This window comes from Amborella trichopoda, chromosome 3 (genome assembly GCF_054954075.1).
Source record: "Amborella trichopoda isolate Santa Cruz 75 chromosome 3, AtrichopodaSantaCruz75HAP2 v2.0, whole genome shotgun sequence".
NCBI classification, from domain to species: Eukaryota; Viridiplantae; Streptophyta; class Magnoliopsida; order Amborellales; family Amborellaceae; genus Amborella; species Amborella trichopoda.
This window is the reverse complement of record NC_142338.1, coordinates 11231252-11375430: the sequence shown is the minus strand read 5'-3', so window position 1 is coordinate 11375430 and position 144179 is coordinate 11231252. Positions and strand designations below refer to the sequence as shown.

At 36.0% G+C, this 144179-nt stretch overlaps 3 protein-coding genes and 2 long non-coding RNA genes across 29 annotated transcripts; all 5 read right to left on the bottom strand.

Moving 5' to 3' along the window:
- Positions 1–4960: 4960 nt before the first annotated feature.
- Positions 4961–9537, bottom strand: LOC18448879 (calmodulin-binding family protein). The gene is made up of 10 exons (XM_006858934.3): positions 8905–9537; positions 7719–8246; positions 7503–7617; positions 7310–7375; positions 7110–7198; positions 6904–6991; positions 6545–6691; positions 6082–6174; positions 5865–5966; positions 4961–5762 (listed from the first exon to the last, which is right to left on the bottom strand). The coding sequence occupies exons 2-10, from the start codon at positions 8204–8206 to the stop codon at positions 5220–5222; spliced, it is 1731 nt and encodes a 576-aa protein (XP_006858996.1). The 5' UTR covers positions 8207–8246; positions 8905–9537; the 3' UTR covers positions 4961–5219.
- Positions 9538–30224: 20687 nt separating this feature from the next.
- On the bottom strand, positions 30225–98548 carry LOC18448878 (RIBOSOMAL RNA PROCESSING 5). The gene is made up of 41 exons (XM_088863401.1): positions 98330–98548; positions 92049–92213; positions 91689–91888; positions 77788–77967; positions 77477–77641; positions 67471–67570; positions 67030–67148; positions 66677–66799; positions 66471–66542; positions 65232–65324; positions 64730–64843; positions 64505–64627; positions 64007–64192; positions 63775–63849; positions 61329–61465; positions 57967–58101; positions 56269–56417; positions 56108–56173; positions 53615–53721; positions 53420–53500; positions 53255–53329; positions 53056–53157; positions 46587–46755; positions 46353–46501; positions 45980–46063; positions 45762–45862; positions 44328–44481; positions 44138–44212; positions 43834–43987; positions 40920–41577; positions 35227–35287; positions 33744–33889; positions 33486–33669; positions 33308–33406; positions 32291–32697; positions 32029–32205; positions 31564–31660; positions 31310–31465; positions 30871–31101; positions 30700–30783; positions 30225–30548 (listed from the first exon to the last, which is right to left on the bottom strand). The coding sequence occupies exons 2-41, from the start codon at positions 92197–92199 to the stop codon at positions 30441–30443; spliced, it is 5847 nt and encodes a 1948-aa protein (XP_088719527.1). The 5' UTR covers positions 92200–92213; positions 98330–98548; the 3' UTR covers positions 30225–30440.
- A 12517-nt stretch (positions 98549–111065) lies between these two features.
- On the bottom strand, positions 111066–112236 carry LOC148782744 (uncharacterized). Its single transcript, XR_016052182.1, has 2 exons — positions 112147–112236; positions 111066–111475 (listed from the first exon to the last, which is right to left on the bottom strand). It is a non-coding gene; the product is annotated as an uncharacterized LOC148782744 (long non-coding RNA).
- Positions 112237–118055: 5819 nt separating this feature from the next.
- LOC148782743 (uncharacterized) lies at positions 118056–119699 on the bottom strand. The gene is made up of 2 exons (XR_016053035.1): positions 119588–119699; positions 118056–118698 (listed from the first exon to the last, which is right to left on the bottom strand). It is a non-coding gene; the product is annotated as an uncharacterized LOC148782743 (long non-coding RNA).
- A 5803-nt stretch (positions 119700–125502) lies between these two features.
- On the bottom strand, positions 125503–143249 carry SCL33 (SC35-like splicing factor 33). Of its 25 annotated transcripts, XM_088863388.1 has the most exons (9): positions 143049–143249; positions 134742–134931; positions 128802–129092; positions 128463–128536; positions 127670–128230; positions 127406–127483; positions 126399–126563; positions 126109–126210; positions 125503–125908 (listed from the first exon to the last, which is right to left on the bottom strand). In XM_088863388.1, exons 7-9 carry the CDS (start codon positions 126494–126496, stop codon positions 125764–125766), a joined length of 345 nt encoding a protein of 114 aa, XP_088719514.1. In that variant the 5' UTR covers positions 126497–126563; positions 127406–127483; positions 127670–128230; positions 128463–128536; positions 128802–129092; positions 134742–134931; positions 143049–143249; the 3' UTR covers positions 125503–125763. The 25 variants fall into 25 exon arrangements, with proteins under 25 accessions (XP_088719514.1, XP_088719512.1, XP_088719513.1 ...); XM_088863386.1 differs by lacking the exons at positions 127670–128230; positions 128802–129092 and adding an exon at positions 137288–137658; XM_088863387.1 differs by lacking the exons at positions 127670–128230; positions 128802–129092 and adding an exon at positions 129497–129728.
- Between the last annotated feature and the right edge of the window lie 930 nt (positions 143250–144179).

The following is a 144179-nucleotide window of genomic DNA, read 5'->3' as shown; positions in this document are numbered from 1 at the left end:
AATGAAAATATAATGATAAAAAAACCTTGAAATTTTCAAGGTATTTAGGTCATTTTTAATTGATAATATTATATATATATATATATTTAACAGATGCGGGTTTAAAAGAGGAGCGGACGTCTTAATGTCGTGTCAAAATAGTTTGTAAATAAAAATAAAAATAAAATAGTGTAGAGATGTGATATTGTGATTGGGGCCATCTCAGCTGTCCATTCAGAATGGACTGTTGGATAGGGGAAAGCATGTAACTTTTATCCACCAAAGGAAACATAAAAAGCTTGTCTTTTATTTCTAGAACAAGGAGACTACAATCACTCATGTCCTTCAGATTTCAAATTGGGTGGTTGTGAGCACGTTATTTACCAAACTCCAAATTTCAAAAAAAACTTCTCGAACTTCATGTCATACCCCAAGTCATCCAATTTGACATCTAGTTAAAAAATAATCGTGATCTCCTTGTATGAAAAATAAATGGTATAATCAACTAAGTTAACAATGGGAAAAGATGTTACATGACCCACATAAGGATTCGTGTTTCTGGTTGTTCCTGGTTTTGTGCGTCTAGAACGCGGCAGCAAAAATCCACGAAAAAAGCATGGAGAAACATGCATCTAAAAAGGAAAGAATATTCAACGTTGAAAAATAGGTATCCTCCAAAGACGGGGTGGAAAGTTGATTTTCTTTTCCAAGAAAAAGAAAGGAAAAACTAAAAGGGCAGTCCTCTATGTTCAAGTCGAAGGGATGGTGATGGCTCAGAGACCTTGGACTCCTTCAGATTTCTGAATTCCATCACCTTGTCAAAACCTAGAAAATTTCTCGGAATTTCCGTGTCTCTGTTTTCATTTTCAACAACCTTCAGCTCTTGGAAAAAAAACTTCAGTTCTTTTATTCCCAAAAAAACAATAAGTCCCCTCTCTCTCTCTCTCATTTTCAAATTTTTTTTTTTTTTTAATGATAACCAAGATTCGTACAATCAAGAGAAGGATCTAACCACCAAAGAACATTGGTGTACACCACCCTTAGTAAGAGAATGAGCTTCGAAATTAGCCTCTCTAAAGCAATAAAAAAGCTCAAAAGAGTCGCAAAAAAAAAAAAAATGAAAAATTTCATCAAACATGGATGTCAATCTGCATGCCGGCTTCATCTATCCTTTAACCCATGCTATCACATTTTTTAAGTCGCCCTCAATAAGTGTGAAAATAATTGCAATCCTTTCGATAGACCTCTTGTCTCTGCTTCATTCACAGAATCACAGTTGAGATGTCAATTGGACCCAAAAACATCAATAAAATGTTCCCTCCATTATCGTAAATAACTCCACCAAAACCAGCAGGACCGGCATTCCCGATGCCATCAAAATTAAGTTTAAGGCATCCCTGTGGTGGTGGAATCCATGTTGCTTGTGTACTACTGAATCGATTATGAAGATTTGCAACTTCAAAGGGATTTTGAATAATCTGATTTTCTAGGAATGAAGGTGCAATCCTTATTTGTGAGAAAGCCCATCAGGACGTTTGTTTTCAATGAATGGATATCTATGCTTTTACCCCCACACACTCTTTTTTTATACTCCTTCCAAATATTCCACATCACCAAAGAGATCTCCATAACATTGTTCCAACTTTTTTTAATCCTGGGTTCATCCATTGCTGTAACACAGTTGGCATTGATTGAAGAATAACGATCCGTAATTTGATGAGTTGTCTGTATCAACTCCAAATCTCCTGTGAATGAGAGCAATGAAGTAGGATATTGTCTGCATATTCATTACCCCTAAGTATAGTTGGCAAACATTTGGTAAGATGAAGCTTCTCTTCCTTAGATTATCCACAGGCGGTAATTTTTTTTGGCTTGCTACTCAAATAAATAATTGAACCTCCATAGGGACATGAAGGTTCCATATTTCCATATTGCTACTAAGTTTGGGTCAATGATTATATGCCTCTTCTCATAAAGAAATCTGTAAACAGATTTTGATCGAGAAGTCACCCTCAGAATTCAACTCCCTAATAATAGAATCCTCTTTATTTGGAGCATAAAAAACATTCTACAACACTTTCAATAGCTTCTGATATTCTTGAAAAAAAGCTATCGAAAACCCTCCTGTCCTGCAAGTAATAGACCACACATTGTTAGTAGAAAAAAGCCCTCTCAAATCCTCCATAGAGGCCAGAGGGTCGAGGGCTTTAGCAAGACCTCAGCGAAAGAATACCAAAGGCGAGTGTTACCCAACCATTTGTCAAACCAAAATCGGTCTTTTAGCTGAGAACTTCACATCATAGGCCTTTTAGTTGCGAACGATAACGGCACCGCCTTTTAGTTATCAGACTAATATTCATTAGCTTCAACCTTTTGATCCCCAAACCACCATCAATCATTGATTCACAAATTCTTGCCCATTTTACTACATTAGATTAACCCTTTGTCAACCATTGAAGTAAGCATCACGCTAAAACACTTAGCCAAAAGTGTGTAGAGATAAGGCGGTCACCTTGTTGAATACCTTTGGAGGCCGGCAAATAACCACTGGCCTTCCTATTAGATAAGATATAAAAATGAGTTGATGAAAGGTAACCATGAATCCACAGTATTCATTTGGATCTAAAACCTATTTTTTCCATGATACCATGGAGGATTTGTCAGTCCACTTTGTCATATGCTTTCTCAAATTCAATCTTACAAATTAGACATGGTTTTTGGTCTTTGATCCTAGCATGAATGTATTTCTGAACAATTAAGATGTTATCCATAATCTATCTTTCAAAAAAGCAAGTTGTGGACCATCAACAGCAAAGGGAAGGACTTCTCTTAATCTGTTTACAGAGACTTCAGCAATAATCTTATACAAACTCCCCAAAAGATTAATAGGCCTTATATCTAACATCCTCAATCAGATTCTTTTTAGGAATTAAAGCAACAAAAGTAGAATTCATTGATGTACAAATTTTACCTTTACTGTGGAATTCATTCGTCATAAGCATCAAATCTTTTTGTAGCATGTCCCAAAACCTCTGAAAAAAATTCTAGAGGGAAACCAAGCGACTTATCTCTCCTTAATCCAAACATTGCTCCTTTGAACTCACCCATTTCAAACTTACGCTCCAACCAAAGAGCCTTATCAGCTGGCAGTTCATCAAATATCATTGAATCTATCCTTAAAAATTGTCACTTTTTAGCTTTGAAAGCTTCTTTTAAAGTGATCGATCATTGATTTTTCAATACTATCAGGCTCAAAGGTCTCCACACTATCTACTTTGATTTTTTGGATTGAATTCCCTCTTTTCTTGGAATTGGTTATTGTGTGCAAAAATTTAGTAATTCGATCACCTTCTTTGAGTCACTTGACTCTTAATTTTTGGTCTCCACTGCACTTTTTCTAAATTCAATAAAGGATACGGTTTCTATGAGCCCATGCAGAAATGAGTCACCTTTTAAAAATCTATTTTTGAGATGGATTTTTGGACCTAATTTTATGGACATGTAATCTCTAACATGGAGATTATAAATATGAAAAAATAAATAAATTTTCAAAAATAAAAATAATGATTCTATTAAGAAAACATATGGACCATTAGTTTCAATTGGTTTTAAATGAACCACCTATTTACATTCATCTTTAAGATGAATGCTTTGTACCTTGGGACCGCATATTGTAGAAATACAGTCGAGCCCGCATGAAACAATTTTCCTTCACTAAATCTCTAACAATTTTCTTTTTTCACAAAAAAAAAAAACAATCCTCTCTCTCTCCCTTAATTTCAGTTATTTTGTTCACAACAATACTAGTCTCAATTTCAGTTCTTTTATTCACAATAAAACAAACAAGCCTCGATAGTCCTCTCTCTCTCTCTCTCTCTCTCTCTCAACCTTGCTGGAGCTTGCGCCTTTACGCTTCCTACAAACTGCTTAAAGTTCCTTTGATTTCGTGAAGCACACAAAATCGAAATTCGATCATACACCGCATCAGATTAAGAGCCACCCTCCAAAACCAGTTAATAATAATAAAACAAAAAAAGAAGATATTGGGCTGGAATCCCATCAAAAATTTCTACACTCTTTGTTTCCCAAATCTCTAGAATTAGACCTCCAACTACAATGGCAAAAACAACTTTTCTCTTAAAAGGTCCTTTACTAAACTCCAAGTTTTAAAAAGCTTTTCCAATTTGAAATTAAAAAGTCCTTTCCTAAACTCCAAGTTCTAAAAAGCTTTTTTAATTTCAAATCTAATACTTACGAGTAATTATAATTTCTTTACATAAAAAATAAAAAAAATATAAAATTAGATCATTCATCTTTAATACAAAGTATACAAGGTTGAAAAGTGAGTGAAGTTCTTGGTGGCTCATTATTTGAAAAACGATTCCCATCGTTTTACAAGGTCAACGCCTTGGGCCACTATTCAATCAACACATAAAGTGCAGCAGCAAGAACCCACAAAAAACCATGGAGAAACAATGCCTTTTTCTTTCTACAGTTTCTTGTCTGTCACTGTCTATTCAACATTGAAAAATTGGTATCCTCCAAAGAGAAATTGAAAAGTTTATTTTCTTTTCCAAGCAAAGGAAGGGAAAACAGAAGAGGCAGTCCTCTATGTTCAAAGTTAAAGGGATCCAACAATGGTGATGGCTCCCTTGGACTCGTATCGATTTCTGAATTCCACCACCTTGTCAAAAGCTAGAAAATTATTCGGAATTTCCGTGTCTATATTTTCATTTTCAACAACCTTTCTGCTCTTGGAAAAGAAAATTCAGTTCTTTTATTCCCGACAACACAAACAAGTCTCCAAAGTCGCAAGAAAACAAACAAGTCGCCATGGTCCAATCTCTCGCTCTCTCTCTAAACACTACTAGGGCTTGCGGTTCACGCTTCCTGCGAACTGACTTCGTCAAGTACACAATATCGAAATTCCATCATACCCCACATCAGAATAAGAGCCTCCATCCAAAACCAGTCAATAATAATAATAATAATAAATAACATTTCCTTTCATATATTGGGCTTGAATCCCATCAAAAATTTCTACACTTGCTTTTTGTTTCCCAAATCTCCAGAATTAGACCTCCAACTACAATTATAAAACAACTACCAAATAAATAAATAAATAACCTGCTCTACAGCTGCTTCTACTTACATCAAATCAAATAATGGATTCTCTCCCCACCAGTTCGGAGAGAGACAAGATTGTATGCCCCTCCTCTCAGAGAGAGAGAGAGAGAGCTTCAATTGGCACTGCACAGTGGACTGCCAATGTTGTTGCTCTCTTTCAAAACAGAGCACGCCCTCGGGCTAGCAATGGAAGATGTCAAGAAGGATGTCTTGGGGCACGAGCAACTTCTAGGAGAGAGGTTGACTTGCTCTAACGCTCTCCATTGAAGCTCAGATGGATAGTCCCTAACACAACCAATGCGAGGTCCCACACCAGTTGTCCATTTACATGAAAGCTGCTTCCCCAATTGATAAGATTGCATCCCCTTCTTGGAGTTTATCCTCTTAAGTATTGATGCCTCTGGTATTCTTGTTTCTTCCCCACCTTCTTCCTCCCTTGAGTGCAACTTCTTATTACTGAAATTTACCTTGTTATCTTCTTCTTCTTCACCCTTCAAGAAACTGCTAATGCGGTTTAAGGCTCCAAAAGATTCGCCCCTTTGGGGAATAGACAAATTGTTTGAATCTTTTGCTATGTCTGATTCTGAGGCCACACTTCTGAGGGATGCATTTCCACCTTGTTTGCTCTGTGCATCATCCTCATCAACTGATCTCAACTGTAAAATTCGAAGGAAGGGGGATTGATTAAATGATATATAATTTGGGGGCAAAATCAAGGTAGAAAGTAAATATGAGATGATGGAAAGGAGACTCTGTACCTTAACTCCAGTGAGATCCACTTTGTTCTCCTTGAGAAAGCTCAAAAATTCCTGAAAGTTTTCTTCAGTTGGGCGGTAATGGCCGCTATATGGCCACACAACCTGAACATACAGGCAAAATCAAAGACCTTCTTAGAACCCAAACAATAAGATTTATTGTTGATGTGCCATAATTTGATATTTGATAAGGTGAAAAGGGATTTTAGTAGAGTTTTACCTTAAGGCATCCCTTTTCAACAACCAGCCTTCCTGCTGCGGATGTGGCTCCCCCAGATAGAAAGCTTGAATGCTGAAACATGCCTTTTTGTTTCTGCATGCCGAATCCAGACCATAGTCAGACAACCAGTTCTCAACAATTACTTGGGAGAATTAAATCTTTGGAATCTATAATTTTCAGAAAAACAGCAAAAGCCCAATAGACTGGCTTATTAAAAGATCTTGGGAGCCTTCAAAAATTTCTCAAAATGCAAAATTTCTTGACATTATTGGAAAATACTGCCAAAAATCAAATTTTTGCTTTGATCACTTAGAAATCTGAAGTTTCTTGACAATTTTGGAAGAAATTGTCAAAATAATAAATTATATTGAAGTTTCATCCCATTTATTATTTGATTTCTCAATGCAATATTACTTCAAATTCCATGCATTTTTTGGTCAACAAACTCAGCAGAGAATCATACCTGGCCCACGTATAAAGCCTTTGATGTGCTGAGCACAAAAATCCACTTAGAATCTTTTGGTCCTTCAGAAGTGTCAAGAAGCTCTCCATTTTTCTTGTACACAAACTTCCCATCCTTCACAATCACTTCATATGCTTCCCTCTCTTTCTGCAAGGAAATCACATAAAAACTTCAGTCAAAATAGGCCACAAAACTCTTTTTCCTCTCAATTTCCTGACCACTTGATAACTAAATTCATAGCAAGAAATTGTTAGGACCCAATTGAACCATGAGAATAGAAAAGGCGAATGACAGTCTAATTCAAACTAGTGGGGTTGCTAAGCACAACTAGAGTTTCTTGGGGGTCCAAAAAGACCTACCGGACCAAGATACTTGATACACTGTTGTTGCAGCTTTGATCTAGGGCATCGCTCAAGGTTCACCTCTCGTCCCTCACCCACATCCAACCTGCAAATCTTGGAAATCTTAGTCTATAAAAAGCAGGCATTAGAGTTTTCTGATTGCTTATTTTTGGATCCTTGTTAGAGCAAGAGATGAAAATATACGGTGCGATGTACAAGCTTACCAGTAGAAGTATGGCTGTCTACTCTCACAATCGAACCATGTGTCATAATAGAAATGCAGATTATGTCCATAACGATGGCGTGGATCAATCTATAGCCACAATAAATAATGAAATCAGTTAGAAAACAATAAAAACACAGATCGAGACAAACAAAAGCCACTCCTCTGTCAAAATTTCCAAGGTGGATTTTGGTAACATACTGCTTCAAGCCAATGCTGCAAAGCAAGTTTTTGAGCCTTTTCATCTTTCGATAAGCCCTTCCCAACCTGCAATTGAAACAGTGAGTCTTACTTTTAAAAGGAAAAAAAAGTTAAAAGCTAGTCTAAAGAAAATCAGAATGAGAAAAAATGGTGCACACAATTTACATTGTGGACGATGTGAGCCACAATGTACCTTTGCAGCCCTAATTCTGGCCCTGGACCATTTTGAAACCGCAGATTCAGACTTCCCAATATCAAAGAAAGACACCGAACTCCTTTTAAGTGCTGCAAATTCCAAAGCCTTCCACCTACAACAAGGAAAGAAAATACACCATTTAAGACATAGAAATCTAAGAGGAACAGAAACAAAAAAAAAAAGAAGAAAGCTTAAGATTGCAAAGAGACATACCAGAGCTCTTCAGCTACAACTGCACAATCTGCAAGGTTCCTCCTTGTCCGATAACTCTTGTAGACTTTCTGCAGCTTAACTGCAGCTTCATGCTTAGAACCACTCTTCTCGGCCAAGCTGTTTGATCTCAAAAAAACAGACCTAGTTTCCTTGCTTTTAGGATTAACATGTCCATTAGTATCCGAGTCTGAATCAGGGCTCTTGATAGAAATAGTGGTTTCCATTTCAAAGGGATTCATTGGATCCCTCTTCTTAAAACTCACAGATCCCTCAATTACGAGCCGACCACTGGAACGGCCGAAGGATTTCAGAATGGAGTCTTCCGATGAATCCCGACCATTGAAACTTACAGACCTCATGGTGGTTTTCACATCAAGTCCATTAAAACTGATCGATCTAACAAACACGGTTTCATCTTTCGAAGCGTCATCGTTTGGGTCCTCTACGTCTGACCAAATTCCTGTGTATGTGGAAAAAGACATCCCCATTTTTCAGAGACCCAATATCTCACTGATAGATACGGTTTCTCTGCAATAGCATAAACATATGGAAGATGAGTCCCATGGACATTACAGGAACTGACCACGAATATTTATTCTATCCACAAGCTTACTCGTAATGGAAGAAAAGCACCTTAAACTTTTCTTTCCAAATGGAAACAGGGAAAAGGAGAGAAAGATAAGATTTTGATTATCTTTCCAAAGGCGAAATAATAATAATTAGTCGTCTATACACAACGGTGAAAGAAGAGAGAGAGAGAGAGATTCTATGTATACATAATGGTGGAAGAAGAAGAAGAAAAAAAAAAGAGAAATAAAGTTTTCAGCTAAGAAGAAGAAGGAGAGTGAGACAGAGATCAATTAAAACTACAGAACAATCAAAGCCATAAAAAATGTCAGGCCCGAAATCTAAAACAAAATAAATCCTCCATGAACAGGCCTAACAAAGTCTCGAGAAATCACAGATCCCACCATGCATTTTAAAGAATCTAAAACCAACATTTGAATCTCACGCCTAAATCAAGAATGCGGAAAAATCTCCATTTTTTCAATTACACAAAAAAGCATTCATCAAACAAAACATATCGACATTTCCTATTCATAAAAAATTGAAAGGATTCATTCCATTTCAGGCAAAACATGGTTCAGTAAATAAAAAAAAAAAAACGAGAAAGTAAATGACTTACTTTTCAGGAAATGCTGGAGTCCGAAGCGTGAGATGATACGAATTTGATGGAAATGGAGGAACACAATGCGGAGAGAGATGAAAAGAAAGGAGGGCAGGCGTTGATGAGAGAGAGAGACAAGGCCAAACGTTGAGGAGAGAGAGAGAGGAAATATTTGGAGCAGGGGGAAACGGGAAAACAGGGTGTCGTACTCGTACCCCGAAAAACCCCGTCAAAATTATTCCAAATACAATACTCGGAAATGAACCTTCTTCCCGAAGAAGTCGTCCCGTCGTAAACTGAGTTTTCTCAACTCAACAAACCATAACAACACCACGCCGCATCGCCATTTCTTCCCAATCAAACAAAAAATAAACCTTATCTCTCTTTCAGAATAGAATTATTTGAAAACCATACGAATCGTTGCAATACAGTGCTGCCGGCTCCATATATGTTGTAAACAAAAAAGCGAGCTTTGGCTAATAAATCTATCTCCACTCTCTCCTTATACACAACACAACACATCCCTCCCGATGAAATGATGGCATTGATTAGTGTTTTTATAGAGAATAGGGGATAAGGTGTCCCTCAAAATGGAACCCACCTCCGTCCCAAAAGTCTCTACACGAGTTTTGGCCAAGACCACATAACCCTACATCTTCAAAGTCCCCAAAACTTCCGAAGAAAGACTGATGACCTTCAATGAAGTTTACGATACACCAACCTGTGTAGCACACAGCCCGAGTATTGAATAGTTGTCATATTTAAATAGGATTGTGTTAGGGTATACATACATAAATGTACTTAACATTTTTAAATATTTAATACCTTTACCAGTAACTTTTTATCAAGGGATATTATAGCTAACTAATCAATGTCAATACAGAAATTCATAATAATAACAAGATTATTTATTAATTATAGTGGAGGATCGTATTATCGAGATGGGGTGTAACATCACTCATGTGATTAAATTTTTATGGGAAAAGTTTATATGAGTTTGCAACCTTAAAATGTAGAATCAGATGTACTTAAAAAATCTATCGAAAATATTGTTTTAACTTTGAAAAACCCCTCTAATCGATCATCTCGACATTGAGATGTATGAATATGAAAATAAAAAGTTTTTGAGTCCCGAAAATAGTGCATCTTGCAATACATTATCTAGATCGTCCTTTTTTTATAACAAAATTACATGTTATAATAAATTTTTAAGGTGCCCCATAATTGGATTGTTTAAGGTTTCATCCTTATTATATTTATAGTTATAATTATTTATATATATACACTTAATGTATTTATGAAATATATTTAAGCGATTGTCTATAAAAAAAAGCCATTTACGTTTTGTACAAGGAGGACACAATCATTATTGTCCTTTAAATTTCGATTGTCCCTTAGATTTCAAAATAGGTGGTTATAAGAGTGTTATTATAGACATAAAATTTCAAAAAAACATTCTCAAACTTCGTCACTCACTTCAAACAATCCAGTTTGACATCGAATGAATAAGAATAGTTGTGACCTCCTTATACAAAAAGTAAAAAAATATTGTCTTGTACAAGCTGGATCGCATGAGAGTCCAAAAAATATAAAGCGTCCATTTGAACAATGGATTGTAAGTAGGCGTTCCATCCTAAATTTTTCGCAACCATAATATTAAAGCGGAGATGGTCGATTTAAAAGTATTTCACCAGTTGAATTGCAATTTTTGATGAGGTGAGGCTTTACTTACTTAATTTGATGATGCTGACAGGCCTCAAGTATCGTCGATCTTTACTATCTTTGCCCCTTACACCGTACACAACCTGTACATGATCTACCTTCCCATGAGTGCCTGTCGCCCCGGTATTTTCCTTTTGTCTTTCACTTGAACAATCTCCAGTAAATATTAGGGGTTTGTACGAAGGTTGACTATGTGCCGTTGATCGGTTTTCTAAAGATTTAAATAAGTGATGAGTTGGACCTATAATAAATAAACGGAAGAAGTGGGGCTTGTCGGAACCATGTCAAGGGAGCTCCTCATCTTTTCCTTGCGCACCAAGCTCACCTATTCTACCCTACTTAATCCTCCGCAAAATTATTTAATTTATTTAAGGAAAAAGTTTATGTAAGGATGCAACAAGTACGGATACCCCTAAAAAATCTTTCGAAAAAGGTAGTTTCATTATTGAAAACCCTTTATGGATCATATCGACATCGAGATGTATGACTATAAAACATACAAAAATTTTAGGTCTCAAAAATAGTGCGGTTTACAATATATTATCTACACCATTTATTTTTAAGATTTTCATATGTTTATAGATCTACTTGATTTTAATTATTTTTGAAATTTAAAATTTTATAATTAGATATAAAAATAAATTTTAAAATAATCCTAATAACATTTTACATCAAAATTATATATCATGATAAAATTTGAAAGGCACCATACCTCTACACCTACTTAGGCATCCGTATGGAAAATGCACCTTTCATTAAAAAGATGCGACAAAGTTTGACATTGCTGTATTATTTAACATAACCCTCCTCTTTTATTCGAGCTTGAGATCAACAAAACCCGCTTGAGAGCGACTATAGTAAAAAAATAATATAAATAAATAAATAAATAAATATAGAGAAGATGCGGATTGATAATGGTGGTATTATTCTTTGTAATTGCGGCTTGGGTAAAAGGTCAAAAGTTTAGATAATGTTGAAGATGTCGAAAGCTTCACGCGTACGTAATTGTTTTACATTCACTAGGTCAAAGTGATCAGGGTAACGAAGTTATTGGTGTAATTAATGAGAGGGGACGGTCGACTCCCCTCAAACGGTGAAGAAAAAGAGGGAGAGGTCGATAGAAGACGTGGATAGAGAAATTGTGGGTCTCCACATTACACCAAGAAAATGAAGCTTTGAGAAATAACGATCCGGATCGAAATTAAGTAGATCGAGGTATGTGAGTTGGTGATAGGGATTTATTACATTAGATCAAATTTGGTGAATGGATGATATGGATGTATAACTTATTCCAATCATCCAAATCCCATTCGTTTATTATTGTTATTTTCCCCAGTTTGATATTGTGTTCAGCTGGGTCAACCCAGGCCCAACCAGGTTCCCTGGAATCCGTCACTAGCAATGGCTGGGTAAGGTGGTAAAGCCAAGAACTTAAAAATAAAAAATAAAAATTAAAAAATTAAAAAAAAGAAAGAAAGAGAAATTTGTTTGTAATAGGTTTATAATGTTTTTATTGTTTTGAAAAAGATTGTGAAGTATTTTGGATTATTTTTAAAATATCCCCGAGTACAGATTGAAATTTCAAAATCCTTTTTTCACTACTTTTTAAATCTCATTTGGATATATGTTGTTTAATTATACTTTAAACATATTTTTGATAATTTTTTAGAGTTCTTGATAATTTTTTTAGAACTTTTTAACCTTTTTAGCAAGGCCGTATAGCCGAACCGATTCTGATTTACCGGTACCCAGCCACTCCCAAGTCATATTTTATAAAAGTTGGTTGTTGTCATTTTCCCAATGGAAAAGTATTTGGTGAGTCAGCCAACTCATTATATGGTCTCCGTACAAAATACATCTCAAAGATATATTTTGGATCTCAAATTTTAGAGTTCAATAATCTAAACCACGGCAATGATCTAAATCTAAAAATTTCTCATTCAAAAAATATAAATAGCAATTTTTGAATTCCTCTTTTCAAAGTTCATTTTAACCGATGGTTTAAAAAGTGGATCGGTGATCCGGATCGAGCATCTCAAAAACATATCTTGATCGACAAATCGGCGATCTGGATCAGGAATCGACTGAATCAGTCAAATTAGAGCTTCAAAAAAATCCCAAAAATTTATTAAAATTCATTATAAATGTTATTTTTTAGGAATCCAATAAGAAATGAAGGTACTACATTATTAACTTTCATTTTTTCATCAATTTGTGAATATTGAGATGCTCTTTCCCTGTATAAACTTAAGTATTAAATTTGCATCATATAAAAGAAAAATCATAGAATTATCAAGGATAAAATATATAATTATACATGGACTATAATAAAGAGTTGACTAAATCAATGAAAGAATGGCCATTAAAATCTCATTTTGGCGAAAAACCCAAATCCGCTAAAAAATCCAAATTATTACAGCCTTAACTAACTATAATCCAAAATTATTACAACCAAACTAATTATAATATTATATACTTAAATTATAATTATTAGTTTATATTTTATAATTATTTTATTAGATAAATAATAACAAATTAAAAATATTTTATAATATTATCTAATTTAAAATATATTATTAACAACTATAAGAAAAATAGTACACTGCATGATTTATAATGTAAAAATTAATAAATAAAATAAAATATTTTATTATCAATGTAAAAATTAATAAAATGCGTACAAATTTTAGAAATAGCACCTTAATTTATTATATGCCCAAGGGGAAACAAAAAAGGGGAACAAAAATTAGTTCAAGAAGGGATAAACTATTATATGGCCCAAGGGGAGATTCGAATAACATTAGTGATAACCATCATGCCTCCTTAGCATATATGTTTAAAATTATCTATTAATAACATATATTTACATTCTGTTTTCATTTAATGACGAACTATCCCACATCGAATGATGAGTATTCAAATATGCTATATAAATAACAATGTAATTGAAAAATAAACACAAGTGTGAAAATACTAGGGCATTCGTGCACTTGCACTCATGCATGTGCACCACGCACTCGTGCATCTGCGCCACGCACTCGTGCATTTGTGCCACGCACGTGCGGGAGTGTGTGTGATACTTGTGTGCGTGTTACACGTGTGGAAGTGTGTGTGGCACACTCCCACATATGCGACACGCACACACATGCCACACACACTCCCGCACGTATCACACGTGTGGGAGTGTGTGTCACACGTGTGGGAGTGTGTGTCACATGTGTGGGAGTGTGTGTCGCACGTGTGGGAGTGTGTGTCGCACGTGTCACACGTACACATGTGTGGGAATGGTGCGTGTGTACGTGTGGGAATGCTGCGTTTCGCACCCGTGACGGGTGAAGGTGCTTTTGAGGCTAGAACCAGGAGGGAATCGTAGGAATGACGCGTTTCGGTGCTTTCGAGGCTAGAACCAGGAGGGAACCGAGTGGGAACCGACGGTTTTGCTCTAGAACCGCGGGTGGTCCCCAGCTTTGTGTTGGAATCGGCACGGGCTGTGCCGATTCCCAAGTCGAACCAGGCGAGTCCGGTTTGACTCGTCGATTTTTAAATCATTGATTTTTAACTTTAAGTGGATATAACATTTTCTGAGATCACACTCCCGCACGTGTCACACGTGCGGGAGTGTGTGTCGCACGTGTGGGAGTGTGTGTCACACATACACATGTGTGGGAATGATGCGTTTCGCACGCGTGACGCGTGAAGGTGCTTTTGAGGCTAGAATCGGGAGGGAACCAGGTGGAAACTCGCGGTTTCTGCTCTAGAACTGCGGGTGGTACTCTGTTTTTTGCTGGAACTGGTACGGGCTGTGCCGATTCCCAAGTCGAACCAAGCGAATTTAGTTCGACTCGTCGATTTTTAAATCATTGATTTTTAACTTTAAGTGGATATAACATTTCTGAGATCACACTCCCGCACGTGTCACATGTGTGGGAGTGTGTGTCACACGTGTGGGAGTGTGTGTCGCATATGTGGGAGTGTATGTCGCACTTGTCACACATACACATGTGTGGGAATGACGCATTTTGCACGCGTGACGCGTGAAGGTGCTTTTGAGGCTAGAACAGGGAGGGAACCAGGTGGGAACCCGTGATTTTGCTCTAAAACAGCAGGTGGTACTCGATTTTGTATTGGAACCAACACAGGCTGTGTCGATTCCCAAATCAACCAAACGAGTTCGGTTCGACTCGTCGATTTTTAAATAATTAATTTTTAACTTTAAATTGATATAACATTTTATGAGATCTATCTTAGCGATAGACATCGGTAAAAGGCACACTACACACTTTACTTACAGTAAGTGGGCCGACTTTGGCCTTTTGCAATGAGGCCGCAAACTCAGCAGTAAGTTGACCGACTTGGCACGTTGCAGCAAGTCCGGGGGGGGGGGGGGGGTGGGTCGGGCGACCTCCCAAAAAAGCCTTTAAAATTTTTTGAAACTTTTGAGAGCATGAGAGAGAGTAAGGGGGAAGAGAAAAAAAAGGTAGAGGGTTGTGGTCCATCCATAAAGAAAAGTGGATACGAATCTAAGCTGGCTTACATTTATTTTTGCTTTTTTTTTTTTTTTTTTGTAGAGAGAGAAAACATTGAATCCATATCGAATCAAGAAAAACGCTTTTTTAGAGAGAGAAAATAAGCGATTTCAATTAAGACTGGACAATGTGCATTAATTTTAGTGTCCGAGGGACGGTGAGAAGACGGTGGGTCAAAGAATGCCAACTGTCACGTGAGGGGTGGGTCCCCGTACGTTTCCTGTACGATCTCAACCCGTCACCGCCGCCAAATGAATTTTTTACTGCTCCCTACGAAGCCGCGCGGCATGTTTAGAGAGAGAAGAATAATAGTTACTTGAGACGGATTAGAAAACACAAAAACCCAAATCTCAAAAGAGGGCCTCAAATCCCTTTTCATTACATTTATCATATCATTTTTTCGAACCTTTGCCATTAAATTTCACATCATAAATAATTGTCATTTTTTTTTACTATAAATGAATGTTCTCATTGTATATAATCCCTTAAAATAAACGTCGAAAAGTTCGAAGTTGTTTTTGTTCAACATTAAGAAAGCTGAACACTATAGGTTAATTTCAAAAATTTATTTTGCCTTATTTCATTAAAATTCGGTGGCTTGATAAATATTACTTCCCTTTTAGAAACACAAAACACAATTTATTTCTTTAAGCTCTTTATTAGTTTAAAAAACGGTCTTCATTGTTATGCTTTATCATAAGGTTTCGTCAGAAAAAACTTCCACTCTACCTTTCTAAATGTGAACAACGAGTGTCAAAAATGTCATTTTACTCGCGTAACATAGATTGAGAATGAGATTGAGATTGAGATTGAATGAAAAGACCAAGTTGCTCCCAACAGTTTCTTAGTATTAGAAACACAGATGTTGTATGTTGACAGAAAGAAAAGTGTATTCCGTGTTTCTAAAACAGAACAAATAAAAGTAATTTTATTCAACCACCTATTTTTAATGAAATAATAAAATCACCAAAATACTCGTTATTTTTCTTTTCCAATGCAAAAACAAGTGCAATTTAGAAAATTTTCAAAGCTAATTGGGAAATTATAAGAAATATATCTTACTTTTTTTGATAAATTAGAGAAAAACTTTGTCCACACTTTTTTTTCCAATTTTGGATTAACTTTCATAAACTTCGTTTGCACTTTTTTTTTTTTTAATTTGGCATTTAAAATACTGGGAGCTACCACAGAATTTAAAATGCCATATAAAATGGGGAGTCATTATGGGTACTTAATGTTAAGGCTTTACAATAATACGGCTACTATGAAAGCTATTTTAATAAAAAAAAAAAATTTTACATTATATATTTTTCAAAAAAAAAAAAAAAAAAAACCATATTACTGCTAGAGAGCAAAGGGGGGGGGGGGGGGCAACGTGGGTGTGTAATTTAATTGTGCGACTCAGATGAAAGAGAAAGAGGGAAAATGCATGGATTTTGTTGTTGAATGCGAGAATCATGTCTTGCTGTCACCGTCTTGTTTCTTTTGTCTCCTTCCTCCATCTAACCAACCCTCATCATATGCTAACCATCTCACTTTACTCTTAAACTCTCTCATTCAATTCGACGCGCTTTCTTCTGGTGAGATGGCCACCCTTTTCTCCTTTCACACGCACAGGGCGTGCGTTGTGAAGGGCTCGGATTTTGATTCAATATTCAAATGCAAATGCCCACCCCTACCATTCAATATCTTAAGCTTTTAGCCGTTTGGGTCATGGAAAATCTACACATGGAAGAGAGATTTTAGTTGATTAAATCATTTTCTTATGCTTATTTAAGGAAAATTGTTTCATGCGGGTTGGACCGCATTTCTATATATATATATATATATATATATATATATACCGTTTAGAAGTATAAAACATCTATCTTAAAAATAGATACAAATATATGGTCCATCTAAAAACAATTGAAACTAACGATTTAAATGTTGTATTAATAGAAATATTATTTCTAATTTTTATAATTTATTTATTTTTTAATATTCATGATCTCTATATTAAAGATTACATATCTTTAAAAACTAAATCCAAAAATCTATATAAAAAATAGATTTATTAAAGGACCCGCATTTCTACATGTGCGGGCTTGGCCTGCATGCTAACCGCGTACCTTATTTAATGCAAAGGTGTACCCTCGAAAGCGCATGTGTTGAGGCGGCAGCACAGATTAGGACTTTTCACAAGAAATGCAGTTGCACTGATTATGAATTCTCACAAAAAATATGGCTTTTCATAGGAAAGTGACTTCGTACCCTCATCTCTCCTAGAAAGATTTCCCTTGAACCAAACATGCCTTTACTAAGGATCTTGACTAGACTATGTTACATTTGGGGTTTGAGTTTGTATCCTGACTAGACTATGTTATATTTGGGGTTTGAGTTTGGTTTTATGTTACGTTTGGGGTTTGAGTTTGGTTTTCAACAAGATTGGTTGGAAGTAGTCCGAAAAAATTATAGGTGCTTATGGCATCATTGAGAGCATGGTATTTAATAGAGTAGATTGACGGATTGGGTTTCGCATAACGGATCTCAAATAATTAGAAAAAAACTATGACGATGATGATAAGTTTGGGTTTTAACTGAAGTATTTGAATTTCCAATAAATTTGGCTTTTAATGAACCTCGAAATCTAGACAAAAAAGTTGATATTAACGGTATGTTTGACAAGCCCATAATATTGGGATATTTTAGTATATTATAAGATTTAGATATTCTTTAAAACGCTATGTTCAAAGCCGCGTTTGATATAATTTAACTGAATAAAAAAAGATTCGAATATTACCCCAAAATCAATATCTTGCTGAGAATTGAATTTCAAAAGATTAGGCAATTGTGGCTTTTTTTCTCCATACTCTCATTTCTTAAGAGACCCGTCCTCTCACTCAGTAAAACTCTCTCTCTCTAGCTCTAGAATGGGTCTCTCAAATTCTATGGTTCCTCATCCTTTTCTTGGAATTTTCTCTAGGGTTGCCTTTCTTGTGATGGACCAATTGTTTTTTTTTTGGCATGAATGGTGTTCTATTTATATGAGTCTATAGTGTTTCGAGCTTGAGCGGCTCAAAATAAAAAAGGAAGAGGGTTAGTTCACTTCATCGTCTTCGCCTCTTCTTTTACTCATCAATATTATTACCTTTTTGGGGCCTTTTATGGTACAATAAAGGTTGATGGAAATGTACTGCTTTTGCTCCCATACCTATTCTTATCATTACCATATTTTCCATTGTTTTTTTAGACAAAAAAGAGCAAATGCTATTTGCCTGCCTTTTTGGGTTTTGAATTGGTGGGCAAAAAAAGAATTAGTAATGGAAGTTTTTCCACTTTCTCCCATTGGGTTTATAGAGAGAAGGATTTGTTTATTGGTATGAAACTTGTACTTGGGGTCAAACTATAGCGATGTCGCTGACTTCCTTTTGCAGTCCCTGTGCCATTCATGTTTTAACTCCAGAAATTGTGAGATCACAACTTGCTTTACACTCTTCCAAACAGTCAAATATTAAAATTCTAAAATGAAGGTAGAGAGCCAAACATGCTCAAAAAATATATATATCAAGATAATATGCGAATTCGATATATGAAAAACGGGTAGTGCCTTTATTCAGATTTTCAAAAATTTGAATACGCAACTTATGTTTTGTCAAATAGATCCTAAATATCGGGTTGACCTAATTGATCACAGTATCTGATATTTTCAAGATGTCATGAATAAGTAGGGGTGGCAATGGACCCGATTAGGTCTGGGATTAGATGGGTATACTTGAACTTGGATCCGGTTATGGTTCCAAATTTTGGAGTTCGAGTCTAGCCAGACCCGACCTGCACTTGTAATCATATGGTATATGATGGCAGTCATGTGTCCAAAGGCACGTATTAGTTGTTCATATTGCCGCAATATTGGAAATATTTATAATATTACGGGCAAAAAAAGAAGAAGCTCATAGTCATAGGGTACATGATGGTTGGAAAAGAGCAAAACAAAAAAAAAGTGCTCATAGTAATAGGGTGGTAATGGATTCGACCAGACCTAAGACTCGATGGGTTGACCTAGGACATGACGAATCTAAGTCAAAATTTTGAAACCAAATACTATTCCGGTTCTGGTCTAGATCTAACTGTACCCAACCCGTTGCCACCCCCAAAAATAGTACTACTAAAATAGGAGCCCTAAATATCTAGGGGCCTATTGTGTGGATCAACAAAAATTCAAGCCCAACTTGAATTTTGGGTGATTAAGAAGATCATATCTTACCAACGACCCTCTGTAACTTTCGTTGAGTTTCATTTATGAGATACTTGAATAATCCATGTCATAACCTCTCTTAGCGCTCCACTAAATTGTTTCTAAGGTTTAGATCATTCCCAACATCGGAGTGTTAATGTGGAATAGTCTCAAATTCCCAACATCACATCACATCACATCACGTTTGTTTTAAAAAAAAAACTATAGTTTTTGAAAGGTGAAATTTTATATGTTTATAAAGAGAAAAGTAGTGGGTTATTAGTTTCATAAATGCATAACTAAAAATTAGATTTAAATGTGAGAATTCCCTCTTGTATTGTATTCTTGGAACCAAATAAAATAAGCCCCATGTAGAACTGTGATGTGTGCATGTGTCTAACGATGCTTGAGACACACTTTGCACTTGATGCTTCGCATCAACATATAGGTTTTCTTTGCCATTGCACATGTGGGAATCGAACCACAATGTTCGGGCCAAAATATATTGTCGAACAATGGTGGTCGTTGTCAAACATCGCTTGAGTCTTGTGTCGAGTCACTTGACAGCATTTGAATTGTGTGTTGCCACTGTCGCAAAATTCATCCATGGCCGTGCTTCGCAATATTGAGATAGTCACGCATCATGTCGCCAGTATCGTATCATTGATACACATGCATTTTGTGTATGACCGTTCATCTCGAGCCGTTGTGGTTGTTGACGATTTAGTTACATAAACGGTTGTAATTCATGAATAGTTTTAAGGCTTTTGAATCAGTCAAGATGTTGTTGTTTTCAAATGTCTAAAATGAAGAGTCACAAGGAATCAAACAATCACAAACCATAACTTGAAAGGATGCTCTCTCTCTTTAGAAATATGTCCCGGAATTCGTTTTCAAAATATATTTTTTTATGAAGAAAGACTTAGAACTATTTTAAATGTGACGGAAAATAATGGAGGATGATTATAAATGCCAAGGGCACATCCTCAATGCTCTCACCAACCAACCCAATTTGTCATGCCTGTTTCAATGTCAGTGGTAAGAAAACTTTGGTACTTGCTGAAAACAAATATTCAAATGGAAGAATCATGTCACCAATGGTTTTTTATTTTTATTTTAAACTACTTAGATCTCAAACTTACTTAGAACAACTTGACACTCAATTAAACGCACGGGTTGGATTTTAAAGAGTATAGAATTGAATTAGATGAGTCATTCTAAGTAGGAACAATTATTCACAAGTTACCCTCATCATGTGGTGAGCATCAAAAGAAAATGAAATGCAGGAATGTTAGTGGTGATTTATGTCTTCAATGTTCTGTTCAAATTGAAGAAGGAAGTAGACTTTGTGAAAGAAAGTTGAAAAATTGGCATTTCAATAAAAGGCAAACCTTATAGAGCATAAGTGTTAAGGATAAAACTCGTAATAATATCAAACATTTCTTACTTAGCTTAAAACGGATCTATTTAAGGATTGAGCCCAATAAAGCAAATAAAGAATTGAAACTATCATGTATGTAGGAAACCCGAACAATATTTAAGGAAATCTTGACACCGAAAAAGCTATATAAAGCCTTAAAATGAAGAAAACATGGCCATCAAAGTGAAATTCGGTTGCTGTGATCACTAAATTTAATATGATAAAGAAAGTGAATGGTTGGTTGAAGGGAATTCAGTTAATTTGGGAACTCAAACCATTTCAAATATGCTTAATAAAGTTCCAATGAAAAAAAAAGTATAGTTATGGCAATGTTTTTCTACCATAGAGAATGTTTTATGAACCTGATATGAGATAGAATTTGGTGTAAGCTTGAGAGAGTTTGTTAGATGGTTGTTGGGTCTGATAAGATCATATTCAACAAAGAATGATATATTTGTTGGTAAGGAATGTAAGGTGTTCAGGCTTGATTTAATTTTTAAAATAAGGCATTCTTCTACGTATGCTATGAGTTCGTATAATACGTGGCATGCTAGAACATGATATTTGAGTTACACTTTTATAAAATCCATGATTAAATCAGGCCTAATCTTTGGATGTGGCGATTTATCAGATGAAAAATGTGTTGCCTCCATGCAAGCCAAAATAGCAAGAAAGCATCCTTTGGCAAAGATGAATATAGAATTATTAGGGACTATACAAAGTGATACTTGTGATTAAAAAAATTTACTTACACTAGTAATAAAATAATATTTTATCAGATTCTGATAATTTCTCTCATTATATTTATATGTATTTGCTACGGTATAAATATGCAACTCCTGAAAAACTCAAGGTCTATATAGGGATGTTAAAAATCAAATCCATACGAAAACTAGATCCTAAGAAGTGATAGAAGAGAAAGTATTTATCAAATGATTTTACAAGTTTTTATGAAAAGAATGAGATAATTAATCAAATGACTAGTTGTAGAATTTGTAATAATAGAAATATTGATGAGAGAGAGAGATCAACAAGACATACATAATTCAATAATGATGCCTACATCCACGTAGGATAAACCATTATTTCATTCATGCGGATTACTCTGATTTGTCAGAAATATATAGAGTAACAGTTTTTTTCTTTTAGGAAAAAATCTCATTACAAGTGTAATCCGACAAAAATAGGAAACTCAATGTCTTACAATTCACAAAATAGAAAAGACAATATTTTGCTACTAGCTGCCAACACTATTCCTTATACGCCTTAATAAAATGTCTTAATCGAAAGAAACAATAGAAATTTAACTGAAATTATTAACTAGTGTTCAAATTCTGGTTTACCTTTGAATCTATGGTCCGGAAGCTTGTTTTTAAAAAAAAATATCTCCATATCCTATATTTTTAAGTTTCTTATCTCCATACACCCGAGCATTAAAATATATCGTGGGCCATAAGAATCCCATGTTTTATATCTTCTAACCCCGTAACTAACTTTACGATCCTATTTCTACTCTCTCAGGCCCCTTCTCTCTCTCTCTTCGTGCTACCCCCGTCTCTCTCCCTCTCCCCATCCCCATATTACCCTAAGTCCATACAAATAGATCTTCAAGAGCCTGGATTGCCAACTTATAATTAGCTCTTACAATGTCTTGTTCCTTCGCTTCGACCACAATCCGTATAACTTGTACGCTCCAACTAAAGGCTCGCTTGTTGAGGCCAGGGCAGATGCAGCCAACAAGAGAGAGAAACATATGAAGAAGATCTGGTGTTGGGCTATCATGTTGCTAGAGATTGGGATTTCAATTTTTGGTTCCCATGGTTAGGGTTTGTCTATATTATATCTACAGAAATTAATGGCAATGGTGGTGCTGATTTTATGCACTTTTTTTTAGAGAGGGAGATCAATGAGAGAAATTAATGGAAATGGTGGTACAATGATTTTATGCACTTCATTTAAGAGAGATCAATGACAATGGTGGTACAGTGATATTATGCAGTTTTTTTAGAGAGAGATCAATGGCAAAGATGGTACTATGATTCTATGCACATTTCTAAACAATTACACCTGTTTAGAGAGAGTGGAGGTAGAGGTCATGCATCTAATAAACCTATTTTAGAGAGAGGTAGTATGGAGAGAGAAAAGGCTTAGGGTGAGTCACACGGGGGAGAGAGAAAGAGGGAGAAGTTTGGGAGATACATGTGAAGAAAGATAGGATGGGTTTAAAAACAATTGTCATTCTATAATTTGTTTGGATTAGAAAAATAGGATTAAAGATGGTAAAATTAGTTAGGAGGTTAGAAGATATAAAACATAGGATTTCTATGGGCCAAGACATGTTTTTAATTCTTGGGTGCATGGAGATATATATTGAGATATTTTCCTTACTTTCAACATCTTTATTATTAACAAAGTACGATATAAGAAGATAGATAAAACTCTATACGGACTGTGATGTAATAAAAGACCCATTTTAAGACTTTCTTAATGTGTGTTGATGCATAGATTATGCATGAATTCCATTTTGAAGGAGAAACAAACTAGGATCTCAGACCTCTAGGTATGTATTTGTTGGGCATGCACAAAATGTTACACATAGAGGTTTGGTAAATAAGTACAAATACAATAGTCAAATTTAGAGATGCAGAATTCTTTGAGTAACTAGGCCAAAAAGATGAATCTAAAAATATCAGCACTCTACCACTATAGGACAAACTGCATAAAATGTAGAATTCTTTGAGTAACTAGCCCAAAAATATGAAGCTAAAAATATCAGCAGTCTACCACTATAGGACAAAATGCATAACATGTACCCATAGAAAGTAATGGTGGTAGGGGCAATGGAACAAAGAAGAAACAAAAGAGCATGAAGGGATCTGGTGTATGAGGAAGATCCTTCCTTACTACGTAAATCCATGACATTGCAGTTTTGATAGATGTCAAAAACCATGAGAAACAAAACATGGAAATTGTTGGTCCTACCACTTGGTGCTAAAACCCAAGGGATATAATGGATAATAAAAGAAAGAGTAATGCGATTGGATCCATTCATAAATATAAGGCTAGGTGAGTAGCCAAATGATTTAAACACATGGAGTTTACAAAATATTCTAACACATGCATCAATAGCAATGACATATGCTATACAGTTGTGTTGTTAGACATATAATTATATTCCCAATCGATGTAAAGGCTGCATTCCAAATATGTGGAACAACCTGAAAGGTTCGTGATGACATGCTCACAAAAGATAGTCTTTGTGACAAATAGATACCACAATAATGACATAAAAAATGTGGCAAATGATTTTAGGAGAGATGAGGATAATAAATGCAGGTAAATAAAATGGATTAATTCAATGTGTGTCATTATATTCATATATGTAGATGATGTGCTAATTTTTGCCCCTAACACAAAAAAAATAGAGAAAACTCAAAGTTTCCTTGCACTTACTTTGATATTAAAGATTTTGGTGAGGCTGATGTGGTACTTGGGTACTAAGATGGTCAGTGTAGTTGTGACAGGGATTTAACCAAGCAAATATGTATTATACGCTCAATATTTTATTCATATCGTATTGTTAAATGTTTTTTTGGGTAGATTAACAGAGAACGCATTTTCTACCCATGGCTAAAATAGAACTCAAAACCTCGTATCGTGGCACCCCACGACCGTGACCTTGAGTCCGTTATGATTGCTCAAAGGAATGTGGACCACGTCTTGATCTTTGAATGGTTCCTTGAACGAGCATGCAAAGGGAAGCTCCCATCGATTTCCTCATGACTAGGCCAAACTAAACTTCTTGGTCGACTAAAGCCAAGAAATTATTTGACTTTAGAGGCAATAACCCATCCTCGCTGCACTTGACGATTTATGGTATTTGAAGTTTGAACCTCTTTGTAAGGTGTCACATTGAATAGTTCCACTTTAATTTCCATATAGTGTTTAAACCCTGGCATTTTGTTGTACAACCACCATCCTTTACATTGAATGAGTCCATAAGTAGGGCTGGCAATGGGTTGGGCCAGCCGTAGCCTTAGCCAGCCGTGGTCCCTATAGGGCTGACCTGAGCTCGGCCCAACCTTGGCTCTTTCTGGATAGTGTCAAATACAATAACAAAAAAAAGACAGAAAATATAATGAAAAAAAGGGCCGGGGCTGGTTGGCCGTAGTCCTATCGTGGTCCTTGCCCGGCCTGGACCTGCCTGACTCTGAGGCTATATTTTTCAGCCAGAGCCCTACATTTTTAGGCCCGTTGCCAATCCTAGACCAACCCTATTGTTCATATATCTTCTATTGGCCTTTTTTAGTGTACCAATAAAAATGGGAACCAAGGCCTTCATAGGGGATTTTATGGAAGGTTGCCTATGACATAATCCCATGAGAACATAGTGTACTTTAATTCACTTAAGAGAGATTTTTTTTTATCTAAAAGATGGGGAATCACCTTAGGATTACCAGATGAATAATTTTTAGTAAAATAAAAGAAAACCATACTTGGGTACCCGAACATTAGTATGTAATTTATGAAAAACTTAACTGTTATGTGTTCAGGGAATTTTAGAGTGCAATTTGAATACTTTCTTCTTTCTTTTAGATTGGTTTCTAGAATGAGTACATTACATCCCAAAACTTTGGTAGAAGGGAATGAATTTTAATCTTGTGGGAGCATGGAATCGTTTTTGTTCAGGAAGTATTTACATCATTAGTTTGAGATACAGCACATATTGCAGAAGAACATACCTTATGAACTAGAAACCAGTAAAAAATCGGTTAATTGAATACCAAGATTTCTTATGTGACCTGAGAAATTCATTTCACAGAAGAACATTATTGGAAACACGATATACGTGATGGCCAGGCCAAGTAACTCTGCTTGTCCTTGTGGACTCGGCTGAGTTCCGGTACATTGATCTAATCAATGTCGTGCAATGCCACAAGGAAGAAATTATGTTCTGTTGCAAGGATATAAGCCCATTCGTCTATCATTTTGTCGATGAGTTTCACAGCACTGATCTTTCACTTATCAATCGCCATCTGATGTTTCACGGCATCCACCAAACAAAAGGATACACAACCATGGATCTCTTTTTCTTTTCTTTTTTCTTTTTTTTCCATTTATTTATTTAAAAGTTAACAAATACACAACCATGGTTCTTATGGTGGGAATTATTCATTAATCCTGGTAACACACTGATTTTGCTTACTTTTTTTCGAAGTTGTTATGTAAGCAGCTAATCTCCATCCAAAAAAAGGCAATAAGAGCAGCTACGAGGCTTCAAATCAAATGACACACCAATCTTATTCTTTAATGGAAAATTTTACTGCGTACAAATTAAGGATTGAGCACCATAGACATCCCAACAAGTTGCAATATGGGCTCTATCTGGCACCACGTAAAGTTAGTAGGGCCCGGAGTTGATGTAGTTGCCCGGAGGAGAGTACTCGCAGACACTGAGCGTGTCTCCGCTGTCACATATAATATTGGCACAGCCGACACATTCAGTGTTCGTCCACACGAACTAAGTATACTGAGTGGAATCAGGTCCATTGCAAACATTGAGGTTGTGATTGTAATATTGCTTTTGAATGACTCATGCGTCCACAATATCGGCAATATTCCACTTTCTCCCACTCCCCAAAAACATCTTCTCCCCTAATGGCCCTTCAGAGTGCTTCAGAGCGCAGTTACTGGGCGCTACCTCGTGTAGCTGCGGGCAAACTCGGCGAGCTTCGAGTTCCAAACCAAGGGCCCACAATTGGGTTTTTGTAGCCTTTTAAAAACTTTATGAAAGCTTGTATGAGCATTTTTTATAGTGAAACATAAATTCAGTGGGAGTGTGATCCTCTTATGGACCATATTAGACAAATGTCATTTGCTGATACTCGGACTAGGCTCGATGTGCTAGGCCAGCCGAGTTTAGAAAAACCCAAGATACCTGGGCATAGGCATTTACCCAAAAGAGTTTAGTGGGTTAGTCCTTGATGAGGTCGGAGTATGCCCAAATGAGAGCCGAGAGACTGTGTGACCCTTATATGTGATGAATAGCTTTTAAAGACATAGCTAAAACATCATCGTTAATTATCACATGATATGTATATAGATAGCCATTTTGTGATTTGTCAATGAAGGTGAAAGCGTATACATGTGCAAAATATTACCCCTATACATCCCAACAAATCCCTAGCTTTACTTGAATTTCGAAAGAGATTCTCATCGACTTTGTTCTCCATATGCAACCATAAGTGCTCACTTTTTCAATGCATTAATGAAGTCAAAGCATAGTTTTAATTTGAGTAACGAAACTGATTTTGCCAACATCTTTGCAGCATTTTTCTTGGTGTCAATCTTCAACTACAATAGATTGCCCTCAATTATTATCTCATTGATAAAATATTACTGGACGTCAATATTTGGTGTGAGTAGGTATGAACCGCTTCATAAATAGTTTGATGCAATGGTTTAAAAAACGGATTGGTGACCCGGATCGGGCACCCAAAAACCGATCCGAATCGACGAATCGACGATCCGGATCGAAATTCGAGTAAATCGGTCATAATAAAGCTTCAAAAAAATCCCAAAAAATTATTAAAATTCATTATAAATATTGTTTTTTAATAATTTAATAAAAAATGAGGATACTCCATTAAAAAATTTCATGTTTTTGAATGAATATGCGAATATTGATATGTTCATTCCTTGCATGAACCGTCATTCAACATTTAATTAACATCACACAAAAGGATAAATATAGAATTATCATGGAATAAGTATATCAACATACATGGACTACAATAAACATAAAATTAATAACATAAGATCTAAAAATAAAATGATAGACGACGTTATTGTTCTTCTTGGTCACGCTTGTGCTATTGATTGAATTCGTTTGACAATTCATTGATTCGATCTAAAAATGAATCATCGATATTAGCAAGCGTCTGACTATTTCCAAATCCTCGAGTATTAGTGTTTTGTTGTGTTCCCAATCCAAAATCCCCGAAATTTGTCCATCATTCATGCTCACCTGCACTGTCGTGCTCATCCCTATAATGTTGCTGTTGGGACTCGATATGTGAATAATACGGTTGGGATAGGGTGGCCTCAAAATCATCTCTCTCATTTTCTCTTTGAATAATATGGATTAAAAAAAAATTAACAAATTTTCAAAAAAAACGATCATGGATTAAAAAAAAAAAATCACAAAATTTTCAAAAAATTCTATCATGGATTACAAAAAAAAATTCGATAATAGATTAAAAAAAAAATCACAAATTTTCAAAAAATTCTATCATGGATTACAAAAAAAAATTCGATCTTGGATTAAAAAAAAAAAATCACAAATTTTCAAAAAATTCAATCATGGATTCCAAAAAATTCGATCATGGATTACAAAAATATCGATCATGGATTACATAAAATTCAATCATGGATTACAAAAAAAAAAAAACATAAAAAAACAAAAAATTCCATCATGGATTACAAAAAAAGAAAAAAACAATTCGATCATGGATTACAAAAAATTCAATCATGGATTACAAAAAAATTCTACCATGGGTTACAAAAAAACAAAAAAAACAAAAAATTCGATCATGGATTACAAGAAAAAAAAACAAACATTTCGATCATGGAATAGAAAAAATTCGATCATGGATTACAAAAAATTCAATCATGGATTACAAAAAATTCGATCATAGATTGCATAAAATTCGATCATGTATTACATAAAATTCGATCATGGATTACATAAAAAAACAAACAAACAAAAAACAAAAAATTCGATTGTGGATTACAAAAAAAGAAAAAAACAATTCGATCATGGATTACAAAAAATTTAATCATGGATTACAAAAAACTCTATCATGGGTTACAAAAAAACAAAAAATTCGATCATGGATTACAAAAAAAAAAAACAAACATTTCGATCATGGATTACAAAAAAAAAAACAAACATTTCGATCATGGACTACAAAACATTCGATCATGGATTACAAAAAATTCTATCATGGGTTACAAAAAAAAAAAAAAACAAAAAATTCGATCATGGATTACAAGAAAAAAAAACAAACATTTCGATCATAGATTACAAAAAATTCGATCATGGATTACAAAAAATTCTATCATGGGTTACAGAAAAAAAAAAAAAAACAAAAAATTCGATCATGGATTACAAAAAAAAAAAAAAACAATTCGATCATGGATTACAAAAAAAAAAAAAAAACAATTCGATCATGGATTACAAAAAAAATCGATCAAGTATTACAAAAAAATCTATCATGGATTACCAAAAAAAAATGTTCTTCCGTACGAGACTTGAGGATTCCATATAATGAATCATCGAGTCACTATGCATAATCGTCCAGTTCTGAAAACCAGACGATTCCCATTTTTTTCATCGATTCGATCCATCCATGGCGATTCCTGAATCGAACCGGACGAATCCGATTCGACTCGATGTTTTTTTAAACACTGGTTTGATGTGAATAGAAACGAAAACCACAACGTAGTGACTAAGGTATGGGGGTGCTACCACCATGACTCTTCCTAATATACGTGAACACTATCCTAAAAGGCATTCATGCAACCTTATACAATCTAATTAAAGCGCACCTCCAAATTTTAACATAACATATAATTTTTGTGCAAACAATTCTTAGGATTATTTTAAAAGTTCACATCTAATTATAAAATTTTAAAGTCCAAAAATAATTAAAATCAAGAAGAGATATAAACATATGAAAATCTTGAAAATGGACAGTCTAGATAATGTGCTGCTAGATACACTATTTTTTGGACTCGAAATATTTTTTTTCTTCATATTCTTACATCTTGATGCCGAGATGATCAATTAGAGAGTTTTTCAACATTAAAACATTTTTTTCCGATGCACTTTTGAAGTGCATCTGTAATTCTACATTTTAAGGTTGCAAACCTCATATAAACTTTTCCTCACATTGTTCACAGAATCCACCCCAATAGAGGACTAGCCTAATTCCCCTTAAAAAATGGGGTATAGAGGTCTCTTTTCTAAAGAAATCACCCTGTTGCATATGCGAACCGGACCATTCTCTGAAAACATTAGCCAATTATAGTCAATTCTATAAGAGAAAATTATCAATTCCCCAAAAATCAAACTGTATCACTCCTTTTCACTTCACATTTTTCTTTTTTCAGCAAGAAAGTCCTGATCCATTTGACTCTCATTTTCTTCCACATATCTCAACGAAAATTCTCACAAACGTGCACACATGCATGCGTCACTCACGTACAAATGCTATAAATAGGTAAAGGTAATGCAACTATGATGTTAAAGAAAGGAATCACAAATACCGTGCTTCACACATGTAGTACGTCACTGCTGGCAGCTACTAAAAGCCATCTGCAAACTAGGAAGTAAGTTTTATGCAACCAGCAGGAAATTGCAGTTTATGCTCGTACTATTACACATAGCAGCTGAATCAAAATTTTCACTGGAATTAATAAAAGCATGGAGCAAAATTGATCGTTATGTACAGCTTACTCAGGAGTGCAACCAGCTCAGTTGGTTTTCTGATCCTCTTAACCTCTAGGTAATTTAAAACCGTTCTCACTCAGGATCATATGACTTTACCTCCCTCTTTGGCACCCAATTACAGCTGATGGTCATGGGCACCAGCGTACTAAAACAAAATCACCCAAGTGTGCTATTCACAAACTCCATAGCCTTCTTCATCACGTATTCAACTCGAGATTCATCACCATGTGATTTCTCATATGTGAGGTACTTCTTGAACAGGAACTGCACAGTGGAAAAAAAAAAAATTTGAGAGGACAGAAGATGAAAACTTCCCCCCACACACAAAACAACAACAAACAACAAGGAACAGCAACGACAAAATAAATATATGTCTGGGCATGGTCTATGAGGAAGAGAAGTCATCACTCTGAACCTTCATCTTTTTGGGTGGGAGAGTTAAACATGTTGCTCTCTCAAATAATGCACGGATTAATTCACTATCACCAATGCGAATCTCCTGCACAGAAAAGAAAACTGACAATTAAGTTCTGATAATCAGTCCCTCATTTTCTATCAGGCAAAAATGGGTGACAATGAGTCATGCCTGATCAAGATATACACTCCACAAGTCAGTTCGCTTGGGATGGTTTCTCAATAACTCTTCAAAGAGGGATCGTCCTCTCTCAGGTTCTCCACACTTGAACTCAAGCAGGGCAGTCTTTGAGATGAATTCAATGTGTTGATGGCGTGGAAGGCTTTGAAGCCCACGTCGCAGAATGTCCTGGACATCATCCTTGCCTTGCTTTAAGAGGTTCTCTACACGCCTCAGCCAAACCTGAGATTTGTAAATTTGAGATTGAACAGCAAAAATTATCCCTCTTTTTCTATTTTCCATTCATTCCCCTCTCTTTATAATTACAAAGGGTTTTTGAAGTCGTAATTGAGAGTGAGAACAAACAGCAACCCACCCTACGCTTCATGGCTGAATGCAAGGTATCTAAACAAGATTCCAATGAACATATTATTTAGGGTGCAGCACTAACCTCACAGGAACTTTTGAACTTTTTAACCATCTTGTTTAAGAGCTCATCAGCCAACTGATATTGTTCAGTCCTTTCATACATTCCTAGTAGAGCCAAATGTAGCTTTTCAGGATCACAGTACTGCAAAGCTCTCTCGAAGATCTTACGGACAGCCTCCTGAAAGTTAGTAGTGTTTACTGCTTAGCAACCTTGAAATGTACAGGATTAAAAGTCAAAAAAGTCTCAGGCGATATCCAAGTGGACCCATCATTTACCTCAGGCGGTTTTCCATGTGTATTCTCCAGATTGAAATATGCAACCCAGACATTCAGCTTTTCAGCCTCCTCTCGGATATCAATTGCGTTCAAAGCCCTTTCAAGTAACACAGAGACACATTACAGATGTATAGAAGTTCAACAAATGTCAGTTGATTTCAGTTTTGGTCATTGTCAGACACCATCTTAAAATTATGGCTATCAAATTATGTCTGTGTCTGACAAGATTCAATTCTGAGTTTATTAAAAGACCATGATTAGATCCCACAATTTTCACCTTACAAGTAATAAAGGTCCACAGGAAACGAGTAACCTATAATTGTGGTAGTTTTGTTGAAATTCATATCCAATAAAATTGATAAGAAATCTAAATGACAAGCTTGGCTGCCACATTCATCACAAAAATAAAGAAAAGAAAATGAGAACTTGGGATAGCAAACAGTATCATAAGTGTCACAAGCATACCGTTCCGCAATGGACCTGGCATTCTCAACATCAGCAAGAGAGAGCATAAAGTCCATGTATTTTATCCATACAAGGCTGCTATTGGGAGAACCTCTCACCATTTTTTCAAAGTCATCAACAGAATTGGGACACAAATCATCAAGAAGATTTTCTTCAGCAGCCCTAATTTCCATCTCCCTGTGTGAAAAAATAAAGTTAGGATTCACAAATATGAAAATCATAATGAGCACAAAACAAGACGAACCAAGAGATGAAAAGCAACCTTTCTTCTTTTGCTTTCTTCTTTGCACGCCTGCTTTTCTTTTCAGTGCTGCTACTATCAGCAATCTTTTTTTCCTTGCTATTTTCTTTTGCACCACTTTCTGCATCTCCGAAGTAGCGATCCTCCGTGTCACCAAAATCAACCTCAAGGGGAAGTACTGATTCCCTCGATTTGATATCAGTCAGAATAAGAAAATCGCTCTTCATATCAAAAGATCTGACTCGTGCAGAATCTTGAGGACTGTTTTTGAAACCATCGGTCTCTGTATGTGTCTCCAGATCGTCACTTGATCCATGGCCATTGATAACTTCTTCAAGCATCTCAAAATTAGTGAATATTTGATTCGTCTTCACCCCTAGATAAGACTCTTTTAGCCCAAGCGATACTCGGTTTCTTTCTTGGTCTATCTGATAATCGAAAGAACATTATTGAATCAGATAATATTTCCTAGATCATCAGAAAACAAAAAGGCAACTCATCCAGCACGATGAAAAAAAGGATTTCTCTATTTTATTATTTTTATTGTTATTTTACATGTTAACGGGTATAGCAGGTAGGAATGGAACCCGTGCCACCACGTTGGGGCTCTGTCACCCTGACCACTAAGGCCGTAGGCACTTTGCTGTGAGAGAAGGCAGTCATTCGTTTAATTTATGGGAATGATGTAGGCAACCAACCTAATGGTGAACAAGAGACGATTTGAAAGTTGCTAGGGAAGATTAGTTTGTTACAAGTGAAAACATTGATGAAACCTGGGTTCCCTTAAGAAGTACAAATACGATCATTTACTTTTCCAGAACTTAAAAGAGATATTACGTCATTATCCATCAAAGGTCCAACAATAAAAATCATCAGCTCCAGCACATAGGGGCAATATGCCATAGAAATACAATAAAAAAAAAATTCAGGCTTCAGTAACCATCTTCTAAAGACCAATAAGACGTGCACTTTGATCAAACAAAACTAAAAAATGACATGAAGCTGTGCAACTTCACAAATTTACAGTACGTAACAAACCTTCAAAACCTTCGCCTGAACTCTCTGCCCCACAGCATACTTGGAATCGATGTGCTCAACGTGATTATCAGAAAGCTCTGAAATATGGCATAAGCCAACCTGCCAAATCGTAGAATGTCAGAAATCTGAAAGAAGTACATACATTTTAGCTGCAAGAAAGCAATATCTGCATACTTACTAGGTTTGTGTGATCAATATTTATAAATAAACCATATGACTCAACACGCCTAATCCTGCCGGATATGACATCCCCAACATGCAAACTTTCGAAGTCTAAAACACTAGAATCTGATACTCCAGTTCCAATTTTTGACTTGAGAGTAACATCAATTCTCTTTGACAGAGGCTCCACAGAAATGACCCTGCATCAAGTGTTAAAACTTTAGTACCAATGGGAAATAGCAAAATGAAAAATGAGCATTGTTCTCATACTTACTTTCCATGTACCAGTTTCCCAACCGGAAATTCCTTCTCTGGATCCTCAATGTATCTGTCAGACAAATTCGACAGGAGAATCCGTGCATCTAAATGACGAGAAAGCATAACAAAACAGCCTTTCGAGGTAATGGACTTGACATAACCCTGTATGAGAAACGAGTATGAGATGATTACAATATTCAAAACCACTAAATGACCAAGAATTGGAAGATAGAAAAATGGAGATGATGTGATGTCTTGAACATCAATACATCTGATGTGTCCATGGAAAATACAAGGAAAACAGTATATATGGATACTGTCAGCCCACGGGCTAACAGACACAGTGTCAACCAACGGCCCAGATTGATTTTGGGCAAATCTAACAGTTATGACCTCATTTCGTATTTGAATTTTCATTTTGTTTCGACAAATCCAAATCACTTGAAATTTTAAGCATTAATTCTTCTCATCAAGGCGTACCTAATAAAAATATTAAAAAATAATTCACAAAATATAAATTGACCAAAATACCCTTGAAAAGTTTTGGAAATATTTTGGTTAATTTATTTTTTTCATATTAATTATTTAATTTTTTATTAGATTCTCCTATTTTTAAAAAATAGACGCTCAAATTTTCAAGTGAATTGGATTTGTAGAAATAAAATGAAAATTCCAATACAAAATGAGGTTGTGACCATTGGATTGGACCCAGATTCAATCTGGGCCATTGGATGATACTGTAGCAGTTAGCCTATGGGCTGAGATTATCCATTTCCTATATATATATATATATATATATATATATATATATATATATAGCCGAGGCTCTAAACAATCAAATTTGAGCCTACCTCAAAAATTCACTAGAAGAGGTTGTTTTGATACCCAAATATCTTCAAATTAATCATCTTGACATCAAGATGCATGGACATGAGAAAAAAAAGGACTTCAAGTTTTGGAAATAGTGTATTTTAATGCATTTTTGGACCGTCAATTTTCAAGATTTTCAAGTATTCATAGATCTGTCGATCTACACTATTTTTGAAGCTTTAAAATTTATAAATAAATATGAAAATATATTTTATGGCTATCACAAAGATTTCCAGTATTGAAATAACATTTTTCGACACTATTTGATGGTAGGTTCTAATTTGATTGTTTAGAGCCTAGGATCTATACAAACCCGCACCCATATATATATATATATATATATAAATACTAAACAGAAATATTTGATTAACAGATCATCACAAGGAATAACGCCATATTTAATGCATTCACCACGTATATGAATTTCATATATCTGCAAGTTATACCATAGGACAGAATATGAACAAAAAGAAAGCCACAAGCCAAATGCAGCTTTAGAATTGCACGGTCAAACAAACCAGCCACTTGATATGAGAAAGCATGCAATTTGCTTCTGACAAATATTGTTCAGAAACATAACTCCCAACTGTGCCACTGGAAAAGCAAACATAAATCTTAAAGCTGCTTACCTCTATATCCATCATGGGATGCAAGTCTGCAATCTTTTCCACTCGCACTTTAGAAAACTTCCTGCAAGTAATAATAGTTATTCATTAATGGGGAGCAGATTTCACTATTAACTACTTTGTAATGCATATATATATATATATATATATATATATATATATATATATATATGTGTGTGTGTGTGTGTGATGCATACAGAGTCTGTGTTGTGTGTGTGTAATGTTTGATAACTTTGATTTACATGGTAAGCATATCCAGTATATTCAAAAGCAAGATCTATCCTGAGCATGAAATTTAGGTATCAACTCATATTATACAGGAAAAGGTTTCCAAAAAAAAACGTATAAACACACACAAGCACTGTTCTCCACGAAAACTTCAGGTTCTTTGTTTAAACCCGATAGACACTGTCAGATCTAGTTAAGAACCGTATTCAGTTACATGTTAGATCATAAGATTTCAGGTTGGATGTATAACCTGACCTAAAGTCACCCGAATCGCCTATGAGGGTAGCGATTCCGTTTCGGAATCTCAATTCGACGTTTCCTAGGCGAAAGTCGATTCTAAAATAAAGGAATCACGTTTCCATTTTTTGTGGAATGCGATTCCACCTAGTTTAGGAATCTCAATTCCTGAATTGCCAGAATCAAGATTCCATATCGAGGACTTTATGATTCTTAGCTCCACAAAAATGCGATTCTACCTGTGAGAAACGTTGATTCCAAATTTTTTGGAATTGCGAATCCATGTTGTTTGGAATCAAGTTTCTATATCACAAACATTGTGATTCTTTGCTACACAACAATGCTATTCTACTTATGCTAAACATTGATACAAAGTAGTAAGGAATTGCGAATCCATGTTGTCAGCAAGCAGTGTGAGCATAAGGAAAGCAGAAACCTTCGATGTGTGCTCAATCATGAGTGAGTGCGACATGTATGAGAACATGAGAGAATTTGAAGTTGTTGCACACGGCAATAAAATCAAAATTTAAAATATGAGTAATATTAGAGCATAAGAAGAGCAGAAACCCTTCGATGTGTGCTCAATCATGAGTGAGGGTGACATGCATGAGAGCGTAAGAGAATTTGAAATTGTTGCACACGGCAATAAAATCAAAATTTAAAATATAAGTAATATGTTAAATTTTTTATTCTCTTATTTACTAATTTCCATCCTCATTCCATGTTACTTTTTAAGAACTCTAACCAAGAACAAATAATACTAAAAAAATATGTTACTTCAAATTTAATAATATTTGGTAAATGGTATGTGTACTAAACTACTAATGTAATAATGTTTAATATATGATTAGCACCATCATTTCTTCAAGTTGAATACGAGGATAAAAATGCTTTTCTTTAAGTAAAATAAGAAGATAATAAGGTTACGAGCGAAGTGCCCTGTGTGGTGTTTTAGGTTAAATTGATCATTAAATATCAGAGAAATTGACTAAAAATTGAACAACTCAATTTTCAAAAGTCAAAAGACTCAAAACTACATTTAACAAAAAAGAATTACTATGTCATGTACTTATTTTATGATTCAAGGAAAGGAGATAAAGGGAGCTTGCCCTTGTTCTCACTCCTTATATGTCGTAGACTAGCTCCAAACCTTGTAGAATAATAAGATTATCAGTACACCGAGACCATTGTATGGGATTGTCCACAAGATATCATAACGGTTGACAATAGTACTTGGAGTCTTGGACTGAATATATATAGACCAAAATTCGATCTTGTAGTAATGGGTAAATTTATATATTTTATGAATACTTCTTTCATATACCAGAGGGAATTGGTTCGCAATTCTAGTAAGGGGAAAATCTCAATTCCAATTTGGGGAGAATCACGATTCCGGAATGGTGAAAATATTGGTTCCAAGCTGATGGGGACGACGATTCTAGAATTATAGGAATCACGATTCCATACTTTTAGGAATCAGATTCCAGCAACCACCGAAACAAGTGGGGTCATGTGTGATTCTATATAGGTATGAAATGCGATTCCAACATGAAGGGACATCAATTCTTGTAAATAGGAGACACGATTCCTAATTTTTTGAATCGCGATTCCGAAATAGTGAGAATCATTTTTCCCAAATCCAAATCCAATGCGATTCTGATGCACGTGATTCCGCGATGCCGATTCCAAAAACGATTCGGAATCACAGACGTTTCCAGCAACTATAACCTGACCCCATTGATTCAATAAGCAGTTCGCCTAATGCCTAGGCGGGATGGGGGGCCTGGGTAGACCAACTAGGAGGTTGTCCCTGAGCGCCCGCTGAGTACCTGCCTAGGCAGGCGTGTAGGGGACTGCGCTCCACTAGGTGAATGAAAATCCATCGGATGGGGTATTTTTCGTGTTTTTTTTGTTTGAATTATAAAAAAATGCATGAATAAACATCTTATGTACAAAATATGTACCTAAAATAGGGTTACTAGACACCATTTTCCCCCTCTTGAACCTAGGCCGCCCAAGTTCTGGGTGGCCGTCTAGGCCCCCCGGCCACCTAGGTGCCGCCGGCCTTATTTGGAACACTACCTAACCCAATTTGGTTTCAGGTCAAGTTGCAACTTGCAAGACTGAATTGAGGCTTATGTAGAAACATATATATAAACACACTAAAAAATTCTAGGGTTTCCTTTCCTTTTTATGAACTCATTCATGATGTCTTGCCCAAATCCGCCATGGTCGGTCCAAATCGGTCGTGCAGGTCGTAAAACCCGAAAAAAGAGGAGGGTTGTGCTAGGTTGGTAACCAGCGTAAAACTTTGCTACATCTTTTGAATCTTAAACCAATGAGGTGGGAGGTCATAGATACATTTGTAGAATTAGGATATTAGAAGTGAAAGAAGCGTTAAGAGAGATGAAGATAGGAAGGACTTTAAGACCAGATGGTATCCAAGTAGACGTTTGGAAGCGCATGGGAGAGATTGGCTTCTGGTTGACCAAGTTGTTCAACAAGATAGAGAGAACCAAAAAAATGCTAGATAAATGGAGGAAAGTATTGTGATTACCTATTTACATGAACAAAAGGGGCATAGAGAATTATATGAACTATCAAGGGATCAAATTTCTGAGCCACACTTAAAGCAATCGACGAGTGATTGAGAAACAACTAAGACATGAAACAAGCGCATAAGAAAATCATTTTGATCTCATGCTAGGGAGGTCAATAATTGAGGGGATTATCCTACTTACACAATTAATTGAGAAGCTTAGCGAGAAGAAAAAGACCTCCTATGGTCTTTATTGATTTACAAAAAGTACACGATCGGGTACCAAGAGAGTTAATATGATGGCTGCTGAAAATATAAGAGTCTCTAGAAGCTATATTGACATGGTGAGAGATACAAGGGAACGGTAACCAGTGCAAGGAAAACTAGTGGAGAGACAAGGGACTTTTCAGTGACATTAGACCTACATCAGGGGTTAGCGTTAAGCCCGTATCTCTTTGTTTTGATTATCGATGAGTTAACTAGGCATCTACAGCATGAGGCATAGTGGTGTATGTTGTTCGCGGATGACATTTTTGATTGATGAGACTAGAGATGGCATCAATGGAAAGTTAAAACTTTGAAGGGATGCTCTGGAATCTAAAGTTTATAAAATTAACCAGACTGAGATAGAATATATGGAATGCAAGTTTACTAATAACAGGAGTAGAATCGAGGTGTAGCTGAGTTTGATGCCCAAGAAATACCTAAAAGAGAATATTTTCGATATTTAGGGTCGATTATCCATGAGAATCGAGAGACTGAGGAAGATGTCACACATGGAATTCGAATTGGTAGGGCGAAGTGGAGATATGCTTTTGGAGTTCTATGTGATCGTCACATACTAATGAAACTGAAGGGGAAGTTTTATATGATGGTTGTAAGACCAGCCATGCTTTATGGGACAGAATGTTGGACGGTCAAGAAACAACATATCTATAGAATGAATATAGGTAAGATGAGTGTGTTAAGATGGATGAGTGGCAAGATAAGAAGGGATGGAATTCAGAATCAATACATCAAAGGTAACTTACGGGTGACTCCAACAGGCGTTAAGATAAAGTGGACTTAGGTGGGTTGTCAAGTGCAACGTCAACCTAGACTAGCACCAGTTAGGAAGGGCGATTTGGTTCAAGTGAAAGGCTTTAAAAGGGCAAAGCAAAGGTCCAAAAGGACATGGATTGAACTAGTGAAAAGAATTATAGTGACTTATGGTCCGACTGAGGGTATGGCCCTTAATAGGGTGGGCTGGTCGAACAAGATTCGAATAGCTGACCCCAAATACTCAGGGATAAGGCTCGAATGACGATGATGATGATGATTCATGATTTCATGTCCATGACAGAGCGCAAATAGGGAATTGCCTACCACTCTTCACTATTCTTAAGTGCTTCACTTGTAACATCCCCACCATTCACTTCTGACAATAGAGGCCAACCATTGCCAGGAGTGGAAGATTAATGCTTGATGTAGGAACAGAAGGTTTATGCTACGCTGGTATTCTTAAGAATAAAGATCTGATCGGCCCTTCCCCAAAGAAAAATTACAATAAACTGTATTTTAAAGAAAACAAAACCAATTAAAACTCAACAAGAATTGTGAATAAAAAGATAGGACACATTTCTTTTTAAGAAAATAAACCTCTTACATGCTGAAATGTGTTTTGACACCTAACTTTCAATTTCTAAAAAGAATCACAGATTGGATGCCAACAAGCATTTCCAAATAAAATTCTCATGATGTGCTGCATGTTACAGAAAACAAGCTTGCCAGATATTGACATGCCTTTCAGCACTAGTCATTTATGATAAGTTGACTTTCCTAAGAAAACACAATTCATCAGTTTTGAAAGGAATTCCTAACAAAATGATTAAGGCACGCTACATAGTTTTAACAAAATAAAACGTTATGGACACCAATGGCTAGCATTTCTTTCATTTGTACCGTAAGTTAAAAGGGTACAATTGTGGGCCTCTTTCTTAGTTTCCTCTTTTTTGTTTTTCTTTTATCGTGCTAGTTTCTCATTTTTTTCATTTAAACATTCACATCCATAGTCTTGAGTCCACAGCTTTGCCAAGGGCATGATAGAGGGAATGGCAGGGCAACAGTCCCCCAAGAGTATTGCACCAAGGTTTATTTTAATTGAATTCATACATATCCCTTTGTGAGATAAAAAAAAGGAATTCTAGTTAATTTAAAAAGATATGATATGACCGGTCAAGATTTCGATAGATTAGAAGTTGATATGGGTCAAAATTTAGAGGATAAAGGTCCCTAAAATCCTACCTAAATCATGATGGTTAATTTCAAAGATGGATGGCTCAAACTGTCTCCCTACTCACAGATTACCTAAATATTTTTACACAATGTTGAATCCTAAGCTGATTGGAACACCATAGGACCCTTGAGGTCTATATAAGGAGGGGACCCCCCTCCCCTTCATTCTCAACACATTTCCAGCCCTCTCTCTCTCCTCCCCACACCATCTCTCTCTCTCTCTCTAAATATTCATCCATGCTATGTAACATTAATAGTTTTGTAATAAAAATTCAAACCGTAAACAATTGAAATCACAAAAGCAAGAGCATAAGATAAAAGCAAGGGAATAAAGTAACAAAAAATTATAAATAACTATACTACAAGATAAGTCACTAGTACCTAACATGGAAAACCCTTGCGAAAGTAAACTACTCACTCTTGAAGGCTTTCATGTCCTTCAGAAGAAACTAACTGAGTGCCTTCAGAAGGCGTCCATAGAGAAAGATCTACATGCAAGTTACCCTTTGTAGTGCGATCAACGTTTAAAACTCTGCACCTGACAAATTGGCCCTCCTGATATTGGGACAATGGTTCAGGTACGAAATGTTCTGTCACTTCTGTATAATGAACTTTCCCATATAGATGCGGACCAATTTGCACATGCAAACCACCAACACCTGGAAGAATCTTACTTATTCTTCCACCAAGAAAGTCACCTTCATGTATAAACTCCGAAGCTTTCTCATTAGACGAAGTACTTCCAATATCATCTGGCTGAACAATGTCATCAACATCATGTCGAGCGCCATGCTTAGCTGATATTGCATGTAGTGACAGCCGCAATACTTTTTTCCCTCTGTCAATACCAATAATAAAGCAAGAAATACCTTGTCCCACACTAAAACGCTTTGGAAATTCCTCAAGCTCTGAAGGCTCTGCAGAAGTGTCCAGCACAAACATATGCCCCATAATACTACAAGATACAGCTAAGCGGAGCCATTCATTGTCCACCTTAACCACATAACATGTGATCATTTCCCCCAGCGAGTAATCAAAATCTTCCACCAAATGTCCATCAGCCACCTCTGCACTTCCTGCAAACATATGAATAAGAAGAAACACCTAAGTAATGAAAGCATCGCCCCATGAGCTAGTGCATTTCAAGAAGCCAATGTAACAACACACAGAACTAAATACCATTAGGATACAAATTAACAAACAAAGAACATAAACTCCATATATGCTTGCATATTCCAGATTTAAACAACTGCTGGAATAGTCTCAGTTGAGACCCATTTTCAGCAGTTGAAAGAACTTATTTTTGGCAGGTGCATCTGGGAAGCAGGACATTAAGATCTACAACTGTCAAAAGCTCTTTCAAACCTTCAGCTACCAATGGGCAAGTGAGGCCACCATCCACCAAATTTTAGATGCATTATTGACCCCACCCTAATGCAGATTGGGTCAGTTGCTGTGGAAGACCTGCAATTACCTCAGACCCTTCAGGATTTTGGTCTGAAACCTCTTTCTGGGCAGGGGGAATGCCCCTGCCAGCAAATTTAGGGACTTCTCTCCTCTACTAAACAGTTGGGAGCACCCGGGCATGGAGGTGTCCTTAGGACCACTGAGAGTATGGTTCTCCTCTCTTTCTCAGGGTTCATAGGTCACATTGACTCCACTATGGTGGAAAGTATAGCAATTGTAGAAGGCCTCAAACGGGTCTGGTAATCCAACTGCTATTCCCATCACCCCATGGCGGAAGGAGACTTCCATAGTGTCATTGCTTGGGCTACAGACTCAGCATACAGCCCATGGAGACTGGCACATCTTTTTGCTCACATTCATCTTCGTGCAAGGGACTTCGGGTGACCTTTAGCACATGTGCCCAAGTGAGTCAACCAAGCGGCTGATGCCTTGGCAAAGAAAGGGGCAGCAAGTGGAAGTGACAAGTAGCTCCTCCCCATTGGCTATCTGATCCCCACTATCACCCCATGCCCCACAGGAGACACACCCCTTTTCCCTTCCCGAACTCTATTCTTTCCTCTCTCTCCCCCTCCTCTCATCCTTTATACCTTCTCATCCCCTCACTCCCTAATCCCCTCTCTCTCTTACCCTCCTTTATCTATACCCTTCTCTATCTCTGTTCACTCCTCTACCCCCTACCCTCGTCTACTCCCCTTACTATCTTCCCCCCTGCATCATTTTCTATCCCTGATCTTGTCTTTTCCTCCCCTCCTCGGTTCTTGTATAGGAGCCACACTGTATGCTGCCATTTTTGCTATTAGACACTTGCACATTTCCTTCTATGAGGAGTTTTCAGACACCCCATTTTGTACATTTTGTATAGAGCTCATGACTTGTGGGTAGCCATTTTTGGAATTTTGTAATATTAATACGGTAATTCATCATCATCATCATCCAAGCCTTATCCTAATTAATTGGAGTCGGCTACATGAAGCATGTTCCTCCATTCTTCTCTTCAAGGGTCATACCCTCATTAAGACCAAAAGAATATTGATACAGTAATTAATAGAGTGGAACATTCCTTGTAAAAAAAAAGTGTGTTTCTCAGTTCTCTATGTATCAGGGACCCCTATTTTTGCTTTCACATTATCGCCCCGACCAGGACTACTTTCACCCCTTCCCTTCCACCGATAGCCTATCTCCTTTAGCCCTTTCCCATTCATGTTATCTGGCTTGCCTTGGAAGTACTCATTGGTTATGTTTTGATGTTTAGTAAATTTTCTTTCTATATTTATAGAAAAAAAATTAAATAAATCACGTCCATATTTAAGGGGACAAAAGTGATCACCCTTCCCTTCCCTAAAGTACACAATTCAACAGCCCCATACTTGACAGTTGAGATGGCCCACGTCTCACTCTCTTCCAATGACCAATTGCAGTAACTTGATTAACTAAAACATCTCCAGTTAATAAAATTTGAACCGCTAGAAAGAGTACCTCAGCCAGAAATAATGAATCATGAATAAAGAATATGCACAACAGGACATGTTGCAGATTTGAGTAACATCGAGTACAAGAGCATCTGAAGCAGTTTAAATGAGGGATTTTGAGCAAGACAAATAGTCCAAGGGTTTGCCGAACATCAAGGAAACATCTGTTCCCAAGGTAACCATTAACGGAAGATGCTAAAGCATGCAATCAATAAGGAAATAAGCATTTCTAGGTTGCCATTCAAAATCTCAAATCATAAAAGATACGTAAGTTATAATCAGAAAAATAAGACAGATGTTACCATGAACAACAATAGCCTCAAATCTTGTGAAGAAAAGCACAGACTGCATGAAAGTAACGAAAAATTGACAGTGATAAAGAGAAAATGAGTATACCAGCAAGCATTGAGGGCTTGATAGAAAGCTCCCAAATGTGCTGTTTGCTACTAACATCAGATTTGGTAGCTTTTTCAAAAATGCGTGCAGTTAGATGCTCCCCAATTCTATAATTGCTAAATGGCTTCAACTCCACATGACCAGCATCATAGACCTATGTATCAACAGAAGCAACACTTGTAACCAGGCACATAAACATAAAATATAAAACATTGTGGGCCATATCATTGACAAAATGACCTAACGTGGACAGTCTGAAAATACAAATTGAAACAACGATACAGAGAAAAAAGCAGGTAATTACCTCCGTAATATGTATTCTCCCATGAAGACCCTTACCAAACTTGAGTCGCATTTCCAAAGGCCTAATGCCCGTGATCTGATTATCAATAATGGTCAGAGAGATCCAATAGTCACCAAAAGGAGAACAGAGATACAAGAAATCAGGGGCCCATAACCATATCGATATATGGAACAATCCATAATGATCTCACCTCTGCCTCAACGAGTGACCCCACATTGTAACCTGACTTCTTCAAGGCTCTTTTCAAACTAGAAGAGACAACTACCTCACTTAAACATTTGAGAAGAAGTAGAAGTCTCCCAGCTCCAGATGCTTCTGGAAGCGCCTCAATGGTAGCAACAAGTCTGCAGAAAATTAGAAGCAAAGATAATCCATGAAATTCTGTGTCGGCCTCAAAGCATACACACATTACATCAACTACATAAAGTTAAACTACAGGGTTAAACATGCGCATAAACCCATGGGCTTCAACTAGCAGCAGGAACACAATTTCCCCAGAATGATTCTCATGGAACAACTTAACCAAAGATATAGGTCAAGATGCCAGGATCAGCCAAAGATAAAAAACATTTCGGGATTCCAGCTCAAAAAACTCATTGAGGACTATGAAGAATTACATATGACAACAATGCCATGAACAAAATGAAGGTGCTCATAACAAGACAAGCCGAGAAGCTCCCACAATAGGTATAAACAAAAAAATATGTACTAGCCAGACTATATTGTAAAGATTTTAGGAAGCATATTAAATAAGAATGGAATAAGTGGCATTTTGAAGAACTGCTCTAACATAAAAAGTGTCGGCAAGCACCTCCGCATTGACCACCACAGAACCCTTAGAAAAAATTCCCTTCCTGAACTCAGTCTAAGCTGTAAACTACCATCGAAACGTATAACACAGCTGTACACAAAACGTGGTCCCTTTGACTTGCAAAGGAACAGTCCATTGAAAATAAATGGAGATGGTCAACCTTTTTATAAGTTCAATGATTAATTTTTAGATGATGTCACTCTCTTTTTTTTTTTAAGCGTTGACGGTGGGGCATAACTATCAGTGCCTGACATATACAATGTGTCACGGCTCCAAAAGAAAGGGGCATGTGAAACACGTCTACAATGCTGAAGCAGCAACATGGGTACCTGTGGACACTTGAATATTTGTCTATAAATGTAAAATTATTCAGTTTAAACAAAAACAAAATTGATTTAAAATCACAATTAAAAAAATGAGAATAATTTAGAGACATGGGTCAAATGTATCAACACATTTGTCAGATTTCTAGGCATGCATCTTAAAAATTCTGGGCACCTCTAAATCGTGGAAACAAGTTTGTTGAATTTGGACATTGCGTCCTGAATTCCAGACTTATTTCAGCAGCCAGCAGATAAAGCATCATGCGAAAAGGTACACCAAGCAGGAGTGGCTGAATTTGTCATCAGGCATGTTTGAAGTGTGGACACGTACATTATCCACAACGAAACATACCATACATGTTCGTCTTTACTTCATGGTTTACATCAGACACATAAATAATCAATGACCCGCAGTAAACCACGAAACACTATACATGGCAGTTCTCCCAAATGCAATTCTATAACCATGGAGAATACCACCCAAACTAACCTTTGGCCATTAACAAAAAATTTATGGGGCAACTTTTTTGTGTTGTAATCACTTGTAGATGAATAACCTATAGCATGACCATGCTCCGGCAATGTCAACACCTGAAATGAAACCAGGAGTAAATCACATCTCAAAACTATCCTCGAGAAAAGAAAAGATCGCTCAATGTTTATTCACTATAGGTCAATAAAACACATCCAATAAGCTAAGATAGGTACCAAATAGTTCTCCTTCACCATCTCAACAACAGCATTCACATTTTGATGAAGCTCCAAGTTGAAGCATTCGTCTCTTCTGCGCTTCTGATAATGTGAAAATAAGGATGTGTAAGATAAAATTGGAGGGAAGAATTGAATAAAAGAAAAATCTTATGCAAAGTAGAACATAAAAAATGCCACTAAATTAGAGAAAGCACGAGCTATCTAACACCATCAAGAAGAATCTCTCAAGAGACCATATGAAAAACCCCTGATATAACCATAACTGAAAAGATAAGGAATGTTAAAAATCCTACGGACTTGCATGATCTAATCAAGAGTGACTGGAGAGGAATCAAAACTCCAAATGTTTACATTAACAGCAAGCACCAACCTTCGAAGAAAGGCTCCCTTCCAATCCCTCCCTTTTGTGCCCCACAAGTAACTCTTCCCTCAAAGACAGGTCTACTATGCCCTCTCCCATGCCAATGTCAAGAACTAAAGCTTCAACAACAGAACCAGTGTGCACTGTGGTGCCGCCAACTGCATAGGAGGTAATACATAGCACTGGGTCTAATACAGAAAATATCCCATCTCTAGTAGCCAATTCTAACAAATTTAGACTCACGCTGATATGGTGTTATAAAACCGACTGCGGGATCAGCTTGCAACAATCGCACAACAACTCCATAATCTTTAATCTCTTGTATTTCCCCCTTGATGAAGCTACTTATCTTACAGCTACAGATCCATTTTAAATCAGAAACTTTAGAACGAATCGACTGCAACTTCGCAATCTGCACAATTAAATCAAACTGAAGTTTATGTGACAATCAACTCGTGAGAATGGAAATAGAACTGAAAAAGGAAGTTGAACTATGACTAACAAAAGGGATTGTCTACAAAGAGAGCATTTATCTTTTGTATAAGGAGGTCACAATCATTCTTGTCCCTTAAATTTCAAAATGCGTGGTTGTAAGAGTATCATTGAATGAACACAAAGTCCAAAAAAAAATTCCCGGACTTCGTGACTCACCCCAAGCCATCCAATATAACATCTAATAAGTGGGAATGATTGTGTCTCCATGTATAAAAGATAAATGGTCATTTTGTAGACAATCCCTTAACAAAAAGACTGATTTGCGATGATCCCAAGAAAAAGTGCAACAAAAAAAATAACAGCAATGAACCGGAGTAAAGAAAATGTAGCAAGACAAAAGGCACAAGGATGAGTACACATGCATACAAGTGCAACAACACCAACTTCAAGCACATGTGTACCCATGCACTTGCATGGTCCCAAAAAAGAAATATTATTACATGCAATTGCGCCTATTCTCCCACACATGCACTGGCAGACATTCCCATGCAATCACACAGACTATCACACGTAAACGTGCCCCAGTATTATCAAATGTAGAATGCCGAAACTCGATATGGTATTGACTCGATGGGGTCCCACTGCAGGTGCATCACCTCAAAAGAAAAAAAGACTAATTTTACAGAAAAATATAATAATGCAAAGCATAACATGTGTATATATGACTTATGTAATAGTAGCCATTTTAATTTCGTATGTCATCATCATTATCCATGCATTATCCCAGCTATTTGGGGTAGGCCATATGAATCCCGATCCGCTATTCTGATCTATCAAGGCCACATCGTTAGTCAGACCATAAGTCACCATATCTCTCTCACCACTTCCATCCGTATCCTTTTGGGCCTTCCCCATGCCTTTTTAGAGCCTTTCACCATAACCCACACAACCACATACAGCCATCCCCACTTCCCCAACACTCCCATGCAATCAGAAATACAGCTATATATATGTGAATAGAATTTACAGCACACTGACATCCAGACACACCACGAACCCACATAACCACATACAGCCATTTTCTAATGCAAGAAATCATTGGTGATTGGCCAGAATAAAGTGAATAACTAACTAAAGGCCAAATAACTGTGAGTGACCTGCTTTTGAAAACCCTCCATGAAAGGCATATCACAATTGTCTTTTGAAACTTACTAGTAACTAAAATAGACTGTCATGTTCTCATGCTAGTTCATGGAATCACAGCTAATGGTGACCATCACAAAGTAGCATCTGTCATATTTAGTTATTTCCAAATTCCTCATTTCTCAGGTCCAACATGTTCCAAACTTGACTTGAAACCTAGTTTTGATTTGCTTAATCAAAATTGTATTATTCCTTTTAATAATCTGTGCATTATTTACAACAATAGGAAAGTTTGTAGGGGGATTAGTAAAACCATTAATATCGGTGTTTTAAACCCAAGAAATGGGTCGGGAATCAAGGTTGCAGTGCCCTGAGTTGGGGGCGGAATCAAACAAGTCTCTAGAGTCAGACTTCGCTGAGTCCTAGCAAATTTAGTAACGCAACCTTGGAAACTGTTGAGAGTGGGCTAGTTCCCAAGGTTTTTGCCAGGATGCTGCCGTGTCCAAGGGACTTGATTATTATATTTAGTTAAGGGAATTGAAGTATCAATTATCCCATATATCACAGAATCGATGGGGTACGATATTCTAATTGGCTCAACATCTTTTGTGATCACCTAGAAGAGTACAATGATCAGATTGCATGCCAGATATCACAAGTTTGATAGAATGTTACTTTTCACTTGGTTCAACATTATAATAACTTCCAAGAAGAGCAATAATGACCAGATTGTATCCGAGATACCACGAAATTGATAGGATAATATTTACTACATGGTTCAACGTCTCTAGTAACTTCCAGAAAAAGTAACAGCGACCTGATTGTTAGAGTAATCAAATGTAAGACATGCCAACTCTTCCCTTATTCTTTTTGAGAGTAAAAGGCTAAATTCGGCATCGCGGTGTGCATCTAGGCACGGCGCCGCGAGGGCCAGCGGGAAGCCCGAGCTAGAAATACCCACACACAGCATGGGTGGTGGGTACCGAGGTGTGCGTCTAGGCCATAGTTAGCAAGTCGGGGACTATCAATAACTCGGCTCACGTTAAAATCGGAAATAGAAGGTTTTTATTTTAAAAAGTCGGATGAAAAAATCGGGTGAAAAATACGGTTTGGCAAAAATACTTCATGTAAAGATATCGGAAATATATTGGACTAGGCTCAACAAATCGGAGTCAAAAAATTGGTAAAGTTTAAAAATATTAGAAATTTTGAAATACACCTATTTAGTAGGTACCAAAAAAAATACACCATATGAATACACGATAAATACGCCATATGGATACACCCTTTGGATATGCCATATTATAACTATGGAGATATGATAACTACGGTATGGTGAGTTGGTGACCCATTACTTCAAGGTTCAAACAGCAGCAAGAAGCATCTGAAGTTCTGGACAGAGAGGAAGAAGAATAAAACCCCAATTGGAGCAGCACGCAGAGATGGAGAACCAGAAAAGCAGCACATATAGAGAGACAAACAGCATGCACAGAGGGCGCAGCACACACAGAAGAACTATGGGTTTGGGAAAATGAAAAAACATGTTTGGGGATTGTTTGTCAGAGAGAAGCGGAATGCACATAGGAAGCAGCATGTACAGGTTTGGGGATATGAAAAAACCCTTAATCTGGTTTTTTTTTTTAAAGCTTTTATTTTTAAGATTTTGTATTGATTTTGTAATCTAAAATTTTGGAGGCTCTTTGAACCCTAATTTGGATTAAAATTTTTGGTGGAATTTTGTCAAGCCAAATTTGGGTACTTTTATTCAATTGTTTTCATGCATTATTCTAATTTGGTTATAATTTGTGATAATCTGGATGGTTTGAGCCCTAATTTATAATAATCTGGATGGTTGAGCCCTAATTTATGATAATCTGGATGGTTTTATTCCATAAACAATATTTCCATAATAAACACAGAAATCTACATCTATTTAAGCTTTTTTTTTTTGAAATAATAATTTTTTTAGAAAGTATGAAAATAACAGTATACAAATCAGGAAAAAAAAAATTTATCTTTCAAAAAACAAATTAACAGGTAAAGAAAAGGATACGATTTTTTGGTCCAGTTTAATTTGTTTTTAAGAAAAATCGCGTTTTAAACGTTTTTCTGAAAAAAAACACGTTTTTTTTCCGAACTTTTAAAAAAGGCGTCATTTTAAACGTTTTTTGTAAAAATTCCTTTTTTTTTAAGAGGACACATTTTAAACACCGATTTGCTAACTATGGTCTAGGCAAGGCACCACGAGGGCCTGCGGGAAGCCCGAGCTAAGCACACACATAGTGTGGATAGATAGGCACTGAGGTGTGCGCCTAGGCATGGCGCCACAAGGGTCTACAGGTAGCTCGAGCTAGGCACACCCACGCAGTGTGGGTGGTGGGCACCAAGGTGTGCGCCTAGGCACGGCACCACGAGGGCCTACGGGTAGCCCGAGCTAGGCACACCCATGCAGTATGGGTGGTGGGCAAGCTCGAGCTTGGCACACCCACGCAGTATGGGTGGTGGGCATAGAGTTGTGCACCTAGGAAAGACGCCGCAAGGGCCTATGGGTAGCCCGAGCTAGGCACACCCTCACAGTTGCAGCACCTAGCACACATCACGCACCTCAGCCTCATCCCACTCAAGGAATGCATTGCTCTACAGTTATTTACTGAAGGAGAAGTACAATAATCTCTTTTTGTGTACTTTATCCCCAAAAAAAAAAAAAGTACAATAAGTTGTAAGTTTGTCAACAACATAAATTGTAATCCCACCCTTACAATTGGCAGGCGAGATTTTGGGCCATTATTCTTCTCAAGGCCCTGCCCAGACTGGCAGAACCTGCACATACATGAACTAGGCGAATTTATCTATTTACTTTATTATATTGTGTCACTGGAAAGGGTACTTAGAAACTTTATATAATGATGATTGCACAAAATGGGCTTAACCTCACATTTCATTTAACAGGAATTAAATATTCCATCCTTTAGAAGAGGAACCTGAGCAGTAAAATGATAAAGAATAAAGCCAAGAATTGCTACAATCTAAAACCTAGAAAGCAATAGCCGAAGGAAGGTAGTTTGCTATCAAGCGGACAAAATTGGGCGAGTGGAAGTCAGGGTAGGGTTAAGTAACATGAATTGAGTACCAAAACAGTGATAATCGAATCAATCAGGCCCATTTTTAAGGTAAAACTTCTCTGCAGAGTTGCATCTCATGGTTACATGCATCCAGGTGGCTAATGGAAGTCTATGATTAATACGAAAGAAAATCCAGTAGTTTCATATTCCTAGAAATAGGCATTCTTGTTCAGGTACAAAAGCCATCACAGATGGGACTCCAGGGACTCGGTTGTTACAAGGTGGATGCAGTTTGTTGCATGCAGGAGTGGGTATGGGGGAGGGGATGGTCAATAACAAGAAACTCCACAATGGTTCCATGATAGGATTGCCCTCACAATTAATATATAAAAGTATAGAATCTCAAATAAAATTAAAATACACACAATGTTAAGAAATTATACCTAGATAAACAATAAATACATTAGAAATAAACTTATTGTAAACACACAACATTTTCTCAAGTAAATTTTAAGACTTGTATTTATTTGCTTATGTCTTACAATATAAAGTCCAATATTGATAATATATCTAAGTTATCTTTTATCAATATATTTATAATTTTTAAATAAAAGATATTATTAGTAAAGTTCAGGCTAATAAGGCATGCCCTTCTCTTCCCCTACACCTTATATATTAAAAATTAACTAAAGCATACATACATAGAAAATAAATAGAGTAATAAAGTGATGGATGAATTTTTGCCCAATGTTGCTTACCTTGGACCTACCATCCCTTCTTATATGTGATTCTGAAGCTATTGCAATTAGGGCACCTTTTTTTTAATGATTTGAATTTAAGCACCTTTTACCCCTAGAAAATACAGTGTTTTGCTACATTATTAGTCTCTTTTGTTATTAATATACATTTAAGACTTTGTTTCCTTCTAAACTATATATCTAACATTGGTCTGAATTACATTGACCACTACCAAAAGGATTGGGGTCGTGTCCTTCCATAAGGGAGCAGAACCCGTGAGATCCAGTTTCGAGATTGTGGGATGACATAGCAATCCCAGTAACTAAAGGGCACACAGCTTTCCAAAGGAAGCATAAGACAGAAGCACCCCAAAATAACAAATAACCAGTTTCCATTAAGTTGCAAGAACAGCTAATTAAAAGCATTGGCAATAGCAGAAAATGGACTCTTTAAACTGGAATCGAGCATCCGGAGTTTTACAGGGGCCTGGAGACAAATGGTACTATTTGAGTATTTGAATCTTGTGGAGATAAACAATTTATGAGTCAGGGGAAGGCAATAAGAGAAGAGAGTGAGCTTAAATAACAAAGTTATTATCATTCGCTACAAAGAGCAGAAGGACAATATAGTTTTGACGAAAATAGGATGGGGCAGCTTGAGCTCCAAAGGCCCAAGTTGAAACTTGCCCAACGATATGATTAGCACTACATGGTGAAAACTGTGATTTATGGCAATTTCCAACAATTAGGTCAGCAGCAGCGAAAGTTAGAGAGAGAAAAGGAGAGTAGAGAGAGGCCCGAAAGTTAGAGAGCAAGCCATAAGGTAAAGGGTAAAATTGTCCTATGTCATAGTTAACTGTACGATAGGGGGTCCCTTGCAAGAAAATAAACATTGTGGGTGGGGGGCAGAGAGAATGGGGGAGGGCATCTAGGCAGTGGTCATGGGGCCAATATAACCCTTTAAGGCCTGGTCCTTTTCCCCAAAAAAATATAAATAAAAAACCGCATGTAGTCATGTAAAATAATGAGAAACACCAAGCTAAGTCATCTAAATAAATATAAAAAGGGCACACGTTCTGGAAAATATCTAAAGAGACTATAAAAATATAAAGGGCACACCATGTCGCAAGAAAAATATCAATCAATTCTATCCCAAAATAATGTGCATGCACATCATACATTGGCCCAAACTTTGATGTGCTATACCTTCCACAAAGGCACACTTGATGCTTTAGATGAGAAAACAAAATTACTTGCATCTAGTAATAAATTTTCCCTGTCTAAATACATCTGTCAAGTAATGAATTCAGCAGCTCAGTGAAACAAACGGTTTACCTGCTCCTCCATAACGAAATACCCCTGTATTAAGGAAACATTGGTTGAAAAACAAGATGATTGCTTCAAAGAAAGACTTATTCTTCCAGTGTCCCCATCAACCTAAAAGGCATGGAAGAAATTTTTCATCCAACTTCAGTATCTGCCAGCTAGAACGAATCATTAACATCATTTTCTCTACTTCATCTATCTCACTTACATTAAGTACATGACTCCGAACAGACTGCCCAATGTATAAGACGTCAGAAAGGCCAATGGTCCGATCATCTACAATCTTCAAAATAATTGATCGAGTGAAATTTATGTATCATATATTAAGACAGTAATAGTAAAGCAAAAAACCAGAAAAAGGAATTCGATTTACTTTTCCTTTTGGAGCGAATCCAGTCAAACGCCCAAGGTAGCGGACAAAGCAACCAGTTTCAATTAAGTTGCAGACATAACCCTTCGAGAAAACAAGCAAACAACATAAATCTAAACTATTCCACCAAATCTCGACAAAGAAAGATGACAAGATTGTTGTGTTATCATAAGAACACAAACCATGATAACTGCTTACATGTAGCACCGATTGAGGGACAACTTGATCGATATCCGAAGGGAGCTGCTCGACAGATTTAACAAGAGAATATTTTGCAGAAAGAAACAAATGGTTCCCATCCATATCTGGAAAATGAGACATGCAAAGTGAATCATGAATCATCAGAATCAGTGGAGTTAATTCTTTTAAACATTATGAAAGTTTGAAATATTAAAAAAAAGTTTTAAAATCGAAAACAAGTTGGATCCAAAATATTTTACATAAGATACGAATAAAAGGTAAGATACGAATAAAAGGCAGCAATAACCCACGGCTTAAAATCCAGCAAGGAAAAGGCTAGATGAAAACTTGAATCATATTAGCTAGGAAATTTGTGTTGGGGTTTGTGACATTTAAAGCCCGTGAGAAAATCTAGTTATAACAAATTGTACATTTCGCTAGGAGTTGTATGATTAGTTGACTGACCTAGGGCTAGTCGGTCTATGGCCCGGGTCTTGTAAAACATATTTTCCCTTGAGTATGGGCACTATTGTTGGGGGTTTCTAAAGGGTCATCTATTGTTGAGGTCAGAAAGATGCCCAAGGATGGTTTGTAGGCTAGGAAAACTTTGTGGTCTCTTGTATGCGGTTGTAGGGCTGTGAAAATGATCCTCAACAGACTTCCACATGGTATGTATATATAACAGCTGCATTCTTCAAAGCAAACTTGTAGAGACACGTGTACATGTTTATAGAGAGAGTCCCTCTTGTATATACTTATACGAGCATCTGACTTGCTCTTAACAGGGGGACCTTAAGCGATATATTGGAATCATGGTTCATTATTTATTGGTCAGGTTTGACAAGCCAATCATAAGCCCCTGCAAATAACTCTAGGTCATGGGTCATGTTGGGCTAGTTTGAGTAGATATTTGTAAATCACGGTTTCTAGCTTGGGAGGAGTGCCCAGAGAGTCACTTTTCTTAACTCATTAGAACCGATCCACTTCTAGACGTATTTCTGATTATGTTTTAGATTTTTATTTTTTTTAGAACCACATAAATAGTGTATTTTTCCTCTTTCAAATTTAATTATGATTACAGATTTTCTTAGAAATTTTTAGAATTCAAAAAAAAAATGTATTTTCAACTGTAAAAACATAGAAAATGTACCACTCATATTTTAAAATTTAGTAGGGACCTAGTTTTAAGTGGGATCCCACATTTGTGTGTGTGTGTGTCTGTGTGTGTGTGTTTTGGCAGTTGGCAATGGTCTAGCTATCACTTAGGGGTGGGTCATGGGGCCCATAAGGGCCACAAGTCCCCCACACAAAGAGAGACACCCCCATTAAAATTTAAAATATTATCAAAATATTATTTGTCTTAAGGAGACCTGACGTTATTTGAAGTCCTATTTGGATTAGAATTCTTACTTGGACTAGAATTCCTACTTAGATCTGAATTTTTGTTAAAATATTATTCGTTTTAAAAAGTCACAATTGTATTAAGAGGTCCTATTTAGATTACAATTCCTACTTGGACTAGGATTTCTACTAAGATAAGAAATCATATTAAAATATTATTGATTTTAAGGACACTTGATGGTATTCGAAGTCCTATTTGGATTAGGATTCCTATTTGGGCTTAGGACTCCTACATAAAATCAAAATTCAAATCAAAATAAAAGTCTCGCTAGCAGTGGATATGGGTCAAAGACTAAAGGGTTAAGGACCCTAAAATTCCTCCATAAACCATAATTGCTGACTTTTAGGATGGATGGCTCATATTTATTTTTTCTCTCTCACCTCATAGATTACCAGGGAATCCTATTGGTCAAATTGATTTCTAATTAAGACAGACATACCCAAGACTTCTTGAAAACTATAAATAGGGTGTCTCTCTATTAGTTTAGGTCATTACCAATACTGTTGTGGATTTTTGCACAATCTCAATTGATAAATTTTAGCATGCTTCTACTTCTATTCTTCCAATAGAAAGGTACTTTGACCTAAGAACTAGTTTTCGGAAAATCTTATATCTTTCCCACTCAGTTTTGTTTTTGTTCATAACGTTGTGGTTTTTATTTCAGCCACTTATACAATTTTATTCATCTTAGAAGAATAAATAATGATCATTTTTTATTGACTATAATGAAAATAAAGTCAATATGAAAAAGAATAATATACATAAAGTCAAGTAGTTATACCATGCATTAGGCAGGTTAGATCATGTTCCTCATTAATCATTACAGTTAATATGAAAAAGAATAATATACATAAAGTCAAGTAGTTCTACCATGCATTAGGCAGGTTGGACCATGTTCCTCATTAGTTCAGTGTCAAAAACAAAGTTTTGATATGAAATTTATCCCAAAAAATATTACAAAAGAGAACACCGCATCACCAAAAAAAAAAAATCTAAAAATAATGGTGTGACAAAAACATAAATAAAAAAAAAGGCATTAAAAATTGAAGGTATGGCAGCACATAAGGCACTAAAAATTGAAGGTATAGCAGTACAAGGCATTCAATCACCTAGCACCAAAAGCTCTTTAAACTCGTATCCTGGCGTCAATAGTGACTTGAGCAATTCTGCCTGGTCTGCATATGTAAAGACAATTTGAAGAACGTCACACTTTTCAGAAGAAGGAAGAGATAAGCATGTCACAAGGAGGTCTTTTAATTAGTGATGCTACCTCGGTTATCTGCCAAATGTTCGGTGATTATTTTTCCCTTCATGTAAGCATTTGTTCCCACATATACCATAACTGCATTAGCAGTGACATGCTCGACAACACCAGAAATGATACTTCCGCACTTAATAGCGTGGTCAGTAACAGAAGCCCTGCCATTCAAAATGTTCAGTGAACATAATTCCCAATATTAACTCCAAACAAATAGCTTCAAACAAAGGAAACAGATAATTTCACACTAAAAAAGAGCCAATGTACACATGATGATCAGTAAAGGAATAAAGATGCCCTAATGTGATCTCACAACTCACAAGCACAAAAACTTATTACAGAAAGGCTAAGGTTTGCTGACTCACAAACAGTTACAATTAAAGTTCAGAGAAATATTATCAACTTCTTGGATACAAAAGAACTTAAATGAAAATCGCTACAGTTGTCACCGTAACAATAAGTATAAACATGAAGTGAAACAACCAAAGAACTAGAACACAAAAATGGCAAACTAGCAAGAAATTAAAAAACACTATCAGATAGTAAAACAAACATTTAAAAAAGAAGCTTGCCAGAATCATGAAATATTATCTGAACCAGTATAACATATTGTGCTTCTTTAAAGACTACCTATGCATCGAGTAGAACTAATTTAACAAGCCAAGGTAATTCTTCAGTCCCCTTTTTTTACTAAATTAATAGGCCAGGATAATTCTTCAATCCCCTTGTTTCGCTAAGCTCCTTACGCGGAGCTTGTTAAATCCCAAACACTGCCAGATAGAGACCACTGCCTCAAATGACTACACACACGACAGTTTCTATAATTTTCCTCTGCATGTTAGACATATAATGCATATCTATACCAAGATGAAACAACGGGCAGGGGCTTCTGCACTCCTGGAATGCAACAACAAATGCACTAGAAAAAATCCAACACAAGATAAAGGTGCAAAGGAAGCATACAAAAAAAAAAAAATTGCTCAAGTCCTTTAAAGCCAAGGACATTAACCAGATGACAAAGAGGCCTTAGTGAGCATTAAAACAGCAGAAGAAGACTGAGAAACAAGAACTACTCAAACAACTATTTGCACCAGCATAAACACATAGGAATGAACTCAATAAACGATGAAAACCCTTCGAAGAATTTTTCCTTAAGAGAATATCACCGTACAGGATTTACAAAACTACAAAATGACAACTGGGAGCAAGAGATATTGATGACATAAAATTCTTGTAAGAGTGATGGAACAAAACACAAATACCTGATCAGATTAACAACACGGCACCATAAACATGATACAGGATATGCATCATTATATGCAATGAACGCTACTTAACAGCCAAAAAATCATTGAATCAAAGAAATTTACTAGAAGAACAGATTAAACAACTGCATAAAAAATGGCAAGATGCTGAGTGATGTGCCAAAAGCATTGAGAGGTTTAAAACATGCTTCATCAATACCCAAAATTTCTGACTAAAGAAACCTAACCCACATGAAATTTTCCTGAATTCTCTTTCCTTTAAATGATAATTCAATAATATTCTAAAACCATCAAGCACGGCTCGTAACCATAAAAAGACCTTCCCAATATAATCAAACAGGAAATTCCCAACATAATGAGAAGATAGATCAGGCAATAACCTACAAACAATTACAATCATGTTATATTCTATTTCAACCTTTATAGTGATGTAAAACACACAAACCTTTTAGGAGACAATACAAAACTGAGGTTGATCTTCCGCGCACCAGGAATGGCATTTATTACTCTACATTTGACTACTTGCCCAACATGATACGTGGAATCAACTTCACTACCTAGATCTAATGCAAGCTCCGATCTGGATTACGACATTAACAAGAATAAGCCCAGAATAAAGATAAATAAAAATAAATCAATGCATTTCAAACATATGAGTTCCATCCTGGCTTTAAGGAAAGAGGGAAAAAACAACACTATCATAGCACTGACAAGTGGCAAATTTCCTAGGAGACATTACTACAAAGGAGAATAGCAAGACATGAGTTGCAGCATATAGGTACAAAAATGTTGAACTCTATCAAACATAAAACAGTTATACAATTACAGTACAATATGACCACACAAAAAAGTTTTATAAGCACCGCATACATCATTATATTGCATGTACTGGCTTTTTAAAAATAAATGGCACTTCATGTTACTCTCAATCCAACATAAACACAAATGAGACCATGCACTCATCAAAAGTTTGTATAGCTTTAGGAAGCTTCAAGTAGAGCTTACACAGAGCACAAGTAGCATAATTCACCAAGAGCCACCGCGGTCAAGTAACCAAGAGGTATTATAGCTCATGGTCAGATTGTTGGGGTTCGTAGCCTTTAAAGGTCGTGAACGCATGAAAATATAATAGTGGACTATGCACTCCAGTTGGAATGTAAATTAGTTGACTGACCTAAGGTTATATCCAACACCCTTTCCTAGGGCATAAGCACGAATGTTGAGGGTTTCCTAGAGGGTCATCCCTTGCTGAATTCGGAGAGAAGCTCAAGGAGGTGGTTAGCAGGTCAGGAGAGCTTCGTGGCCTCCTCTGGGCAAATATAAGCTTGTGAAATCGGGGGACGGTCTGGACGATACCTGATTCTGGATCAAGGCATCAAATTTTTAAACACTGGCTCCTAATAGGGTTATGCTCACATAAGAAAGCTTAGTTTGTGAGGTATTGCACAAGGAACCTTCCTGGCTCAAAAAATTTAGCAAGGCCAATAGGATTAGAGGTTGCTATTGGTCAAAAATCAAATGTGGGGTCTACTAAGTCCCATGGGGATGACCCTAGACACATTCGAGTAAGTCCTCCCAACTGTTTGTTTTATTTTTCAGTCACATTTACATAGGTATTATGAATTTTCAGGAATATCATATGTATAAATTGTAAGTGGAAGCTTGTCTTTCACTCCTGGATTGTGTTTAATTCGATTTGGCAGTAAAATCAAAGGTCTTAGGTTTTAATTAGGGTTATATTTCTTATTTATAGCAGTGTACTGTAGCACTTCTAAGCGGACCTCAGATTGATTATTTAAAGAAAAAAGATAGTCTTTACCACCAAGGCAAATCCAAGTCAGATGGTATCCATTTCTCATATCAATCTCTGGCAGAATCTTGGGCTTGCTAACATGTCAAGCAAATCACCAAGAGGAGGAATTGAGAAGCAGTACTTGATTGTTATTTTATAAATTGCCCTATTGTCCACACACATCTGCCAAGAGTTTCCTTCTTAGGGATCGATAAGGTTGACCCAAACTTCTCTCAAATCAGCTCCTTGTTGAATAACTTAGTGACTGGCCTATGTAGTTTCTCGTGTTCTTTTGGACTAAAATGAGGCAAGTACAAAAGAGTGGCACCGAGGTCTACATCAATGTAATGTTGTATATCCTCACAGTAGGTAAGCCACAGAGTTATTATTTTGGCATAGCATCCATAATGGTAACAGCAATAGAGATGGAATTAAGAGGAGAAGAACCCTGTGTTACCAATGCAACCACAATCCCTTGCTCTCAGCTTTCCTCAAGAAACCGATTCAAAGGAAGTATAACCACCCCCCACCCCCCTTCTTTTCAGATTCAAGCTGGTTTTCCTCTTTTACTGCTTGCAAGGTCATTTTAGTACCATTCTCCCAAAAGTTATAAGTATCATGTCTTTCATCGTGTATGGCACTGCGGTCATACTGCCATGGGCAGTCCAATAATATGTGGCAAGCATCCACAGGTAACATCACACCAATTGTACCTGTACATTTTTCTAATGGCAAATTTAACAACCCTGATTAACATGGGTTTTATCACCTCATATCTGGAGATCTTGTACGATAACAGATGCCTTTCCCACATCAAATAGTGCTTGTCCACCATCTCTTGTGACACCGCAGCTCCAACTATCAATGATAATGGTGCAGACCTTTCCCTATACAGTGCATCAGGTGCAAAAGATATTTGTTTGCAGCAAGGGTTCTTCCCCCAGTATTTGGATAGGAAATAATTGTCTACTCACAGGAAATTCACCCTCACCGCTGCAACACCTTCGGGTTCATTTATCAAGGTCTTCCGCATAGACACATCTCATCTCAAGTTCTCCATCATAGTCCGAATCTATATCATAGAGATGTCCAGGCCAGCCTCTTTGGGCACTCAAACGATCGATGCCAGGTTCATCACACTTAAAAAAATTATCACCATGTTCCCAGGTTTGAAGAGGCTAATCAAGATCGTGCCTTTTCCCGTTGTTGCCTCGTCACCAGGACAAGGATTCAAGTTGGCAGGGTCTCAAATTAGCATTGGGCCCTATGAGAGCTGAAGATGGTTCCTGATCATAGGAGCCACTAGAAAAACTCCTCAATGTTGATTCAACCTTTAATGCAATTTGTTTGGATCATGGCTAAAGATTTAATGAACAATCATTCATCAGACGAAAGATGGTGAGAAATAGGGTAAGTGCTTACTTTCCAATGTTCTTTCAGTTTCTAACGACTAAAAAACTCCCAAAGAGTGGATCCAAATAACAAAGCTTTCTTCACAGTGAGTGAACAAAGAAAATATATATTAGTACTGTCTGATCACATCAAGAATACTAGCCCAAGGGAAAAAGAATATAGTACTCTAGAAAAGGAGGTGACAAGGTAAACCGGTGATAGGAAACTTCAATTACAACTCGAACATTTAAACCATTAACAATAAATGTAAGTGGAATCAACAAAAAGCAAGAAAAGATAATATAAGGAATGCGTTCCTAAAATGTAATTCCATATTCATTTTAGCACAAATAGATGACAAATCAAAATAACTTCAATGCAATGCTCTCCAGAAACTAATGTGCTGCCCAATTCCCTCAGAAAAACAAAATTGCGCTATCCATTGTCCTCCACTTCCAAAGCAGCCCATAGTACCAATTATACAAATATAATAAAAAATGAATTTCAGTAAGTTAAAAATATTGACAAAATCAGATCCTTAAAGGTCTCCACCTAGAGCAACAGTCATATCAAGTGGGAAACATTAGTAAAATGCACAAGGGCAAAACAGGTAAAAATCTTGCCTATGAGCAAAACCCTGCACACCATTGTAGAATCTTACAAAGCAACCATGCTTCTCTATTTTGGTAATCCAACCATGTGTGATTAATCCAACAGCAGCATTGACGTATGAGGAAAGAACGCCAAGCTTTGACTTCACCTAAAAAGAACAAAATACTATATTTATGTTTAACCAAACCGAAAGATGTATGGTACACCACAAAAGTTACAACTAAGAACAATCAAACAGTAAAATAATCTTGAAAGAATTTATGGAACACCTTAATGTTTGTCAAATTTAATCTAAGTTATATATAGCATATTATATGAATCAACAATAGTTTATGGCTAAATGTTAAATAGCATGAAGGTGTGATGTATGTAGCCGAGGATGGAGATCAGTGGGAACATGCATAGATGCCTATCAACAGAGAGGCGTATATGATGCCTATAAGCATATATGGCTTCAAAGCATAACCAATTCTAATACAATTTTCGCAACTTACCATAAATATGTTCACGTTATGTGCAGAAGCATGAATGAAGAAAGTTCACATGCAAACATATACAGACCATGTAGACATCCATAGCATTACATATATGCATATGAATAATCCATATACACGTGGAAACCATTGGAATGCTGCTCTTAAAGTTACCATGTCGCTGAAGGCATGGTTGTTTGGCAACAAAGTTATGCCTTTTTTTAAAACAAATTGCAAGTGCATGTCCTCATTTGAAAAACCATCAATACACCCTTAGAATGCTACACCGCTTGCTAATAATGTACGTCTTCTCAATTATATACTTCAAAAAAAAAAAAAATTTACACTAGTCTGGTTGCCTTTTATAAAAAACTTAATTTCTTAGGTTACAAGGACATTACATGTGACCATACTATCATATTATCATATATGTTCAGTCAGCTCTTGAACATGATCTAATGTTATAGTAATCAACAGTTTTTGAGCTGGTAGCAGCTCCAGATTCACTTCCAAAAAGTTGTCCACATAGAATATCTATGTGGGTACTACATATCTCGAAGATCTATTTCCACAACTAAGTAGGAAGCAGTATCTCATTTCCAAGTCTCATGCATAAGTTGTCTATAGAAACACGCTGTTTTCGAGCTAACAGATAATTTGGATACACGCGCTATTGTCAAATTTTAAGTTCAAATCTCAACCTGTACTTCTCAAGGGAATAATAATGTGGTGATCAAATTAGAAAAATGTTTTTGCACGACCATAGCCTCCGACACCATCCAATGAAAATGGAGAGGCAAGATGCACTGATATCTGCATCAGCACATCATGGGAGTCCAATTCTCGTTGGACAGGACAGGAAGCTGTGGCTGCATGCAACAGCAGCAGCACAAACACCCTACCCTTCAAATTATTTATGATCATGAATTTTATCCAGCATGAAGCCATTGAGGTGCTGGGTTTTCATAGCACAATGTCTCAAGTTCCATTCCTTTGTAACTTTTGTCAAAAAAAAAAAACAAACATTGTACAAGAGAGGGTACTTGGGAATGTTATATATGTCCCACATTAAATAAACCCTGAATATCAACTTAACAAAAAGTAAACTTGTTCTCCAAACAATCAAAACAGCCACGATGTTTCCGATGCAAATAAGAGACTCCCCAATTTTAAACTGTGTACACAATTCGTAATTGTGACTCAGGCATATTCTCGGTCCATATTATGTGTATGACACCCATTGAGGGTCTTTTAGTAAGTTTACAAATGTAAACCTATACATAATGATCAAGCAAAGTTAATCAATTATCAATTTACGGCACCACATACAATCAATGAGAGTACAAAACTTTACCTTTCTAGGGGATTTGCTTGCCAAAACCAAGACAACATCCGAAGACAATGTAAAAAGTACAATATCTACTAATGATGCAGATGGACTCCATATAAGTTCTAATTCAGTATTTCATAACAACAGACAAAGCACATCAAAATGAATGACCAATGCAACCCTACATGTGCATTATAGAGCCCATCAATGACCATGCTGTTAAGGCTTTAGCAAGAGGATACGACTATGCAGTAGGCCAATTGTGATTCAACTCATCAGATGATCCATTTCAGGTTTCTTTTGTTTTTCCAATTCTTAGAGAAGTAATCAACTTGTGCCATAATTACTTGTAACCCAGCAATTAATTTGGTGGAAATTTTCTACTCCTTCCATATGGCACAGACATTGCACATAAGATAGATCACAAATTCACATCTCAAACATACATACTAATGCCATTAACCTAGAAATGGTGAAAATGGTAAAACGGTCACCGATTTTCTTAAAATGTAACTTGCTTAATGTGTAACAAAGGACTGCACTATTTTACCACCAAGAAATGGAAAAAGAATTCAAAGAATGTAAAACTCAGAATACTGAAATCATCTTTTATAGGAAAAGATCAGCACAAAAGAATCAGGCTGCAAAACGTACAAGGGTTTTCTTGTGTGTCACAGTGATTCTCTTTGATTTGCATCCCAAGACACGAAATGTTAACTCTGCTCCAACCTACAGACAATTCCAGGAAGAAAGTAAAGATCTCCTGCTAATGTGACAATGAACGAGATACATAAACAAAGCAATGATAAAAAAAAAATCACATCCTCCAGCAAACCAACACAGTTGACTAGAAAATTATTTTAATGAAGGTAGGTTGAAAACATACCTCGAATTTCTTAAAAGGTTTTACAAGTTCGAATTCTGACATATGCTGAAGAGGACAAAGTGCCTTGATACCATTAGAGAATTGCACGATTGCACCAAATGTTTCCACAGCAATGATCTTTCCTTTGACAAACATACCAGGCTTCACATCTGAATGAGCAAAAACAGACCCCTCAAAAGCAGAAGCCTGTACATATTCAAATAAGAATGACAGTTGCCAATATATATATATATATATATATATATATATATATATATATATATATATATATCAATCCATCAAATTCTTTGCATAATTAAAAAGGTTAGCAACAAATAAAGCCATTAAAATTTGTGAAATTAAAGTTAGATTTTCTTTATTTTTCTTTTTTTTTTTTGATCGATGCAGTTCCAGTGAAAGTCAAAACGATAAATACTTTTAACTGGATTTCCTCTTTGACTATTGACGAACCAAGAAATTAACTACAAAAGAAGCCACGAGGGAGAACAATGTATCTACCTTTAGAGTACACATCACTAATCCTTCCAAGGGCCTGATTCCAAGCACACGGGCACGAACATTACTCCCTACTTTCAACTTCTTTTCCAGCTTCAGAGCTTCTTTATCAGAAGCATCGAATATCTAGGCAAAGATAAGAGAAAGTGAAATGAATGACATGTTTGGAGAATTAAACAGCATAGAAAGGTAGCAATAAATAGTGCATGCCAAGAAATTTTGACCTACATTTACATATCCAGGTGTTGGATCTGGACTTGATGGAATCTCGAGTAGAAGTCCAAATCTTCTATCAACTCTAACTACCCGTGAACTCTCAAAGATATCTCCAGCTTTAACATACTTCAACAGTTCGAACACCAGAAGTAAGAAAATCAGCAGCAAAAAAATCAGCAATTACTTTTTAAGTAAGCTAGAGTGAGATAATAATTTGTGAGACAAATTTCAATATTCCTGGGGAACAACAGTATGGCTCCATTTCCTCGCAACATATACTAGAGGACACACATATGAGCACAAACTATAACCATAATAATTCCATAAACTCATAAGCTTTAAGATTAGGCATGGAAGTCCATGATACACCTAAACTAAAGCAACATACTGTTATGTTTCCAACTAATAAGAAATGGAGAATAAGATTACTATTTGGAGGCACCATTGCCCTGTAAAACATATGCATATCGTGATCCAGGAAACAGGTTGGAATAAAAGCCGCATTTCAACTTACAACAGGAGGCGCCTTGTTACGAATAAGATGAGGATTCAAGGTAAGACCAACAGCTCTTGTAGTAGGATCAATAAATAGTAACCGAGCTCTTACCTGACCAGTAACCACAGTATATCAGAACAATTAAAGAAAAGATAGAGAATATAAAAAAACTAAATGAAGCATCAATATTACACCTAAAGATAACAATAACACATGTGACGGAACAGAATAATCATTGCTCAATTAGTGTTTTAAAATACGGCCGCATCAGGTGCTATGTGCTGCCCAGTACATTGCACATGCCCGGATATGCGATTTGGAGAGATGCGCCTGCATATGCGTCGCATCAGAACCGCATCCCGCATCAAGCGCATCAGGCCACATAATATGTCTGCCATATTTTAGAAACTGAACCCCTCAGGTAGGGGGGGGTAATAAGATCATTTTGACCTTCGAAAATGGGGGGAAAGGGTTTGGGAGGGGGTCTTAAACCCCCCAAACATCATTTTTCAGCCACATTTTTGGCTTTCATTGAAGCGATTGAATCAAAAAAAAAAAAAAAATTGGTGGAAATTTTATTTGTTGAAGTTCTTTGATTTGTGCATTTGTTGATGCTTGATTGTTGATTTGTATCTTTTGGATGTTGATTTGAGGAAGTTTAGGCGAACTTGTGAGAACAAATCAACTTGAGAAATGACGATGATTGCATTGACTCCTCTTGAGCTTGACTTTTAAACTCTTTAATCTTCATGGACTTTTAGTATATAATATTTTGTAACTTTAAAGTTTGTGGTCGCAGATTTGTGCTTATGGTAGTTGATTGTTGAATGTTTTATGAAGCTAGTTTCAAGTTTCTGGTTTCTATCAAGGGATAGTGGATACAGAATCTCCGAGAGCTAATACTTTTGGAGTGAATGAATAAACTAAATACCTACTATCACATATATCACCTCCATAGTTTTTATATGCATTAACCTATTTTTTTAGATTTTTTAGAATTTTTTTTGTATTTATTGACGTTCCTTCTAAATAGGGAAGAAAGCATATTTTGATAAGAATTGAATCCATTGACCCATGACAGGAACAAGTACAGCAAAATAATCAAATGCTAAGGACTTGCAAATTACGAGGAAACCAGAACTTTATCACATTTCATCATAACCACTTTTGAAGCAGGCAACAGAAAGCACATCTTTCCAAGTAGTAACACAAAATACATAAAACAGTACGGATATATATTCCATAGAATTACTATACCCTCATAGAATGATCAAAGTCATCCTTCCAAGTGGCACTAGGAAATTGAATTTGCATATTAAAGATGTCAACCTGTAGATCATAATCCACAAAAAAAAAAAAGGAACCGGATCAACATAATAATCTTTATCAATACAAAATTGCATTCAAAAGGAACTGTCAAAATAACTCAGAGCAAGAGACAACCAACAAAAGATGATACTTACAGTTCCTGTAAAATAAGTAAGAAAGGATAACAGGATGCCATTCTCAAGCATCGATTGGACACGAGCATTAACCATCATCCCAGGGACAAGCATATCAATTGATAATCCTTTAGGATCTTTAGCCTAGAGAAAATTTAACATGATAATGTCTTGTATCAATTGCAATTGAAGGAGAAAAGAACAAAATTTGCGATGTAAAGAAAGGACAGCTGTAAGGTAAAATGCTAAGCCATGTACAGAAAAATATTGAACTTCATGGAATTCAATAATTCATTTATATGACACAAATAAAACATCATTTGCCAAAGAAAAAAGACATGAATAGGCAAATAGGTGTGTAGTCCCATGCTTACCAAGCCATTGGCTACTAGATCAGGATCAGAACTCAAGTGAACAACTCCCCGAACTCTATCAACACTGGAAACCACACCTTGTAGTAGATGACCTCTATTCATCATGGCATCAGCATCATCTGCAGCAAAACAGCATTACTTAAACAAGTCACCTTGTTCCACCATGCACGCAATCCAATATATCGGGCAATGATTCTTTCTATAATTAACCAATATGTATGGAAATTCTAGAAGTAATTACTATCTTATTGCTACTGCCCTAAACCTAGAAAGGGATGTTCCAAAGCACAAGGGAAAAGTATTTTATGATTGAAAAATAGACAAAAAGAAAATGATGATTGAAATGAAATCAGGCACGAATGAGATGCATCAACAGCAATGACAAGTTGTAGGAAAACCTAAAAATAGAAAAAAAGAACATAGCGAGGGTAATATTAATACCAATTTTGCTGCTTCTTGGCATAAATCCAGTGAAACATGAGATTCCAAAATGAAGAATATAACCATGATCTTCAACACTTCTCACACATGCCATGAGTACCTACATAGCATGAAAAACATAAAAGAAACAATAAAAAAAATTTGATCTGCGAATGAACCCTATCACCAAACACCAAAAACATTTAAATAGAAACAAACAAGAAACCTGGAAAAGATTTCATAGCCTTCCCAGAAACTTTGAAAAAAAATACAAAGGGGAATGATCCTATGAATTTTCAATACGCCATGTTACAATGTAAAAAAAATTCCATACCCTTTCTTTTGAAAAATTCCATGGGCCATTGCTTTTTTCTCATTCTCCTTCTCTTAATTGTAACAAAAAGAACCCATCAACACCTCTTTTTTCTCGCTTCTCTCTCTAACTCAGACCTCTCTCTTCCGCATCTCGCTCTTCAAAACCAGACATTCCCCTGCTTGCAATATCTCTACAAAGCAAGATTAAAAACCATGTGTTGCTCCCTAAAGCTATGTTGAGAAACCCATATATCTCTTTCTACAAACCCACACATACATCCGCTAAAGAGAGAAGCTACCCCTTCATGAATCTCGGCCTTTCTCCCTCTTTGTCACCATCTTCAACCATTAAAAGAACTTAGGTGCTGCACCCTCTTTCCACACATGCTGCAATTCTTAAAAACATTTTGCCCCTTCTTTTCAAGTATTTGTAGGTTGGGAAACTACCCAGCCAACCTTGTGTTTTCTCTCCCTTGCTCTACATTATCTATGAAAGGGAAACTCAAGCCCCTGCAATTTTGTGTTTGCACTTCCTTTTCTTCTCCATTAATAAGAGAAAAATAGGAAAAACCAAGCCTCTACTAGATCTCTGCTAATTCCTCTTCCTTGACTGAGTATCTCTATCATTCATCTATCTAATGCGCCCTAATACAAATATCACCACTCAAGTTTCAGGACAGCAACCTTTGAAGTTGCAGCAGCAAAGAAACCCATCGCATTGGATAGGGGGTGAAAGTGCTAGAAAGAGAAAGGGAGGAGAGGGGCAGATGAGGTTTTAACGGGAAGAGAGATATAGCATTCATTTCCTTTGATGGCTCTACTCAAGAGAGAGAGAGAGAGAGAGACCCCATACATGGAGACAGAGAGAGAGAGGCCTCTGTAGATGGATCTTTGGCACCCATAGGAGAGAGAGAGAGAGAGAGAGAGAAAGCAGGAGAGAGAAAAGAGGGAAAGAGAAATAGGATGACAGTAGGGAAGAGAGAAAAAGGGGGAGAGAGAAACGGGGGAGAGAAATTGGTGGTTTGAATGGGATAAGAGAAGGGCAAAAAGGTAAAAGTATAATTGGAGTTAGAAGACCTTAAGAGTTATCATGTTTTGACATTTATTAGATGGGATGAGATTTAAAATGGACGGTCTAGAATTCACATACACACTATCAAGGTGTATTGAAAATACACAGGAGGATCATTCCCCAAATACAAATGTCAAAATCGAGACAAACTATCAAAAATAGTGTACAATGTTCAGCCATTCACTTCACACTATCATTCTATCACTCCCGGCATATAAATCTAAACTATCGAAAGGACTTTATCTAAACATGTGCAGTTAGATCTCTCAAGGCTAAAGGCAGGAAACATCGAATCTCATGAAATCAAAACAACAATTCAGTGAGAAGCATATATTTGAGGAGCAAAACAAAATAAATAATAAATAATTATTTAAGGAGCAGTCATGTTTGAGAATCAATTTTTGGTTGTTCACTCTAGATAAATACATTTCTATCAACTTGTTCCCACATAGCACCATATGGAAACATACTTGACTGAACCTATGAAATGAAGAAAGAAAGCACTCCGTCAGAGTCTCCACAAAATTCCAGAAAGAACAAAATGTAAATAGTGTACCATCCTTTACCCTTTTGTTTATTATCAAGTATTCTCTTCACAAAACGACGTCTTGCAGATCACTGAAAAATAGTATAACAAGAAGTGTTGGTAGCCATAGGATCAAGTAACTAGCTATACCAATAAAAACAAAATAGGCAAATGGCCAAATCAGGGTTGTCTATGAGACGTTTAAAAAGGCTGCCAGGTAATATGGGTCCTAGTGTTTAGCTAAGTATGCTAGGGAATCAGGGGTGTGGATGGCCATTAAATTCGCTGCCCCCAATTTAAGGAGGTTCAGGTTTAAGATCAGGACAATTTTAGAATTCTTTTTTGGTGGACGTCTAGTATGGCGGATTCCACCTCTACCTTTCGCTGATACTTAATCAAATTACTGCCAAGCCCTACATCAATGTCAAGAACGTATTTCAGAGAGGTCCAAGGGATTTTGTGTTTGTTGATTGAGGACTTAACATAAAGATTGCTCAGACTACTTTTATCTAGATCTGTAGGTGTGATGGGTAGACTCGGCGAAAGCAAGTTCTTCTCAATCAGGCCCATCAGGTGTTTAACCAAAGCGCTTCATGAAGGTTCAGAGTTCCAACACCGAGCCTCTCAAGTTTCAAAAACATGACACCAGATCTAGTGGCAACCCTCGAGCTCAGCAATGCCGATTCCAATTACTAAAAATTTTAGCATGTTAAAAAGCACACAAAAGCATAATCATCTCTTTCTATCGTCTACCTTCCCCGTGGAGTTTTTCTTTGCCACGTCCGGAATCTGCAGGGTGATTCCACAAGAAGTTAAAGCTCTAATGTCTTGCTGTAACTAATTAACTGATACAAAGCCACCATATTTCCTAATGCTCCCTCATCGACAACTTATAGGGAACAAGGCTAAAGAGGAACAACAGGATCTTTAAATAAGCTTTCGTACTTAGAGTTCCAAGATGTGAGAGGGATTTGTGAAGCAAGAGCTCTAGCCTATCACAAATTCTGAGTTACCAGAGTTATGGATGTTCATTAACAGTTCTCCCTCAATCGTGTTCGACAAACTGATGGTTCAGAGGGATTCCCTTGACGTTATTAGGAGGTCTAAGGGCCACTCTTAGTGGGGTTAGTCGCCAGATATCTAGGCCCAGACTATGGCTGACAGCGTCAGATGAAGCGAAACAAGTTACTTCAATCTCTCACTCTGCAGTACCAATTCAGAGGTAAATACATTGCAAAATGAAGGAATTGGGAAGGCTCCGCAAGGCTTGGCATTAGCATTTAAGACCATGAGGCCATGGACCCTTTCTCAACCCATCCACCCACCCACCCACCCACGCATCCACCCCTTTTCCCTAAGCCCTCCTTTCCCACCACTCTTCAGATCTCGCCCATATTCCTTAGACTTTGAATCATCTCTTATATTCCCCAGCAGTCAAAAACTCAGACTCTGCTCCAGACACGACCTATGTACGGAAATTTTCTCTTTTGTCTTTATTTACAACGCCAAATTAAACAACAGAAGCAGGAAATAAAACCTAAATATAACCAATGGACATTAAGTTTTACTGCCTTAAAGAAAAATAAAAACTTTTATCCATAAGCTGAATTCCAATACAAGTAGAATTCTAAGTCAAATAGGAATCATAATTCAAATAGGAATCCTACTCAAGAACAATAAACTTAAAATTAAACTGAAAACATTAAAAAAAAAAAAAAAGCTGAGAAGACTTATCTAAACTTTGCCTAGGGTCACCCCTGTAGGACTTAGCACAACCCACACCCGTATACTTGATCGATGGCGCATTGATCCTTGGCCCTGCTTGAGTCTCCCAAATCTGGGAAGCACCTGTGGCAATACCCTCTCACAAAATTGGGGCTGGGAGCATGAATAAAACAAGGTTTCTTTTCAACTCTTAAAGTTGAAACCACTACAAACAACTGGGTTGGGCGTGCCTGCTCTCAGCCTAGCCAGGTGGCGCGCCAACCTCTTATGGCCCTGCCTTACTAGGTGGGGTGTCACCTATCCAAGAGCAAAGAGGCTAGAAAGAGAGTGGCATGGAGGAGGGCGGGGGAGGGTCAGAGAGAGAGAGAGAGAGTCCTCTACAAGAACAAATGGTGGGAAACAAGGGGGCTCCCCCCATTATTTAGGGCCTCATGGCCTAGGATATGCCAGCTTCTAAAGGGACTCAAATTTGACTAAGGAGGTCTAGGTAATCTGTGAGTTGAGGAGGGAATTAAATCTGAGCCACCCATTTCTTAGATCAGTCATAATGATCAAAGAAGAATCTTAGATCTATTATCCCTCAATATCATTGACCCATATCCACTTCAACTAAGACTAGAATTAGATCTTCCATATTCCCATGAAATATGAACTCTTTCTCAGATAGAAATAATTTCCAATTACTTTAGAAACTAAGAGCCAACAAGATCAAAGTCAAGACCAAAGAGGTCAAACAATAACCAACTAAATCTGTTAAAAGGTTATCTTTAAGAATTTTGACCATAACGAATAATAGAATTCCAAGGGGCATCTAATGGATTGGACATATGGGCCTTGTGGGGCCCACATCCTCCCCCATGCGGGATCTCCAATTTGTGGGGCTCGGCCCTAGGCCCCTGGCCCCCCAAGTAGGCCCCACAAAGCCCCTCATAAATTTGAAATTCTTAAAAATACCCTTTTAGGGATTTTTATGTATAAATAAATTTATTCAAATTGTGAACATTATTCAAAACCACAAAACCAACTAATAACGTTTAAAAATAGTATTTATGACATTCTAAAAATTTTGAAATACAAATAATACAAAACTAGAAGTGAATTGGTACCAATATGTCAGGAATAAGTAACATCTCTGGGGCACTCCATCTTTGCTAGAATTCATGATCCAAAACCATCTTCTTAAACCAACCCAACAGAACTCATGAGCCACAATCAATAGAAGAGGCTCATGATTGACCCATCAAAGCTGACCCATAAATGACAGAACTGTGAACCTAGTAGGTGGATCACAGATCCCCCCCCCCCCCCCCCCCCGCCCCCCCCCCCACTCCCCTCCCCTCCGCTCCCCTTACAAAGAGCAAGTCATATCCATAAGGATTCACATATGCACATATCACCACAGTGCAAAGGGGACACTCTATTATACACATGTACACAGTTCCCTCTCTATAGGGTTGCTTCCCAACATGTGATTGTTATGTGCGTGCCATGGGATGGCCGTTGAGTATTTGGCCCTTTCCCTCATAGGCCCGCAACAGCACACAAAAACCCAGCAGCTTCCAAGCTCTCATCATCATACCTGGGCATCTCTTCGATTCAACAAGGGAAAACCTACTGAAACCCTCAACGGTAGCATCAGTGCCAAGGGCTTTCGACATGACCATGGGCCATAGACCATCCAACCTCAAGATCAATCAACACTCCAACTGAAGTGTGAACACCCACTGTAAAATATTTATTTTCACATGCTTTAAAAGCCTTGAAAGGCCACAAACCCCAATAGCTGCAAGTCAACCATAACTTGTCATTAACCAACACTTATGTCCAAGGCAAGTCGTTTTGAATCAGCTAGGCAAGCTGAGTCCTATAGGCTTAGTCAAGACACAGGCTCTTATTAGAGAGTGAGTGCAAGTCGATTCAACAAAATTTAAAGATACGGCGTCCCCACTTCTTTGTTCATTGTCCTTTTTCTATAAAGCAACTCACACTCTTTTGAGCCTACTTTCTATCCACTTTTTGTTTTCTTGAACTATAAACATCCTAGACTTCATGTAGTTATGCATCCCCTAAAAGGCATAGAACTTCGGAAAGGGACAGGCGGGGGTTCGACGATTGGGAAGAGACTGGTGGACCCCAAAGACAAGGTCAAGGACTGATTGCGGGGGGGGGGGGGGGGGTGGGGGGTCAATTAAATCATGGACCTCGAAGAAGCAACAGAAGATGACTGCCTCTTTGTTCAAAACCCTCCAAATTCAAAACATAACCCCTTTTTTATTCTACGAGCTCGTTAAATATATACGCCCAAAACCAAAAAGCCAGAAACAGTAACACATCTCTGCAACCATTTCCCAAAATCAATATTCTGACTGGTTTCTCTCTAAAATATGCAGGTGTGATCTTTGATCTTTCAACCAATAATGTATTTTGCAAAGAAGAGCAAGAAGAACTTGATTGAGTGCACTTGGAAAACATGTTCTACTTTTTCCTCTTTTATAAGTAGAGAGATAGAACGAGTTTGTGAGAGGGGGACTGGGGGGGGGGGGGGGGGGGGGGCGCACCTCAGATTGAACAGTTGAAGCCATCTTCTTCATTTTGTTCTTTTTATATGTAGAGCGACAGCATATAGGTCCACGCGTGTGTTTTTGTATGCATGTGCAAGAAAGAGGTTCTGCATCGAACAATTGCAAGGCGTCTTCTTTTTCCTCTTCTTCTTACACATAGAGAGCACATGGGCCTATTAGCGAGAAAAGTCCTTAGCTATTTTTCCAAGCCTTAACTATTTTTTTTAAACGGGCTTACACTTTTTTTTTAGTATAACTAGGGGTACATAGGGGCTATATTGCGGGCCCCCCTCCCCCCCCCCCCCCCCCCCCAAAGCTACCCTTTCCCCCCTTTTTTAAGGGAGAAAAGCATAGTTGTTGGGAACAGGAACAGGAACAGGAACGGTTTTAGGATCGACGGATCGAAGCTATACTGAAGATCCCTGTATTAGGGATCGATGCCCGTACAACCTCAAAGGTAGGGATCGAGGTTCATGTGTGTTGGGGATAGAGCTCCTTTATTACATAGGATCGAGAATTATTATATAAAGGTGCGAGATCTTATACATAAGAAGCGAAGTTTCCAAGAGTATTTTTTTAGTTTCTTAACTCAAGGGACGCATTACTAAAAGTGATCCAAAATATTATGGAGCGAGGAATAACTTTTATAGGAGCGAGCTCCATTTTCTTAGAACACAAGTTCTCATGTAGGTAATAAGAATCCGTGGCTTTAAAATGCAGCTCCCGACGTTGTTAACCAATAACATGTAGGCTTAGTCCTTTTATGAAATAAATAAGGAACTTTAAAGCGATCCCATATTGGTGGGATCTGGATGCCATATAAGGCAATGCTTGTGTTCTGTTATTTTGGAATCTAGATCCCAATGCACTTTGGCGCACGAACCATAAGACTAGGGAACTAGATCCTGTAATGTTCAAGAACAAGAAATTAAATTGTGAGGAACTTGTTCCCTCATAAGATGGAGCGAGATCCCGAAAACACTAAATTGAGTTTCAGACAAGATCCACTCCAGAATCGAGAGAATTGAGGTTCTGCAAGGGATTGCCAGCAAGGGCGGAGATCCCGGTAACTATGGAGAAAAGTACTTTTTTGCCCTCGACGAGCTAGGTACTTTAATATAAAAATATCACTTTTACGAGCTCCATAGTGAAGTACTTTAGTGCTCCAACACCCTAGGTGCCTGTTGGGTTTTGTGGTCTTTAAAGGCCTAGAGAGCTCGTAAAAGTGATATTTTTATATTAAAATATGCACTTCACTAGAAGTGTAAGTGTTGATTGACCAAGGGTTAGATGTTTTATGATCCTAATTATGTCCAAAACCTTTACCCCTGGGCATGTGGTACTACCCAAAAGGGTTTATAATAGGGCATCTCTTGTTGAGGTCGAAGAGATACCCATGGATAATATTTGTAGGCCAGGACAACTGTGGGGTCCCCTGTGTGCGGTTATGGGGCCGTGAGAGTAAGGGCCAAAGCCTCAACAACAATCCGCACAACATGTACAAATGACAGCCGCATTATTGAGAAGCAGCCCTATAAAGGGACACATGTACATGTGCATAGAGAGCCCCCTTTGTACTGATGGTGACAACTGTTGGACATGCTCTTAAAGAGGGGGCTAAAATCCACATTCTAGAATCATGGTTGAACTATTTATTATACAACTTTCACAAGAGCCCCTACATTGAGATTGTGGGTCTTTGTTGGGTTGGATAAGAAAACAGTTGTGGATCACAGTTCTTGGGTCAAGTAGAGTATTCTTATTGTCGCTAATTTTGACTCATTGATATCAGTCTACTTCTAAAATATTTTACTTTGGTATTAGAAATATTTGTATGAGTTTTTACAAACTTTCAGAATTTTAAAATTTCTTTTTGCTGTAAAATCCTTCAAAAGAGTATTTTTGTAATTTCTAAAATTTGGAAATGCACATGTGGGGCCCAGGATCCAGCCCCACATGTATGCCACCCATGGTTGGGACATGGATCATTATGGGGTAACACTTAATCTCTCTTGAGTGGCACACCCTCTTTCTTTATTTATGTGACATGTCTTTTTTGTTAAAGATTATTTTAGGGATTCTTTTAAATATTAAAAGATTGTTTTAATTAGGAGTTTAGTTTGACCAAAACTCTAATTATTTTGACTTCCTACAAATTTTGGAAAGCTATTAGAAACTTTTGGAATAGTTATAAATTCTAATTTAAATAGAAGTTGGATTTGGGTCAAATTATAAGGGGATAAAGTTATTAATAATCCTCCCAAAATCATGATAGCTGATTTGTGAGACAGATGGCTCAAATTTGTTACCTCTCACCCCATAGATTTTTTAATTATTCTAAAGTTCAAGCTGAAAAATAAGATAAGACATACCTAGATGAAATCTTACTCCAAGTAGGAAATAGTTTTGTTTCATTTAAACAACATTTTTTTTTTTTTTGATAAAGTTAAACATTGTATTGCTGTATGGAGTAAGAGTACAAAGAAGAAGAGTGAAGAGGTGGGACCGAAAGTACCCACAAGACGGGTCTCTTTGTCAAAAAATTAGGTCCTAGAGACCCTATACAAAAAATGACCTTTTAACCTGCCTGATTACAAGATATGTACTTGTGTGTAGCAAAAAATGGGGCTTATAAAAGTGCCCGATTACAAGATAAGTAGATGTGACTAACTACACTCCTAGGCGCCCACTGTGGTCCATAGCAAAAACGGAGATGGACCAAGCGGGGTCTTCTGCATGTGCCTTGCTCCGTCTTTAGCAAGAAGATCGGCGAACTCGTTTGATGTCCGCCAAGTATGATTCCATAAGACGTTCATATCCCTACATATGTAATCAATTTCATCAAAAATCGTGGAAAGGTACCAAGGAGGTGTTGTAGTGCCTGCTGCCCAAGAAATGATATTTCGGGCATCTCCTTCCACCACCAAAATTGGGCCCCATGAAAGGTTAAAACTTTTGAGACCCATAAGAAGGGCCATGGCTTCAGCATACTGGGAGTCTGCCTGTCCCAAGCATTCGGAGTAGGTGAAAAGGATAAGGTGAAAAGGATATTGCATTTATGGTCTCAAAAGTTTCATTTAAACAACACTGAGCCCCTCTCTTAACACACGTTTCTCTCTCCTCCATGTACCAAATCTCTCTCTCTCTCTCTCTCTCTCTCTCTCTCTCTCTCTCTCTCTCTCTCTCTCTAGTAAAAAAATCATTTCTCTCTCCTCCCTTCTAGATAGGGCCATGCCATCTAAACTTTGATAAGGGAGCCAAATTGAAACCATAATTAGGGTTTTGTTGTTCGGAGAAGAAATATGGGTATGCCCAACCAAAGGAGGATTCTATGCCTTCAAGCCCAATCCTGATTTGTTCCTAAGGGTTCCTCCAAACCCTAGTTAGGTTTCCATGCCCTCTAAAACCCTAGAGAAAGAGGTATTGCCTGTGAAAGATATCTCTTATAACACTCTAAATCCTCAAGAAACTATTTATTATAAGTTGTTGCCAACAAAAGCTTAGGAAATGCAAAAAGGAAGTTGTTAGAAATTAGATTATTGCCTAACAAAACATATGATGTGTCTCTCTCAATCAACAGTTAATATGAAAAAACAATGAGTGAGAAAACCAAAACAAAAACCTTCATCATTAACAGTGTTTTTCAATGAACTTTTATTCTTTAAAATTAAGCATCCAAATTATGAAACAACAAAACAATATGATATGACAATATTAAAAAACAAACAACAATAAGTGCAAAGGAGAAAGATTACAAGTGGACCATCCAGTCAAAGATGAAAGAGTTATGAATGCTATCCCTAAGGGTGAATACATAAAACAGCATACCATCCCATCATGAATGGAATCTAAGGCAAGCCCCTTGTGCAACAATGAAAGACGTAGTGAGAGCCAGATCCTTTTGCTTCCTTTTGCTTCTCTTTTATCATCATGTGCAACTCCGATAACTACGCAAGGGACTAATTGTCCAACATAAAAATTACATTCCAGCACCTACATAGGAAAACAATCAAACGTGAGAATCCATACACATAAGCCCTAGCACAACACTAATGGTGCTTGTAGATTTATAAAAAGATTAGAAAAAAGGGCCAGGAATAGGGATAGCAACAACACAATGATTGGTTAAGGTCCCTCACATTGTTCTCCTTGCTAGAGGAACCACGGGTCTTCTCCAAGCTTCCTCCTTTCTCTAAGAAGAGATCAGATGCTTCCTCTACTTTAACAAACCCTTTCAAACCCCCTGGAAGACTAACTAGGAGATCTTTTGCGTTAACTTCAGAAATAATTCCCCATATCTTCATTCCAACGGATACATTCTGCAGAATCAAAAGGTCACCAGAATTTAGTTGTAAGAATGTGCAGTTAAAGGTATGTGCTCATTTTACATTTATAACGGAAAAAAAAAAAGTATAGACATCTTTAGATCACTATAAATATAACAATTTTAAAAAGTGAAGGCACAACTCATTACAGTAAAATCATAACACATTCTGAACAGATGGATAACCAACCATATAAAAAAAATGGATATAATGAGCAAAAACTAAGAGACACTTCATACAAAAACTCTTAAGTTCAAATCCAAATAACATCAAGTAATTCACATGCCTCCATGAAACTATGCTTTTGCCAAAAGCAAGAATGTCAATGAGCTCTAGATGTAATAAGAAGTCCAGATAAAAAATCAATAGAACCAGAGTGGCCAGGATAGCTTGGTAAGCAAGCACCCGGCGCCAACTGCCAGTTCGTTTCTTTCTCTTCTTGAAGCATGAACAGCCTCTTACTTCTCCAACTTCTTAAAGGCCACAGTGGCCACACAAACACCCACGAAAGCGCACACACACAACACAAACACAGACACAGAGACACACAGGCACAGGCACAGGCACAGGCATAAGCACAGGCACACATGCACGCACACACAGGTGCAAGCACGCAGAGAAAGAGAGAGAGAGAGAGAGATTACTGCAGCAGAATAAATAAGAGTGTGATTTTCAATTATTTTCATGGCTCCTTTTTCCCCCAATTTTTCTAAAATCTCTCTTCTCAAACTCTAAACAAGAATTCCTGCTGAAATACGACTTCCAATCAAATCAACATTTCGTTGATGAGTACCCCTCCAAGTTACCGAAAATCTCTATCTAAACTTTACCAACCATTAAGTTAGAATAAGATGCAAAAGAAGGAATTTCAATGATTATCAAAACAACAATATTCATCAAAATAAATAAATGCCAATGTTGAAAATTAACTAAGAATAGAGAAATTTATGAAATAAAATTACACAGATAAATTTAATTCAAAACTAATCAATTACAGCAAGTAATTGGAAAAAATCCTATCAAAAATAAAAAATGAAAGATGCTGAGACTTCTAACATAATCTGCAATAACAGGTATAGATCACTTATTTGCCCTAAAATTCATCTTGGACATCTATCCCGACCTCAACAAGGGACAACCCTTTGAAAACCCTCAAGAGTAGCACCATATACCCGGGGATAGGGTTTTGAACATGACCAAGGTCGTAGACTGCAACCCTCGGTCAATTAACCAACACATACACTCCCAATTAAAGTGTACAATCCACTATTTACATGCTCACACAGGCTTTAAAGGCCACAAACCCCAACATATTCAAGCAATGGTAGAGGAACCACCCTCAGTAGGCCCCCACCTGGCAAGAGCAACCGCTGTCGTATTGGCTTCAGAACCAAGTTTCCAAGGATACTAATATTTCATCTAGACTCATCCTATGGTGTTCTTAGAATCACCATCAACTATGAAGTCCTGGTTCCAATTTTTATAGAACCTCGTTAAGCCGTCTAGTAGGGCATTTACCAGTGATTCAAAAAACCCCAACGCCTGGGCGGCCGCCTAGGTGGAATTTGGGGCCTGGGCGATTTTGAAGCACAAATTCCTGGGCGCCCGCCAGGCGCCCAGAAAACCGGCTAGGCGGCCACCCAGGTCCTGCGCCCCGCCCGGGGGCAGAAATTCACTTCGGTGGGGGCATTTTTGGTCCATTTTTTTTAGATTAAAGGGCCCAAAATGGTGGTTTTAGGTTCATTTGAAACCTAAAACTTATTGGAGCGTATTATAGAGAGAGAAATCCCCCAAAAAACTAGTTTCTTGGCAATTCATAAGGATGGCAATTCAAAGTTATGAGAAATTGATCAAAACATCACCCATTGATATTAGATTTAATTTTTGATGTTTTATAAATCTATTGAGGTCTTTTTTAGAATATTGTGAGTCCTTAGAAGCATCTTTGGGGTGGAAATTTGGAGAATGAGCAATCAAACTCAAAGTAAGTGATTTTTTTTTATTGTTTTGCTTGTATAAATTGTATTATTTTGAGATGTCTTCTTCGACATCTAATAGAAGTGGTGATCCTGGTTGGAAATATGGCTACAACCCAGATTCTAATGATAGAAATTGCATAAGATAAAAATTTTCTGAGATGGATACAAAAGGGAGCATAAATCAGTTCAAGAAACATCTTGCCGGTATCAGGGAGGATGTTGCCCCATGTAAAAAGACTCTTGATGCTGTTAAAAAGGAAATAACCAATTTTTTGAATATGGTAAAAATGAAAAAAGATGAGAAATTTGCCTCCATAGCAGAGATTAGGTCTGGGGTTCAAATAAATGATGATGATGATGATAGTGATGAGGATGGGATTGGGAGGGATGTCAAGAAGTAAAACAATCTATTATTAAGGGAAAGGGAAAGGGAAAGGGAATTGTAATTGTTTCTAGTTCTGGGAGTAAGAAGCCTCGGGTTAGAGGCCCTATGGATAGTTTTTTGCCTCGGCCTGATTCTGAAGTGGCAGGAGAGAAAACAAAGAAGCAAACCACCATTGAAAAAAGAATAAAAAAGGAAGCGAGAGATATAGCTACTTATTATCTTGCTACATGGTTTTATGAGGCGAGCATTCCTTTCAATACTGCTCACTTAACCAGCTTCTATACTGCAATAGAGGCAATTGGCCAATTTGGGCCTGGGATGAAACCCCCAACCCCATATGAGCTTTCAAAGCCTCTTTTGAAAAAGACAGTGAGTGTCATGAAGGAAGCTGTAGAAGTTAAGAATGATGCCTAGGGCTCAGTATGGGGTTTCTATTATGACTAGTGCTTGGAGTGATAAGAAGAGAAGAAGTCAAATGAATTTGCTTGTGAATTGTCATTTAGGGACTGTTTTTTTGATGTCTATTGATGCCTTTGATCATATCCATGATGCCCATTACATATTCCAAGTTATAGAGAAGGGAATCAAGGAGGTTGGGGAGTATCTTGTTGTACAGGTTGTCGCAGACAATGCTGCTCCTAATGTTGCTGTAGGTAATTTGTTGCACATAGCTTATCCTAGAATCTTTTGGACACCATGTGCAGCACATTGTATAGACTTCATGCTTGAGGCTCTTGGCGGTTTAACCGAGATATCAGGTGCAGTGATGAAGGCAAAGTCAGTTACGAATTTCATTTATGGCCACCATCTCACCCTCAGCATGATGCGTAGATTTAAAAAGAAGTAAGAGATTGCGAGGCCTGGGGTCAAGAGATTTGCGACCTGGTACTTATGCCTAGATAGCATACATTCAAGGAGAGTGCAGTTGAGGCAGATGTTTACCTCGGATGACTGGAGAGTATGCAAGTGGTCCAAGGATCGGTTGGGAAGAAGGTGAGAGATATTATCCTTTCTAAGGCTTTTTGACAAAGGGTGAAGGGCGCTCTTAAGGTATTTTTTCCTCTTGTCAAAGTCCTTCGCATGGTTGATAGTGACAAGCCTTCTATAGGCTATGGAGAAATGCAAAAGAGAGATAGCCCAAAATTTCGATAATGATGAGAGCTGCTACAAGCCTGTTTTGGAGATTATTGATGAGAAGTGGGATAGGCAACTACATCGACCATTGCATGCAGCTGGTTATTATCTGAACCAAGATTTTTTTTATGTTGACAAGGATACACACACAAATGACACAATTATGACTAGATTTAATAAATGTGTAGATGTGCTAGTCCCCGATCCTGATATCCAAGATATTATATGCACTGATGAGCTAGTAAATTACAAGTGCTCATTAAAGTCTTTTGGGAGTCCAATGGCGATGAGGAAAAGGGCCAAAATTGATCCAGGTACCATAGTAATAATATTCTTAAATTCATCAAGTTCAAGTAATCAAGTTTCATTTTTACAATTCTATTATTTATTTATGATTTTATTATATATCTTTGCAGCCCATTGGTGGAGCCAATATGGGTGTAATTCTCCAAATTTACAAATTCAGATCTTAAACCTATCCACTTCCTCATCCGGTTGTGAGCGCAATTGGAGTACTTTTGAAGGGGTAAGGCTGTAAGGGTAATTTGTATAATTGTATTAATAATACATGAACCTTAAATTTTAATTAGTTTCATTTGATTTTGTTAGAGACATACAAAAAGAAGGAACAGGCTTGAATCAAAGAGGCTCAATGACCTAGTCTATGTCAAGTATAATCAATTCTTGAAGGACAAGCTTGCTGAGAGAGATAAGAAGACCCCATTAGATCAAAAAATATGGACAATGCTATGGAGTGGTTAGTTGATGATGATGATGAGGTCGAGGGGCATGAAGAATTGACATGGGATATGGTCATGGATGCTTCAGGGACATCAGTTGACCCTCCTAAGGCCACTAGATCTTCTGCACAAAGAACGTGGGTGGAGGAGGAAGAAGAGGCAGATTCAAAAGAGACGGAGGAGGATGACGAATATGTCAAGGAGGGTGACAACTCCGATGAATATGATGCCAATGCAGCTGACCCTCGTTTTTCTGATGATGAATGATGAATGTTGTATAATTATTAAACTTTGAACTTTGATTGAACTATTGTCTATTGAAGATTCTTTTGAGACTTCAAGTATTTGTATTTATATTACTTTCATTTTTGTTTTCTTCCTCATGGTGGTGTAATATTATAATGTGTTTTGTGGATAGTGGATTTGTAGTTCCACTAGTTTGATACTATTTGGTAACTTTGGTTTGGTAATTTGGTTGGTTGGTAAATTTTAAGTATCTATACCGACTAATGGTTATGCTTTTCAGCTTATGGAGTGTGTGCTACTGTGTAGTATACTTTGGATAGATTCATTCCTCAATCAAGTATTTCAATTTTACCTTGGAACCAAAAGTAATTTTGAGTATACTCTATATAGATACCTTTTTAAATTCAACTGGGTCGCCTAGGTTCTGAGCACCAGCCTAACGCTTTTTGAAACACTGGCATTTACCTTGGCCTAGGTGGAGTAACCTATAACAAGGTAGCAATGAAAAGATTAGTAGATGTTTGCTTAGAATTTCGAAGATACCTCCGAAACTATAAGGCCCCACGTTGCCAAAGAGCATCCATCTCTATTCAATTCGACAGTCCCATGGCCTGCGGATCCACAAAATAGACTTGACTACGTTTGGGCGCTTGTGCCTAATGACGTGTCACGTGTGATAGTTTGAGCTCTTTATAGTTTACTCGCCCAAAAGATGGTCAGACTTCTAACATAATCTGCAATAGCAGGTACAGATAACTTTTGCCCTAAAAATTCTAGAACTGCATTCCCCCAAAATAATCCAACAAAATAGCCAAAACTCAGACTCTTCAGACGAACAAGCCGGATTTGGGGTAAGGAAGGGAGAACTAGGCAGAGAAAAGTTGTTCCGTTGAGAGTGGGGTGATCCATTTCCAATTGAATACTCTCAGTACTTGGCCCAGAGAGTAGACGCCATGCTACACTGGAGAAAGTAATTGGTACATGTTTCTTCAGCATCCAGACGCAAACTATAGCAATTAGTTACAGGCAATTCTCGCCATAGTGATTGTAACAATCACGTAAGAATCTTGTATAATGGGTTGTAACAGTCATCTAACAATCTTGTATAATGGGTTGCATTAGTCATGCAACAGTCTTGCATAATGGGGTGTAAAAGTCATGTAACAGTCTTGCATAATGGGTTGTAATAACCACAATAATCTTGCATAATGGGTTATAACAGTCTTGCATAATGGGTTGTTAACTCCCATAGGGATCTATGTATATAGAGCACATTGGCCCACAATTTGAATAGAGCGGAAAGATATTTATACATTCTTTATCTTTTACTGAAATTTACTCTCTCTTTTCTCTCTCAATTTTAACATGGTGTCAAAGCAGGTCTTGAAACCCTAGGATATCCAATACTTCCGATGACCCAAGAATCATGATTTGTTTTCATTCTTGGGCTTGAAGCTCTGATATATCAACAACCTCGTATTTCCAGTATAATTCATCTCACTTTGTTTTACCGATAAGTAAGCTTTCATCCCAAACTCCTTTCTTTTTTAGCAACCTCATATTTCCAGCATTCTCACATTTCCAGCAACCTCATAGTACTCCCAAACTCTTTCTTTCCAGCAACCCCATATTTCCAAAAACATCACATTTCCAACAACCTCATATTTCCAGCAATCTCACATTCCAGCATGGGGGGGGGCAGCAGGGTTTCCTAGTTCAAGAGAGAAGGAAAGTGTCAGAAATCAAGGACAATATTTCCTCGAGAAGCAGTCAATTTGACCACCCAGGATGGATGATTGCTACATTTAAGCTACATGGGACAAACTACTGAGAATGATCTCAATCTGCCAAAATGTTCAGAGGAAACCGGAGGAAATTGGGTTCTATCATAGGAAAAGTGAGAGAACAGCCACAAATGACCATCCCGTGGTAAATGGGAAAGTGAGAACTTCACGGTAATGGCACGGCTCTTTCATTCCATGCAGCCAAGTATCAACATGGAAACGTTGTGTCCTAAGACTACAAAGCTACAAAGGATATATAGCAGGCAGTAGCCAAGATATGTTCACAACGAGATGATATGGCCAGGATTTTACCAACTGCATCGTGAAATGGCGAATCTGTGGCAAGGAGAAATGGCTTTGGAAGAGTACTTTGGGATACTAAGGCAAAAGTAGGAAGAACTAGAACACTATCAGACTATTAATCCTACTATTGATGACATTAAAAACAGGCCGAACGATGAAGAATCATTGAGTTCTTAACAAGCATACATCCTAACTTCGAACTTCAGAGAGTACAAGTTCTAAGAAAGGACAAATTTCCCCCTCTTGAATTAGTCTATAGTTATGTAAGAGGGGAGGCTAACAAAAAGGCTATTGCAGAGGGACAAAACTCTAACATCCAATCAAAACGACCAGCCTTTGCAACAAGCTTCAAGCAAGGAAAAGCAGGTACAAAAGGACCAAATTGTGCCCCACTCTCTCCTGCCGAAAAGGAGAAATTCAAATGCTCTCGTTATGGTAAGAGGAGATACACTCGAGAGTATTGTTGGGACTTGCATCCACACAAGACCGAAACGTAGGAATGCAAGTACTCATACTGTATCGACTGAGGGGCAGGAAACCTCAGACACACAACCCAATGAATTCAATCCAAGAGATCAAGCCATCAAAGATTTATAACCTCAGTTGACTACTCTCAAGGCTTCACTCAGTTCCAAGACACTAGTAGAGCAATCAGGTACATATGCAACTGCAAAACATGCGTCCAACTCCATTTCTTCTACATCCTGGATCATTGACTCCAAGGCTGCTAACCATACGACTGATCAAAAAAGTTAGTTTCTTGTCTTTTTCTCTTGCTTCTACTAAAGTTAAACTTGTTGATGGGTCCATGACCAATGCCTCTTGGACTAGTACTTACAAACTTTCGTCATCCTTGTCCTTACCCTCCATAATACAAGTGCCTTCTTTTCCTTCCAATTTTCTTTCTGCTAGCAGCTGAACAAAACAACTAAACTGCAATGTCACATTTTACCCCCCACATCGTGTTTTTCAAGACCTAAAAACGAGGAAGACATAGGTGGGGGTCGTGAAGACAATGGGTTGTACCTGTTCAACATGGGATGCACAACCACTGCACTCAACACGGAGTCTCCTAGTCATGAGCAACTTCTCTTGTGGAACACCACGTTAGGTCACATGTCTCTAAAATCTTTAAAATATTGTTTTTAGATAAGTTTGTTTCTTTGAATGTTCCTCAGTTACAATGTGAGGCTTATCACTTGTTTAAATATTGTTAGACGTATGTTTCTTCTAGTGAAGATAAAAGTTCTAAGCCATTCCATCTTGTTCACTCTTATGTTTGGGAGCCTGCTCCAGTTATTGCTTTTTTGGATATCAGTATTTTATCTCATTCATAAATGACTACTCTCGTTATACCTGGATCTATCTTATGAAAAGTAGAGAAGAAGGGCCTTCGATAGTAAAATATTCCACAAAATGGTTCAGGCCCAGTTTGAGACCCAAATAAATATTTTCCTTTCTGATAATGCACAAGAGTATCTATAAAATGGGCTGAAAATTTATTTTCTTGAGCATGGTATAGAAACTCAAACATCGTCTTCCTATATACCACAATTGAATGGTGGCAGAATGCAAAAATAGACACCTGTTAGAAGTGGTGAGAGACATCTTAATGGGAATGAAGGTTCCTAAAACATATTGGGATGAAGCAGTTCTTACTATTGTCTATATAATAAATAGAATGCTTACACCTATTCCTGATGGTGCTTATCCTTTCAAACTTCTCCTTACTATTGTCTATATAATCAATAGAATGCCTACACCTATTCCCGATGGTGCTTATCTTTTCAAACTTCTCCATCATGCACCGCATGTGTTTTTCTTCCACCAAAAACCTTTGGTTGTGTCTACTTTGTGCAATACCTTGGGGTCGGCTAGGAATAAACTAGGACCTCAATCTACTAGATGTGTGTTCCAAGTATATACTCGAACTCTTAGAAAAGATACAAGTGGTACTGTCTGGAAACTAAAAGGAAATACATCTCTAAGGATCTTACCTTCTTTAAGAATACCAAAGAGATTTGACATCCACTATGCCACCCAACAATCCTCTTCCTCCTCTAATGATTAGAAATAGCTCCAATAATCCAACCAAGAAACAGGTGAAATCTAGTGGGAAAATAGCTAAAATTGTACCTCCGGAAAAGGAGCAATGGAAGTCTATGCAAACGATCAACCCCAACTCGTTGACTCGTCAGGTACTTCTCCTTTTACCCCTATTCCTTCCCAACTCAATTTTCCTATTTCTGTAAGAAAAGAATAAAGGACTTGTGCTTGTCATCCAATCAATAAGTTTGTTTCTTATGCTTCACTTTCACCTTCCTTTCATGCATACCTTTACTCTACTCCCTATGTTCCTATTCCCACTAAAATTGCAAATGCATTGGCTCGTCCACAATGGAAGGCCGCCATGGTTGAGGAAATCATTCCCTTAGAGAAGCAATAAACTAGGGATATAATTGATCGACCAAAAAAACATGTGGATGGATGTAGGTGGGTGCATACCCTAAAGCACAAATTAGATGGTTTGATTGAGAAATACAAAGTTCATCTCATGCCTAAGGGTTTTACACAATTGTATGGGGTTGACTATAAGGAGACTTTGGCTCCTGTAGCAAAATCGATATCAACATGGGTACTTTTATATATTGCAGTAAACAGAAAATGGCCAATTCACCAATTAGGCGTGAAGAATGCTTTTCTTATTGGAGATCTACAAGAGGAGGTATATATGGCATTACCTCCTGGGTTTTATCCTCAGTGAGAGAAAGGGAAGGTTTGGAAATTGAGAAAATCTATATATGGATTGAAACAATCACCTCGGGCTTGGTTCGAAAAATTCAGTATGGCAACTTGTCAATGCGAATTTGGAGAAGTGTTTCAGATCATTCTGTATTTTTTAAAAGAGATTCTTGTTCTACCACAATACTGATAGTGTATGTGGAGGATATAGTGCTCATAGGAAATAATCATCACAAGATTCAAAAAAGTGAAAAATTTTAAGGGGGGTGTTTTTGAATTCAGGGATCTTGGTCCACTGAAAATTTGAATACTTCCTTGGAATAGAGGTCACTAAGGTATTTTTTTGTTTCAAAATATACTCTTGATCTTCGATGACACAGGATTGCTTGGAGCCAAACCAACATAATATCCAATTGAGGTTAACCAAACATTGTATGATCAGCAGTCAGAGCCTTTGAGTAATCCTAGTGTATATCAGAGATTAGTGGGTAGACTTATTTATTTGATTGGCACAAGGCCAGATTAGATATGTTATAAGTGTGGCAAGTCAGTTTATGCATGCACCATACTCCCATCACTTGGAGATTATCGCATTTTACAAAAATTAAAATCTGCTCTAGGGAGAGGGCTACTTTATAGCAGTCATGGTCACCTTGATGTACAAGGTTTCTGCGATGCGAATCGGACTAGGTGTTCTCTTGATCGAAGATCCACCAGCGGCTACTTTATGACAATGGGTGATAATTTAGTAACCTAGAAGAGTAAGAAGCAGGGTGTTGTAGCTCAATCTTTAGCAGAAGCCAAGTATCAAGCAATGCAAGTGCTACGTGTAAAATGATTTGGCTCCGTTCTCTTCTTCAAGAGATGGGTGTTAATATATCAGCTCCTATTCTTCTACATTGTGATAATTAAGCGGCAATTATATTGCTTTGAATCTTGTATATCATGAAAGAACCAGGCACATTGAAGTCGATTGTCACTTCGTCAGAGAAAAGGTCACTTCAAAGAGAATATGTACTCCATTAGTTCAATCTGAGAATCAATTGGCAAACATACTAAGGCCTCTAATCGAGTTGTAACAGCCATGTCAGAGTCTTGCATACTGGACTGTAACAGCAATGTAACAGTCTTGCATAATGGACTGTAATAGCCATGTAACGGTCTTGCATAATGGTTGTAAGAGCATGTAAGGGTATTGTATAATGGGATGTAACAACAATATAACAATCTTGCATATTGGACTGTAATAGCCATGTAACAGTCTGCATAATGGACTATAACTCCCATAGGGATCTGTGTATATATAGGTAACAATGCCCCATGATTCGAATAGTGCAAAAAGGCATATATACTTTCTTTATCCTGTGTTTGAGTTTACTTTCTCTCTTTTCTCTCTCAATCTTAACACTCTCCTTTATAGCTAATCAATTGAAAGACTATGGTTAAAGATGACTAGCTGGGAGAAGGCTTGTAGCTTGGTATGGGGGCTGATCCAAGCTTTAGTTAGGGTGGGTATATGGATTAATACTAGAGAGAGCTTGGTCAATGGAAGAAAAAGTCGACCTACCAGGCTGGATTTTGGTCCAAATGTTCTTATTGTTCACTGAAGGCAAAATAAAAACAAATTGAAGCAGGTGAAACAGGTTTAACGGGTATTTGGCTTCAAGGTCTGAAAGAGGTTTTCTTAAGGTTGGTGTCCCTGTCGTCTAAACAATCAAATGATTGAACAGGAATGGCATTAGGAAGGTTGGTAACCAGAAAAAGGCTCGCCAAGTGTCTTGTACAAGCAGATGTCCAACCCAGGTATCTTTCCAAAAAGGGAATTCGTCACCTCTATTAGCTTTGAATTGAATGAAAGACATGAATTTATCTCCGAATGGCTAGATGCTTATATAGATGCTAGAAGAACTTGCTTTGGGTTGGCAGTGAAAAAACCAAAATTGTCAGTCCCATACTAGCTAGATATGACCCCTCGCCAAAGAAGGTCGCGTGGGTAGCAAGGCCCCACCACCACTTGTCTAAGAGGGCAAGGTTGATGGATCTTAAGCTTCAAACACCTAAAGCGGCTAGGTGTTTAGGTTGATAGACTTTCTTCCAAGCAACCAGGTGGCATTTATGCTTGATGGCCTCATCAGATCAAAGAAAGGATGACTCTCTAAAGAGTTTATAACACTCACAGGCATAATGAAAAGGAACATAAAGGAGGTAGGAATATTGGTGTTTAATCCAACCACATGAGCAACCCTAACGGCCACCTTTCACTTCAGGCCCACACCTACTAAGCAACCAACACATATAGAAGGAAAGCATTGTATGTCAAATAGCATTCAAACCTCTAGAAGAACAAAAGGCCGCACTCTCAATCATTTCACTACAATGACCATCATCTACTATGAGTTTTTTCATAACTTCACAGCAAATTATGGAGCTTCCAGAGATGACACTGTAGTGAAGTTGTAACTGCAAAATATTCATAGCGTCAAAAAAGAGCATGGGTTTTAGAGGTAAGGACCTCCAGAATTAGAGTCATGAAACCCCTAGACATTGACCTAACTAGGGACATGTTGGAGTTATGTCATGCCAGGCTATCAAGGAAGGCTTCATTCCCTTGCCTTTAGCTCAGCTCCAATGCCGCCATGTGCTGCCTTGGTTCCCTACCCTTACCAAGACAACTCCTCCCTAGTAGGATTCACCATCACCTTACTCTGTCACTCGACCCTATAAGCCATACTGGTTTTTCCATTATTGTTACAACCACAGAGAGTTACATTTCATAAGAACTTATATAGTTGTCTTCTTCATCTTTGTCATCTTCAAATCTGTGAAGGTAAATATGGGGCAACCAAGTATGATAAAGGCCAATGTGGGGCAACCAAGTATAATATATAATGTGAATCTTGGACTTCTTTCTCATAATTGAACCTTCCGTCTAAGTGTGTGTCAGTTGAAACCCCCAAGGCTATCTTGGGGCCATCATCTTCACTTCGAACAGCATAAAAAAAAAGTAACTTCCTTCAACCAATAAGAGTTCCTCTTGTTACAGAGATTCAGTAAGCTCCACGTCATAAATTATTGTTTATCCTTCCACAAAGCTATCCTTGGCCTCTAAGACCATAAAGAGGTTTCTCCAACAATATATAGCTGTCACTCAACCATACACGGAGAAGAACAACATCATTCTAATCCACAGCCTCTTTTCTCTTGTAGCATATCCATATTGATGTTACACAAATTCCAGGCCAAGGCCATCTCTCTTAGGCTTCAAGCACCCTTCCATGTTACCCATGCTATCTCTTGTGCCAAGTCGAGCTAAAAATCTAGAAGACTGTTAAAAGGATTTGAAACATAAAGAGCAGAAAGTCAGTCTTTTGATCCTGAGATGCTTATATGCCTCACCAAAGGGAGGATCTAATAGATATACCCAAGAGGCATCATCAGAACTACTCCATCCAATAGAATGAAATGTATTCATCAACAACAACCATGAGCTGTTCGTTATTCCGTAGGTCCTCGTACTGCCAACCATATTATTTTCCCCTATGAGAGTGGAGATTTGAGGCATCCCTGAAGGACTTAAGTGCAAAGCTGATATCTGACTTGCCTTACACCTGAAATTAGAAAAGTTGTGCCTATAATCTTAGCCATTTCATAACTAATTCTCAAAACCTAGCCTTAACAAATTATGCCTCTCTCCAAAGTCAATCCCCTAAATCTTTCTTACCAAAAATATATCCGATTTCTAAGCAGCAATGTAATCTCTCTCTCTCTCTCTCTCTCTCTCTCTCTCTCTCTCTCTCTCTCTCTCTCTCTCTCTCTCTCTCTCTTTTATATTCCCGGTAACCTCCCCATCTTACACATATCTGACACATTCCTCCCTGAAATGCATTTTTAAACTATGTTATTGTTTAAGACATATGTATAATTATTCATTATTTCTCTTCCTTCAAAATAAAGTGCTTTTGAAAAAAATCAAATCCCTCTTCCTAAAACAGGCACTAAATGCAATGCACGTTTGTGTTTATAAGCATGTATACACATCGACACGCATTGCACAAGCCAGCTGTTGCCAGTCATAGAATTCATCCATAATAAGAGCTCACTCTCAGAAAATAATACGCACCTCCATCCTTACCAGACCCCTTACAATGTTATATTTAAATTGGCTGCATCAAGATCTTTTTTTCTCTCATTAAATTAACAACAAACCATCAGTTTGGAGACAAAAGAACAGTTGCAGCAAAATTTGCAAGTTAGGTTTTAAAACAAAAAGGAAACTATATTTAACAGAATCCATAACTTTATCCTCATAAAGAGGCACACAAGATTGATAAGCGCATAAACTTGATCTCTCATCATTTCTACAGTTACAACTCAGACAATTTCATTAACATGCATCAGTTACCTTAGGAGTGATCCTGTTAGCAAATCTAGGCAATGTGCTAGAGCTTCCATCTCCAAAGAGAGAGCCAAGGTCTTCTTCTGATGTAAATGGCTTCCTCGGGCGCTTTGCCTTCTTTGAAACCCTAGCCTCTACTTCAAACTGAGCATCAGCTGAGGCTCGAGCTTCTTCAAGCTCAGACCTACTCAGTACACTCGCACCTCCTTCAATCAAGGAAGCAACAAAGCAACAACGATCATTACAGAGAATTAGCCAAAACCATAAAAAACAGTCACTTGAGAAGGAGTCATTAAAGATTTATCCAAACCTCTTATAAACACGGAAAGGCCATGGTTTATGAGGACAAAAACACAGAAGAAGTACCTCGTGGGAAGTCGGGAACGTCTTCTTGGGAGAAAATGGAATACGGCTTTGCATGACCTACTTCTTCAACTTTCCTCTTTAAAGACGCTTTCTTCTTCTCCTTCTTCTCCAAAGGCCTCGCTTTGCGAGTCATCGGTGAAGTTTTCTTCATCTTAATTGGTTGTCCTTTAGGAGCCATGAGTGAAATTGCAGAAAGTGAGAGAAAGGACGATAAATAATAGATGCTTAAACCCTAAGGGATCGTTTGGTTCATAAGTAACATTTTGCATATGTAAAACAGTTTTCATAGGTAAACAGTTCCTTGTGCAAGAATTTTCCAATCCTGTTTTTTCCCATGTTTGGTTCACAATCAAAATTCTTGTGTATCCAGTTTCTTATGTTTGGTAACCCATTGGTAAACTACTTCCTAGAATCTGGATTACTACCTACTTTTAACCGTTCTATTGCAATATAAATGATTTGATATCGACATCCATCCAAATAAGATGATTTTTTTAAAACATTCAATCTATATTATGTTTAAAAAAAATGGATGGTTTAGAGCATAAGTTTGGATCGCTTTATTAAATTATACAAGCATCAAGCCTTGGTTAACTAATCCATGCATTTTTTTTTGTTTAATCTCTTTATCTTGTAAGAATAATGAAAAAATATTTGTACTAATAAATATAGCAATGGTTTTTCTGTTCCAATGAATGAATACATCTTTTAACACATGATGTCCATATCCAATCTCGAAAAGCATAACAGAGGTACAAGTACAAATAAGTTCAGCATGCCTTTTCAAATACACTTTTCCACATATATCATCAAATAACAAATGGTGTCTAGCAAATTTGAAATATTTAATAAAATGTCTCAAATTTGACAACAGTACTGATTAAAAGAATCGAAGGAAAGTATTTGCCTTCAAAAATTCACGATTTCTGCTCATCATATAATCCAATCCACTTATCAGAAGGTCCTCACACAACATTATCGATGGGTTTCATAGGAGAACATTGGACTTGAAATAGAAAAGGTTCAATATCTCTGGGCATTTATAATCACCTAATTCAAATAGAAGCGACCCCTAAAATTGTAATCCCATTGAAGGACCAAATACTGCAAATGAACATATATGACTCCTAATAGAGAATTATCAAATCACAGCTAAACCCTAGAATAGAGATTCTCCTGTTTGGTAGAATTCCCACACACAACAATGAAGGTTCCAAGGAAACTCATAGTACACATGCAATTCTTCAGTGATGTAACTCTTCTTTGTGTTTCTTCCTCCAAACATTTGACTATATGAGGAAAATTGGCTTCTAAGGATATACAATATTGCATTAGGGATATAGCTAGACAAAGAAAAGGATATCATTGTTATCAAGGTAAATCTCACTAAATTTCTCTTTCATGCTTTTTTGTTCAAAAATATATTTCTTTTTCATGTTACTTTATATTCTATGATAAAGATCTTAATTGCCCCCAATGAGATAGGTAAAAACTACATAGAAACACAATGACACCATTGGCTTACTACTACAAAGGAAAGTTGCTCTTGACAGAGTACCTAAATTATTCATACACATGGATATTGCAGCCATGAAAGTATACCATTTATTCTCTGAGTCAACCTCTGACAATTTCATAAAATCTCATTCCTTTTAAAGCATAGTTTTCGAAAGAATGTAATACACATACAAGAAACCACTGATGCTCTACGAAGAAAACCATACAGCTAGATTCCAACAACTTTAAAAAGCAGCAACAATTCAGAAAAGGTAAAAAACCATAAAATGAGGACATGGAAATTTACTTTCATTGCTTCAATTTTTCATGTCGATGAACAAATAAAAATTTCATAGTATTATAATATTTCAGTAAATTAATATTATATATTATAATATTATATATATTATAACATTAATATATATATTATATATTATAATATTATATATATTATAACATAAATATATTTATTATATATTATAACATGAAGTAATTATATATTTCATGAAATATTTATAATCCAGAGGTTATCATGTATATACATTACATGTTATAAATATTTCATGAAATACATTACAATATAATATATTTCATGTTATATATTATTGAAATATAATATATACATGATTTTCATTATGATGTGTACATTATATATATTTCATGTATAACATGATATATTTCAGTATAATTATGGATATAATTATATCATGAACTTTACATATATTCTGATATAATCATGAAATATAATTAATGTTATATCCATTATTTCATGATAATTCATGTTATATTCATGAAATATACATGAATTATATAATCATGAAATATATTTCATGATAATTCATGTTATATTTCATGATATAACATTATATTTCAGTATATATATCATGTCATACTTCTAACCATGATATAATTCATGTTGTCCACGCATTGCCTCTAACCAATTTTCAAATACCCAAACAAATGATTCTACCTCCTCATTAAATATGAGTACAAATCCAAAAAATGTTGTATTAAAATGGTGATTTATATCAAGTATGGGTGCAAAGGACATACTAAAACAATTTGTTTTCAATGTGGTATCAAATGTAACAGCATCAGAGAAGCATTGATAGGAAACTTTACATGTGGTTTCTACTCATACGATGTTGAGAATGTGATCGTCTTCATCTAATTTCAATCTATAGAAAAAAGATGGGTTCGATTCTTTCATTTTATAGAGTCATTGTACAATTAGACTACCATCTTCTCCTCTTAGTTTTCTTCTAGCACTAGCAATTTCATTTTCGATGTTCTTTTGTGCACATGTGACATTCTCAGTCCCTCCAGCTTGCTTTATAAATATGTCACGGATATGTCTTGGCTTAACCATTGCCGAACTCATTGAATTTATCATCAACTTTGTGACACTAGACAATGTACGGTGGCTGCAAATTAGACGAGCTTTTCTTGGATTGACTAGATCATGATTGCGATCATCAATAAACCCAGTCACAACCCACTCGTTGTTCGCTTATCTACTCAGTCTCAGCTTAGCCTTACACCCACACCTTGATTCAGGGAATTCATTTCCACTGACCTGATTTGCTACTTTGCGAAATCCTTCTTTAGAGCAATTAATTTCTCTATCAATCCTTTGACTTTTTTTGTTATGGGTAGTGCCCTTACGGGTACCAAAACTTTTGGCCAATGCATAAACCTTATAGTAGTCAATTGCATCTTCCTCTGAAGAAAACTTCATTCCAACACGGGATACATTTGTTTCTAGGCCTTTGGTTGAGGAGGCAGGTTCTCCATCTTGCATTTCTATGAATTTTCTAGGAGGGAATTTTCTAGGAGGGACCGAGTAGAAAAACTATATAAATATATGTATTCAAACCTTTATATAAACACAACAACTCTCCTAGTCGACTAGATAGCCCATTTGTTAACTATTCAAATGTTATTGCTTCCATTATAGGATCAACCATATTCGAAGCAATTGTAGACAACAGGGGTGACACCCTTATTAATGTGAACTTAACTCTCAAAGTAATGTGTACAACATTTAACATATCAAAATGCGCTTACAATGGCACATGGATAATAAGGCAGCTGACATTTGACATATTATAATTTTCTTACAACAACATGTGGATAATAAAGCATGCAAACGTGAAAATTAGAGGGCATCACTAGAAGGATACGACAAGGCAATGTTGATTCTATTTAATAATTCCATGCATTAACATAAGTTTGACTCATTTCCATAAAAAAGGCATCCAATTTGATCTATAAATTGCACTTGATTGTATCCGATAGACACAATTCCATAATGCATTCACAATAAGTAAAGAATTTCATAATACATTCTATAGATGCTTATGCAATTAAATCCAAAAGGATATAAAGGTATGCATTATTGTTTATACATAACCCATTATGTAAAGGAAGAAGATATCCACATAAAAGAAGAAACCCAAGTATTAGTGTCATTCAATCTTTTAATTGTGTAGAGAGAGAACAGAAGCAGCAGCAGCTGCAGAGCTGAAATACAAGAACCCAATAACACCCAAAATACAAAACTCATACATAATCCTAATAAACACACCAATGAAATCAAAATCACAATAAAAACTCAAAAATCAAAAGAGAGCACAACAAATAGAACATCTGACTAAGAAACAAAAACAATAAAGAACCTAACAAAAAATGGAGCTTCCCATACCTATTTCTGCGATTTTGGGTGTTTATATTGTAAGAGAGGCTATGCGTTGCTGCTTCTTCTGCGATTTTGTGTGAGAAATGAATGGCTACCACGATTAGAAGGGTTGGGCTGCGAGGAGAGAGAGATGGTTTCTCTATGAGAAATGGCTGAAGGGGTTGGGCTGCAAGGAGAGAGAGAAGAGATGGGATGCTACGTGAAATGGGTTTCGTAGAGAGATGGGATGGTATGTGAGAAATGGGTTTCGTTGGGTTGGGCTGTGAGGAGTCGTAGAGAGAGATGGGATGGTCTGTGAGAATGGATTTCGTAGAGAGAGATGGGATGCTATGTGAGAAATGGGTTTGGTAGGATTGGGCTGGGTTTCGTAGAAAGAGATGGGATGCTCTCTGAGAAATGGGATTGGGCTACGAGGAGAGAGAGGGTTTCGTAGAGAGAGATGAGATGCGCTGTGAGAATGGGTTTCGTAGAAAGAGATGAAAGGGTTTCGTCGGGTTGGGCTGCGAGGAGAGAGGGTTTCGTAGAGAGATGAGATGCTCTATAAGAAATGGGAAACGTAGGTGGGGCTACCAGGGGAGAATGAGGGTTTCAGAGAGAGGGAAATACGTCTATTTCAATTCCCGCCGCTCATTTGCTTCCACCTATCTCAGCCGTTGGCGAGCTTCTCCTACGCGAGCTGCGTATGGCATCCTTTCCTATACATGAAATATATACATTATACTGAATTATAATGTATAATTATAACATGTATATTATAATGTTATCCATCATGAAATATATTTATACAGTAATATATTACTGTATATATTATAATGTATGACTTCAGTAATGTATATAATTATTTCCATAATTATATAATTCATGAAATATATCATGTTATATACATTATGCTTGTAAAGAATTATTTCAGTAAAAATCTAACACATCGCACAACTAAATCAACCTATGGATTCTTCCAATGAAAAATTAAGACCTAAACTTCAAAAACTAAAGAATTATAAGAGATTCGCGCAACACAGCATCATTACATCAGCACTAAAAGCAATCAAAATCACTGCTTCTCAATTCCCAAGTGATCTCAAAACCATAAAAATTGTCTCTAGAGTCTTGCGCAATCTAGACCCCACGTTTATGAAAGAAAAACATGATCGAACAAACAAATGAAAGATTTTAAACATATTGGAACTCTTGATTCCTCAGGGATCACAGGACCTAAAGTTTCCCTTTACTTTTCTTTTGATTAATCAGACTGAAAGTTCTTCTTTGTGCCACTAATTTGCGGAGCAAACAAACAGGCAGAATCTGGATCTTCTCATCAGTCACCCAATAGGAAAATACACAAAAATATTACTCGAAAATCCCATTGGTCTCATTGATATTGCTGAAAAAGATCAACTGCACTAAATTTTCAAAAGTGAAAGTTTTAAGGTATAAAAGTCATGACCAAGAGGACATGAAATTGACCAGTAAGCTTTGGACCAAAGGCTATTAACCAAGAAAACAGAGGTTCGAGCTTCAAAAAATGGCAGACCTGGAATGAGCTTTTGTTCCATAAATTGCAGAAACAATGGGAGTCGAGGTCTTTCTCTCACCAAAAAGGGACTTTCTCTCTCTACTATAGGCTTTTGCATGGGTATTATAGAGCGCAAATTGTGCTTCTATATAACATAAAAAACCAGAAAGAAATAAAAAAAGAGAAAACAGAAAAATACAAGAAAGAATAACTTATACCCACAATTTTCTACAAAGCAATTTGTGCTCCTATACTCAATAAAATAAGGCAAAAATAAAAAAGCAACAAATTTTCATTGGAAATCATAGAAAAAAAATATTTGCATTGGTAATTAAAAAATACCACCATCTAGAGGAAAAAACCAGTAAAATCACAAGAATAAAACCCATAGCCTTGTTGAAGAAGATGAGGTATTTTGCATGAGGGTTCGTATGAGGGAAACCCTACCTTGTTTGGTGGAGAATGTTTAAACAAAAACCAGCCAAAAAAAATAAAATAACACCAGCAAAAAAAACAACAGTTGAAGAAGACGAGAGCTTGCAAATGGAACCTCGCTTGAAGAAGATGAGATACCTTGTATGAGGCTTGCAAATGGATCCTCGCTTGTGGGTCTGTGAGAGAGGACGCGGGGTATCAAGAGAGAGAGTGGCGAGGGAGGCTTTGTGAAAGGGCAGTTAGGGCATTGAGAGAGAGTGGCGAGAGGCCCTTCCCATTTGTTTGCTTTTTTGTCTTTTTGCTCGGTTTCAGACCCTCGCGGTAAACTCAAACGAAAAGGGCCCCCCACAAATGAGCTTAAACCCTAAAACCCTACGCTTGAAACCCTCACTATTTTTTTATTACACGGATGCGGCGGGCAGTTGCCTGATGAAATTGAGGTTTTAACAGTGCGCGCGGGTGTCAGATTGAAAAAGTGGCGTATAGCGTGCGCTCGAGAGCAATCTGTACACTTTGCTCCCTCGACAAAACTCTCATCGGTGAGAGTGGTAAGGGGCTAGGCCAGCCCTTGTCCCTGTAGGGCCGACCCAAGCCGGGTATGTAGGCTGAGCAAGGACGTTCCAAAAAAACATGAAAATAACGTAAAAGAAAAAAAGTGTGATTTTTGTAAGGTTGCACTTTAAACAATCTAATTAAGATGTACCACCAAATTTTATCATATAATTTTAGTGAAAAAATTCTTCGGATTATCTCAAAATCTATTTTAATAACTAAGATTATATCAAAATCTATTTTTATATCTAATTATAAAATTTCAAACTCTAAAAATGGTTAAAATCAAGCAGATCTAAAAACATATAAAAAAAAATCATATTCATACTTCTCGATGTCAAGATGGTTAAAATTAGAGGTTTTTTCAACATTTAAACAACTCTTTCCGATGGATTTTTGAGATGCATCTGTAATTCTCTATTTTAACGTTGCAAAATCATATAAACTTTTTCCAAAGAAAAATATGGATAGAAAAAGAAGCAGCCCTACTTTTTTAGTGCCAAGCCAACTAGGGCAGATCGGGCTTCCCGGACAATTGCCAGCCCTAGGAAGTCATCGGAAAGATTAGGTTATCAAGGTGAAGATTGAGCATGTACAGAAGCCAGGTAGCCCAATCTCATCTTAGGCAGCATTTTAAGGTAGTTTAAGGGTGCATTATATTTCCAATATGTGAGCTTTAAGACACTCCTAGGCAATGCTATCATATTTGCTTTAGAGTCTCCTCGTCTTGGCTGGGAAAAGGCAGCATTTTGGCTATGGGAAAGGGAAGTATTTGGATGTATTTTTCATGGGATTGCATATTAGAATCACTCCTAAACTTTAGATATCAAATTGGATGAGGTGTGATACAAGGTTCAAGGATTTTTCTTCATGAACTTTGAGTCTAGTAAATTACATATTTACATCTACTCGATTTAAAAATCTAACGAACAATAGTGATTGTGACCTCTTTGTATTAAAAGTAAATGGTTTATTTATATAATTCCATTTTTCATAATAAAAATACAATAAAAAACATATATTTAGGTATTTTTTAAAAAAATAATAATAACATATAAGGTTATTTTCTTAAAAATTTTAATTGTGAACATATACGTTATAAAATGCGTGGTAAGAGAAAAATAGAAGAACTTAAGATATTACAATCAAATGTCATGCGGTAGAAAGCTCCAGAATCAATGAAGCGATATGTTCATGTTGTTCCTGATACAGCAAAAGTTGCAACAAAAATATTACCAACACCAAAGATAACTTGTCTGATAACATCCTAAACATTTTCAATAATGAGATGAGTTGCACAAAGCTAGCTGAAGTGGGCTTATGGGAAAAGAGCCCGAGTTTAATTGGTTAATGTTTGACGATTTGCAACTCTACATCATAGGCTCAATTCCTACCAAAGGTAGGGGACCTCTTCCCTCTAACTCACCCTAAAAAAAAACAACAAAGTGGGCTTCTAAACAAAAGACTTCTTTTTTTTGTTTTGCATGGCAATTGAATTTTATGTGTCCAAATTTTCTGCAATAACACCATTGAATGTTGGACATATCGAAGCCTTTCTTTTCAATCATTGCTGATGAGATGTGCCACACTGTTTCTCTCTCAAGAGATTGGTTGAATGATCGACAGCTTGCTACTTCTAACAATAAATACTTTGTGGATATGGGCTCGGACCAATGTCATTAGACTATAAATTCTAGAGAGCATGACTTTCCATAACTATTGAGAACTATGTATTTTTCTCTGTGTGCCTCTCTATAACTATAAAATCCTACTTAAAGATGGATGGGAGAAGGTCCGTTTTCCAACATTTGGCTTTCTTTTTGAAATTTTTAAGAAGGTCGCCATCTTTTCCTAAGAGATGGGTAATTATCTAATACTCGTTGAATAAAAACATATTCTCTCTCTAAAAAACTTTAGAGATAAGCACTATATTGTATTAATTAAGATAAATATTAATTAGATTAAGAGAGAGAAATATGACATATATGAGGCCTCATGGCCACCCACACGTACCAACAGAAAATACATGTAAATAAAGCCCACATATGGGCAACCTACTTGTTTGTAAACCTACCTTTTTCCCTATTCAATATTGCTTTAGATCATCAACTATTAGCCTAGAATAATAACGAAACGACCCCAAGCCTAGAGGTGGTTTTGCGTAGGGCCCATCAGAGCTCAGATCAGTAAAATTGGAGATCAATACAGCAACTACAAGATAGTTGATCGGGGAACAACTAATAGACAAGAACAAACATGATCAAGCAATTGCAAACTCGGGCGTATAGAAACAAGGCGGTAATGATCTACACCTCTGATACCATGATAGTGTCTTAAGCTTCTCTAAAGAGAATTCTTTGTATATTGATCATTATTTATGAAATATACAACCTCTTTGTATATGCATCCAAGGAATGGTAGGAATGTAAATAAATCATGAAAAACCATACTATATGAACACTTACCAACAAATACAAGATATTGTATATACCCTTTCTATACATATTCATTATATATACACTTTTTGCAGTAACCCCGTAGACAATATACACTCTCTTTAACAAAAGTGCCCACGTCAATCTAGCATTCTCCAAAAAAATAGTTAGAATTAGAATTCTACAAATCATCACATCCCAAGATTTAACACCGATTGTATTTCTTGAAAAGTCAAAGCTACGTTTATAAGAACTCAAACTTTCTCTTTTTGAATTACTCATTTAGTGATTCTAAAATGGATCCCAAAATTTCAGATCAAGAAAATAAAAAAATCATATGAAATGTGTATTTTGCCCAACTGAACAATGTAATATATGCTCATCACTTTAAATTTGACCTATTAATAACACTTCAGGAAATTTTGATTTTGTGTTCATTAACATTTAGACTTAGCCAACCCAAAATAGACGGACTTAGGAATTTGTGTGCTATTTTTCTTTAAAATAACTTGGACCGGTAGGGTCCATGGGTAAATCCAACCCTTTTTCCACCCTACATATGTCCTTCCCCCACTCTCTCTATCGTTAACTTTCTAATTATCTTTGTAACTATGCCCTTTATCTTTTTGAATCCTCTCTTTTACCACTCCCTCTCTCTCTCCAAATCCTCTCTCTAATTGTCATTTTTCTCTCTAATATCTTCATTAACTCCTCTCTCTATCTGTCATTTATCTCTCTAATATATTTTCTAACTCCTCCTAACCATGCCATTTCTCTCTCTAACTCTCTATTAATGCTCCTTCACTCTCTAACTATGTATTATCTCCCTCTCTCTTACCATTTCTCACTCTTTTCTCTCTCTATCCATGCTCTTCTATCTCTAACTCCTCGCTTCAATAGTGCATTTTCTCTTTTTTACTCATTTCTTTCTTTAGTTGTGTTGTCTCTCTAAGTCCTCTCTCTAATCACCGCCTTTCTTTCTCTAATTCCATTTTATCTAAAGGTATATTTGGTAACTAGAAGCTAAGAGTTCCTTAGAACCTAGAGGTTCTATGTCCCCAGAGCTATAAATGTTGATATCTGAAAGTTCTGAAATCATCATCATCATCATCATCATTATTTTAGCTTTTTTCAAATTAATTGGGGTTGTGAATCATGGTTCTCCATTTTGCTTTATTAAAAACTATATCCTCAGTGAGCGAGTAAGTCCCTATATGTTTTAGAACTACTTCTAACCATGTCTTTTTGGGCGTACCCTTTGCCCATTTTAGTCATTCCACTTGAACTAACTCATACAACCTAATAAGTGTTGTACTTAGTCGGCGCCATACATGGCTAGCCCACCTAAGTCTACTTTATCTCATTTTATCGCCTATTGGTGCCGCACCAAAATTTTCTCGAATAGATTCATTCAATATTTTATCCCTTATTGTATTGTCAGTCATCCATCTCAACATCCCCATCTCTGCTATATTCATTTTGTGGATATACTGTTTTTGTCCGCCCAACATTCCACCCCATAGAGCAAAACTGGTATCACTATTGTCTTATAGAACTTGTCATTCAGCCTCATTGATATGCGACGATCACATAAAACTCCATTTGCATATCTCACTTCATTCACCTAGCTCTAATTCTATAAGTGACATCTTCCTCGATCTCTCCAATTTCTTGGATTATCGACCTAAGATATCGAAAGTGCAGCATTTTTTATACTTCCTGACCGTCAATCTTAACTATTTCCTCGTCTTTACACTTATTATTACTAAACTTACACTCCATATACTTTGTCTTAGTCCAACTAATTTAAAAACCTTTGGATTCTAGAGCATCCCTCCAAAGTTCTAACTTTATGTTGATGCAATTTTGGGTCTCATCAATCAAAACTATATCATCTGCGAACAGCATGCATCACAATATCTCATCCTGTAGGTGCCTAGTTAAGTCTTCCATAACTAAGGCAAATAGGTACGGCCTTAATGCTGACCCATGAAATAGACATATTGTCATTGAAAACTCACTTGTCTCTCAACTAGTTATTCATACACTAGTTAGCACTCCATTTTACATATCTCTCATCAAGTCGATATAATGATCTGAAAGTTATAAAATACTTACTTGATAACATGTCTGGATGTTCTCAAATATAAAGATCATGTTTCATAATTATCTAAGAAGCTTCACAAAGATTAGACTTCACAACTTCACACCATAGTTAGCAATTTGGCGACTAATCACCGAATTTTTCAAAAAATCGGTGAATTTTTGGAAAATGTTTTAAACGCCATTTTTTTTCTTTGAAAAGTTCGTCAAAAAAAATGTGTTTTTTTCGTAATACCATTAAAAACGCGTTTTTTATGAGGAACGAAAAAAAGGGACCAAAAAAACCTTTTTTTTTTGTAATTTTTTTTTAGAAAGAGAAACAATTTTTTTCCTAATCTGTGTAATTTCTAAAAAAACATATTATTTCCACACAAAAAAATCCGAAAATAGAACTTTTTATCTCCAATAGATTTACGTATTGTTAGGATTTAGGGTTTATTATCTTCAGGTTTATGTTATGTTCTTCTTATTCATTACAGCCACATTTTAGGATTGAAGGTATGGTTTTTTTTCTCTTTATCTTTTTAACTTCAACATGATGCATATTTCAGTAGTTATTGTGCAAAGAAAATATTGTTTACATGCAAATCATTGTGTAAAGAAAATTATTGTGTAAAGAAAATCATATAGATGCAGAGTAAAGAAAATCATATAGATGCAAAATGCAGAGTAAATAAAATCATATAGATGCAAAAACCAGATTTCTGTGAACAGATGTTCTTGTGGAAGCCATTTGATAACTAGGCTACATCATTTGAGATGCATGAGAAATTGGAGCCTTGTTCCTATTTACAAGCAAGCGAGTTCTTCTACCCTTTCAAAATTTGTTTTTGAGTGTTTCTGTTGCCCTACAAAAACCTTTGTATAGCATGATTTCAATGCTTCCATTGCCTCATCCTCAACAGCCGTCATTGTGTGAATTGAGTGAGAGAGAGAGAATATCTACTCAATGAAAACTATAAGCAATGAATAGAAGTGTTGGAACCACACTGAATTTGGTTTTGCCTCTGTTTAAATTTTTGTAGCACATGTAGGAGAGAGAAAGAGAGAAAGGAGATTCATCAATGAACAAATGGGGCATTTACAAATGCATAAAACATGTTTTAGAGAGAGAGAGAGAGTTGCTAATGACGAAAAAATTGATTTTTAGGGTTAAATTGGCTCAAAATAGCATAACATTGACGTCTTATGGAGAAATGGAGCAAAACTAGAGTTTTAGCTAACTTTTCATATGAACCCAGTAATGACTCAAATCAACTCCAAAAAACCAGAAAGAGAGAGAGAGAGAGAGTTTCAATTTTTCAAAATTTCTAACATTTTATTTTTTAGAATTTCAAAATTTCTAACATTTTAACTTATCCGATTTTTTGACTCCGATTTTTTTAGCCTAGTTCGATATATTGACGATATCTTTACATGAAGTATTTTTGCCAATCCGTATTTTTTATCCGATTTTTTCATCCGACTTTTTAAAATGCAAACGATTTTTTCCCGATTTTAAGGTAAGCTATTTATTGAAAGTTCCCAACTTGCTAACTATGCTTCACACACACACACACATAGATGACACAATTAGAGATAGAGGCTTGGAGAGAGAAAGGATGTAGTTCGAGAGAGAAATAAGTTAATAGAGAAAAACGGATCAGAGAAAAATGCACACTTAAAGCGAGAAAAAGGGATTAGAGAAACAATGCATTTAGTGATAATGGAGTTGGAGAGGAAAGTGCATAATTAAAGAGAGAGAACTTAGAGAGAAAGGACATACAAAGTGAAAGGGCACTGTTAAATAGTTGGTAGAGACAAAAAGGACACAATTAAATAAATAAAGGAGTTAGAGAGAGTTATAGAGAAGATGCATGGTTGGAGAGAAAAATAATTTAGAGAGAGTATAACTACAAAGAGAGGGCATGGATAGAGAGAGAAAGATAAATGATATGGTTCGTAGGGAGGAGTTAAAGAGAAAAGGGGCACTTTTATAGAGAGAAACTAGTTAAAGAGAGAATGGGCACGATTATAGAGAAAGAGTTAGGAATGGTTAGAAGATTTAGAGAGAAAAAAGACACGGTTAGAGAGAAATAGGAGTTAAAGAGAGTGGAAAAAAGTCATGTGAAGCAACAAATAAACGAGAGACATACTTTCTGAAAAACAGGAGAAATTAACTTCCATGGGGAGCTTGAAGCTGGATGTTCTCATTTTTTTGAGAAACCATAACTTCCTAAAACCAGTTCCCTACAAAACTTTTTGACAACAAACAAGGAAATGGAAAAGTAAATTGAAACTTTCAGCTTTTGGAGTGAACTTCTAATTATAAAACATGCCCTAAGTTGTGCTTGATAGCACAGAAAAAGATAGCTACGCACTAACATTCATTTTCCTTTTTCTTTAATGGGTTTTGTTCTTCTAATACTCACCTTTCAATCACAAAGCCCTTTCAGTGGTTTAATGACTCTCTCTCTCTCTCTTCACTGTTTTTTGTTTCCTTATTGATCTACTATCCGGTTTTTCTTACCATTCATTTATGCCAAAATATTATATACTCCCGAGGGAGTACATTGTCAATTTACTCCCTGAGGTAAAACCCCACCTACAATTAATATTAGGAGCTCAAATTTTAGGTCGTAATCTATTCAACACATAGATGAACCACAATAATTTTTTTTTCTAATTGTACCCTCTATGCATTTAAAAAAAATAATGTCCTGAGATTGAATAGAGACTATCCAATTTTTACATAGTGAGATCCAAGTGTTGGATAACTCAAATTATAAATTATTTCTTTTGAGAATAATCATCTAGTGATTCTTAAGCGGTCTCCGAAGTTTCAAATTAAAAAAAGTCCTCCAAAATATTCTTCTGACCGAGAGAGTAGAAATAAGCAAGGCACCCGAGGGAACAATAAGAACATTTGGACCAAAATCCAGTCTGGTAGGTCGACTTTTTCTTCTTTTGGCCAAGCTCTCTCTAGTATTAATCCATATACCCACCTAACTAAAGCTTGGATCAGCCCCCATACCAACCAAGTTATAAGCCTTCTCCCAGCTGGTCATCTTTAACCATAGTCTTTCAATTGATTAGCTATAAAGGAGAGTGTTAAGATTGAGAGAGAAAAAGAGAGCAAGTAAACTCAAGCACAAGATAAAGAAAGTATAAATGCCTTTTTGCACTATTCGAATCATGGGGCATTGTTCCCTACATATACACAGATCGCTATGGGAGTTATAGCCCATTATGCAGATTGTTATATGGCTATTACAAACCAATATGTAAGATTGTTACATTGTTGTTACAACCTATCATGCAATACTCTTACAACCATTATGCAAGACTGTTACATGGCTATTACAGTCCATTATGCAAGACTATTACATTGTTGTTACAGTCCATTATACAAGACTCTTAGATGACTATTACAACCCATTATATAAGATTGTTACATGGCTGTTACATATAATCATGTATATGTATACATATTATACATGTATATTATAATCATATGATATCATATACATATATATGTATATGTATTATGTGTATTACACATATAATATACATAATGTATGTTATATGATTATATATATATATATATATATATATATATATATATATATATATATATATATATATATATATATATATATAATACATATACATGTATATATGATTATACTATACATATATATGTATATTATAATATGTATATTATGATACATATACATTATATGTATAATATATGTATATATAAGATTATAGTATATACATATATACTATGTGTATCATATAGTATATACTATACTATATGTATGTATTATACTATACCCAGATATGTATACATATGCAATATATACATATATGTGTATAATATGTATATTATAGTATTATAGTATTATATATTATACATTATAGTATTGTATATAATATAATGTATTATAATACATTATAAGATATGTCTATACATACTATAATGTATATTATTATAATACATCATTATAGTAATGTTATATGTACATCACATGTACATATACATATAATGTATATTATATATGTATATTATATAATGTACATTATAATGTAAATATATATGTATATTATAATGTATATCATGCATATTATATATTATATGATATAATATATATTATAATACATATTATATATTATAATATATATTATATATTATATTGTAATATATTATATTATATATTATAACATTATATTGTAATACATTATATGTATTATAATATACATAATATTATAATATTATAATACTATAATATATATAATACAATTATATATATAATTATATAACATGTTATATAATTATATTTATATATAATAATTTTAATATATATTATATATTATAATATTATATAATATTATAATAGTGATATAATATATTATGTTATAATATTATATAATATTATAATAGTGATATAATATATTATATTATAATATATATTATATACTATATGTAATATAATATAATATATATCTTATAATATTATATATATATATATATATATATATATGGAGAAGTCTTCCCAATGTCTATAGGCGAAAATGAATAGTGATTTCGCCTACCCTCATCACCATCTTAAGTTATATATATATATATATATATATATATATATATATATATATATATATATACATATACTTTACTATTATTATTATTACTTAATTTTAAGTTTGGACTAGGCCCTAACCGGTTTCATTCACCGTGTTGATGTGCTCGCTGGAAGCCTCCTAAATTTTTGTTCTCTCTCATTTCCCTTCTTCTTGTTTACACTCTCTCTCATTAGTTGAGTTATGTTATGTGCCTTGAATTCTTGTATTTATGATTTATAATATTTTACATATGTGATCACCCTAAATGATTTCTTATTACCGCGGCAACATATTATCCATTTACTCCCTTGTGCAAGACTTATTCTAAGGATATATTTTTTATCTCAAACTTTGGGGATGTGATCTCTAAAGTCCCACAAATATCCTCAAAGAAGAAAAAATTTAACTCTCACTCGCCATGTACCTAAAAAAACATCATCGTAACATTACACCATAACTGTCCAATTTTTTGACGGTAATAAAAGATGTTTATGAACTCAAAATCTAAATTTTTTTCTTCGAAAATAATCATTTGGTTATAATTAGATGGATATTGAAACTTCAAAAAAAAAAAAAAAAAAAACCCCCAAGTTAGTATTATGCCCCAGAGATAGGGGATAGTTTTGGCCCTAAAAATTATAAAAAATATATTTTTTTTGTTAAAATCTCCATATGTTGTTTATATTTTTTTTATATGATTTAAAGAAAATTACTAATATATCATTTATTTTTACTGATATTTAAACATTGCCCACAACTTTTCCATATCGCTCTACCCATTTTTATACCTGTTATTACAACATTTGGTCGGTATTCTTAGAAAATAACTAAATTCCCTTTTCATATTTTCAAGATCCGAAATTCACTTGTGTGCCAACAGATAGACATTGATTTTCAAAATCGGTTTTAAAACTTTTGAATGTTTAACATCCGAAAAATGTCATTTTAGAGCCCACCAATGTTTTTGGATTCAAAAAATCCAAAATTTGTTTGAGAAATCAATTTTCATATTTTGAAAATCAGAAAATATTAATTTTTAGATTTTCAGAATTCAAAAAATGAAGAATATAAAAAATACAATTGTTGGACCTTCAAAATCTAAAAATTTCATATTTATTGTCCCCATGATTTCTGAATTTGAAAATCCAAAATTTAATTCATTGATTTCAAAATTTCAAAATCTAAAATAGCATTTTAGCATACCTGAGCATTTTTAGAATTCCAAAATTTACTTTTAAATTAAGTTTTAGATTTTCAGAATTTAAAAATTACATTTTTCTATTGAGGATCCTATACTTTTGTTAAATTCAGAATTGAAAATCTGAAATTTTTTGTGAGGAAAAATAAATAAAAGAAGGGCCCAACTACCCTTCAAGATCCAAAAATCCACAATTTTGAATATTGAAGGTCTGAAAGTGGTTTTTCTATTTTGGATCCTGGAGATCCAAAATAAGGAAAATTTCAAAAAAAAAAAGAAAAAAGAAAAAAGAACTCCTAAGAATGAGTATATGAAAATTTGAATGTAATAAGTGGAAAATTTAGGTAATACTGTAAAATTGTTAAAAATAAAAGATATCTATGTAATTTTCTCTATAATTTATATGGCTTTTATGATGATGTGGGAAGCTTATATTATTGTATTCTCCAATTTTTATTATTTTTTTTTATTTTTTTTGAAATATGCCTCGTTCTAAATCAAGATTTTCAATAATTCATCTTATATATATATATATATTGGACTTTTATAGAATTTCAATGATATCTATTATTTATTTAATTTTTCTATTTTTTAATTATTTTTATATTTTTGTTGAATTTTTAAGATTTTTTTTGACATGTTAGTGTATTTTGGACTTTTATAGAATTTCAATGATATCTATCAATTATTTTAATTTTTCTAATTTTTAACTATTTTTATATTTTTATTGAATTTTTATTTATTTATTTATTTATTTTTGACATGTTAGCCAAGTCCTGCGAGTTACTCGGCTTTCGCCAAATCCGAGTCCGAGGCGAGCTGAGTTTGAAAACATTGAGAGGTGCATGAAAACCTTGAGTTTGAAGACATTGGGCCGTTAAACAATTACAATTCATACACCCTAAACCCTAAACATTGAGAGGTGCATGAATTGTAATTGTTTATTGGGGGATGATGTGTCGTTCTTCTTACGATTATACATTGGGGATAAGTGAATTAGAGTTTTTATTTTCTTTTCTCGTCTCATGTTTCTCCATTTGTTTTTGCACATGGTTGGATTGGGGGATTGAAATTAGAAAATCAGTTTCTTTTCTTGCCTCTTAATTCACCATTTTGCTGTTGCAGGTAAGACAATTAGGGATGGATTCATATTTTCTTTTCTAATATCTTGTTAGGGGTGGCAACAGGTTGGGTCGGGTTTGGGTCCTCCTCGACCCGGACACAACCCGACTAGATTCCTCTTGGACCCCGACTCGATCTGGGTTGACCAGGCTCCGATAACCCGACTAGGTTCCTCATAGACCCGGATCCAACCGGGACAGGGTCGACCTGGACCTGGATACAACCCAACTAGGTTCCTCATGGACCCCGACCCACCCGGGACTGGGTCTAGAAATTAAAAACAATTATTTCATATATGTAGAGCATATGTTTTTTTCTATATGTTATACCCAATTAGGTTGGGATGGGGTCCAATCCGGAACCGGACCCTACTGGCCCGTCTGGGTTGGGGCCGACCCCACCTGATTGCGACCCCTATCTCTTGCTTCCCCAGTTGTTATTGTGGATGAGTCAATATAAGCTTTGATTGTTCGTTCATTGGGTACGTGATGCCATTGAATCGATGAATTTATTTCGATTTTAGTTGTTAGTATCCTCTATTTTCTGTGAGTTATTTGTAAATTATGGTGAATTATTCAAGATTAATCTGAATAGAGGTTTTTAACCACCATTGGAGAGAGAGTCATTGATTAGTTGAACTATTGATCTAAGCCATCCATTTTATTATCACTTAGAGAGAGGGCTATCAATTAATTGAATCAATGATTTTTTATCCGGAGAATTTATTTTATGAATATAGGTTATAACAAAAAAACTATCCAATATACAAATTTCGATCCCTAATTGAAGAATTATGTAATGAATATCATCAATATTATCATTTTTTCGAGAGATATTTAGATATATCTTAACTAACCAAAGAAACTAATAACCCAGCAACCTGATCCCATTATTTTCCAAATAATTACATCTTAACTCCTTTTTGTGCCTAAATTTATTTTCCATTTTATCAAACTCCATATAGAATTAATAAGCAAATGGCAGACAATCAACAAAATATGATTTCGGTACAAACAAACCCTTGTTTCCTTGGCCATGTTTCTCTCTTTAGCCTTCTCCATTCAATCAACTTTAACAGAGGTACAAGTCTCACTGTTGGTTCCATTATCTACCAAGTTTAAGCAGTTGATCTGAACAAGATTATCACTCCTACTCTTTGATTGTTTCGCAACCGAGACTTCCATAACTCCATTGATGCTATTGATCTGAGGGGGATTGCCAGGGTTTGGCTGAGGTATCGCAGGCCCACTCGAGCTCAGACCCATCGTAGCTCTAAGAAAGGCAAAATTAAGAGAAAGAGCTCAATTCAGTAATTCATTACTTTATATGCAGAAAAAGATATTATAACTTGGAAAATTCACTAAGAACAATACTAAAATTTTGCAATTTATGGTGGTATTTTGATCGTTTTTATTTAACTTAATTATTTATTTTGGTATGGCGAGTATGGAATTTGAGCTTAGTTGGATATAGAGGACAAAGAACAAGATTAAAATACAATATTCAACAAGTAGAAGTTAAGTATCAAATGTAAGATACATAGGACTATTTTCAAATTGGAAAACCAAAAAGAAAGTTTTCAATTACCAAAGAAAAGAAATGTTTCTGTTGATTTCCCTGATAAACATCAAAACCTGGCTAATTTTGGCAGACAACAGAGACAATTTCTTGTTCTTACCAGATTCCGACTTTTAGACCGTCATTTTTCATCAAATCGTCTCAAAACTGGAGTGCAATTTGGCTAATTTATATCTTTAACAAGGAATGGGTGACACAGAAATTTAAAAAAAGGAATTTGATCAAGCACAGAAAGATTAAAAAGAAAAAAAATCATATTGTTTTTTATCTTTGTTTAGTTAACATGTAAAACAAGCAATGAACTACCCCCCCAAAAAAAAAAAGTTGGTCCTAAATTCGAAATTGCAAAATTGAACATGACTCACGTAATCTTCGAGCCCATGTGAAAGAAGGCTTCAACAAGATAGCTCTGTGCTTTAGGCAAATGGAAGGAGGAAGAGGATGAGGAAGAATGCGAATATCGCAGTTATTTGCTAAGGGATTTATAGAGATAAGGAATTTCATTTAGTGAGTCAAACGTTATGACTTTATGAATAGCATTCAACGGGGAAGTTTTAGGAGCCCAAATAACCAAGAACCTGGTTTAAAAATTCGGAGTGGTTAGGTAAATGACATTATCCAAAGGAGAGAGGTATATATATATATACTTTTAATATAAAGGGTATTGTATCCATCAACCACCAAATCACTTTTCATTTCTTTTACTAAGATTGGCACGATGATTTGGACTGAGCAATACAGCCTCCCTCTTTAAAAAGGAGACGACCTCATTATATCTCTAGTTTTGCAAGAAACAGGCAATGCACCCATAGACCAGTAATTTTATAATGACAAGACATAAAAAGTGAGCATGGATGGATATTATAAAGGTTTGTATGCTATCGGACTGGTTATTTTTGGTAAGGATGTCACCATTATTTTTAGTCTTTGGATGAGAAATCTAATAAATATCGTCTTCGATCTAGTTCTATCATTAGAATGGTTATTGAAATATAACATAATATTTAAGAAGTTTTATTTTAGACTTTATGCCCAATTAATGATACGTCATCTACCACTTAATTTCATATGTAACGGTCAATAATGAAGACCACTTAATTTCATATGTAATGGTCAATAATGATTATAGCTTCAGATCGTCTCATTGTATACATTTTTTATCATATATTAACAAAATTTATCGAGCAATTTATGCATGGACCTTAAAAAAATAGGGAAAATATGAAATGCTCCTCTTATAGCTGGAAATTACAAAAAATGTCGATCGATCGATGATATTCTCTTTTCCAAAATTACGCTAGGTCCAACAAAGGCATCTTCAGACCGAGTTTGAATTATTACTTTTTTATTTTTTATTTTAGAAGGGCAGTGCCCCAAGTTTTAGGTGTCCGAGGTTAGAATCCTTGGACCGAGTTTGAATTTTTTTATTTTTTTAGTTTTTTTTTTAGTAGGTAAGTGCCCCAAGTTTTAGGCCCAATGCTAAGCCATCCAAAGTTAGAATCCTCGTACCGATCTTTGTCGTTTTTCTAGAAAAAATAACGGTCCGAAGGACACCTGCCCCCTGATCTACGCGGAGCTCAATTTTAGGGCCTGAGGTCCCATCCTGGGACCGCTTCTTCTTTTGAAAAAAAATAACGATCAATAGGAACCTTGTACAGCTATGGTCTCCCGACGGATCACTTTAAACAACGGTGCTGTAGGGGGTGGTTCTGCGGGACCAAGTTGTATTCTTAGTCCCACATGCCACACACCTACTTAGAGATCTACCTCGCAGTAAATTTGAAGAGAATTGTTCTTTAGCTTTAAATCTGCCAGAATTAATTATTTATTAAATGGATGGTTTGCAAATGGATTGTTTGGAATCGGAGCAAGAATTCGTGTGGATCATTTCGTGATCTCCAAATCATTTTTTCTCTCTTTTTGGTTCCTGGACTTGTTATTAGAGATGAATAAAGACGATTTATCAGGTTTGGGTCACACAAATACAGAAGCACCCGAAAATGGTGGTTAGGTGTACTAATGAAATATATAATTTACTCCTGCGGGATCCCCCCAAATATTTTGCCTCTAAAGAAAGCAAAGTATGCTAAATAACCAGCAGATTATTGATTGGGTGACCACACCATCAGATCGATGGACTGCTGGCGACGTCTTCAATGGTTGGTGGCACTCTATCTCGATCACCACCCATCGAAAAGGTCGATGCTGATGTCTCAATGTACAAATTGATGAATGCCGTCTGTTACATGTTCATAGGTGGGTCAAACTGCTACTTTTTTTTAAAAAAAAGGAGAAGGATTTGTGGATTCTAACCTCGGATTGCTTGAGCCCGGTGCTTATAACTTGGGGCACTGCTCTGCAAAAGAAAAACTAAAAAAAAAAAAGAATTCGGTATGAGGATGTCATATATTTTGAAAAAACTAATCAACGTTGACCAACCGTCTTTGTAATTTGCGATGAGCATTTCATATTTTCGTTTTTCCGGACGTATACATAAATTGCTCAAATTTATCCAAACATATCAAAAATATCATTTATTTAATATTTAGAAAAATTATAAAAAAGCCCCCAATATTACACTTCCGTGCAAATTACCCCATCAAACTTTTTTTCTCACTTTTCCTCCAAAATATACTTTCTATGTAAACACCCCCAACTAAAAAAAATAAAAAAAAAATCCCTAAACTACCATCCCTTACTTTTACCTTACCCATGCCTCTCCCTCCTCTATCCCACCAAAATACGAACTCCGGCACTCTGTAAAATACGGTCCGGCAGCAAGGCGCCGACACTGTGTAAAGTAAGATCAGGCAACAAGGTTTTGACACAGTGTAAAGTGTGATCCGGTAGTTGTAAAAGGCAGTCTAACAGTTACTGGATTCAAGGCTTCGACATTATATAAAGTGCAGTCCGGCAGTACTCAGTTTCAATCTGGTAGTTGTCCGACAATGTGCTACTGAAGTCCAAAAGTCAATGTCAAATTTGGCTAAAATGATTTATGTGTACGAAAAAAGCATTTCCATCTAAAAAATAACTTTTCCCTTGGGGGTATTTGCATAGACAGTTTGGCTTGGAAAAAAAAAAAAGGGAAAAAGATAACTTGCATAAAAAATGCAGTCTCGGGTTTCTTTTTTGAAATTTCCCTTAATATTTTACCCTTGTTCACCTATTCCAACTCATGACTTTATAAATTCTAAAGGGTTTGGATAGCTAATGGTCCAGGGATTTAGATTGCCATCAAAAGTCGGGATAATTTTAGAGAAATTTCTACTAAGAACATGTGAAACAAATAACACTGACTAATTCAAAACGGGAAACCACTGACTAATTCAAAAACGAGTAGGGGCTGCCATCCCGACTGAATTACCCAAACCCCAAAAAAAAAAAAAAAAAAAAAAACACACAAAAGTTGGTGAGGCTTAAAAAGCTACCAACGTGTTACCCCAAAAAGATATCATTTTCATGCCTCTTACCAGCGGTTTTATTCACACATGAACATGAAATACATGGCATTAATCTATCTGGAGCGGTTTGTATAGAGCCGAGGCTCTAAACGATCAAAATAAAGTGCACTTTCAAATAATGACGATAAATATGATTTAAATACTGAAAATCTTTGTTATAGCTGTAAATATATTTTCATCTTTAATTATAAAATTTAAAGCTTAAAAAATAGTGTAGATCGAGCAGTTCTATGAAAGTTTAAAAATCTTTAAAACTGGCTTTCCAAAAATACGTTACAAGATGCACTATTTTCAAAACTTGAAATTCATTTTTTTCTCATGTCCATGCATCTTAAACCCCAATTAGGCTAGAAATCCTAAACACCTTAGGTCAAGGCTAGAAACCTGTATTTGATACTTAGATTCACCATTACCTTCAAATTCTCATTCAAAACCTTTTAATGTTGAATCAACCTTTCAATTCAATGTTCCATTCAAGCAATTCTTCAAATTGGAGAGAACTCATACAAATTCAATAAAGCCCGATTCAGGCTTGAAGTCCAGGTGTTGGGCCTCTGGGTCTGGTTTGGTAAGCTTTCTTTTGTTTTATTATTTCTTTAGTGCTGTTAGTTAGTTTTGGTTTGACGTTATAGTTCTAACCGAAAATCGATTTATATCTTTCTTCAAGTTTTGTAAGAGATCCAACCAGTCCTGCAAGCAATTTACAAGAAAGAGATTATGACTCCAGGAAATATAAACTATAATTTGGCTAGACCATAGTTCCTTTTATTCTAAATTTTATTTTAAGTTTTTCACCCAATGTATTCGACTCCCAAATGATCTAATCCGGTCTTTGAGGCACATAGTAAAAGGACGTAAGGAGATCCACGAGGTCCAAAAACTAATCACCACTTGTAGCTTCCACCCTTCACTTCTCTATATAGGGCAAGGAATTGGTGCTTTAAGATATATCCCCATTCTATTTCCTTCACAAAAAGGAAATTCTATTACAATCACCCATAAGCATTCTGCCATACTAGAGACACTGTCTTACACTAATTTATGGCTTTCCACAAATAGGAAGTTGTCATCCTTGTAGCTAGTGTCTTGGTAGGCACACTATCTTCCTCTTGGTCATATTTGGCTTGTAAAGCTACTCACCCATCCGCCGCTCGAAACATCATTTTTCGTACGACTTTCATGTGTTAAGCATGTCACTAGGGTTCATTCTGAGCTAGGATCGAACTCTCCATGAGATTCATAGTTACATTACTTATAGCTTCTTTCTTAGTGGACAAAGCTCATTCAAAATTACCTTTCATCCCAAGGCATAACTTGTTTTTGTGCGCTTCATATTAGCCTAGAGTTTGCCCCTAACAATATATGCAACTTCCATAACCGTCACTCGAGTCCCAGCTAAAAGAATGAGTACCACCTAACCTCGAACAACTTACAACACTCATGAGCAAAGTTCTATAGTATGCCGCGTATGGCTCAACCCCATCCAAAATACATCACACGATCACAATTTCTAATGGTTTTTAAATTTTAATGATTTTTTATATATCATATTTATATAAATTTGGAGGGTATATACATCTAACTAACTTGCCCCTAACTAAAGTACTAAAAAATTATTCTAAAAATAAAATAAAGTGATGAGAAAACCCTTTAATATTCATGGGGGTATTTTGGTCACTTTTATTATTTAGATTATTTTTTATATTTTATTTAGGTACGCCGCACTAAAGAACCCAAAGTTTTAGGTCAATTGGATTTCGATAAATATTAATAAAAATCAAATACCATCAGACAATCTTGATCGTCTGATGGACTTTGGATGATGATGAACCATGAGTTAAATACTGTAGAAATTTACTCATGAATATTTGTAAGTGTTTTCCATATACATGCACATACACACATACGCACAATAAGCCAGCTAGCATGACTGAGTCACAAAATGTGGCCCTATGGCCTAGCCGGAGCCAGGGCCACTGTGGCTGCTTTTGTTTACTTATTTATTTATTTATTTATTTATTTATCCCATTTAAGTCTAATAGACCTAGCCTCACTACGGCCCTCGGGCTGGGCTCCGGCCGGACCTATTGGGATCCAACCATGCTCTAGCTAGGGCTAGCCTGGACCAGGCTCAGCCTGTTGCCAACCCTATCAGGTCCATGCATGGGCAATCCCTCTTAAAAAAATCGAGTCCATGGTTAAGCACTGCCTTAAATTGGCACCATTTAGTAGTGCAGTGCCGAAGACAATGTTTTCCTCATCTTTTAAATTTAAATTTTCACCAAAAAATTGTGAAGCTGAAAAATAAAATTTTGAAACAAAGCTAAACAATAAAAAGAGAATTCAAAAGATTATATGCTCCCGATATAGCATTTCCTCGTTCACTCACTCATATGACCCAAATGTAGGAGCATTTTTACAAATTTTGGGAATGCAACCAAGCAGCCAACCCCAAAAAGGAGAAGAAGTCACATGCGCTCTTTTATGTGCAAAAAAAAAAATGTCCTAAGATTAAACATAGACCATCTTAATTTTGGATGGTCATGTTCAAGTGTTTAAGAATTCAAAATTTAAATTTTTAATTTTGAAAATAATTATATGGTGTTTAGGTGGATCACAGAATCTCAAGAAAAGCGTCCTAAATAGCTCTTTCGACTGACTGAATAAATGTACAGTATATACTCAAAGAGAATCTTAATAAAATACAAGGAGGAATGCCTCGTCTAACTCAACAATAAATAAATAAAAAAATTCATTAATTAATTAATAAATAAAAGAGACTCGTACATACCTTGCACAATCACATAATATAGCAAAGATAATATTATTTCTAAATTACGTTACAATCCGGATTCAAATGTATCCAAATAAATCACCGTTCCGATTCCCACTATTTGTTCCTATCACTACCATATAGAATGGAACCACATATGTTCCTACATTCCTTACCAAAAGCACAGCCTAACTCATCGAGCTCAGTTTTTCCAGGTTACAGAGCCAAAACGAAGTATACATCTTACTTGCAAACAATCCAACTGAGCTCCATTAGGAATTGGACTTGGGTTTTGAGTGGTTAGCCGTTAACAGTTGACGTCAAGAAACGCGAAACGCTACATCTCAAGTTCGACTCCTACTACTGAACTATCCAAAGCAAAAAAACAAAAAGAGCTCCATCACTGAGCTTGAGCACCCTGGCCACTTTCTTTCTCTCCTTGTTGAGGGCTGTTTTCTGTGACTTTATCTTCTCCATCAGACTCAGCAGTCCCACTCTTTGTTTCTTTGGCTTCGGGGCCTTCCGTTGTGACTCCATTGATGCTATTGATTTGAGGGGGATTACCGGGGTTCGGCTGTGGACGCGTAGGCCGTCTCGAGGCCAAACTATTGATTTGAGGGGGACCACCAGGGTTCGGCTGTGGACGAGTAGGCCGTCTTGAGTCCAATCTTATTGTTGTCCTAACAAATAGAAAAATAGATAGACAAAATCATGATAAATGTTGAATCTAACAATCACCAGTCCAAACTTATTCCTTCTTTAAACAAAAGGAAAATAAGGAATAAGAGCTGATTCTAAATATATTGTTCCCTTATACCCAAACAATTGACTTGGGAATTTGCAATAAGAATAGCCCAAATTTAAATCAACCCAAAATCAGGCTTTTCCTAGGCTAAATTATGCAAAAAAAATTTAAGGACCCAACATATTCTACTCCTACAAGAATATATTCGTTATTTACTCCCACTGGTAAGATTCTATCTACAAATAAGTTTATGACCCCACGTTTTTGGGATTTAACCTCTTCAACTCATAGATTAACCTCAACAAAAAAGAATTACCTAATTCTATGCTTTATGTACTTGAAAAAAATAATGTCCCCATGTTGAATAGAGATCGTCCAATTTTTAGATGGTGAGTTTGAGTTAGAAAACTCAAGCTTCAAAATTTGTTTAAGAGAATAAACATCTAGTAATTCTCAAATGGCTCCCAAGTTTCATATAGAAAAAATTCTCTCAAGTAGATTGTCTGACCAAGAGAGTAGAAGTAAACTATGCTCCCGAGGGAGAATAGTATATATGCTCATAAGTAAAATTGTTAATATCAATTTTTTGGAGAAAAAAGTGAGAAAAGAGGAGAGGGAGGGTGTACGATGAAAAAATTGGTAGGGGATAAAATATCTTTCCTCAAAGGATTCGACACACTTTTGCAATCTCAATCCAAACAAAAACAGATATTCAATTGAAAAAAATAAAAATAAAAAAAATCGGTTTTCTTTTGATTAGATAACATTTCAGTTAAGTAAATTCTTTTTAACTATCAAAATTGAAAAACGAAAGTCTAACTTACTGAATCATTTTGCGTAAATATGAAGGCATGCAAGGCTTTGAAATGCTTCCTAACACGAGAAATCTTCTCACATGTGCATGAAAAAAGGAAGGCCATGAACATATTCATTTGCAAAAAGATTTATAGAGGAAAGAAGCTCTTACTGAGTCAATGACCTTGACCCTATGAAATGAATTCAGCAAAGATAGAAGAGCTTGGTCCATGAAACGCGATGGTCATTTTCTTTAGTGTCAAAGTCCGAGTCCAAGAATTTAAGCGTAGTTAGGTAATGACTTTTTCTTTGAATGTTAACGGTGACCTCATTGAGTAACTAGTTAGGTAATGACTTGTTCCAGGTGCAAATCGATTAATATTATAGGGAGTAATGTATAAGCCTGGCGCCGGGCTAGGGGCTTGGGCCGGGCTAGGCCGACCCAAAGCGCTCTGGCCCTGGCCCTATCAAGGCCTGACTGGGCTAGGCCTAGACGGACTGGGCTGGGCTGGGCTGGGCCGGGCCGGCTGGGGGAGGAGAAATGGAAAAAATAAAAAAAAACAAAAAAATTTGCAAAGAACAATAGGGCCGGGCTGGGTAGAGCTGGTCCTCGGTCTACATTTTGTAGAGATCCATTTGGGTTAGGGTTCTATGGGAAGTATGGAAGGATAAAAACAGACTACAGAGGTCCCCATTCTAAAGTCCAACGTTTTGGCTTTAGCGGCAAACTGGTTTACGGCTCATAAAATCGTGGTTTCACTCCTAAGAGCCAAGTCATCGATAATTTCTTTGGCTGTCGCGTCATTGGGTTCTATCAATTCTATTCGCAGAGCTGCAATTTGGTTGCCACCTCCATCAAATTCAATCAAAATGAACTTTGTTGGGACCAGCCTTGGCAAGCCTGGTCCAGCAGAGTTTGGGGGTTTATCGCTTGGCCCATACCTTATGTACATTTTCTGGCCCTTGTGGTCTCGCTACTGCCAATGAGGCAGAAACCCGAGGGTTCTTAGAAGGTTTAAAAGTGTTGTCAAGATGGTGGGGTGCAAAGATTATTGAAGAAGACTCAACAAATGTGATAGGATGGAGTAATGGAATTTTTAAAACCCCTTATTTTACGAAAGAGTAATGTTCCTATTAGACCCTCCCACACGTATGTGCGTAGGACTGTAAACGATCAACATTAAATTTGGTACAGATATCTAGAAAAGTTATCACATAGGTGTGGAAGTTGAACTTTTTTTAGAGATTTGTTCGAAATTTAATGGTGATACTGTGGAGTCCTACACACATGGGTTGCTTCACACAACAAAAGGATTCAAAAATAAAAAACTTTGAATTTGTGACGATTATAAAATTCCAATTTACGAATCACCCGAACAAGAGCTGAGATTACTTAATTATGAACTTAGAACCCTAATCATCCCTAGTTGCGACTAGGTTACATGAGGAAGCTTTGAAAAGTTTGGGGCCATCAATTCACGTAGAGGTGTGAAGAACTGGGGATCATTATCAGATTTCCAGGTAAATTTCAATTTTTTATCATCATAAATATAAGTTTTTGCTAAAGCAATTACAATTGATTTATAATTAATTCTATTTTTAGTAATATACGTGTTTCCTCAATTTCTAAGAAAATGATATCTATTTTTCATTTCTTTTCTATTTTATATTTTCTTATTTTATATGCTTTTATTTTTTTACATTTGTTTGTTTTTCCCTTATTTCATATTTTTAATGAATTTTTAAGGAATTTTCCTAAGTTTTGGATTTTGTTCACGCTTTTGATGATGCTAGGGGGACCCGACTCGCCCTAGTAATTCAGGCTGCGAGTCAAAGTCAAGTGCCCGGTTTTCTTGCACGAATCATGGATGATGCTAGGGCGACTCGACGCGCCCTTGTAATTCAGACTGCGAGTCCAAGTCAAGTGCCTGTTTTCTAACGCGATTCATTGATTTTTAACAGAGCAGCTTCTAACACATGATTCAACGACCATGAAAGCATCAACTACTTCGCTGATTTATATGGAAAATTGATTAGGGTTTGAAGTGCTTTCGTGTTTGAATAATGTACTTCAGGTTTTCTGGATAGCTAAATAGCAAATTAACCTAATACTTCCTTCATAATAATAATAATATTATTATTTTTAAATTGTTGATGTTTTTGGGTGAGTGATAAATTGTTTATTTGAAATGGTGGATAAGTAAACTAGTAATGGTTATTTAATAGCCCAAAGTTCTAAAGTCATATTTATCTCCCCCAAAGATCAAATTTTGAAAGAATTATTGACTTTAGAATTGTTTGGAGCAAAATTTGAGATTTCCTCTCTTAATTTTGAAGTACAAATTAGTGGAATCATGAAACATGTCCCGAGCCAATTTAGAAAAGTGGTTTGAGAAAAGATCCTAGTTTAAATCGGACACAAAAAGGATTAATCCAGTGACCTCTCCTTTGTAAATAATTAGATGACTTGAAAGATCACAGAGAGAGTAGCGAAATCAAATATATAATGGTACCGCAAGAATCTAAGTTGTTCCCTGTATACAAACTAGTGTAATCATGAAAAATGGCTTAGTAGCATCCCCATACGAAATTATCACATCGTGTATTCATTCCCACCCCAATTAATATAACATCTTTAAAAGCCGTAGTATCCGTTCTTACAGCACCCCCAATTAATATCTTTAAAATGGAACTCCCCAATCTTTCCTACCGCACCTCCAATTAATATCTTTAAAATGGAACTCCCCAATCTATTGAAAAAACTGGTAGGAACCTATCTTCCCCACTGAATTGCCCAAATTTTTTTTTAAAAAAATTGGTTCGAGAAAAGGTAAATCGTTTCTTGCAATGCATTTCTACATATGCAATCCAGAAAGTATAAAGCATCCATTTTAAATATGGATGCAAGTAGGTGTTCTATCTAAAAACAACATAAATTAACGGTCCAAATGTTTTCTTACTAAAATTATTATTCTTAGTTTTTAAAATTAATTTATGTTTCCATATTCATGATCTCATTATTAGAGATTACATGTCCTTAAAAATTAAGTCTTAACATCCATCTCAAAAATAGATTTATTAAGAGACCCGCATTTCTACATACGAGGGTTTGGCCCCTTAGAAACTGGGTCCTTGAGAAAAAGATCCTAGGGCATGTTTGGGTACAAGGATTTTAAAACATGGATTCTTAATATCTTGAATATTGTCAAAATCCATCGTTTGGATTGTTTAATATCTAAGATACTTAAAAACATGAAAATAATACTTACTTTTTTATGATTTCATTTTCACACAAAAACCTATTTTTTTGCATTTCCAATGCCCATAGATTTCACTCATTGGCTCTCACGACCCGAAACATAAGGAGCATTTAGTATTAATGAAAATTTTAGAGAGAGAGAGTACCTAAACTTTTTAAAGACCGAAATTATCTCAAAATTTTTAAAGAAAAAAACTATCTCAAATTTTAACTTTTAGAGAGAAAAAGTATGTTAAAATTTTAGAAAAAAAGTACGTTGAATTTTTAGATATAGAAAGTACGAGTTTTTTTTTATAGAGATGAACTCTCAAAATTTTAAAGAGAGAAACTACTTCAAATTTTAACGTTTAGAGAGTGAAAGTATGTTGAAATTTTAGAAAGAGAAAATATGTTAAATTTTTAGAAAGATAAAGCACCAAATTCTTTTTAAGAGATAAACTATCTTAAAATTTTAGAGAGAAAACTATCTCAAATTATAATTTGAGAGAGAAACTATCATATTTTAAAGAGAGAAAGTAAATACAATTAGAGAGAAACTATTTCAAATTATTTAAAGAGAAACAATCTCATATTTTAATTTTTATAGAGAGACTATTTCAAATTTTAGAGAGTACCTGAAAAGTTTTAGAAATAAATACTATCTCAATCTTTTAGAGAGAAACTATATCCAATCTTAAGTTTTAAAGAGAGAGTACTCTAAAAATTGTAGAGAAAAAATGTTATTAAACTTTTGGAGAGAAACTACTACAATTTTAGAAGAGAAACAACCAAAATTTTGTTTGAGACAAATATATCTCATTTTTTTAGAGAGAAACTATCTCAATTTTTTAGTTTTAGAAAGAAACTATTTCGAATTTTGAATTTTAAAAAGAGAAAATAAATTGAAATTTAAAAAATAAAAATTATATCAAATTTTAGAGAGAAAACTGCCTAAATTTTTTTTTGAGAAACTATCTCAAAATTTTTAGAGAGAGAAACTATCGCAAAATTTATGTTTTAGAGAGAAAATATGTTAAAATTTTTGAGAGAAACTATATCAAATTTTAAATAGAGAAAGTACATCAAATTTTTAGAGAAAGAAACTACCTCTAAAAATTTTAGAGTGCGAAACTATCTCAAACTTTAAGTTTCAAAGCGAAAGAGTATATCAAATTTTAAGCTTTAGAGAGAGTATAACAAAGTTTAAAGAGACTATATCAAATTTTAAAGAGAGTAAATAAGAGTTTAAAGAGACTTATCAAATTTTAAAGAGAGTATTTCAAAATTCTAGAGAGAGATACTATCTCAAACTTGAAGTTTTAGAGAGAGAACATCTTAAAATTTAAGAGAATAACTATATCAAATTTTAAAAAGAGAAAGTACATAAAAAAAACTTTGGACAAAAAAACTATCACAAAATTTTTAACAAGAAATTATCTCAAATTTTAGCTTTTAGAAAGAAAAAATCTTAATATTTGAAAGAAAAAATATATCATATTTTAAAGAGAAACTATTTAAAAATATTTTAAAAAAAAAATCATCCCAAAATTATTGAAGAGGAGAACTATCTCAAGTTTTAAGTTAACTCTCTTAAAATTTTAAAAAAAGAGAGTATGTTAAATTTTAGAAAGAGTACAACAAATAAAAAGTTTAAAGAGAAATCATCTCAAAACTTCTAGATAGACAATTTCAAATTTTAAATTTTGAAAAGAAAGTATATTAAATTTTAAAGAGACGAACCATATCAAATTTTAGAAAGAAACTAATTTTAGAGAGAAACCATATCAAATTTTAAAAAGAGAAACTATCTCAAATTTTTTATAGATACACTACCCCAAATTTTGAGTTTTAAAGAGAAAAAGTACATAAAAATTTTAAAGAAAAATAGTATCAAGTTTTATTACCAATGGATATAGAAGTATGACAAGGAATCCATGAATTTTATATAGCTTATCCAAATAAGAGATTTGAAGAATCCTTTATAAAAATCCTTGATATTGAAAATCCACATATTTCCTTGAACTTCAACTATTCCTCTTAGGCAAAGTCAAAAAGGATTAATCTAGTGATCTCTCCACTATAAATAATTAGCTGTCTTGGCTCGAGTTTGCCTAAAAACTTCAAAGAAAATCAATTTTTATTGTAAAAGCAATATTAAAGCAAGTCTAAAGGGAAAAGGATAGAAGTCTAAGTGAAATATGCAATACAGAAAGAGAAACACTTATCAACAAAATAAGAAAATTGAAAATAAGCTATTAAAATGCGGCGATTCCTTAATCTGGAATTCCCCTTTCGAGTTGGGATTTAAAAACACTAGTACACAAGGTAAAACTTCAGCCAAAAAATAATACAAGCACGGGCGACATGTCTAATATGCAGCAGTGATCAGCTCTTACCAGAGGATCCTGCTAAAAAGTGTTACATCCTACAAATCTATCTTCAATAATGGACTTTTCCTACCGGCATGCATCATTTGCATGCAAAAGCTTATCTTTTGAAACCTGACTGCATGATGAAAATCTTTCAACTGATCAAGAAATTAATCAGTGAGTGCCACTCTATTCTCTTCTTAAAGCAACCTAGGCGCCAAGCACAACCAAGCGCACAAAATCACAAAAAGACAGGTATATAAATCCCATCCAATCTGTTAGCATTTTGTAGCCCATATCTCAAATATTGAGAGAAATCAGCATCAAGGCCACAGAATTCAAGAAATTCCTAAAGTTATTAAATTGCAAATCACTAGGACCATTCGTTAACTTCCCCCTTCAAATTAACCATGTGAATGTCCATCTAGAATTCAGCATTCATCTGTTCGGTATGATACTACCTGCCTCAATCTACACTAGATAAATAAAAAACATGACAGCTAGTTATTTCACAGATCTCAATGGTAAACTTGATATGAATGCACCTTTCTATCCATGCATGGGAGCACTTTATCAGCAAACAGATGACTATTGCAGTCTACTGGCTCAAAGACACCGATCTTTCTCTGTATGATCGCCTGCTCGAGTAATTGTCAGGGCTTCGACTTCTTGAACCATATGGCGAAGGCGAAGGAGAATAGGAACGGTGTCGAGTGTACTTCTGATTATCTGGTGAGACAGATCTGTAGCAAAGCAGCAAGGAACAAGAAAGAAAATGTTCTAACAAATAATATTCGATATTCCCACCAAATACAGAATAACATTCAATATTCCCACCAAATCCAAACCACCCTTTCCCCCCCCCCCTTCCCTTCTCTCTCTTTCTCTGCCTCCCTCTCTCTCATGATAAGTCAAAAGATTAAAAACAAAAGAAAGTAACTACCTTAAGTGACGACTCTGTCCAGGGGATGGGGAATAGTGATCAGAGCTGCGAGACCTTGACCTTGAATATCGAGAGGACCTCCGATTATCATACCCTCGACTACTGCAATGATAAGAAAAGCCCATAATATGAATAGTTGATCACCAATAGAATAACATGAAAGTATTTTTCAAAAAAATTGGACAATCCTAAAAAACTTTTGAGCCAATGGATGGAAAGAAGATCTGTGACAATGCCATACATAACAACTACCAAATAATTGTTATTTCACTAAGCAGATGAGTAGTTACCTCCCACACTCTCTTGCACGCATTTCAGCTGGCCTCTTTCTGTTCTCCTCGGCAAATACAACTGTAAGCTCTCGACCAAGAAGGATTTGTCGATCCATTCGATATTTGGCTTCAGCCGCATCAGCAGGGTCCACGTATTGCACAAAACCAAACCCACGCGGTTCCCTAAACATGAAACACATAAAAAATTCAGAGCAAACTGCCAAGATGACACAAACAGACAAGCAAATGAAAATCAATAGTTGTGCTCATATTAGTCTGTAACAAAATAAGCAGGGTCCTGAGAAGAGAGCATGGTCTGGGCATGTCATTCACACAATTCAAAGTGCAAAGGCGGCTGACCTTGCACGATACAGAGATTATAAGATGACTTCAAATTCTTCAACACTCGAATTTCTTCATAATCAATAACTTCAACTCTTAACTTCTCCTCATCTCACCAGCCAACATAAACCCCTCCCCCATTGGACAGAACTCTATAGACTTGATATGCCTTCAACACTCTTAATTTCACTGTTAAATCTCAACAGCCTCAATCAAGCATTCAATATGTAATATAAAGGAGCACAGGAAGTACAAACCCCACCATGATTCAATCAATTGAGATAACACATTAGGAAAACAGATGGAACCAAAAACAAGTAACAGAAAAATGACAACCACAGTCCGCATACACATAGGCACACACAACACAAGCAAATTGACATACACACATGCGCACATGCACACGTGCATGCACGTACGTGCAAAACTAAATTACCAAAGCAGCATGTTCCATGTCTGGTTTTTATGACTATAATAGGGCATACATTCATAATGTCATAAAGATCAAGTTCCAAGATTAATGGCTGCAGAAACAAGTACAACAGATTGACCCTGGCCATCTTTTTCCAGAAATGATCATGGGATTCTTTTAATGCAAAACCAAAAAAAAAAGGGGAAAAAGTAAGAGTACTAGTCTTAAAAGTTCTCTAAAAAAAAGGATTTATTCCCACTCAAATGCTTACCCGGTATAATAATCCCGTGGCAGATAGACATCTTTCAGGGGACCAAATTGCCCAAAGGGTCTACGAAGATCTTCAGGCCTGCAGAAACGCAAATGTGAAAATTAATTTGGTCTGACAGAATAAAAACGAAAGTTCGCTCTTCACCAAAGAAGAGAAACTCTAGAATCACGAGAATGTTATATTTTCTAACACACTGGCGACACATAAATAAAAAGGAAACAATCAACAAAAATGAAAACAATAGTTTTAAACCAATGAACCAACCATGGATAACAGTGATGTTTTTCTATTCGAAGCAACCAGGACTCCCAATGAGGCCAAAATATGGTACATCCCCGGCAAAATCCCTGGGCTTTCGCACGGGATTCCCCAAGGTCTCAAGCCGACAGGCAAGGAAAAGTCCAGAGTCAGCTCTGCGAATATTGAACACTGGTGTCCACAATTACATTCAACACAGCTAAGATCCATATTAGTTCTACCAACAAAGTTCCTTTTCACCTTCCGATTTAAACTTAATGCTTGCTGTAGGTACCAGAACAAACACCCCCCCTATTTCATCTAGTTTTCTGTTCTTATTCCTTCAAATCAAAATTAGTTCAACCAAAAAGGGCAGACCTAAGTAGCCTTGATGGTTACTCCGAAAGGCCATTTTTTCCTTCATTTAGCATTTAAAATGCACAGAGAAAAGAAAAACATCCTTTTTTCCCTTAAAAAGGATGGTATCTTGCCCACAAAAGCTCAAGTGAACATATCTTGCAAGTTTCACAGCCAATGAGTTCCATAGTTTCATCATTCAAGACCCGCAAGCTGTCCCCTGGATATCCCCTAAAAGAACAAATACACTCAATTCCACATGAAGAGAAATAGAGCATGGCATATAGTTCTAAAGTGTTCCATCAAGTCCCACGCCTACTTTAACCTCATTTTCCTAAAATGAACCATTAATCTGAGTTGAAGAATAACTTCACAGGAACATCAAGATACCTGCATAAGGACATGTACATCCATGTTCCTGGATTTTTGTTCAATACATTCAAAATACCATGTCAAGATTTACCTTCAAACCAGAACCAGCTGAAGAGATTATAGGAGCTCAATGCTTTAACGATAAGGCAAGTAACTTTTCTCATGCTGCCATAAAATATTTTTCGTTATCAAAATAACTCGAGAATAGTGCTCTGAAAACATATAATGCAATTGGAGAAAATCCATTCTATGTTTCATTTGTTGACAAGAAACCAGCAACTTTTGTCATGCTGCCGCAAAAGATTTTTCGATATCAAAATAACTAGAGAATAGTGCTCTGAAAACATATAATGCAATTGGAGAAAATCCATTCTAAGTTTCATTTGTTGACAAGAAACCAATAACGTAGGACTAAATCTCTTATTCTTACTCTTCCCCCATGATGCATCAAGTAATACAGCACACATACTAAATGTCCCCTCACATAAAGTTGCACGTCATTTTCGTTAGTACCACAGCCTGCTTTTTGCACATGCTTCCAAGTTGCCCCGCTTTTTTCAATCTCTTCCCCCATGTTACATTAAGTAATACAGCACACATACTAAATGTCCCCTCACATAAAGTTGCATGTTGCTTTCGTCAGTGCCACAGCCTGCTTTTTGCACATGCTTCCAAGTTGCACCTCTCAATAGATTTTCAAAGGCCAAAATATATGCTTTTCCTACAAAGGCCCCAAAAAAAAAAAAAAAAAAAATCTTACATGCACATGGTCAATTTACCTCCACAATTTCTTAAATAATCAAATGCCCATGCCACGAGACATTTACTGAATGAAACATGCTGCCATACCATCTAAATGAATTGACGAGTAAAGTATTCTAAATACTAGCTAAGCACAACGGGTAGGCAATGTACTCAGAAGTGTCATGCTAAAATTGAACAAATAATCATTTTTACTGGCATAGTAGACTGAACTACAACATGTAAAGAGTGATCATAGATTAGATAACTGGGATGTAGCTACTGATTTGGTACTGAAGCAATATGCACTAGCAAGTCTTTATGGCTTGACAAAAGGGGAACTCAAGCAAAGTGATCAACAGGTGAGAGCACTAAGCTGTTCACCTTTATAAACTAGTGTAGTGTAGTGCCAACAAATAGCTGATGGAGCAGACTGCATATCCTCATTCAAATGTCGCAAGCAGAAAGCACAAATACAAGGTAAACTGCATCAGATGTCCAAAGAGGAAAGACTGCAGAAACAAAGCCCGTGTTGCAGAAGCCAAACAAAGCAAAGCAAAGAAACTTCTCCCTTGCAATTTATAGTGTAGTGCCAACGAATAGCTGATGGAGCAGACTGCATATCCTCATTCAAATGTCACAAGCAGAAAAGCACAAATACAAGGTAAACTGCATCAGATGTCCAAAGAGGACAGACTGCAGAAACAAAGCCTGTGTTGCAGAAGCCAAACAAAGCAAACAGAAGAAACTTCTCCCTTGTAATTTATTAAGCCTGAGCTGCCTCGCTAGGACCTTTCCCTCTTTCTAGTTAATAGAAAATGTCTCAGCCATTTTTCTTTTCAACAATTCAGCTGGCAAGATACTGATAAACAAGAAATCTTAATTTATTTTGAACGCCATGCATAGCTCAGTAAATTAACCTCATAGGAAGTCTGTAAATTAGGAATGGTGTACGATCTCCCTGATATCCAGATGCAGCAGACAAATGTAAGGGAATCAATGCCAAAGAACATGAAAAATGTTACGCATTTAGGGAATTGAAATTCAACGGGCTCATCATAACCTTTGGAGTAATTATGTAGGCCACAAGCATGCTGAAGTTTTCACGCTGGGCAGACCAGGACAACCATGCACTAGCGAGACATTTCTCCAGATGATTCCTTCGTACAGCTCTGGAAAAAGACCTAACTAGAAGCCTTCCAAAACTATCTAACTCGATAACACCCTCTTGGGGTCCTGATTAACGAAACAAACGCAGATCTCAAAATACTCCAAGACAAGTACTCGAACTCCAGGTGCTTAAGACCCCTCCTGAAAGCCAGGCACTGAAGTAGCCTGGTTCCTCAGACAAATAATAACAAATAAGGCACCCAGACAAAAACCATATTGTTATGCATCAAACTCCTCAATTATATCATCGGCACATATGGAATACCAGAGCGGAAGAAAGGGACTTACACCTCATATCAGACAAAACTTGAGTCTACTCTCATAGCCAATTTGACAACTAACCTACTCCCCAAACCAAGCCTCAAACAAGTGGTGACAAATCAAAAGGGTAGGCATCTTTTAATCAATAATATTAATCTTTTCCTTCAAGTGTAGCATAGTATTTATTAACGCCTAGTGAGGTTCAATGCATACTAGATCAAAAAGCAGAAGTTTCTTATTATTTCAAGGCGGAGCATGTGAATGGACGATAAATCGAAAAGTATGCTAATTCAACTATACTTTTTTACAATCAAATAAATCAAGGGAAATTTAACAAGATACCCCTAAGAAATGAACTATTTAACATTTTGCTCACTTGAAACTATTCCAACTCATGATCTTGTGTTTTTTGATGGGTGAAATTAAATCAAAAGATAGGAGTAGAATGTTCCACAGTTTATCTCCTATCGGTATTTGAATAAATCAAATAAATTTCCCATAGATCGATGCAAAACAAGAGTAGCAGATAAAACAACGTGCATTAACAACAGTAATAAAGTTGGTCCAACTGGATCTGATAGGAAAGGATGTTTGACATAAAATGCAAATGAGACATGGATCATGCAGTCTCTCCTATGTTGCCTAGACACAGGCAAGGGTGTCCGAATCTAATGCATGTCTAAGTGTCTCGTACTTTGGCATAAAATGCATCCGCAGTTTCGTATAATTCATCATCGTCATCATCAGAGCTTTTTCCTAATTATTTGGGATCGGCTACACAAATATCTTGATCTGCCATTATGCTCTATCAAGGGTCATACCCTCAGTGAGGCCATAAGTCCCCATATCTTTTCTCACTAGAATTATTATGTACAATAAATTGATATACTTTTGATGTACATAACAAATAATTAATATTTGTTACCACTTAGATGTAGTTGGTGCAGAAGTGGACCACACGAACTTACATGACACGTCTTAGGTTCAAACAATATTGTTGCACTCTATACATATTTTTTTAATATCCCCGGGTGTCAACATGATCACTTCACATCTCAACAAGAATAACATAAAAGTCACATCCATCATGCTAGATAAAAATTATCGGCAAGGATATATTGTAGCATGAGAGAACCTGATTTAAACCACTAATATATGAAGCAAATCAAATGTCAAAATTAATAACAATACAATACAACAACCAACTTTGTTCGATTCCATCACTCCGTGGGTCATGAACATGTATCTGATGGAGATCAGAGCATAAGTAGTCACGAGTATCTTCTATGGGAGCGAAATATTCCTCCTAATTTTTGCTCCTATTTGGAGGATGAAACATTAAGAGGGTTCCACGACGAGCAAGATATAGTTTGGGTGTTTCTTTTTAGTTTTCTTAGGATATTTTAGATGTTTTTATTTATTTATTTCATTGCTGAAACAGTTAGGGACTTTTTAGATATTTTAATTAAAGTTAGGGAATTTAGTTTCAAGTTATACTTAAATTAGGACCTTTTGATCCAAAGTTAATAGTATGGACAAAATATTGTCCAAAACAATAAGTTTTCAATATAACTAAAGGCATGGATGGGCTGGAGAGCCATTCATGTACTCCTCTTTAAAAAAAGAAAGACTTTGTCTTGTAAAAGAAGCGTAAGGCATGAGACCTAGGTAGGAGAAACCCATAGGGCCAAAATTGTATGTGTTTGGCTTGTTTCTTGCTAATTTTATTGTCCCACAATTTCACCTAAATAAGTATCCCTCCCCACCAATAGTTGGAGCTGGGCAGAGAATGGAATGGAGGATCTAGGGATATATGGATTGCCTGTTAGGTTTTGGAACCGCATTATAGGAGGAGAGGGGATGTCGATAGCATGCAGATTCAGAGTCTAGAACCACCTATTGGTTCTGGTTTTGCAAAAGGCAACTAATGGTTCCACATTTTTTAAATTTTTTTATCATTACATGTTTCTATCATTCTAAAAGGATCATATTTCCTTTGCCGATATCTTGCAAACAGCTCTTCTAGAGCTCAAAAATTTCATGCAAGCCTAATGAGTCCATGTCCATAGAGGCTCCGTAACATAAGCATGCATGTTCATCTCGTTAGAAGCCCAAGTCAACTAGAATCAGACTAATTCCCCAATTGTAGATAGGGACCAAGTTGTCAATAAGAACTACCTTTTTTTGTCATACTCATCTATACTTTTCCCCTTACATTTTGAAAGGCTCAAAAAGTAAGCAAAATTGTTCAACGAGGTTAATGCCATCAAGACTAGAGTTTTAGTACTTATGAATTGTTATGAAACTGTTGAATAAGGTTTTCATTAATCAATACTAAAACACGAACGTGGAAAAACACGCTTAAAGTATATTATGTGAACCAAATTGTCCATGCATATTAGTGCCACAGGCAATAGCACAGACAATTATGAGCAATTTAACACTACAGCATTAGAGGGGCTCAAGCCAACAACTAGGAAACATCCAAGATAGAGGTGAACCTTCAAAAAGAAGGTCTGCCTCCATCCTTGATAAGGCGGCACCCTTCCATGCTTATCCGTGTGACCAAGAAGGCCTATACAATTTACAAACTAATGCTTAAATCTAACTGTAAACTCAAGCAAAAGTAGATATATCCACCAACCTCTGCATTGAAAAGCACAAGGATAAACTCAGAGAAGGTGCCACTTTTTGGTATGGAAATTCAGCTTTATTTTAAGCAAAGAGAGTACATATTTATAGTAAAACGTAACCCAGAATACCACATAGTGGTTTACCACCCTAAAAAGTAAAACCATACAGTATACTAGTACATCCACTTGTCACTCATTTTTACCTCCACTTAAAAAGCAAATAAAATCATAAAGTATATTAGTACATCCACTCATCACTCATACTCAAAAAGCAAATAGTGCATTCATTGTTTAAAGAACAAAACCATTCATAGATAATGAATCCACTCTTCTTAAAGTAATACCACTTAAGAAAACCACGTGTTATGGTTGCAGCGTGACAATTTTCGCTATGAAAAAAGCATTCTCATCTTGAAATACTTCTTCGAGTTGTTTCTTTTTTTCTATCATAGACAAATCTTCTTGAATTTTTGGTTATGCAAACAGTGCTCTAATATGTTTTGGAGCTTTCTATGGGCATTGTGCTACAAGATGTCCTTCTTAACGACAAGCAAAGCAAGGTCCTCTGGCTTTATCCCCTTGTTTCTTGTGTAAAACTTGTAAAGTTGAAATTTCTTATTTTATGGATTTTTCTGAATTTGGAGATGTTATACTCTTCCGCTCCTTCTATGGTGTTACATACGTTGGATCCTCCTTTTATATATAACCTAATGTCATCCTTATAACATACCTTTTTTATTTCAGCTCTTGCATATCCCACAACATCAGCGATTACCAAGTTTTGTAATGCTATATTTTCATAAAAAGTGTTTCAAGAACGAGTTTTGGAATATTACCTAGAAGGGATGCAAGACAATATGCATTGCATATTGCACTATTATGCAGCCCCAACCTGTAACATTCATTACTGTAGCTTTTTTAATATTCCTTGAAATCATCAATATTTTGAAGTTTTCTTTTTCCCAACAAAACTCTATCAGTAACATACTTTATTGAGGATTCTGAGAAAAATTCCAAGACAAATTTGGATCCCAATTCAGAAAATCCTGCTACAACAATGGCATTTTGTCTAGCTTCATCAAGATAATTCCACCAATAGCCAGCTCTTCCCTGCACAAATCCCATGGCATCTAAATTTGGCCATCTCCTTATGCTGGCTACATATATTTTATGCATCCAAGCAAAGATCTCTTGTTTTGTTTTTGAAGGAGAATGAGATAACTCATTAATATTTAACATCGAAATATCTTCTCTTTTATTTTTGAGACCGTATTGCTCAATAGTAGCAATTCTCATCATTTTCATCTGAGAGGAGAAGAATGATTATTCCATTTGTTTAGAATTTTGACGAGTAAAGGAAAGCTAAGAAGCTTGAATTTGAAGGCTTTTGCAGTTTCATCTTTTTTCTTCTTCTTTTATTTCTTTCCTTGTGTTCTCTTATCAACCAATATTTCTAAATTTTTCTTTATTTCTTGAATTTGAGATTCTATGGCTGATGTATGCTTTTCAATATATAAGGTCCAATGAATTAAATAGTACAACTAGCGTACCTCATCCTTTTGTACCTTTTCAGAGTTGATGTTATGAACCAGGAGATAGCTAGCATCTGCCCTTGATTCAGGACCTTCAGGATCTTTTAAGTGCTCTGGAGTGGCGATAGCATAAGCCAATTTAGGGGGCAAATCTCCTCCAATGATCACCAAATAGCTTTCAACAATTTGAGTAACTTCCCTGTTTGGTGAATCTGTGATTTATCTGGTAGGTGGGTCAATATTTACCATTGAGAGAACAGAGGACAAATCAGTTTTCTGGCTTATTCGATGAAGAGATTTATTTACGGGTTTAAGAGTAATGGTGGAGTATTTCACAAGTGACTTTTTGGAAAAAGTTTGAAATCTGGCCTTTTCTTTTGAAATTTATGAGACTCTTAAGTATTCAGAAATTGCAAGGAAACACGTTATGAAACTTTCAAAATCTACACAAGGACCAACTTCAGACATAAAATTTGAAATGTTTGACAATTTAACACCATAATCTAATTTTGAACATATAATGGTTGAAATTGTTAAATTAAAAATACATCTGGATACTATAGTAGCAGGTACCAACCCTAATAATAAATATACTCCTTTGACTTCTATACAGACTAAATGCTTTAGTAATAAACTCATCATTAAGGCTCAAAGAGAAGTTCAAAAAAATTGTGCAAATATTATCTTTGTCGAAACATCCTTTAAATATACGTACTGAAGCTTATTCTCATTCCAAAAGTCTGATATCCAAAAGAGAAACTAAATAATCTGCTCCGAAATCATAATTGAAATGCAGATGAACAAGAATATCTATTTGTCCAATATAAACAGATTGATACTTCTTATTTTTCCACATTTCAATATCTAATTTTTCAAAAAAAATGTAAAAATATTAAGAATATTCTTTTTACATGGAGATTTACTTCTGACTGACGAACTGACCTAGAAAATCTAGACTCAAATAGAGAAAGGTCATCCAAATCTTTTTTGTTGACTTCAAGGAAACTAACATTACCTTGACTATCCAAGACACCGTCTTTTCTAAAACAAATGAATGTAAAGAAACACAAACTCGACCTGATTAAGAATTTTGGATTTTGCAAGGTCATTGTCTGAGTTTTTGATGAATTAGCTGAAAAATGTCTTGTTCTTAATATCTTTATTTGGGGGATAGCATGATCTGAGAATTTGGGAGGCTCATTGTGTCCAAAATCTTATTCTTCTATTAGGACATTTATCCATTGAGCAACAAATGATTCTTCATCTGGTTCTTGAAAGAAAGACAGTATCATCAAAATCTTCCTCAGGCAACTTACTTTTTTCTTCCATCATTTGTGTATAGTTCTCAAACCCTCGAGGGTACCTGAGATATGTTTTTGAGCATGAAGCCCTTTTAATGGTGAGGACGAGGCCACATCATCAAATTTTCTTTTTAATGATGATTTTTTGGCAGTCATGAAGCCCTTTTAATGGTGAGGACGAGGCCACATCATCAAATTTTCTTTTTAATGATGATTTTTTGGCAGTCTTCATTCATATCTTCAGGGGGTAATTTTTTGCAAATGGTTTTGAAAATTAGGCAATACCACTTTGCAAAGTGTCATTCCTCAATATATATTGATTTATAGTATACATCCTTTCTTTCAAAGTCCAAAAATATTTTTCCCCACTGAACAATTTTATCTATTGGAAAGGGATTTATAAACTCCTTACTCACCTTATCCCTTTTTTGTTCATTTGTAGAAACCTAATGATTATACAGATTTTTAGCACCCTCCCATTTGATTTTTCTAAGAGTTCCATTATGAAAATCTTCTTCCTTAAGAGAACTATGTAGTTATAGATCTCTAACGGAATAGTGATTTCCTCATTTATGAATAGATACAAAAATAGTGAATTTATTTGGCTTACTTTGATCATATAAATCATATCGAGTAATTAGCTCAATGTCAAACATATATATTGCCATATTTAGAAAAACGTTTTGCTCTACCCCACTTCACTACAAGAAAGAGGGAACCAAAGGATTAAACCTATGCGCTCTGATACCAGAAAGAGGTAAAGGGTTAGAGGGGTAGAGAAAGGAAGTTAAAGAGAGAATAGAGGGTAAAGCAAAAAAAAGTGGGAGCAAATGATGAATTAAGAAACCAAACAAATTCACTATCTCTATGTCTGCTCATAAAAGAGTAAATAAATATTCCTTTAGAGATCTACAACTAGATAATTCTCTTAAGGAAGAAGATTTTGATGATGCAACTCTTGGAAAAATCAAATGGGATAGTACTCCCTTTCTAATAGATGAAATTGTTCAATGGGGAAAAACATTTATGAATTTTGAAAGAAATGATGTATACTATAAATTAGTCTATATCAAAAGGTTACACCAGGGAGACTACCCAATTTTCTTTGGTTCATCCCTTGCTTCTTTTACTTCTTTTTTTTTTTGTTTCTTCTTCTTCTTCTTCTTCTTGTCATCTCTTAACCAATTTCTTATCAATCTCCTCTTATTCTTGTCCTACCACTTTATCCCAAAACTAGAACCATTAACCTATAAAATACATAAAAGAGGAGTACATTACATTTGGATTTTATTAGCAGCTTTTCAGTAAAGAGTTGAGGTGAGGTATTGAATTTAGAGAAGGGGCCGAATTCAAACTGAATTGCTGGACAGCCGGAGGGCTTTCGTTCATTGATTTAAGAAGGCAATAGCCCGGACTTATCCCATGAACTCAAACCACAGTGAGGTAGGTGCTCGAGTCCATCTCTTCATCGCTTTAAAATCCTATCATAGTTGGGCATACATATCAGCACATGACACATGAGCCGCACACGTGCTCATGGGGTCAAAGCGATTGTTCGAGACGGGGTCAATTGAACCCAGGTTCTCGAGGGAGCCCGGGCGAGGTAGATGCTCAACCACATGTAGATGGTTTAATGGCTAGAGGGAGATCTGTTGAAAGAAGTGAAAAAAGATAGAAAGGACAGGGTAGGTTCAAATCCAAATCAAGATCAATAAAAGGTAATATTTGTTGCAATTATTATAAGGAAAATAAGCATATAATAAAAGAATGTTAGAAACTCAAAGAGAAAGAAATATGAGAGTTTGAAGCAGCCAACATAGTTGATGGAAGATCAGTAAGTGAAACATATAATGTGTTGTCGGTCTCGATAAATTGTGACAACTCTAAGACTCATCAGTTCTTAATTCAAGATGTTCCTATCATATGTGCCCGTATCGAGATTGGTTTACCACATACAAGAGCATTGATGATGAATCACTTTTGATAGGGAACGATGCAGCTTGTAAGACCATTGGTGTTGGGACAATTACTATCAAGATGTATGATGGAGTTGTCAGAAACTTGACTGATGTTAGACATATTCCAGATTTGAAGAATAATCTTATTTCTTTGGGTATGTTAGACTTCAATGGCTGTAAATTTGTTGGAGAATGTGGAGTTCTGAAGATTCTTAAGGGTGCTCTAGTTGTTATAAAAGGCAAGTAGATCAAATCGAATTTAAATGTGTTGCTTGGGAATACTATCACAAATAAAGCAGCGGCTCCCATATCTAATGATGATGATTCTGAATTGACTCAATTGTGGCATAGGCGATTGGGCCACATGGGTGAGAGAGCTTTGACATAAGTTAGCAAATGTCAATTGATCAATGACGTGAAGAAGTGCAAGTTGGACTTTTGTGAGCACTGTGCCTATGGTAAGCAGTGTAGGGTGAAGTTTTGCACGTCAGAACATACCACAAAAGGTGTTTTTTACTATATTGATTCAGATGTATGGGACATTGTATCGGTTGTCTAAATAGGTGGATCTCTATACTCTGTTTCCTTCATAGATGATTTTTCAATGAAGGTGTAGATTACACATTGAAGAAAATGCAAATGTATTTAATACATTTAAACATTGGAAAGCTATGGTTAAAGGACAGATTGGGAAGAAGATCAAGTGCTTGAGGACTGATAATGGTGGAAAATACACTTCAACGGAGTTTGTGAATTTTTGCAAGAGCGAAATAATTGTTCACTCTGATGACACCGTAACATAATGGAGTTGTTGAGCGCATGAACATGACACTTCTAGAGAAGGCCTGCAACATATCAAGTAACGCTAGTTTGTCAGAGGACTTTTGGGCAGAGGCGGCCAATACTACGTGTTACCTCGTCAACAGGTCACCATCTACAACAATCGATTATATAACACAACAAGATGTATGGTCCGGTAAACTTCTTGTTTATTCTCATTTAAGAATTTTTTGTCGTCCTGCTTATATTCATGTGAAGGATGATATGTTGAGTCCAAGATCAATAAGTGTATTTTCCTTGGTTATGCAAATGAGGTTAAGTGTTATAGGATGTAGTGCTCAGATCCTAAGTCGCCTAAGTTTATTATCAGTTGTGATGTTAAGTTTGATGAGTCAGCCATATTAAAGCACATTCAGAAGGGTACATAAAAAGAAAATCACAGCAGTAGTGATGCGGTTGGGGTGGAATTGATAACTGCAGAAAATACTCCAAAATATGTGTTAAAAAGTCCCTATGAGAGAGTGGATGAAGATGTTGATCATGAGGAGGTCATTGAGTCTACTCTACTTGAGGAAGAGCTTCGGTTTGAAAATGGAAAGAGAATAAAAATCATTTTTAGACAAGCTAGAAAAATGATTTACCCCCTATTTTTCCAAATGGTAAATACTGCCCAATTTCTTTAAAAAATCGAGCGATCTAATCGATAACCGCCCGGTTAAATCAAAACCAACCCCTTGCTGATTCCAGTTTCGGGCGGTTTTAATGATTGGCCAGTATTTAAATTTCTTTTTAAAATGTATATAAAATCCCCAAAATAAGGAATTTGATTGTAATATATTTTTTAATATTCTTTACATTATAGTAAATATTAAAAATTCGTTTGGTCATTAATATTCACTTTTATATTTTCCCATATTTTTCAAAAAAATTTAAAAATACCTTTAGGCACAAATCGATTCTTCAAAATCCATTTTTTTCATTAATTTTCAACTTCATTTGAATTTTTTTTTTTAATCATTCTTTTTATGCTTTGCATATTTTAGTAGATTTTTTTTGTATCGTTTTTATTTTTTTCAACCATTTTTTGACCTCCCGAGACTTGCCCGGTTAGAACGGTTGACTCAACCGGTTTACCGGTTAAATTGCTTCTAGCCCCATATCTGGTTAACCGTTCCGGTTTGATTTTGCGAACACTGATATTGACCCACTTGCTAGAAATATCACAAATTCACCAAATAGGGAAGCTGTTCAAATTGCTCAAAGTTATATGATGACCACAATAAAAGAAGAATCTAGCTAGCCATTAGTCATCAGAGGAGAATGGCCGCCTATAATGGCCTTAAGCAAGAGCCACACCAGATCAATTAGAAGATCTTGAAGGTACATAACATCAACTATGAAAAGGTACAAAAGGATGAGGTACGCCAGTTGAACCATTTAATTAATTGGACCTCATATGCTAATAAGGATATATCAATCAAAGAAAAACTGAGAAATATTCACCGATAAGAGAGCACAAGAAAAGAAAGAAAATATGAAGGAAGAAGAAAAAATTATACAAATCCATGAGAATCATTTGCAAATATTTAAGAATAAATAAAGTCACAAAAAAAAGAAAGAAGATGAAGCTGCAAAAGCCTTAAAAAACTCAAGCCTCCTAGCTTTCCTTCACTTCTTCAAAATTCTGAACAAATAGAAGAATCATTCTTACTCTCTCAGATGAAAATGATGAGAATTGCTACTATTGAGTAATACGATCTCAGAAATATAGGAAAAGATATTCCAACTTTAAATATTGATGAGTTAACTCGGTCTCCTTCAAAAACAAAACAAGAGATCACTGCTTGGTACATAAATATGTAGCCAACATAAGAAGATGATCAAATTCAGATGCCATAAGATATGGCAAAGGATTTCTACATGGAAGAGCTGGCAACTAGTGGAATCATCTTAATGATACTAGGAAAAGTGTCATAGTCGTAGCAAAATTTACTGAATTGGGATCCAAATTAATCTCAGAATTTCTCTCTAAATCCCCAGCACAATATGCCACAAATATAGTTTTGTTGGGAAAAATTAAACTTCAAAATATTGATGATTTTGAAAATTAGACTTCAAAATTAAACTACAGCAACAAATGTTACAAGATGGGGTTGCATAATAATGCAACATGCAATGCATATTATCTTGCATCCCTTCCAGGCAATATTCCAAAACTCGTTCTTCAAACACTTTCTATGGAAAAATATAGCAATACAAAACTTAGTAATGGCTGACGTTGTGGGATATGCAAGAGGTGATATAAAAAAGTGATGATATAAAGATGACACTAGGTCATATAAAAGAGGAGGATCCAAAGTATGTAACACCATAAAAGGAGTGGAAGAGTATAACATCCCCAATTTTAGAAAAATCCATAAAAGAAATTTCAAATCTTACAAGTTTAACACAAGAAACAAATGGATAAAACTAAAAGCCAAAGGACCTTGCTTTGCCTGTCAACAAGAAGGGCATGGGCATCTTGGAACACAATGCCCACAAAAAGCTCTAAAATAGATCAGAGCACTGTTTGCAAAACCAGAAATTCAAGGAGATTGGTTTATAAAAGAGAGCCAAATAACTTGAAGAAGCATTTCAAGATGAGAATGTTTTTTCATAGAGGAAATTGTAACAATATAACCATAGCACATGGCTTTCTTAAGGGATATTACTTTAAGAAGAGTGTATTCACTTTTTATAAATGGTTTTGCTTTTAAAACAATGAATGTACTATTTGTTTTTTTAGTGGATGTAAAAATGAGTGGCCAGTAGATGTACTAGTGTATTGTATGGTTTTACTTTTTAGAGTGGTATTACTATCCACCAATGGTTTTAGTCCATTGTTATGTAAACCACTGTATGGTAATTTGAATTATGTTTTACTATAAATATGTACCCCTTTTGCATGAAACAAAGCAGAAGTGAAGTTGTGTTTGCTTGAGAAAAACAAATTAGTTAACCAAACCCGGTATAGTCTTCATGCTCTAATAGTTCTTTGATGAACTCGTCCAACCTCGTTCCTAAACAAAACCCAAGATATCGAAGATCTTTTTTACTGTGAGCGTAATATCAGCTAAGAACACCATTAGGTGCTATTGACTGTTCCAATTGCCAATCTAACCGAGAGGACCAGCAAGTCGCAGTCATTAAAAAGATATCTCAACGGACTGTTAGCAGTTGTGCGCAATACTCACCCCCCTTCGTCTATCTTCCTATGTAGCTTCTTTCTACCTCCCTGCCAGGTAACGCCCTAGTGTAAAACAAAAAATTATGATGACGAATCTCTCCATCTTATTGGATCATCTATCACCGTTAATTATTTCATCTGAGAAGCCGCAAAACGATTTTGACTCTCTTTCCCAAGTTCTTCTCTGTTAATTATTGATTAAGAATTAATTACTTTCTTTTTTTCTTTTCTTTTTTTTAATTTAAAGGGAAAATATAGGAATTGTTCTAAGCAAACAAAAGAAGTGCATCACCACTATTTTTAAGTGTTAATACGACTTGTACTTCGGACATAGTGTTACAATAGTCAACATCTTCACCAACCGCTCCAAAATGCAAGAATTAAGTGATTTCAAGAAACAAAATCATGTAGCATGAATCGATGAATATATCCTAGGATCGAATGGCTTTGTATTCAAAATACAAAATTCTTCTGATAAATTCCTATTCCCTAGGATTACTCAGGGTTCAAGAAACGAATCTTCTTTTACAAAGCTTTTCTCTAGAATTACTTAGGGTTCAAGAGACAAAAATGATTCTTCTCGGTTCTCACAAAAGATATAACAGACCCCAGGATGCAGATTCAACTTACCATGTTGGTATTCACCATAAGATGCCATCACCAAGAATCCAACTTCAACCCCAATCAAACAGAAACATCAGCAGTAATCTTATAACTCAAACACAATAGAAACAGAGAAGCCACAAACAAACAAGATCCAAATTCAAACACAATTAAATAGGAGGTATCATCTCTAAAAATCCAAATTCAAACCACAACCAAACAGAGAAAAATCAACTCCAGCCTAGTAACTCAAAAAGGGGAAAAAAATAACAACCATGAGTGAACACATTTAAAACAAGATACAATATCCAATTATTCAAATCTAACCATAATCAAACAGAAACAACCGACCGACCCTATTCTTCAGATCCAAAACAGAAACGGCACACAAAAGAAGCAGAGACACTCAATGAATGAACAAACCTAAAGTGGAAAGATAAAGCCAATAAACAATTGAAATAGATGACAATACCTGCAATCGCGTCGAAGATTGCGAACCAGGAGGCTCGTAGGGAGCTCCCTGCTTCGTCCCCTGTAGCGATCCCTTGGGCTAGGGCTACGAACCCTCCTGCTTCTTGGCGGTGGTGAAGGGCTGTAACTGTAACTCCTCCCTCTCATCTTCTCTCTCTCTCTTCTCACGGCGCACAAATCTCTTTCTTCTCTCTCCCTCTCCTGCATAAGGAAGCGGAAAGAAAACTTAATGGAAACTTGGAAACGAAGTTTCGAGAACCTCCTCAGTTACTTTATGATTCGCCTAAGCATGGGCAAGTAAAAATGCTTCGATGCAGTGTTTTACAAAATGCCGAGTCGAACCGGACTCGCCCGGTTCGATTCGGCAATCGTAAAAGTGGATCGAATCGGTTGAAAAATCGAAAATCGTTCGGTTCTAGAGAGAACCGGACGATTCTGTACAGTGACTCGCCGATTCACTGTACGGAATCGGCTAGTCGGAACAGTGAATCGGCGAGTCCCGTATGGATTTTTTTTTTTTTTTTTTTTTTTTTTTTTTTTTTTTTTTTTTTTTTTTGTAATCCATGATAGATTTTTTTGTAATACTTGATCGATTTTTTTGTAATCCATGATCGAATTGTTTTTGTTTTTTTGTAATCCAAGATCGAATTTTTTGTTTTTTTGTAACCCATGATAGAATTTTTTGTAATCCATGATCGAATTTTTTGTAATCCATGATCGAAATGTTTGTTTTTTTTCTTGTAATCCATGATAGAATTTTTTGTTTTTTTTTTTTTTTTTGTAACCCATGATAGAATTTTTTGTAATCATGATCGAATGTTTTGTAATACATGATCGAAATGTTTGTTTTTTTTTTGTAATCCATGATCGAAATGTTTGTTTTTTTTTTTTTGTAATCCATGATTGAATTTTTTGTTTTTTGCTTTTTTTGTAACCCATGATAGAGTTTTTTGTAATCCATGATTGAATTTTTTGGAATCCATGATCGAATTGTTTTTTTCTTTTTTTGTAATCCACGATTAAATTTTTTGTTTTTTTATGTTTGTTTTTTTTTGTAATCCATGATCGAATTTTATGTAATCCATGATTGAATTTTATGTAATCCATGATCGAATTTTTTGTAATCCATGAT

Excerpts from the sequence above, each read along its gene's own strand:
- LOC18448879 (XM_006858934.3), bottom strand. The coding sequence starts at position 8,206 with ATGGGGATGTCTTTTTCCACATACACAGGAATTTGGTCAGACGTAGAG. Across the intron at positions 6,175-6,544 it reads AGGCTTTATACGTGGGCCAG|AAACAAAAAGGCATGTTTCA; the intron begins GTATGATTCTCT and ends TTCGGCATGCAG. Across the intron at positions 5,763-5,864 it reads TGGATCTCACTGGAGTTAAG|TTGAGATCAGTTGATGAGGA; the intron begins GTACAGAGTCTC and ends CGAATTTTACAG.
- LOC18448878 (XM_088863401.1), bottom strand. The coding sequence starts at position 92,199 with ATGAAGAAAACTTCACCGATGACTCGCAAAGCGAGGCCTTTGGAGAAG. Across the intron at positions 41,578-43,833 it reads CAAGCCCTCAATGCTTGCTG|GAAGTGCAGAGGTGGCTGAT; the intron begins GTATACTCATTT and ends ATATGTTTGCAG. Across the intron at positions 33,890-35,226 it reads ATCCCATGATGGATATAGAG|GGTTATGTCAAGTCCATTAC; the intron begins GTAAGCAGCTTT and ends TTTCTCATACAG.
- SCL33 (XM_006858930.4), bottom strand. The coding sequence starts at position 143,194 with ATGAGAGGGAGGAGTTACAGTTACAGCCCTTCACCACCGCCAAGAAGC. Across the intron at positions 126,564-127,405 it reads CCACGGGATTATTATACCGG|GGAACCGCGTGGGTTTGGTT; the intron begins GTAAGCATTTGA and ends TTTCATGTTTAG. Across the intron at positions 125,909-126,108 it reads GGACAGAGTCGTCACTTAAG|ATCTGTCTCACCAGATAATC; the intron begins GTAGTTACTTTC and ends GCTTTGCTACAG.